A 144179-nucleotide genomic window follows, 5' to 3' on the forward strand; every position below is an offset into this window, starting at 1 on the left:
AGACATGCATAAAAGAACTTCTGCCAGAGGACAGGGAATTGGGTTGGAGAAGATCTATGCAAGAAGAAGCACCAGAAAATCAGAGACTGAGGAATGAAGGGAACAATAGATCAGAGATGAGGAGAACTGCTGTCATCTGAAAGCCAAGCAGGTTGGAAGTCTAGAGGACCATCTGTGAGGCTCTGAAAACAAGAAGGCAGCTTACAGACAGCATAATTAAGTAGGTTTTTTCTTTCCTTTTTGTCTTTCCTCTCCTATCTTTAACCTCAAAGTCAGAAAGAATAGCTATTGACCAATGAGAAAGATGAACGAAGAGGCAAGAAGTTCATCATATCCTTTTCTCCAAAGACAAACTTGTCCAGTTCTGGCTCTAGCAAATGGAGGACGTTTTATTTGTGAATGCAAATTGGAGTTAATTAACATATTATGACTGAAGATCTTAATTTCTGAAATAAGACTTAAGAGATTGGGGGTCTCATTTTATAAAATTAGAATGACCAGAAATGTCATTATGCTTGATAGTTTTCTTCCACAGGCAGGAAAACAATATCTTCCCCAATGAGTTCATCTTAAAGTGGCAATCAAACAAAAATGCCTTTTAATGATAAGCCCATAAACTAGACTTGTTTACAGAACCAGTTAAAAATGATTATAGGACAGAGTTGATCCCACCCCCATTTTAATGTCCCGGGCAGGTCTTCACACAGAGCTGAAAGGTAGCCATACACTGTGGTCAGGGGAACAGTGATAAATAGAAGGATCCAGGGAGGATCTGGAAGGTTGGTGTATGTTTGCTTGTTTGGTGTCTTTTAGTTTTTCCTTGGGCTTCCCTGGTGGCTCAGTGGTAAAGAATCTGCCTGCCAATGTGGGAGACATGTGTTCGATCAAGAAAATCCCCTGGAGAAGGAAATGGCAACTCACTCCAGTATTTTCGCCTGGGAAATCTCATGGACAGAGGAGCCTGGTGGGCAACAGTCCATAGGGTAGCAAAAGAGTCAGACACCACTTAGCGACTAAACAAAAACAACAAAATTTCCCTTGCAGAAGATTCTTGCAGAGCATTCAGCCTAGGAAGTCTTTTGATTTCACCACATGGCAGAATTCTGCATAAACTCCACTTACTACAGTAAAAAGAAGTCTATCTTATGTATTCACACCATACACATGATATAGCTATATATCATACCATATACCCATCTCTCTCTCCTATTTATATTTGTTTATAGGAAAATGAACCCTAGCCCTAAAAGTCCTTCTGTTTGCTTTCTTTAATTTTTTGGGAGGGGAGAGTAGTTTGTATCCTTTCAAAATATCAAGTTGGTCCTTATTTGCTTCTCTCAGCAAGACCATTCACAACTCAATAATGGGAAACACAGTCACAGAACAAGAAAGAAAAGAAAAATTAAACTCAGGAGAAAAAAGATATGGATTCATAAGACCAAAACAATAGGCATTCTAAAACAACCCAGCATTGATTAGGTGCAGCAGGAAATAGGGCTGGAATAATGGCTCAAGAATTACAGGAAAGAATCCCTTCCAGGTCTTTTAGCTAAGAGCAAGTATAGTATCTGTTCTTACCAGCTGTATCATCTATCTGAGGACAATACAGTAAATGGAACAAATTTTTGGAGCAGGGAATTGGAATAGGAGCTTACTTAACTTCTCTCTACACATACACCTGGTATTCTCCAGAAATGGTGCAACTCCCTGTCATAACAACAGTTGCAAAATGTAGATTTTGCCTTCCTCACATTTTTTAATTTCTTTGTTCCTCTTCAGCACTTGCAAGTGAGGTATTAATTTTTCTCTGGAGGTTTCATGCAGCTTTGGCTCCACCCACTATACTGTCACAGGGAGGATTTGGTTTCTTTTTCCTCCCTTTTTGGCCTCACATCTGTGACTTGGGGGCTTCCCAGGCAGTACTAGTGGTAAAGAACCCACCTGCCTACAGATGCAGGAGATGTAAGAGATGAGGATTTGATCCCTGGGTGGGAAAGATCCCCTGGAGGAGGGCATGACAACCCACTCCAATAATCTTGCCTGGAAAATCCCATGGACAAAGGAGCCTAGGAGTCCACAGTCCTAAGGGTCGCAAAGAGTCTGACCCGACTGAAGCAACTTAACATGCACGCATGACTTGGAGCCCATGGGTTGCTTTCTTTTGAGTATGGCATTGACCTCCATGGATTTTTAACCAAGTGTTTGGTGAGTATCTTCATTATTACCACCCTTTGGTTTTATTTGGTTTAGTTGCTAAATTGCGTCTGACTGTTGCTGACCCCATGTATTATAGCCTGCCAGGCTCCTCTGTCCATGTTATTCTCCAGGCAAGAACACTGGAGTGTGTCACCATTTCCTTCTCCAGGGGATCTTCCCAACCCAGGAATCGAACCCGGGTCTCCTACACTGCAGGCAGATTCTTTACTGACTGAGCTACGAGGGAAGCTCTCTGCCACTGCTCTCATTGACCCAAGGCCTTTATTTCAGTAGCTCTCAGAGCAGCAGCAACCCCAAATCCAAGAATTAGTTTTACCCATTTTGTGTTAGATGGCATCTCTAGGTAACCAGTGCTTCAGCTACCTTCCAGGCTCCATGCTCTTCACCAATTCAAGCCTGACCATCAGATGTTTACACCTTCAATGGTCTGCCCCTTCCATCTTGCCCTTCTGGGTACCCTATGCCTATGGTCACAAGGAGCCAGGCTCTCCCAACCCTTTCACTTTTCCAGTCTCTTACCCCATAAGGCTCTCTATATTCTCTTGGACATCTTCTTCAACCCTGCTCAGAATTCTGAAATCTTGTTCTTCATCCACTCTATTCTCAACTTCCTTCTCTTAAAAAAAAAAAGAAAGAAAGAAAAGAGTTACAGGAATAAAATATCTGAGAACCCTGTTTCCTTGGGGTTTTAGGAAGCATTTCTAATGAGCTGTTTTATTCATAAAATAATTCATAACAGTTTATCTGAACAGTGCCTGATAGTCTTCTGGAAAAAATGTCTAATTCTATCCCTTGACCCACAGGGGAAGAGCTTGCATGTCATAAAAATTGAAGGGAGGCTTGTGCATTTCTGGATCCAACAAAAACAAGAGTGGCATTGATTAGTGTTGGCCCAGGTTTCCACCTTCTTACAGACAACACTAAGGTGCGTTTACTCATTTATGGCTTAGTAAGAGACAAGAGTTGAAGTCAATGGTAGTTTAGAGGAAAAGCTCAGTTTCCAGCCCATTACTAGCTGGGTGATGGCAACAAAGTCATTTAACCTCTCTAGGCCTCAGTGTCCTTACTTTAAAGCAAAACTGATACCAGCCCTAACCTCATAGGAGTTTTATGAAGATTCAACAAGCTAATGTTGATGTGGTGACCACGGTAAAGAACTGCTCATCTTTTATGTTGTGTGAATTACTGATGAATAACCCCAGCTTTTGTTGTTTGGGATCCACTATCATTTATTCCCACAAGGCTGCTCCCAGTTAACAGTCAAGCACAACACTGGCACCAATGCAGATCACTTGAGCTATAAGACCTCTGGCCCACAAAGGTGACTTTGGCTTAAAGACTCCCATTGACTTGGCAGAACAGTTCTTGGAATTGCATTGCAGCTTGAAAAAATCTCTTTCTATCCAGTCTTCCATCCTCCCTATCTTCTTCCACAAGCGTCAGATAATCACTGTGGTAAGAAGACTCCTGCCACTTTCTTCAACCTCCTCTTGTTTACCTTTCACATGTTTTTACCCACAATAAGCCTTTTTGTTTTTATCCAATCTTAGTGTATACAAGCACAGTTGGTAAAAATCAACATCTAGTGTACAAAGATACACAAACATATACAGTTATCTCTGATATGTAGTACTTGCTCTGTAAATAGCACTTTTATTATTAACAAATAGAGTGATTGGTAGCATAAACTTGGGAATTCAGAAAAAGGAAAAATCATTTCAAACCAAGACATTCAGAAAGATTTTGTAGGTAAGATAGATTTAGAGCTAGCTGGAAGAATCTCTAAAGTAAGATTTGTTCGAGATGGGGGTCTAGGAGAAAGAGGAGATAATAAAAGAAACACAGAGGGACTTACTCAGTGATCTAAGTGGTTAAAACTCTGCCTTCTAATGCAGGGAATGTGAGTTCAATCTCTGATCAGAGAACTAAGATCCCACATGCCATGGGGTGCAGCCAAAAGGAAAAAGAAACACAGAGAGTGGCTGGGAAATGGAGATGCTTCTAGATTGGCAGGAGTGTAGGGAACATGTGCTGTTGTAATTCTGTGTAAGTCTAGAAAAGTAGGTTGAGGATAAATTGGAGTGGAGTTGTATGAGCCAGTTGTGCTGTTGCACCAAGCAAACCCCAAATCTCAGTGGCTTACGACAACAGACATTTGTTTCTCATTTGTGTTGCATATTGGTGGCTCTTATGGCTCCATATCATATGTCTTCTCAACTTATTCTTTGACTCAGCCTGAAAGATCTGTTCTTCCTTGAGAAACCTGGTTTCCCCAAGGCAAAGGACTGGCAGAAACATATGATGTCTTTCGAAGCTTCTGCCAGAGACAAGACCTATGTCATGTCTGCTCGTATTCTATTGCCCAAAATAAGTCATATGGCCACGCCTGACATCAGTAGAACAAGGGATACCCCTCCAACGCAGGAGACACTAAAAGTTACATTGCTGTGGATGAGGATATATAGTCCTCTCTCAGGAAAGAGGGCTAAATAGTTGATAACAAGAAATTGTTCTACCACAGGTGAGAAATTATTCAGTTGACCATACATCAACATTTAATATCTTGTAGCAGGCCAGTGAGATCATCAGGGTTGCCTGGATATGAGATGAAATGAAGGAGTAGAGAAGAGAGTAAGACTGTATTGAACCAGGTAGGAGACACAGACAGGCAGGCTAATGTCATGACAGCTGGTATTGACTGTGGCTTCTCTTCTGGGACTCAACTCTCTTGTCTTTGTTCTGAGACCTACACAAGAGGATGGAGAGGAAAGTCACCTGTTAGGACAAGGAACAATGAAGTCACTTTCTAAGTATCTAGATAAAGAGGGATGTAGGGCCAATTCTCAGGATAGGCCTCAGAAAACTGTGAAAGAGAAATCAGATTTATCTTCAGAGCCCACTCTCCTTGTACCTCTCCTTTCACAGGACCCCAGTTTCCATCCGTATGGAACAAGCCCCAGCTCACAGTGCTCTCCTTTGTCCCCAAGATGCCCAGGTGTCCCCACCTGTGATCCCTCACAGGCCCTCCCACACCCTCCCAAGTGACTCCCACTGCCTCTGGCCTGACCCTTCTGCTTCAACCCACCTTCTTCCAAGAACAACTTCCCAATCACTAATGTCATCCCATCCTCAGGGCCTGGCTAGGCAACTGGCTAGCTGTTCCCTTCAAAAACACAGTTCAGTATAAAACATTACTTTACTACTAATTTTTTTTTAATTTATTTTATTTTATTTTTTAACGTTACAATATTGTATTGGTTTTGCCATATATCAACATGAATCCGCCACAGGTATACACGTGTTCCCCATCCTGAACCCTCCTCCCTCCTCCCTCCTCTCTCCCCATACCATCCCTGCGGGTTGTCCCAGTGCACCAGCCAGGTGGACAACTTCACCTCCAAAAAGCAGTCTCCTATATAAGCCAGTTGAAGAAGATATTCTTAAGCAAGGAAACCAGTTAGAAGCAGTTCTGAAACCAGATCACACAGGCAAGTTCTCAGTGTGTTAGCATCCTAGCACCCCATCTTGGCCCCTTCTTAGCAGACTATGTGGAGCGCATCACATATAATTTCTTGGTCTGCACAGGGTACAGTTAGATGATGTCAAACATTGCCTTGTATTATCCTGCATATATGCGTGCATGCTAAATCACTTCAGTCATGTCCGACTCTGTGCGACTCTATGGATTGTAGCCCACCAGGCTCCTTTATCCATGGGATTCTCTAAGCAAGAATACTGGAGTCAGTTGCCATGCCCTTCTCCAGGGGATCTTCCTGACCCAGGGACTGAACTCTCATCTATTACATCTTCTGCATTAGCAGGTGGGTTCTTTACCACTAGCACCACCTGGGAAGCCCATCCTACAAATGCATTTTAATGAGAGTAGCAGCTTCAGAGCCAGGGACCAAGGCCTGAACATTCCAGAACCTATTAAACAGTATAACCTAATATAATGATCATGCTGTGTGCTACAAAACTGCTGAAGGGTGGCAGTTCTCTTGCTGTAATCTTCACACACATGGACAAACTTTTTGTCACTATTTTTGATGGGAATAGAAAGGAAGGTCATGCTAGAGAAAAAGGTGACTCCCTGATCTGCCCATGATCCTTCCTGGTGGCTCAGTGGTAAAGAATCCACTTGTCAATGCAGGAGACATGAGTTCAAGCCCCAGGTCAGGAAGATCCCCTGAAGTAGGAAATGGCCACCCACTCTAGTATCTTTGCCTGGGAAATCCTATGGACAGAGGAGCCTAGAGGGTTACTGTCCATGGGATCGCAAAGAGTTAGACATGACTGAGCAACTGAACAACAGACGAGCACCGGTTTATTAAGTATGTGTGGGCTCATCTTGAGATGCAGGATCCTTTTCATCCACCAGAACATCAGAGTGCTGGTTGAGACCATTCAATATTCAAAAAAATAAATCAATCAACTCAATGATTCTAACATCTGCCCCTTGGGTGAATAAATAACCCGGCACCTTCTCACCAGTGGCATCAGGTCACAGGGTAATCTTCAGTACACCATCTCCCACAGGCACAGAGGAGAGGCAAAAGCCTTCTCCCACCACAGCTTCCAGATTTTCCGCTCTCAACAAGCAGTGCGTCCAGTTGGACCTGAAAATACATCGCCTGCTGCCAGTTGCTCCTGAGCCACCTCTGAAGTCGAGGGCCAGCTCTCCACTGAGCAAGGCTGAAAGCAAGTCACTTGGAGGCCTGTTTCCTCCGCAGCCCCACTGCCACATCGGTGCCCCCCCCACCCCCGCCCCCGTGCCTGGGACTCCGTGGGACTCCTGGCACCAGATTCCCTTCCACAGCGGAGCCGGTCAGTCACCGCTCCTACCAACGGTGAGTTAAAAGGCATCTGTTTATGAATAAATTTTGCCAAATGTGAGTGGAGTGCGGCGACGGAAGAGGGCAAGACAGGGAAAGTTGTGCTGAGAGACACTGGGAGGCTTGGGGCTGACTTGGCAGATGACAGGTTTTGTTACAGATTTTTAAAATAATGTTGCTTTAAGAACAGAATAGAAAGCCAAGCCAAGAAACATCAACAGTAAGTTTTCTTCCTTTCCACCCCCCACCCCCACCCCCTCCCGCAAAAGATATGCTGAAGCCAGGTTTAATTTTATGTCAGGAAAGAATTCCCTCCTGAGACTTCCCTGGCTGTGGTTCAGTTGAGGATAATGTTTTCCAGCCATGTTTCCAGAGTCTCTCAAAGACTGAAAGGAAAACGGGCAATCTCGAAGCCTTTGCTTTGAAGCAGCAGGGGGCGCTGTTATGATAAAGAAACCGCGGGTGGTTTCTTCTTGGACGGAGGTGATGACTGAAATTCCGGCAAGGTTCTCTACCTTTTCTTTTCAGGACCAGGGAGTACCTAAAGAATAAAATATTTACAGATGCTAGCAAATTTTATGCCTCTGATTTTAATGCAAAGACTTCATGTTATATTTTACATCAAAAGGGAAGAAGTTCCAGCATCTGCAAGACATAAAAGTATTTCATGATTACTTCCATCACCGTGTAATAAAGCATATCTCATACAGTTATTGCAGTCCCAAAGTCCCCGATAGAAGTGGATGTTTAGAATTGGACTTCCAAGGCATAACAAAGAGCCATTGTAACCACCTTGCCAAAATCCACCTACCCTTACCATAGAAGATATATCAATGCTGCCCAGACTACTTCTCTCCAGTAATACTGGTTTTTAAATTATTTGGCCCATTTAAAAATTAAGGGAGAGGTTGGGAGGCCACACTCACTGATTATCATTAGAAACAATATTTGCTCTGTTTCTTACCAGGTTGTTTTAAGGTCCTACATTAAAACACACAGTGGGACTTCACACACAGTCAAGGAGTAAATGACTGTTACTACACATATACTGTACTACCTGTAACTGTGTTATTATGAATGTTAATGCATTTTAGCTAATTCTCATGGCCCCCTACCTCTGATTACTTATTTCATTCTAGCATCAACAGAATCCTTATGCATAGAACCTTCTGGAGCTAAAATTCTACAGTATCTCATACACATTTCTGTCAGTGTTACTTATACATTGTTAAGAATATCCCCAGGAGTAGTAAAATAGGCTTCTAGGGGAGTTAGTTAAGGGAATGCTGAAGTTCAGGGAAACAGTCCCAGAGAAGAGGGAGGTGATGGGGAATTGGCTGGAACATAAAGGATTTAACAGGAGAAGAAGCATCATTCATGGAGGAAGCTGAAAAATCAGAAGACCTCTCCAAACATGTATATAGGTAATATAATACCCCCAAGGGCTTTCCTGATGTCTCAGAGGGTTAAGAATCCACCTGCAGTGCAGGAGTCCTGCGTTTGATCCCTGGGTTGGGAAGATCCCCTGGAGGAGGGCATGGCAACCCACTCCAGTATTCTTGTCTGGAGAATCCCCATAGACAGAGGAGCCTGGTGGGCTACAGTCCATGGGGTTGCAAATAGGCAGAAAGGACTGAGCAACTAAGCAGAGTACAGCACATACGACTTCAAAGACTAATATTATATGGTGCAAGGAATTCTATTACAGCAGAGTGCCTCAGATTTTCAGAGTGAATATGGGAGGATGACCTGAGAAAGCAAGAAATTGGTCAGAAAATAGACTTAGACTAATAAGGGACTGGCAGGAACAGAGTCTACAAACAAGAACGATGCAATATATATATATATGTATATATGTGTGTGCACGTGTGTGTGTGTGTATTGCTTATGGCAACTCCAATATTCTTGTGTGTGTGTGTGTGTGTGTGTGTATTGCTTATGGAAACCCCAGTATTCTTGTCTGGGAAATCTCATGAACAGAGGAGCCAGGTGGGCTGCAGTCCATGGGGTTGCAAAGAGTCACACACAACTTAGTGACTAAACAAACCACAAACAACAGAGGTGTGAAATTGTTGAGGGAACAGAGACAGAGTTAGAAGTAGCTCAAACATGGCCTAGTCTTCCCTCAGAAGAATTGTGAGAGAAATTACTCTTAATATTCTCTAGTATCATGAAATACTTTGCATTTCTGCTCTAGAGAGAACAAACATATCAGCTATTTCCAAACATGGATGGCTTACATAATATATCTCCTAATATATGAATCAGCAGAGTTCTCAATGGTTCTGGAAAGTTTCAGATCATCCTGAAACTGGTTAGCTACTCATTCTAAACTGATCTGAGTAGGAGCTGCCATACATCTTCACTTCATTTTTATATTGTGAGCCCCTTTGGGTCAGAACAAGACTGCATTTCTGCACGCCCTCCATGGGTACCTCTGACCATGTTCTGATCCCCAGAGGGTTCAGTAGGGACATTAGTGAATGGTGCTACCTGTCATATTTAGTGATAAATCAGTGAAGGAAGATTTGCTTTGATATCAGTTTGGGGTTGAATTTTGGTTGAACTTTGTGCACAGCGTCTATGAATTTAAATGAGTTTCCACATGAACCTACTTTAGAAAGCAGTGCTAACTCAACAAGAAACATAAATCCTTTGTGTTTCTCAATCATTCGTCCCAATTGTACAATATCAAGTATTAATTCTCTACTGGGTAGTAGGTTTCCTCTGGTATCCGAGGCAATGTCATAGTTTTCCAGTTGTTTTCAGATATTAAGGGCTTCCCTGATAGCTCAGTTGGTAAAGAATCCTCCTGCAATGCAGGAGATCCCAGTTCGATTCCTGGGTTGGGAAAATCTGCTGGAGAAGGGATAAGCTACCCACTCCAGTATGGCAACCCACTCCAGTACCCTTGCCTGGAAAATCTCATGGACAGAGGAGCCTGGTGAGCTGCAGTCCACGGAGTCACAAAGAGTCAGACATTACTGAGTGACTTCACTTTCACTTTCCAGTGCGCTTGGGCTTCCCTTGTGGCTCAGCTGGTAAAGAATCCGCCTGCAGTGTGGGAGACCTGGGTTCAATCCCTGAGTTGGGAAGATGCCCTGGAGAAGAGAAAGGCTACCCACTTCAGTATTCTGGCCTAGAAAATTCCATGGACTGTATAGTCCATTGGGTCACAAAGAGTCGGACGCAACTGAGCGACTTTCACTTTCAGATATTAAGCCGCAGTCCAGCCATTCATTTATAGTTTATCTTCACCTTCTACCCACTGCCAATCCAAGTATGAACTGGTGCCCTATCTGAGGCCTATTTCAAGGGTACCACCACCTTGTGTCCCCCTTCTAGGATTACCCTTCAGGGGTGTTGAGCTGAGAGGTGCACAAGGAATTGGAAGAACACCAAGCCAACCAGATACCACCATAATGTCTCTGTCCTCATGAGTGCTCCTTCTCTGGACACAGCCTGGCCATTGATGTCCACTGTGAGGCAGGCTCCAAATTCTGACTCTGGGGGCTAGAGGTATGAGTTCTTTGAGATCCAACGATTTGAGAAGTTGGAAATCCATTTTCAGCTCTTGTCACTGGCCATGCACTCCATTGTCTTCTGTAGCTGGAGTGTGGTGGGGAAACTGTCTTGGAATTGGGGCGACTCAACCTCAAATTCATTCAAACCCGCATCCACTTGACCCACAGAAATTTCCTTTCTTGGCCATTAAACTGAGTGCCCCAACACTGTCCCCTCCCTCTAGCCCTTTCACCAAGACTCATCTTCCCTGCTCCCATGATAAATTCAAGTTCTTTTCCTCAGCAAATGCCCAGCTGGAGGACCAAAGGATACAACAGTCTTTATGAACAATTCTCTTAGAATCCCTAAGGAGGTTTTTAGGGATAAAGGCCAGGTATCCCGATTTCCATTCCCCATGAGAAGGGAGTTGCCTCTCATCTCATACACACTCTATTCTACTGACCTTGGGTTTACCTCCTCACTCCCTAGCTGCCAGTTTTTTAGCGTGGCAATGTAGCAGAGGGCTTCCCAGGTGGCTCAGTGGTAAAGAATCTGTCTGTAAAGCAGGAGACACAGGTTTGATTCCTGGGTCAGGAAGATTTCCCCAGGAGAAAGATATGGCAATCCCTTCCAGTACTCTTGCCTGGGAAATCCCATGGACAGAGGAGCCTGGTGGGCTACAGCCTTTGAGGTCGCAAGAGTTGTACATGGCTTGGTGACTAAAGAACAACAAAATGTAGCAGATGGAGGCTGGTAGTAGCTGGCCACACTTATCACCTCTTAGGAATGTTGAGTCTGACTCCAGTGTCTGTCAGTACAGTTACTGAGTTCTTTCTCTGTCCTTTCCCTTGAGTCTTAGTTGCCAATCTCGGTTGTCCCACTGATAGAACAAAATGGAAGTAAACAAAGTTCTTTGGAAGAAAGAAAGTATAGAGTAAACATAAATACTTAGGACAGCTATTTGGAATCATTTGGGCCATTCTTAAGAGTTTTCATTATTACCTATTACAATAGCTTCATTTTCATTTAACCAATAAGAACCAAATGTTTATCACAAGTCAGACATAATGATAGACTTTGACACTGCAGAAGAGAAGACATAGCCCCTGCTCTTTCAGAGTCCTTCACTATTGTGTAATATTTACAACACAGCATCCTGATGCTAGTGTGAAGATAGGTTAAAGCCGCTAACAGCAGACAGAGGACATGCTTCTCCAGAAGTCGGGGTAGATTTCAAAGAAGAGGCATTATCTGATGTGGCTCTTGAAAAATGAAAGCCATCAGTCATTAGGTAGGAAAAAGAAAATAGGGGAAAACATCTCAAAGAGAGATAATGATGGCATGTGCAATGACAAAGACTCAGCACATACGCCTTTGGAGGGTGTGCTAAGTCGCTCAGTCGTGTCTGACTCTGTGGCTCTATGGACTGGGGCCTGCTAGGCTCCTCTGCCAGTGGGATTTCCCAGGCAAGAGTACTAGAGTGGGTTGCCATGTCTTCCTCCAGGGGATCTTCCCCACCCAAGGATGTTCCCCAAACTCTCATCTCCTATGTTTTCTGCAATGGCAGGTGGATTCTTAACCACTAGTGCCACCTGAGAATCCTTTGGGGTGGAGTGACGCCAAAAGATGGGCCTAGCAGAGCCACTTGAATCTAAACTGCAGGTGGCTTTAGATTGTCTGTTAAGGAGTTTCGGGTTTTTCTGCATGTGAAATGGGGAATATCAAAGGTTTTAAAGCAAAGGGCCAAGTCAAAGAATGTCGTGTTCATAAGTCTCTGACCTCAAAGTAGACTAGGATAAGAAAACAAGGAGTTAGGAAACAGTTGTGATCACCTGGAGGGAATTGATGAGTGCCTGAACTCCGTGTACAGTGTCAGGAAGAAAGAGAAGGAACAGATAGGAGAAAACTTTCAGAGAAGAATGGAATTGAGAATGACTCAGTGATTTTAAGCTTGGGTGTCTGGGTACATGGAAATAGTCTGCTAAGATAAGGAGGAGCACAGGAAGATCTGGCTGAGGAGGAGATAAGGGTGCAGTTGGGGACATGTTACACTGGAGATGAACTGTGGGAAAGCTAGGAGGTATTTGGGCAGGAGTTCAGGAGAAAAGTCTAGGTTAAATGTGGGAATAATTGGTGAGCAGACGAGGCTTGAGCCTAGCTGAGTGACTGTGAGAATATCCAGTGAGAATATGTAGAAAGAGAGCAAGATGCAAAGGATAGAACATTTAAAGGGCCACAAGGAGTGAGAAGGGAGTTCTGGAAAAGGGTTAAGAAAAAAATCATTAAGAGAAGAAATCAGGACACAGCCTCTCTCAAAAGGGAAGGCCAGGGGAATGTCAAACAAGACAGAAGTAGTTCCAGTGTTAGATGTTAGATAAAAGTATGCAGAATAAAAACCAAAAAGAAATGGTTATGAGATAAAGAACTTGCAAAGTACTGGGGTGATGCTAACTTTAAGCAGACCATGTTTTTCTTATGTTTAGATAATTGAAAGGAATATCTTAAAATAGGTGTTTTAGAGAACTTTTAGCTGTCTCTTGGATCAGAAATCTCTGGAAATGCTGATTTTTCCATAGACCATGAAATGTGCTTATATCCTTACATTTTTTTCTTTAGGATAAACATTTTTTTAGCAAATAAGCAAAAAAAGGCATTTTTTTTGTTTGTTTGTTTTGAAGGGGTAAACTATATATGAAAATGGCCATAACTGAAAGAGTTGGAAGTGATAACAGCAATTTTTCTCTGTAGGAAAGGAAATAACTTAGATTCAGGAAAAGTAGCTTGCTGACAAGGCAGTCAGTCACATGGCTCCCTGAAGGAAGTTAAGAGACTGGTTTTTTAAGGTCATAGTTCTATGAAAAGTGAAGTTGAGGTTCACATGAATAAAGTTTTCTTTGGTTATAATGAGTGGACGGTCAAAAAAAAAAAAAAATCCAGCAGAAACACAAAAGGCTGAGGTAGTAATGCCTCTCTCCATTCTACAAGCTTAGAAATGTCAAGTCAGATTATTTGCTGAAAGAGTAAACATCTTGAAATATGGTAAGAAAATGCATAAGTAGAATTTATTTAACATTCTATTTCCATTCTATGCATGTAAATGCATATTTTCTTGAACAAAACATCAAAAGTAAAACTTTTGCAAAAATATAGCATTCTCCTTTTGTGAAGTCTTGGATCAAAGGCTCATCATATAAATATACATTATGTTTTCTTATATTCGTGTAATTCCCTGGTGGCTTAGACGGTAAAGCGTCTGCCTACAATGTGGGAGACCAGGGTTCAATTCTTGGGTTGGGAAGATCTCCTGGAGAAGGAAATGGCAACCCACTCCAGTATTCTTGCTTGGAAAATCCCATGGATGGAGAAGCCTGGTAGGCTACAGTCCATGGGGTCGCAAAGAGTCGGACACGACTGAGCAACTTTACTTTCTTATATCCATAGATAACACATTGTCAAATAAAAATGATACCTTTAGGTTATTGCTACTTAAGACAGTATCTTGTGATATATATGGACTTAAAGAGGATGGAGGAGAACGGAGATATTGATAAAATTAATTAAATGCCTACTGCAGGCATGTGCTGAAAATTCTGGTAATATTCATGACAAGCTCTGTGAGTTGTGTCCAGTGCTCAAAGAGTTTGGGTGTACTCCACTTTGGCACAGGTCTTTTAAGCTCCCCAAGCCTTACTCTGTTTATTCAGTCATAATGCAATTTTCAAAGACGATGAACCCATTCTCATTTTGAGTCAGGGATAACTGGGATCTAAGAATAAATAGGGGCTTCCCTTGTGGCTCAGCTAATAAAGAATCCACCTGCAATGCAGGAGACCTGGATTCAATCCCTGGGTTGGGAAGCTCCCCTGAAGAAGGGAAAGGCTACCCACTCCAGTATTCTGGCCTAGAGAATTCCATGGACTGTATAGTCCATGGGGTCGCAAAGAGTCGGACACGAGTGAGTGACTTTCATTTCACTTCAAGAATAAATAGAGATGGACAAATTAAAAGATTATCTTGGCACCTCACTATGGATTGCTTTGTCTCTCCAGGTTTCATCTCTTGACTCTCTTTTGGAAAGCAAGCCTGTTTAATAGTCATAAAGACACGGGAGTCTACCTAGATAATTTGCCTTTTCCTTGAATTGTACATTCTTTTATAACCTCAGAGATTTATCTATGCCTGCATTCTACCCAATGTGGAATCTGTCTGACACTGTGAAGCATCTGAATCAAATATCTAGGCCTAATCACCACACAGACTTGAGTTCCAATACCAGCCCACTTTCACCAATTAGCTGTATACTGAGGCAAGTTGGTTAACCATTTAAAGTAAAATTGGGATGATTAAAATTCCTTCTTTGGGGGACTAGTATCAAGACTAAATGTGATACTATTTTTTATAACATACTTGGTATAGTGCTCTGACCTTAAATGATAGTTGGGAGAAAAACAGACTGGGGTTCTTTCGGTTACCTGGAGCTTATCTTTTTTAACTATTTATTTTGTATTCAGGTATAGCTGATTAACAATGTTATGACAGTCTCAGGTAACATCAAAGGGATTCAGCCATGCATATGCATGTATGTATCTTCCCCCAAACTCCCTTCCCATCCAGACTGCCTGGAATTTGTATTTTAAATAACAGTCTTTCCCATTTTCAAAATGTCATCATGTTATAATGCCTTTCCATCGATCAAGCCAAAATCTATCTTATTCTTAATTTTTCCCACTAATTCTGTCCTCTGGAACGCCATGAAATAAATCCAGTTTTCAAATATTTCCATTTCATTCAATACTGAACTGTCCATTGTTGAGGAACCAAATGAGCAAGACATAATTTTAGGCTCAAGTAATATCAGGTAATAGAGGAAAGAAGATACATAGACAAATAATATACCTTCACAGTACACTATTTAAAGTGTGTAGGGGTCCAGAAATATACAGTGTGCATTCAATTATTATACAAACAGAATATGCATAAAGGACAGGAAGAAATTAATTATTGGAACACAAAGATAGAGATGAAGCCTGTGCTTGAAAAAAATTTGTGGGAGAGGAGTTGTGCTATGCTCTGAAGGATGTGTAAGACACAGGAGCATCCTGAAGGAAACTGCATGTGCAGAAACACGCAGGCAATGTTCAGAAAGCAAGGGGCCACGCAGTGGACAATAGGCATGACTCTGTGGTGTCAAGCGATATTGTGGTCTATATATGCACGAAACATCAGGGTAACCTGAACCAAACCAATGCTTCTCGTATAACTGTTATAGTTAGTAACACAGTCATCATTGTGTATTTTCTTCATCCATCAGTATTCACAGTACAAAGCTAACATAGATAGTCACTGAAAATCATTCATGTTAAAAAAAAAATCTTACATGAAAAGTTCGGGACATACCAGGTCTAAGTACAGAGTAATGAGTAGAAGTGAGCCATTTTTTTTTTTTTTTCCCAGCTGGCATAGTTGCCTCCCTTCCCCTTTCATTTATTCAAGGACACCATGCTGGAAATTTGCCCAGATTAACTTTCTCCTTACTTCTACAGCTTTCTCATTAACCAAACAGATATGCTGTGACTTCTCCCAGTCTGGAAAACAGTTCACCTCAACACTGCTTCTACCTCCAACCAACTACTTTCTACAGGGGGAAAAAAAAAAAAATCTTAGGAAAGAAAATGGTGTATGTATATGGTTTCCATTTCCTGTTCGAGTTTTTTTTTTTCCACTGTGGGTTTTGCCTTCAACACACATCTGCTGTCTGACTGCATATCACGACACGTACCACTACCATTCTAGCCCAAGGCATTGTCATGTCTTTTGGATCCCAACAGTTTCTGACATGGTCTTCCCATTTTGGGTTTTTTTGTTTTGTTTTGTTTTGTTTTTTGCCATTAGTTTGCTCCACTTTATTTCCAACGTAGCATCTGGACGTGATTCTGCTCAAGCATATGTCAGATCATGTCATTCCTCTGCTCAGAACCCACTGAAGCTTTCCATCCCATTCAGAGTGGAGAGTGGCATTCTCTCCACAGTAATCTCTCAGGACCCATGCTCTCCAGCCTCATGCTTCCATACCATTCCTTGAGCTTCCCAGACTTGTCTCATTTCAAATAACTGTGTGCCATATGCTTACTTATCTGCTGGCAAGTTTTCTGTTTTCAGAATGATTTCTATTGCTTGTAATAGGTTGGTCTACAGTGAAAACTAGTTCTCTTTGTGATTTGAAAACACCGTCTACAAACTCCATTATTAAAACACATTTATTTTTTAAAGTGTATCCCTAATGCTTTACTAATTTTTTATCATGTGGACCCTTTTCAGCTTTCATCCTCTTAAATTATCTTTATTGTTGTACATGCCTAACACCTCCCTTCTACTTGAAGGTCTCTCCCACTTTTTCTTCAGAAGTACTGGTCCTTGGAAATAGGTCCACCCTCCATGAGTGCTCTACAGTCTCAGTCACTAGATCATCCTCTTCAGTTCCCAGCCCTTCGGCAGTTCACAGAATTCTGTCTTTGGTCCTCTGCTCTTTGTACATATTCAGTCTGGGAAATCTCATCCTTTCCCTAATGCAGATCTCCAACTATACACTGAGTGCTCCCAACCTGAACTCCAACTTCCCTCCTGAGCTCTGTTCCCAGTTGCCTTCCAGCCAGCTGTTTCAATACGTTCCAGTGTCATTTCAGACTTAATACATCCCAAATTGGACTCGTTAAATTTCTTTGCAGTTAGCTTTTCAAGCAAGTCAAACTGTCAGTAAATGCACCACTAGCCATCTAGACACCATTTTACAAATCTCCAAGTCCTTACTTCTCTGCCACATTCCTTTTCTTGCAGAGATCCTTAGAAGGCATCTTTCCAAGCCCGCAGTCTGCATCTTTGAACAAAACAGTGTGTGTAGCTTAACACAAATATATCCCTAAAATTAAAAGCTACTTTCTGTGTCCAACAGAACAGTCTTCGGCACCCTAAAATGATAGATGTGGATTCTGAATACCAAAAAATCTGGGTTTATAGTCTGGCATTGCCTTTTGTGGCTTTAGGAAAGTTAGTAAGCTTTCTTGAATCTCAGCTTTCTTATCTGCCAAGAGAGATAATAATGATTACTTCACACATTCTTTGGGAAGATTAACTGAAATAAATAATATGCTCACCCCTAGTGACACACTGATACTTTTAAGAGACACTCAAAATATTTAATTTCCTTCATTCTCTCCTATCAAATGAGGCAATTATACTGGCTTAAAAATTCCTTTGCTCAAATATGTTTGAAATGTGATACCATCCCTTAAAGAACAGGTTGTAAAAGTAGTCCAGCTGTGATTTAATATTGAGAAAGTCAAGCAGAGGGAGTCAGTTGAAGAATGTAATTCACCTGATTCACAAGCCATCTGATGTTATCTGGAAGGTACCAGTAATCTTTTCCATGACATCTTATTACAAAATGGTATGTTCTCTTTGTTCTGTTCTGTGGAGTGATGGGTATTTGTTCTTAGACTAAGATCATTGGAATTCTCCAAAACAAGTGAATAGAATTAAAGAAGCAGATTAGTAGTGATTTAAAGCCTAGATTCTGAGTAGAGCTGCCAAAATTCAAATCCGCACACTAGCTATGTAGTCTGAGGCCAATTATTTGATTTCTCCATGTCTCAATTGTAATGTAGTGTTGCTGTGAGGATTAAATAGTGTAAAGAATTAAAGGACAGAGGAAAGATCCATTTAACACAGCACTAAAGAGCCACTGATAAAGAATTCACTTGCCAACGCAGGAGACACAGGTTTGATCCTGGGTTGGGAAGATCCCCTGGAGAAAGAAATGGCAAACCATTCCGGTATTCTTGCCTGAGGAATCCTACAGACAGAGGAGGCTGGCAGACTATAGTCTTCGGGCTATAGTCCATGGGGTCACAAAGAGCTCGACAACTTAGGACTAAACAGCCACAAATGAGCCACTGAACACATGCCCTCAGGGAGTGAGCAAAACCTGGAGGTTTCTTCCATAAGAAGAGAGCAGGATTTCCCTGCTTTAAGGGAAATACCAGAGTTATTATTAAACAGTAAGTATGACAGTTGACAACTTTAAGACATCTAAGAGTTTTTAAATATTGATTTTAAATACTGTTCTATATAATCTCATTCTTTAGGTTCTGAAGAAAAGTCAAGTTTCTTATTTAGTGCATAATTTAGAGCACTAAATTTAGGTTTTTTAGGGCAAAGCTATTCTGTACTAAAACCCCATGTTATTCTTATTATTTATTTCCATCCCTCTTTAACATTCACACACAGAAACAACCTCGTCCTTGGACCTATGCTTCCATTAAGGAACACCATTATTCACTTCACTGCAGTTGTCATAATAATGTGTATGGTCCTAAAAAGAAAGATGTAACCCAGATAGGGCTTGAACTTCCTAAGTTTGTATTTTCAAACCTATGAAATAATGGCAAGTATCACAAGCAAGGAAAGAGACTACTGCTGATTTTCAAGAATGATTTTAACTGGATAATGATAACCAACTATACTGCAATCACCATGATCCTTTCACCATTAGCTTACTATAAAACATTTCACTGTCCTCTCTCCAAAACTCCCTTCTTACAACAAACTCTCCTACTGACTCTCTAATGACTCACCACTAGATTCTCTTTTGGCTACTGTCTTCTCACTAAGGTAAAAGAATTACACTCTCTGAAGTATTTGCATTATACCTCCACAGAAACCCAGATAAAGTTGGGGCATGGAATTTTAGCATCCAGTAAATAATCTCAATTCCTGACTTAACTGAGCATGTTAGGGACTATAGAAATCAAGCTTGGAAAATCAGTTCTATCCTCTATCTACTCAAACAATCATTTTCACCATGTAAAAATACTCCTATCTTTTCTGTCACTACAACTTTACTATGAGGTAGCCACTAAAATGGGAAATAAAGTCCAATTTTAGTAATGGCACCCCCCAGGTAGATCAGAGCTACTTTGAGCAAAATTAATTAATTGTTTTGTGTCTCAGTTCAGGAAGCAACAGTTAGAACTAGACATGGAACAACAGACTGGTTCCAAATCAGGAAAAGAGTACGTCAAGGCAGTATATTGTCACCCTATTATTTAACTTAAATGCAGAGTACACCATGTGAAACGCTGGGCTGGATGAAGCACAAGCTGGAATCAAGATTGCTGGGAGAAATATCAATAACCTCAGATATGCAGATAACATCACCCTTATGGCAGAAAGTGAAGAACTAAAGAACCTCTTGATGAAGGTGAAAGAGGAGAGTGAAAAAGTTGGCTTAAAACTCAATATTCAGAAAACTAAGATCATGGCATCCAATCCCATCACTTTATGGCAGATAGATGGGAAAGCAATGGAAACAGTGAGAGACCTTATATTTTGGGGCTCCAAAATCACTGCAGATGGTGACTGCAGCCATGAAATTAAAAGACGCTTGCTCCTTGGAAGAAGAGTTATGACCAACCTAGACAGCATATTAAAAAGCAGAGACATTACTTTGCCAACAAAGGTCCATCTTGTCAAAGCTATGGTTTTTGCAGTAGTCGTGTATGGATGTGAGAGTTGGACTATAAAGAAAGCTGAGTGCCAAAGAATTGATGCTTTTGAACTGTGGTGTTGGAGAAGACTCTTGAGAGTCCCTTGGACTGCAAGGAGATCCAACCAGTCCATCCTAAAGGAAATCAGTCCTGAATATTCATTGCAAGGACTGATGCTGAAGCTGAAGCTCCAATACTTTGGTCACCTGATGCAAAGAACTGACTCTTTTGAAAAGACCCTGATGCTGAGAAAGATTGAAGGCAGAAAGAGAAGGGGACAACAGAGGATGAGATGGTTGGATGGCATCACTGACTCAAGGACATGAGTTTGAACAACCTCCAGGAGTTGGTGATGGACAGGGAGGCCTGGTGTGCTGCAATCCATGGGGTCACAAAGAGTTGGACACAACTGAACAGAACTGAACTGACCTTCCTCATCTGAAAATGGATATTGAACAATATTACTTATATCATCGGATTATTTTGAAGATGAATTGATGTAATTTATCCATAATGTCTGGGACAGTACCTTGCATACATTAAGTGCTTAATAAACTACTATTGGAGAAGGCATTGGCACCCCACTCCAATACTCTTGCCTGGAAAATCCCATGGATGGAGGAGCCTGGTAGGCTGCAGTCCATGGGGTCGCTAAGAGTCGGGCACGACTGAGCGACTTCACTTTCACTTTTCACTTTCATGCATTGGAGAAGGAAATGGTAACCCACTCCAGTGTTCTTGCCTGGAGAATCCTAGGGACGAGGGAGCTTGGTGGGCTGCCATCTACGGGATGGCACAGAGTCGGACACTACTGAAGCGACTTAGCAGCAGCAGCAAACTACTATTACTATTGTTATTTAGCTTCCCAGGTGGCTCAGGTAAAAAATTCTTTCCAGGTAAAGAATCCACTTGTCAGTGCAGGAGCCACAGAAGACTCAGGTTGGATCCCTGGGTCGGGAAGATCTCCTGAAGAAGGAAATGGCAACCGACTCCAGTGTTCTTTCCTGGAAAATTCAATGGCCAGAGAAGCCTGATGGGCTACAGTCCATGGGGTCACAAAGAGTTGGACACAACTAAGCAACTGAGGACACACACAGTATTGTTATTTTTTCCATTTTATTCAATTACTGAAAATAAAGCAAACTAAGACAGGAGCAATATGGAATGCCAGGATATATGAAAACCTTCAAATATATATGTTTTAAACAAGAGTCCAAGCTACTCAGCTAAAGAAACCTGAAATCTCTGCAAGCTGTAGTAGTATACCTCAAAATCTAAGTACAGTGAATACTGGACAGGAAGGACAAAAATAAATAAATAAAAATAGAAATTCAGTTTCAAACTGTGCTTTACAAAACAATAAGTGACATTTTTCACATGAATGAATTTTGCATTTGCATCCTGGAAATGTTCTGTGGTAGAAGGATTTTGACTTTTCTGGTCCCAGTCAGGGATAAATTACTCCCAGCAGAGAGAGGAACCCAAGTACTGACATGAAAAGTATTCACCTAAGTGTTAAGCACGTCATTCTCCCCTTCCTCTCCTGGGATGGAGTCCACATTTGGGCAACTGCTCTGAGTTCTTTTTCCCTATTATAATGCTGTCCCTATTATAATGGTGAGTAAATACAATCTGAGTAAATACAGTCAACAAGATTAGGACTGTCTCAGATTTTGGAACCAATTTCCCATGTCTTGAACTGACAAATTTTCTGGTTTCTTCCAGAACCTGTTTCCTCCTTCAGTTTTTTCATGAGCCCTAAGCATATGTCTTTTAATCATCTCTTGTTCTTCAAATAAGAACTTATTTTCATCAGAAGGGAGGAAACTACTACTTAATCTGAGAAAGAATTGATGAGATTATGTGGCTAGGAAATGCTCCTATTTGCTTAAAACATGACAACAGTCCCCATCTTCTGTATGTGTCTGACATAATTTTTACTGCATATCAGGAGAATAAGCTACTGCAACATTTTCCTTTAGATACCAGAGATATAAATGGTAGGACCTTAAGGGCAAAAACAAAACCATTCCTTGATTATTCCACCAGGGGAGCCTTCAGATAGCTCAGAGCCATTTAAAGACAGTGATCAAGCTAATATGTAAGTAACAGGTAATATAGCCTATGCATACTTGCTAAGTCACTTCAGTTGTGTCCAACTGTTTGTGACCCCAAGGACTGTAGCCCACCAGGTTCCTCTGTCCATGGGATCCTCCAGGCAAGAAAACTAGAGTGGGTTGCCGTGACAATATATGCCAATATGGTAGATAGTATAGCATAATTGACGGCAAAACCAAGTACTCTAGAGTAATTTATTATAAAACCTTACCTTCTATTCCAAATAAACTTTCAGACAATATTAAAATGTATTCAAAATTATAATTTGCCAGGAACATGAGGAATAAAAAGAAGCTACTGCTCTGTGGTAATCTGAATGCAAGATGTTCTCTGTAGAAAGTTGTCACTGCCTTTAGTGATAAACTATTTAGAGGGAAGGAAAGAGAAAAGGAACTCTCTCTTAACTCAGCAAGAAACTATGAATGAATAAAAATTAAGTTTAAGAAGTAAGCAAAAAGAAAATAAAGTATTAAAAACTGAAAAAAGAGTAAAGATTAGACCATGAAATAAATAATTTTATTCATATGATCTGGGAGAGAAAAAGAGACGAAGAAAGGACATATGCTTAGAGGTTATGGAAAGACTGAAGGAGGAAACAGGTTCTGGAAGAAACCAGAAAATTTGTCAGTTCAAGACATGGGGAAATTGGCTCCAAAAGCTGAGACAGAGAAAGAGAAAAGAGATAAAAAATGCCTTACATTTTATTGCACAGTATACTTCCCAGAGCATTTGGCAAAAGCTGTCTTTCTTCATTCCTACTTCCAACACTAGATTTTCAAATGAGCCTATCTCCTTCCTTACTGGAAAATGTCTAGAATCTAAATATAAATGACCTCAGTGATCCCACTGACCTCCAGTCAGGCATTCAGAAGGCCCTCTCTGGAGAGGATTACTGAGAATGGGGGCAGGAGAGCATCATGGCCTAGGAGTGTTTCCAGAGGTGGAGCTCAGTGTTAGGCTTGAAAGAAGGGCAAAGTCAGGGAGGAGGTGGACATTCTGGAAGAGTAAACAACATAAACAAACACTGAGATGGAAATATTTCAATGTGCTTACAAGACAGTGATGGCGGTGGTGGGGAGGTGGCTGGGAGGGGGAGTGGGCATGAAATACCATTGCTGGGATTGGTTGCATCTTTCGGAGTTTCTTAACCATCAGCCTAAGGAGATGGGATTTTTTTCTTTACCATCATAACCTGTAGGCTGAGAGGAGGATTTTGAACTCTAGATAGGTATTATGAAAGAAGCATTTTTGAAAATTCACTTTGATGATATAATAGTGCAGGAGGGCAGAGGGGAGAGGAAACCAAAGCAAGACCTTATTTCAAGAACCCACATATGAGATGATGCATTAAAATAAGGTGATATACTAAATTATTGGCTTAAGTGTAGAAGTAGTGGATCAAGAGACTATAAAGAAAAATGGCATGGCATTGTGGGTGGAGGAGATCATTCTATTTGGTGGCTATTTTGTCTCTCCTTTTATTGTGTTTATTTGAAAGACTTCTTGGCACTTAATTACAGCTGCCGAAGTGTACTTTCTTAGGAATGCTTATCTTACCTTTCCTGATTTAATGGTTTTTTCTCTCATATCCATCACCAATATTACCAAAGAAGCACTGCTGTTTAACAACTTCTAGGTGATTTCCCAATTTCTCAGAGGAGATTCTTGTACAGTATAATTCAGTAGGAGAAATATCTGCAACCTACATGTCTATGCATTCTCTCAGCTTGCTGACAAGCAGTTAAACATTTAGAAAACATCTTCCTTATAGGAAGAGGCATCTGAAGTTATCCTCAGTACCAACAAAGAATGATGACTACAAAGCCAAGGATACAAGACCACAGATAATCTGAAAAAATATCGTTTCTGAAGCCCTGATTGGAATCAACACAGATAACAAGGCTTTTATCTGAATTCCTTCAACAACAACAACAAAAATCTTGAAAAATCTTTTACACAGTTTTCTGTTGACAAAAAGAAGGGAGGGAGTTTCATATTTTCCTTCAATCCCAGATATAAAGGGCAAAGTGAAAAGGAGGCAGAGCTCTTGAGGTCCAAGGAATATAATGGACCTATCCATAGGAGACATTGACTCCCTGACTCTGATTTAGTTCTAACTGCTATCACCAGGATGTCTACAGTCATCTGAACAAGTGTCACCTGTCCAAAGAGGACTCATGTCCATGATCAATCTCCCTACCACCACAAATATGGAGCTTCTCCAAGGGCCTTTTGTCAGACTGCAGCCAATTATAGGAGCTAGCATCTTGAAAATTGTTCTTGAAATCCTCCTCATCCTAACTCCTCACATAAAATCAGTGCAATTCAGACAAGGTCCTCAATCACTGTTAAGCCTGCTCTGAAATATACTTTGAATTCATCCGTTCCTCTCCATCTCTGCTGCCTCCATCCTCTTCCAAATCACTATGACCTTTCGAGACTGAGGAAATAAGGTCCTTGATTTCTCCACATCCAGTTTTTCCTTCTCTAATGCCTTCTTCATACAGAATTCAAAGGATTCTTTTTCCTTTTATGTATCCTATTTTATGGTATCTCTGTCCTCACTGGCCTTCTCTCCATCCTTGAGCACAACCTTGCATAAACTGTTCCTCCATGTTTACCCATAATCTGCCAGTTCTTAGAAGGACCATTCCAGACTTCACCAAATACATGAGTTCCTCTGGTTAGTTTCTTCTGTTTAGAATTCATCTGGCTACATAGTACAAACTGTCTTCTAGTCTAGTCTGTGATTTCATGTATATTTATATACTTATTTGCTTAATGGCTTCCTCCCCTGCAGATGGTTCAGGCCATGATAGCAGAGACATTTTTCCCTGTAGCCTGGAGGCATACGACAAGTCTAGCATAGGGCATGAACCCAATAAATGCTCAACAAATAAATGAATCTAAAATGTAAACTCCAGTAGGGTAATAGCTCTGTCACTGGTTTACTATTGTATCCTGATTGCCAAGGGATATGTACCTTAGAAACTTGGGTAGATGCCCTCAAAGTATTAGTTCAGTAAGTAAGTAAAGAAATAAAGAAACTATTTTCCCATTAATAGCTATTCCATTGAGAGATAGGCCTAATTACAGAAAATTCTTTCTCAAAGTGAGTTGGAGTCTCTGTCTATCACATCTATGGTTTTGCCCTTTAATCTAGACCTGACTACATAAAGTACAGCTAGTTCCTTTACAGCATGAAGTTAAGACACACCAACTTCCCTCGACCATCTTCAAGTGATGGCATGACTTTCAGACTTTTCCTTACTCTGCTTGTTCCCTACATATACTGTAGTTTTATAGTTTTTTTCTCTTGAAATGCATTGTCCCAAACTGTACCTGGGATATGTACTACGATATTATTATCCCCATATTTTCATGCTGGATATTTTTATTGGCAGTGCTTAATTACACACCCTGGCAGGCAGGCTTTAGTATTAATTTATACTGAATTTTCAGCATGCTGTTACACCCCAGGAATGCAATTAAATCAGGTCATCTATGTCTACTACTTATGTATTTAATTTTATGTGCCTAAGTTAAGATTTTCCACTTATCCCTAGTAAATAACAATGAGATTTAACTCTCATTTCCACACTCGAGATCTCTGTGAGTCCTGGTTCTGTCATTCAATGAACTACTCTCTGCTCTCTGTCCTAGTTCTGGCATTCTGGGTCCCTGCTGTCTGTCTCAATTTTATGTCACCCAACACCCCAAAATGTTGTCTGTACCCTCATCTTAAAACCCTGTTCTTATGAAAAAACATTCTCTGCTAGCACTCTGTCATCTTTCTAATTGTTCTCTCTTAGTCTCCTCTGAGGCTTTTCTCTATATACTTATTCACTCATTCCATTTGATAGGTCATGGAATAAAAGTGTTCTGAGCATCTCCCGTGTGCCAGAGATTGGGCTAGTACCCTGGATGGAAATACAAAGATGAAGAAGACACAGCTTTTGTCTTCAAATTAATTTCCCAAAAGTTCCATGGCCTTCACATAATACTGGGTGATTGTACCTATAATAATTGCCAAAAACATATATTCTGCTAAATTCTAAACCAATGTTCCACCTTTATAATCTTTCCTAAGCTCTAGATGTTTATTTTCAATGCTTTACTGGGCTTCACTTAATTATCTGGCAAAACTAATTCAAACTCATCATGGCCAAAACTTAACTCATTATTTATCACTGCCTCCAACCACCTCTAACACTTTCTATATCCCTGATCTTGATTGATGGTATCTTCATCTGCCTATCAGCTAAACTAGGAGGTTAAAAATCACCCCAGATTTACTATTATTTACCTTTCACATAATATGGGTCATTCAGTTCAGTTCAGTTCAGTTGCTCAGTCGTGTCCGACTCTTCGCGACCCCATGAATCGCAACACGCCAGGCCTCCCTGTCCATCACCATCTCCCGGAGTTCACTCAAACTCACGTCCATCGAGTCAGTGATGCCATCCAGCCATCTCATCCTCTGTTGTCCCCTTCTCCCCCTGCCCCCAACCCCTCCCAGCATCAGAGTCTTTTCCAATGAGTCAACTCTTCACATGAGGTGGCCAAAGTACTGGAGTTTCAGCATCATTCCCTCCAAAATGGGTCATTGGGTCCTGTCAATTCAATCTCATAAATAACTCAAATACCTCTCTTCCTCTACTGCTGCTATTTTAGTTATCTTCTATCAGATGGATTATTTTTATATTCTTCTAATTGACTTCCATACTTCTAATTCCATTCTTTCCAAATACACCCTCGACATTGCTGTCTGAACAAGAAGAAATTAAGGCACTTTTATAACACATGTATTCTATATCATAGTAAAGTGAAAGTGTTAGTTGCTCAGTCGTGTCTGACTCTTTGTGACCCCATGGACTGTAGGCAGCCAGATTCCTCTGTCAGTGGGATTCTCCAGGCAAGAATACTGGAGTGGATAGCCAGTTCCTCCTCCAGGGGATCTTCCGGACCCAGGGATTGAATTTGAGTCTCCCATGTTTCAGGCAGATTCTTTACTATCTGAGCCACTAGGGAAGTCAACCCCGTATCATAGCAAGATTTCAACAAACAAAAGAAGAAAATGGGGGCAAGGCCAAAATAAACTAGAAAAATACAGTGGATCCGAAAATCATATCTAATGCTTATTCATTTTTACCAAGGCTCTGATCCTGCTCTAAGTGCTCTTCTTGTGCTATCTCATTCCATCATGGATGTCCCTATGATGATTGATAAGGAAACTGAAAGGTTAACACGTCCTGGCACTGCACTACTGACTTAGTAGATCTGAACCCAAGATGTCTGTCTCTAGAACTCATGCTCTTAATCACTCACTGTGTTGCCTTCTAAAAATGAAATAGAAGTACGAAAGTTATTCCATGAAATTTTATATACTTGCTACAGGCGACCAACTCTTAACTGTCAAACAGCCACCACACAGAGGAAAGAAAATAGATACAAGGTTCATAATGTTGGAAAGTAAAAACAAACCAGTTATCCATGGAAAACACTGCAATGCTTAATGCTAAGACCAATTTTGAAAAATGGAGGCAAATTGACATAAGCCAAGCTGGCTGCTTTAAACTGTCAAGTTCTCTTGGTAGGATCTATATAGCCTCTGATGGTCAGAGTAGGTGAGGAGCACACCAGGCCATGTTGGTATACTGTGCTGAAAGCAAGTCTCAGTCTAAATTCTGACATTATTTGCAGCATTTAGTAGCAACATGACAGAAGAAAATACAGTCACACTACCTTAAAAATCTAGTGACGTCTCAGCTCCCATGTCAGGAATGACTTACTCAAACCAGATGTAGTAACTGTAATGCTACATGAAAACTGATCAGATTATAGGTGAAGGATGCTCTTTCAATGTTGCCAGTATTTTGTGATATCAGATGGTAAGGGCTTAATGTATCCATCTCAAATTAGACATATTCCTTACCACAGAGATCAGAAAGAAAATAAGTCCATAGACCTGAGCAAATGTTTTCTAGGCCAAAAATAAGAATAACAAGTAAGTATTGTTGTAGCTTAAATGACGGTATTCATATATGAAAGAATCTAGTGACTCATGGTTATACAAAATCTACAGGTAACAGAAAATGTGAAGGTACAAAGCCTTGCTCACCATGCACCATCCAGGGTCCAGAATCTTGTTTTTAAAAAAAACATTTATTTGTTAAGGTGCTTTTGATTATACCTATTCTTACCTTTTTTTGTATTGTCTTTTATTTAACTGTCAAAATACGATAAGGAAGCGTGGGAACCACTTTGCTGTCCCCTAATACTACAAGAACCTTTAGGACTTCTGTGGACAGTCATCAGTGAGTCTCTGACCCTACTGAACATGGGCATAAGCTTTAGTGCAAATAGATATTCTATTGCTCTCATCAGATCTTCAAAAGGGACTTGGCCTGCCTACAATATGATGCATTTTTCTGTACTCTTTTTTCCCTTCCAAGGCACACCTGTTGGTCTCCTTGACAATAGTTTTGTGTTACTCTTTTAGGTAGGTATATTCTCTTTTCTTCACAATGTCAATTTCGATCTTTGTTAACCTGGTCGAGAAATCTCCTGTTCAACCTTTCAGAACTTTGTGAAGAGCACTAAATAAATGCTTTTCCAAAAAAGCTCCTCTAGTGTGTGAGCACCAGTTACGTTAGGGTGGGGGCTCACTGAATTTGGAGTTAACACTGGAAACATGTAAGAAGAGAAAACCTTTCCCTTCCCATGTTTTTCTCCTTTTAAACTTAGCTTCATTCTTGGGACCCCAAAAATCTGAATGAAGAAAGTGAAAAGTTCAAAACCACATCATTCTAAATATATAGTGATTCAAATACATGTAGAGAACCATAAAGAAGCTCATGTAACTAGCAGCAAACTACAAATGCTTAGAAGGGGGTTTATCATGTACAAATTGTGGATCCATCTCTATTGTCCTGGTGGCTCCAACCAGGGAATGTGTCTGTCCCCTTGTTGACATAGGCCATCCTAGAACAAAGAAAGTTGATGACATAAACACATCCTTTTCCCAGCACTTGAGTGTGTGTGATTTAACCTTTAACTCTTGCTTGTTGATGTAGGTGAGATGTCAAATACTTTCTACTGAGCTGTTGGCAACTCTTTAAAGTGTTTTCATCACTCTTGCACTAAGATGAGTCCAGGGTCAGTCTAACCCATCACTGTAATCTCATTGTAATCGAGTCACCTCCCCCACCCTCTTTATTCTTTCTCTGCCACTTCCTCCAGACCTCAACAGGAAAGCGGCGACAAAGACCAGGGATCAGCCTGGTAGTCACTGTAAATCTGCAGTTAACTTCAAGTGTTGCTTCCTGTTTTTGAAAAACTACACTCCTAGCACAGAATAGAGACTGAGGTCTTGTGACCAACTGTGAACAAATGATGTAAACTGTGACACAAACAATAGGGAGTCCATATCAGATACTGTAAGCCCGTTTTCATCCTCCTTTAATTCTTTAGACTTAGAGATAAATCCTCTTACTTCCTCTAGACCACACCTGCCATAAAAAGAAAAAAACATGCTTTTTACCCACTTCACACCTAAACCCATTCCATCTTTCCTGAGGCTGAACCTAAACCCATCTTGTCTACTCAAAGATTTAAATGGACATATTTCTGTTTAATGTTTAAGCCAAAAGTATAACATTCTCGCTAGTTTTGCCTTTGCAAGACAAAGATCCTTCCACCACCAAAAGAGGGGGAAAAGCATAAAAATTCTCAGCAGTGTAATTTCATATATATTTTTTTCTTAGTGGTCATTCTTGTTATTTTAGAGATAGTAGACAATTCTGCTAAAAGAATTGACACTTTAGATGAGAGCAAAATAGCTGTGCATGTATATATAACACATACTTGGAGAAATAAACTTGAATAGACTAGATACCACCATCAGCATTTTCATCATTTCAGTCTGGAGCTTGCACTCATTTCTTGGAAAGGAAATTTCTGTCTCATTAAAGAGAAACGATTATGCCAAATGTACAAAAATAACAGTGGGAGGTGGTGGGGTGGCAGTAGGATGGAGGAAGGTCACTGTGTGACTCAGAGAGGTTTGGCTTCTATAATTAATATTTTGAAGCTATTTTACATCATATTTGAAATAGAATTATATGATTAGTAGGGGAAAAAGTTACACACAGCTAAAATGGGGTTTCTTAATCATGCACATACATGTAGTACTATCATATAGCAAAATTGGGATGTGTCAAAACTATATATATATAGTTTTGACATATATATATATGTATGTACATACAGACCTACATGTAATCATACCTAGCTAAAGTAGGGTATGTCTTTTATGGTTTATTAAACATAGATTTCTATTTTATTTACTTATTTATTTTTTCTGTATGTGATTCTATACTAAAAAAGCAATGTTCTGAAGGCTATTGTTATCACAAAGTAATCTACTCATTTTACATAAGCAAACACACTTGCCAAGGTAAATATCCCATTGCAGTCAAAATGGAGCCAACATGAGTGTATTAAAATTAGCCAGTAATTTTGGAGGAAAAAGCAGGAAGTTGGGTGGGATGGAGAAGCTGCATATGAATGGAATGGATTACACAAGCCCGGTTTGGGGAATCACACATTCCTAGTGCTTCTATGGAGTCCTCGACTTGGCTAAAAATACCTTTGATGTAGAATGACTTAGTATATTTATTTTTATTGAAGTATAGTAGATATACAATGTTGTGTTATTTCAGGTGTACAGTAAAGTGATCAATTATACATATTTGTGTGTGTGTATCATATTCTTTTTCAGATTCTTTTCCAGTATAGTTTATTACAAGACAGTGAACATAGTTTCCTGTGCTATACGGTAGGTCCTTGTTGTGTATCTATTTCATATATGGTACTATATATCTGTTAACCCTGATTCCCCCCTTCCCCTTCTGTAACCATAAGTTTGTTTTCTATGCCTGTGAGTCTGTTTCACAAATAAGTTAATTTGTATCCTTTGTAAACATAAAGATCATTTATCATTTTTATCATCCATGCCACATAATAAAAAATTATCTCAGTTAAACTATCTGCTAGGCAACTCATTAAAATCTTTGTTTTAATTAATTCATTCATTTCAATTGCAGGCTAATTAATTTACAATATTGTGGTGGTTTTTGTCATACATTGACGTGAATCAGCCATGAGTGTACATGTATCCCCCTGTCCTGAACCCCTTCCCACCTCCCTCCCCATCCCATCCCTCTGGGTCGTCCCAGTGCACCAGCTTTGAGTGTCCTGCTTCATGCATTGAACTTGTACTGGTCATCTATTTCACATATGGTAATATACATGTTTCAGTGCTATTCTCTAAAATCATTCCACCCTCTCCTTCTTCCACAGAGTCCAAAAATCTGTTATTTATATCTGTGTCTCTTTTGCTGTCTCACATATAGGATCCTCATTGTGATCTTTCTAAATTCCATACATATGTGTTAATACACTGTATTGGTATTTTTCTTTCTGATTTACTTCATTCTGTATAATAGGCTCCAGTTTCATCCACCTCATTATAACTGACTCAAATGTGTTCTTTTTAATAGCTGAGTAATATTCCTTTGTGTGTATGTACCACAGCTTTCTTATCTATTCATCTGCTGATGGACATCTAGGCTGCTTCCATGTCCTGGCTATTATAAACAGTGCTGCAATGAACATTGGGACACACATGTCTCTTTCAGTTCTGGTTTCCTTGGTGTGTATGCCCAGCAGTGGGATTGCTAGGTCATATGGAAGTTTTATTTCCAGTTTTTCAAGGAATCTCCACACTGTTCTCCATAGTGGCTCTACTAGTTTGCATTCCCACCAACAGTGTAAGAGGTCTCCCTTTTCTCCCCACCCTCTCCAGCATTTATTGTTTGTAGACTTTTCGATAGCAGCCATTCTCACTGGCATGAGTTGGTTCCTCACTGTGGTTTAGATTTGCATTTCTCTGATAATGAGTAATGTTGAGTATCTTTTCATGTGTTAGCCATCTCTATGTCTTCTTCAGAGAAATATCTGTTTAGTTCTTTGGCCCATTTTTTATTTTTCTGGTATTGAGCTGCAAGAGCTGCTTGTATGTTTTTGAGATTAATTCTTTGTTGCTTCATTTGTTATTATTTTCTCCCAGTCTAAAGGCTGTCTTTTTACCTTGCTTATAGTTTCCTTTATTGTACAAAAGCTTTTAAGTTTAATTAGGTCCCTTTGTTTATTTTTGCTTTTATTTCCATTACTTTGGGAGGTGAGTCATAGAGGATCTTGCTGTGGTTTGTGTCAAAGGGTGTTCTGCCTATGTTTTCCTCTAGGAGTTTCATAGTTTCTGGTCTTACATTTAGATCTTTAATCTATTTGAGTTTATTTTTGTGAATGGTGTTAGAAAGTGTTCTAGTTTCATTCTTTTACAGGTGGTTGACCAGTTTTCCCAGCACTACTTGTTAAAGAGATTATGTTTTCTCCATTGTATATTCTTGCCTCCTTTGTCAAAGATAAGGTGTCCATACCTGTGTGGATTTATCTCTGAGCATTCTATTTTGTTTCATTGGCCTATAATTCTGTCCTTGTGCCAGTACCATACTGTCTTGGTGACTGTAGCTTTGTAGTATAGTCTGAAGCCAGGCAGGTTGATTCCTCTAGTTCCATTCTTCTTTCTCAAGATTGCTTTGGCTATTCACAGTTTTTTGTGTTTCCATACAAATTGTGAAATTATTTGTTCTAGTTCTGTGATTGGTAGTTTGATAAGGATTGTACTGAATCTATAGATTGCTTTGGGTAGTATACTCATTTTCAATATATTGAGTCTTTCAATCTGTGAACATGGTATATTTCTCCTTCTATTTGTGTCATCTTTGATTTCTTTCATCAGTGTTTTATAGTTTTCTATATATAGATCTTGTCTCTTTAGGTAAATTTACTCCTAAATATTTAATTCTTTTCTTTGCAATGGTGAATGGGACTGTTTCCTTAATTTCTCTTTCTGTTTTTTCATTGCTAGTAGTGTATAGGAATGCAAGGGATTTCTGTGTATTAATTTTATATCCTGCAACTTTACTATATTCACTGATTAGCTCTAGTAATTTTCTGGTTGTGTCTTTAGGGTTTTCCATGTAGAGGACCATGCCATCTGCAAATAGTGAGAGTTTTACTTCTTCTTTTCCAATCTGGATTCCTTTTATTTCCTTTTTTTCTCTGATTGCTGTGGCTAAAATTTCCAAAACTATGTTGAATAGTAGTGGTGAGAGTGGGCACCCTTGTCTTGTTCCTGACTTTAGGGGAAATGCTTTCAGTTTTTCACTATTGAGGATAATGTTTGCTGTGGGTTTATCATATATGGATCTTATTATGTTGAGATATGTTCCTTCTATGCCTGCTTTCTGGAGAGTTTTTAATCATAAATGGGTGTTGAATTTTGTCAGAGGCTTTCTCTCCATCTATTGTGATAATCATATGGTTTTTATCTTTCAATTTGTTAATGTGGCATATCACATTGATTGATTTGGAAATATTGAAGAAACCTTGCATCCTTGGGATAAAGCCTACTTAGTCATGATGTATGATCTTTTTAATATGTTTTTGGATTCTGTTTGCCAGAATTTTGTTAAGGATTTTTGCATCTATGTTCATCAGTGATATTGGCCTGTAGTTTTATTTTTTTTGTGGCATCTTTGTCTGATTTTGGTATTAGGGTGATGGTGGCCTCATAGAATGAGTTTGGGAGTTTACCTTCCTCTGCAACGTTCTGGAAGAGTTTGAGTAAGATAGGTGTTCAGTTCAGTCACTCAGTCACATCCGACTCTTTGCAACCCCATGAATTGCAGCACACCAGGCCTCCCTGTCCATCACCAACTCCCAGAGTTCACTCAAACTCACATCCATCGAGTTGGTTAGGTGTTAGCTATCTCTAAATTTTTGGCAGAATTCACCTGTGAAGCCATCTGGTCCTGGGCTTTTGTTTGTTGGAAGATTTTTGATTACAGTTTCAATTTCTGTGCTTGTGATGTGTGTGTTAAGATTTTATATTTCTTCCTTATTCAGTTTTGGAAAGTTATACATTTCTAAGAATTCATCCATTTCTTCCATTTCTTCCAAGTTGTCCATTTTATTGGCATATAGTTGCTGATAGTAGTCTCTTATTATCCTTTGTATTTCTGTGTTGTCTGTTATGATTTCTCCATTTTCATTTCTAATTTTATTGACTTGATTCTTCTCCCTTTTTTTCTTGATGAGTCTGGCTAATGGTTTGTCTATTTTATTTTATATTCTCAAAGAACCAGCTTTTGGTTTTGTCTCATTAAAATCTTTACACAAAAATCTTTAATATACCCATAGATGTGATTTTGTTTCACCAGTTATTTAAAGCAGTTATATCCATTACTACATCTTGAGAGGAAAAGGTGGAAAATCGGGCACTTTTGGAATCATAGTGCCTATCTCAGATATCATCTGTAATCACTCCTTGCACTAAAGAATCCAGTGGCCCATTGGCTTTAAGGTTCATGTACAAGTCAGCAATAGCCTCATGAATACCACCTGAATGTATGCTGCTGAGTCACTTCAGTCATGTCTGAAACTTTACAACCCTAATGTCTGATTCTTTGCAACCACAATGTTCCCAAATGGTCATTCCACACATGCTACTTTTCTCATGTGTGTGTGCATCTGTGTGCTTAGTCATGCTCAACTCTTTGCAACCTCATGGACTGTAGGCCACCAGGCCCCTCTGTCCATGGGATCCTCCAGGCAAAACTACTGAGTTGCTATTTCCTTCTCCAAGGGATCTTCCTGACCCAGGGTTCAAATGTCTCCTGCAGCTCCTACATGGCAGGTGGAGTTTTTATCACTGAGCCACCAGGGAAGCCCACCTAAATCTATCCCCTGACATTAAAAAAAAAAAATTCCATCTGTAGAAAATAAAATTTAGGGAATTGATAAAGGATGGTGCACACTTGCTAGATATTAGCAGTCCCAAATTCAGATTTAAGGCATGTCAAATTTCTATATTACAAGTTAGAGAATGTGAAAGTTTACATGGTTCAGTGTGGCATAGCAGTAACTATCCAGGGAATTAAATACTTCATGGGGTTCGTATTTGAACTCTTAGGTAGACGAGAAAGGGCAAGAACAAAGGACAGTCGTTAACAGAGCTCTGCCTGATACCAGAGCAGACTGTTTAAGTGAAACGATTTAAAGCCAGTATCACTTGACTGGATTTAACAGATTTTTAAAACTAAAATGTAGTCAAGGACTTCTCTAGAGGTCCAGTAGTTAAGACTTATCCCATGCTTCCAGTGCACGGGATATAGGTTCAATCCCTGGTTGGGAGACTAAGATCCTGTTTCCCAGGATCTTTTACCATCTAAATAAGAATCATTTTTTAAACCTTAAGAAAAAAAAATTTGAGTCAAATTATTTTTGATATACAGACAAAGCCTGAAACACCTCAAATTGTATTTTGTTTGTAAAAAGTATTCCAATAGGGGCTTCCCTGGTGGTTCAGTGTTAAAGACTCTGCCTGCCAATGCAGGACACACGGGTTCCATCCCTGGTCTGAGAAGATCCCACCTGCAGCAGAGCAACTGAGCCTGTGTGCCAAGCTATTGAGCATCTACTCTAGAGCCCATGAGCGGAAACCACTGAGCCCATGTGCTGCAACCTCTGAAGCCCGTGCACCCTGGAGCCCCTGCTCCACAAGAAGAGAAGCCACTGCAATGAGAAGTCCACGCACCACAAATTAGGAGTAGCCCCCACTCGCCACAACTATAGAAAAGCCCACACAGCAGCTAAGACCCAGCACAGTCTAAAATAAATAGTAAATATATAAAATTTTTAAATAAAAAAATATTTCATTAAAGTGATATGGTAAAATGTATATTTTATGACATTTATACATATCAAAGTATTAAGACAAGATACAATTTTCTTAAAAGTAAACAGCAGCATATTTAAAAGAGAAAAAAGAGAGAGAGAGAAAGGAAACCAGAATCAGGGCACTGGTTGAAGTACCTCAACCACCGAGGAACTTGGATGTCAAAGCAACATCAAATGGAAAGCGACTTATCAGGTATAGAGAGCTTGGATCTGTTTCTTATCAAAATGTTCAGTTTGCCAGCAGAGTCTGCCAGGCCCACATCCTGACCCCTTCCTCTGCCTTTCTACTCCTTCCCAACCATTCTAGACATCTCCTCCGCTATTTGTTTCTCTTATGTGTTCGTTCCTTTGTTCTTTCTTTAGACTCCATGTTGGCAAAACCTATAATTTGTTAAAAATGGAAAAATGCCAGTTTGTTATTGAAATCACATGCCCACAAATCCGTATGTATACATACAACAAAAACACGCACGTACAGTTTGCTTACTATTGTAAATCAAATACGTAAAGGAAACAGTGGCTATATAATAGCATACTTATTAATGAGTGAATTAACCGTTACAACACTGCGTCTTTACCTAGAGTGTCACCTAGTGCATTACAAAATTAGAAACATACCAGACCCGATTCTACAAGAGACATTCGGGGAGGTGGACGAGAACCGGAAGATGGCTCGGTCTCCTTTCCTTTACGCTGCCTGTCCAGCACTGCAGAGTTCTTAGTACCCACCCCTCCTTCCACGGTTCCTCTTTCAGTCCCAAGAGCCGCCATCCAGTTGTCGGCCTGATTCTTCTTCCATGTGATAGTTGCACATTATTTTAAATTTTCTTATACCAGACTGACTTTTATGCTTTCACTTTTATCAAGTTCTGTGATTTTGTTCACAATTCCTCAATTACTCAGGTACAAGTAATGTTCATTTGGGGATGAAATGTCCACAAGACAAGGCACACCGTAGATGTGTATGTAATATAGTAGGTCGGTGTATCAAGACAATTCAAGTGGAGCAAAGAACCCATTTCCTCTAGTGGAGTAAAGAAATTCATGTGTGCTGGGCTCATGTCTCCCAAAACAGTGACCCAATCGACCACCTTTTTCTTCCCTCCTCCCTCATCAACAGTTTGTTTTCATGTTTTTGAAACCTAGGGCTTCATTGGAGTATTTTTCTCTAGACCTTAATAAGACATATTAAAAAGGAAAAAACCAAGAACATGCTTTTTATCTTTTATAAACATATGTTTTAAAATTGTATTGAAATATAGTTGATTTACAATGTTGCATTAGTTTCAGATGTACAACAAAGGGAAACAGTTACATATATATATATAAATACACATATATATGTATATATATTTCTTTATATTCTTTTCCATTATAGGTTATTATGAGATATTCAGTATTCAGTACAGTTTCCTGTGCTATACAGTAGGTCCTTGTAGTTATGGTTATCTCTTTTATATGTCATCGTATATATATTTTAATCCCAAACTCCTCATTTATCCCTCCTCTACTTTTTCCCTTTGGTAACCATAAATTTCTTTTCTATGTCTATGAGGCTATTTCTGTTTTGCAAATAAGTTCATTTGTATCTTTTTTTTTTTTAGATTCCACATATAAACCATATCATATGATGTTTATCTTTTTCTGTCTGGCATACTTAGTATGATCGTCTCTACGCCTATCCATGTTACTGCAAATGGTATTATTTCCATTCTCTTTCTATGTCTGGGTACTATTCCATTGTATATGTATATACATCTTCTCTATCCATTCATTCATCTTTGGACACTCAGGTTCCTTCCTAGGAACACGTTTATTTTAAAATTAACAACAACAAAAAAAGTTTTCATCTTTACACAAGAGGAAACAAGGTCCAAACAACATACACACACAAAGAAAACAATGGTTTATTGTTTACTATAAAATTCACTAAATTTGCTTCTATTTAATTTGCATATGGAATTTGGCAATAGCACTACACAATGGAATTTTTATTAGAGTAATTGCACATTGGCACATCTTTTTTGGAAAATAACTGCCAGTATGTTGGCCAAAAATCAGAACATAAGTTGACTATTTAAAATTTGCATGCACTTGACCTGGTAGTTTTACTATTAGTATAATGTAGTATACTATTAATATAATCTATAAATGAAAATCTAAAATGAACATCAAGATTTATGTGCAAGCCTATTATTCCTTACAGCAGTGTTGTAAACAGCAAGAAATTATTAGCAAACCCAAATTCTGACAGTAAGTACATATTATAGTCAATCTATAGAATTTGTATTCTGTAGACATTGAAAACAGGATTTCCAGAGTACTACATGACATGAAAAGTTAGTAGTAATGTTCAAGAAGAAAATACAGCATATTCAATTGTATACATAGCAATTCCCAATGCATAAATGTATGTAAATTAATACATACGAATAAAATCCAAACATAGGTAAATGATAGAAAGAAATTGTAATGAAATATATCTAAAATGATTATACCTGGATAGTAGGATTCCAGGTGATTCTGATATTATTTTTCTACTTCTCTATGTTTCCAAAGTTTTTTCATTCATATGTGTTAGCATTTTTTTTAATCCAACATTTTTATCTGTCTCTGTAGTCTCCACCAGATGCTTTAAAATCTTTCAAGTAACCTATCACTGATGATTTCTTTTTTCTTACAGTCTTAACTTAAATTTTGTTTTCTTTAGATGCTGCTACTGACTGATAACCTCCCAACTGCTCCATTTGTCTTGCTGTATAAACTTTGATAGGGACCTTTCTCATGCTTTTGACTTCAACAGAATTGCTCTTGGAATTGTCTCATCATTTGGATACCATTGTTGATAATCAGCATGCCTTGGGTGCTGTACTATACTAAGTCGCTTTAGTTGTATCCGACTCTTTGTGACCCCATGGACTGTAGCCCTCCAGGCTCCTCTGTCCACGAGGATTCTCAGGGCAAGAATATTGGAGTGGGTTACCATTTCCTTCTCCAGGGGATCTTCCGAACCTAGGGATCAAACCCACGTCTCTTAAGTCTCCTGCATTGGCGGGTGGGTTCTTTACCACTTGTGTACTGGGAAATCCATGCCTTGGGTAGGAGGCCCTAAAAAACTGAGTCTATGACAGGGCTTCAGATATATGTGACTTGTTACAGGAAAGGAAGACCCTTCCAAACCTTATTAGGAAAAAGCTTCTCTTGTTGTGGGGCATGGGCATGTGGGCTTCAGGAGCTGCAGCTCCCAGGCTCTAGAGCAACTCAGTAGTTGTTCCACAGCATGTGGGATCTTCCCAGACCAGGGACTGAACCCATGTTTCCTGCATTGGCAGACAGATTCTTTGCCACTGAGCCACCAGAGAAGCCCCTCAAGAATTTTATATATCTAAACCTGTCAATCATTGGCCAAATAGGAGGGTGAGGGGAAGGGTGACACCGCCACAGCCCCAGCAGGTGGCTCCCATCAACTACTGACAATTCTCCAGAAAGAACCCCAAACACCTGAAGGATGGATGCATCAGCTGGCAAAGCCAGTCGGGGTGGAGCAGTAGCAGAATCCACTACCCATGATGATGATGGATGGAAAAGAGATGGGAGGACAGGGACGTGGGGAGGTGAGTTTCAAACCCATCCAGGTAATATCAAAAAGGCACACTTTCAAACTAATGCTCCCATCCCAGCTGAAAGAATGCTGATTCAGGACGACACAGCTCCAACCATCCAGTATCACAGGAGACCACAAGTGGAAGGCCACTGGAATGATACATGGCATTTAAAATTCCAAAGTTTTTAACATAGGGGCTTAAAGAGGCCCCTGTTTAGATAATCTTCTGCTCTGAACTCCTGAGAAAATATTAAGCAGATATACTTAATTTCCTCTAATACTTAATATGTTTTCCATCCAATTGTGAGCCTTAAAAATAGCTGCTAGACTTCCCCTAGAGATGGCTTCATTCTGGAATCAGATGAAAGGCCTCCTTGGTCCAGTGGTGCAAATTACTGGACACTGGGATAAGAGGATCTATAAACTATGCTGTTAATATAAAAACCTCTATCATTCCTACCTCTGACATCTTGGTGTTGCCAACAAATATGATATACTTTCCAAATGTTCCTCTTCATCCCATCGTGCTCTGTGTGTCAAGCTGTAAGAGAAAGTTGGTAGCTAAAAAATTTAGGTCTTGTGAGAACTACTTCAGATCTTTTCAAAGCCTAGATCTACAGGTTCAAAAATCTGCTGTCATTTAAGAGAAAGAAGTCAATCAAATCTATTACTGGATTTTAGGTGGGTCTGAAAGCTCCTTACTTTTCAACATGTTATGATCATATCGTGTGGACCCAAAGAAGAGCATTTTTCCCCTCTTAATGCCTCATAATTCAAAGAGGAGAAGCCCTAAAGCAGACATTGAAAATATTAACACAGAAGGTGCAGAAGTAAGGGAAAATACTGTTAGAAATGCGAGGAAAAAAGAAAGAAAGAAATGGAAGAGAAAAGAGACATTTGAAAAACATCTTTCTCTTTACTAAGCAATTTGTTTCCTAACTTTTTTGTGGCTCCAGTGATAGTCTTCAGGAAACTTGGTGATGTCATTTCCTTTCAATCGGCCAGTTACATAAATGTTGGCAAAGAGCCAAGTAAAACAGCCCTCAAACAGATGGCCATGTGTGTAAGTGCCAGAAAGTGAGAACAGCCATTTGTAGTTATCTTTTTTTTACCCCACACGCATGGTATAATGTTTATTTTACGACCTCTCTTATGGACTTATGTGGATCATTCTTGTCATTTTTCTTGGAAAAAAAAAAATCCCAAAGGAAGCAGTCATAAAATATAAAAGACGAATCATGAAATAGTGAAAAACAAGGTAACAGGCAGAAGTGAGCATTGCATTGGGAGAATTTAAACCATCAAAGAGCAGTCCAGGCAAGGCTCTTTGGGTGCTCAAACATGCTGAGAAGGGACTATCTCTGACTGTCAGGAAATTTCAGATGAAGGAGATTTTCAAGGCAAATGAATTCACCTTATGATTCATAAGAAGGTAGAAATGAGATGCCTGCATGGCTTTCACAGAAGAGCACACTTTCTCGATTTACTTTTATTCCTTCAAAGCAAATCAAAATGTAGCTGCAGAGTTCCTTCACAATGAGTGGTCTCCAGGCCTCCCTGTTCCAAGTACATATTGATGCAATCAGGAGGAGTTTACACTTTTGTAACTGTGAAGAATTTCAGTTATGCATAATAAAACACAGCAAGGAGTTTGAGGCTTTTCAGCTTCAAAACCTAAATTCTGTTCCTGCTGTCTGCAATGATTGATAATAACATTTTTTGTCTTTTCTGCTAACGAAAAAGAAGCACAGGTTTTTTTTTAACACCTCGTACAGCACACATTATGTTACGCAGGTTCAAAGTAAGTTAATCCTTCATAAATTCTATCAATTAGCTTCCTTTGATATTTCACTATTTCAATTATATAAGAACATGTGAAAAAGTTTAAAGTCTATCCTCTTAAATCCAGGTGTCACAGAAATCAGCAGGGAGGGAAAAAAATGAGAATTAGCTAATCATGGACCTTCTTTTGATTATTTTCTTCTTCTGTTAAAATGTTTCTTTTATTTCCTTTGAGATTAAAGGATTTAATTTCTCTTTCATCCATCAAATTTCCACAAGTATGTAGCTGTGCATTCTAATCTCTACTTGAACACATAGCTGTAAAATGTCAGATTTATTTGTTCACAAATATTTCTTAAACAACAATTATGGGCCTACGACCGTGGTAGAAATGGGTGATAAAGAGATACCAACTGAAGGATCGTTACTGAAACAGGTCAAATGTTCCAAGCTCTTATTTAAATATTACTTTTTTGGTCTTTTCAAAACTTCTAGCAATTTTTGTGCTGTTCTAACACTTGAATCCCAGGAAAATATTTGGAACTCTGCTACTTCCTGTGAGAGTTCTATACCTCTTTGGGTCAGGGAAGGACAGTTTTAGAGACTCTGTTACCTTAAGGTAGAATTGTGTCCTCAAAAGGGTTTTATGCTTACTTTGGACTCTGCTGCCTGAACTCCACCAAGCAGCGTAATAAGTTCCATATGCCCATTTTTTTGAAGAACACATTTTCAAAGCAGCAAATGTTTTGACGGATTGGCTCTCGGAGCGCCTGAATACTGTTATACACATCATTTAGCATTTCACAAGGCCCCTACTGTTCAATTCTGGGAATGGAGCCAGGGTAACCTACCTACTGGTGTTCCAAGTAACGTGAAAATATTGAGAATTCTTAACCATCATGCTTCACTAAGACATATCTGGAATGTGAGGGCTTCTTTGCTGCCATGGAACTGTGTGAATGTGTGTGCACATGTGTGATGGTGTGTGTGCACACGTTTGCAGACATGCATACATACATTATAAGTAAAAGAAAGAAACATACATACCCTTAGAGTCAATAAATGAGCAACAACAACAACAAAATTTGATGATGGGAGTTTTGAGCGCTTAAAATTTTTAATCTTTAAAGTAGTCATTGAATTCCGATCTTATATGAGAAGCAATGGAAAGTAACAAAAATACAATAGTGAGTGTATAATAGATTTAATGTTTTTCTTTCATGTAAAGAATTTCATAAAGTTTTCTTGCTTGCCTCACATTATCAACTTTGTGCATCCTGTATTACTCACATAATAAGCATTCTTGGACTCAGTCTTGCCAAATTTGCTTAAATATAATGTTCTTCTGGGATACCTCTTCCTTCCTCCCCCCACCTCCACCCAGGGATTCTGAATCAGTAGATCTGGAGTTGGGCCTTGGAATTTCTATTTTTAAGAATCATGTCATCTTTCTCAGGACCCAGTATGAAACCTTTAGGTATTTTTAAGAAACCTTTTAAAAGTCAAAAATTAAGACTCTATCTGTGTACAGGAATCTACTATCTAGTATTCCTAGTTATTTTTCCTCTAACTTACTGGCTTCTGAATTACATTCAGGAAATCTATCCTTCTGTTAAAACCTTTTTACTATTTCAGCATCTGACCTTCCTCATTGTTCCAACATCTTTCTCTCAGTCACTATATAATGAAAACATCATAGAAAGGTGGCTTATAAACAACAGAATTTATTTATCACAGCTCTGGAGTCTGGGAGTCCAAGATCAAGTCACCAGAAGTTTCTATGTGTAGTGAGGGCTCACTCTCTGGTTCACAGATGATGCCTTCTAGCTGTCACCTCACAAGGCAGAGGGAACGAGGGGCCTCTCTGGGGGTGCTCTTTTATAAGGGCACTACGACACAATGGACCTGAGTTTGAGCAAACTCCAGGAGATGGTGAAGGACAGGGAGGCCTGGCGTGCTGCAGTCCACGGGGTTGCAAAGAATCAGACATGACTGAGCAACAACAATATGCCATTCATGAGGGCTCCACACCGTTATGACCCTAAACACCTCCAAATACCATCATGTTGAGGAAAAAGGTTTCAACATACGAATTATGTAGCGACACAAATATGCAACCTATAAATGTCTGAGGAAAATATTAGATACAGTGATCTGGGTGTTCAAAGTGATATATTTTAAAATTCGTATTTATGGTAAGAAATGATACACCCTAATAATGTATTCTCTTAGAGAAACATGGTTCATTAGGGAAGGGAGTGCAAAGAACATTTTAACTTCCTTAATGAAGATAAAATGTTAAGGCTCCGGCCAATATCAGCCTGAAGGCACCCAATCTCGTCTGATCTCGGAAGCTAAGCAGGGTCGGGCCTGCTTAGTATAAAAAAAAAGTAAAGTTTAAAAATAAAATAAAATTTAAAAAAAAGAATAATTGCTTACTCAAGAGTAATATAATCCAATAGTTCTGATAATACAAGGCAATGGACATGTTTTGCTTGATTTATTAACTATGGAAGCATATTTAATTAGGAGGCAGTCCAGCAAAGAATGCATTCAGAGGTTTAAATTAAAATCTCAGTTAACACCTATAAGAACACTGAGATCTTGAGCATGTTATCTTTTCTAACCTTTTAGAAACCTCTTTTTCCCTCCTTTGTTAAAAAGAAGATCCATCTCATACAGCTGATTTGAGACCTAGGAAGATAATCTAAGTGGGTGGTGGTGGTTTACTCCCTGTCAGTGTTCAACTCCTGCAACCCCACGTTTTGTAGCCAACCAGGCTACATGCGATTCTCCAGGCAAGAATACTGGAGTGGGTTGCCATCTCCTTCTCCAGGGGATCTTCCTGACCCAGGGATCGAACCTGGGTCTCCTGCACTACAGGCAGATTCTTTACTGACTGAGCCATCAGGGAAGCCCAATCTAGGTGGAGTCTGACATGCAGTAGGTGCCCATATGTTTTTAGGTTCATCATGAATGTTATTGGCTTCCCAGATGACTCAGTGGTTAGGAGTCCTTCTACCAATGCAGGAGATGCCGGATACCTGGGTTTGGTCCCTGGGTTGGGAAGATCTCCTGGAGAAGGGAATGGCTACCCACTCCAGTATTGTTGCCTGGAATAGTCCATGGACAGAGGAGCCTGGTGAACTACAGTCCATGGGGTCACAAGGAGCTGGATACAACTGCACAACTGAGCACATACACATTCATGTCATTGTTACTGAAATATTAATTAATGACCTACTATTTGCCAGGCATGCACAAGATAGCCCGAGTCTGTTCTATACAGACCTTCTGAAGTGGACAGAAAATAAATACATATTGAACATAAATAAAACAGAATTCCAGCTATTACTCTATGCTGGGAAGAAAACAAAGCAGGGTAATGTGCTGGGAATTACTAGGAATAACTAAGATGGCTGTGAGAGCCGATTCAGGAGATGGCATGATATCCTCAGAGAGTGGGTGATAATTAGGAGCCCATTGTCCAAGGATGCCTGTCCAAGGATGCCTGTCCAAGGATGCAGGCAAATGTGGATGGACAGTGACAGCAAGGGGAAGGTGGGACAAGATGGAATAGGAAGTAGGCAGGAATCAGATACATGCTTCCCCCCTTTGTTGTTTCTTTTCAAGCTGGGGATATACATATTTGCTAAAAAATAAATGATTCTCATTGAGGATGGGAATAGTAAAAGTACTTTTAAATTGTTTTTTCTTTTGTTTGGCTTTTAGTTTTTTTTTTTTTTTAATTGGTGGATAATTACTTTACAATGTTATGTTGGTTTCTGCTGTACAACAAAAATGCAAATCAGTCATAACTATATATATATATATGTCATTACAGAGCACCAGGCTGGGCTCCCTGTGTTATATAGCAGGTTCCCACTAGCTACCTGTTTTATATATGGTAATGTATATATATCAATGCTACTTTCTAAATTCATCCCACTGTCTCCTTCCCCGCTATGTGGTTTAGTTTTTTAAGGCTTATATCCTTGGTTACTCTTTGTATTTTCTGACTGGTGGGACCCCATGCCATACATATTGTTACATATTTTGAAAATCACAGCTTGTATCTAATATTTCATTGTCCTCAGAAAAGTACACTTTTCTTTACACTAGAACAACTAATGTGCCCTATGACCTGTCAGGGAAGAAGTTAAAAGATGCTTGTTTTCTTAGAATGTAATATCAGCTTTCCCAGTCTCCCCATTATGTTGGGCCACTGATGACTTAATTTCAATTATATTGGGTCACCAATGGTTGTTCAGCTTTCTAGCTAATTTACCAGATTTTTAAGTTATTGCACACTCGTTATAAGGACATTGTGCTATACCATAAGGAAAGTTCCTTTCTAATACAATAAACAACTGTATATGTATTCTTAGGAATAATTTCTATGCATTTCAACAAAGGAGGAGCAAAAGATATGAAAATTAGCCACTGCACATTTTAGATCAAAAAATGAGGATTTTATACAGAATTATAAAAGTTGGAGATTGCCATTGGAGTCTGCTAGCCAAGCCCTCATTATAGAGATAAAGAAAATTAAACCCCAAAATGTTAGCAACTTTCACAAAATTACTTCCTCAAAAAGATAAGGTTCTAGGGACTTCCCTGTGGTCCAGTGGCTAAGACTTTGCCTTCCAGTGCAGGGGGTACAGGACGGATCCCTGGTCAGAGTGCTAAGAGCCCACATGTCTTGCGGCCAAAAGAACAAAACAAAAAACAGAAGCAATACTGTAACAAATTCAAATAAAGCCTTTAAAAATGGTCCATATTAAAAAGAAAATATGCTAACTAAAATTCAAATTACTTATTTCCATAGCTTGTGCTCTTTCTATTCATAAACACAGGAAAACATATATTTGCTGTGTACAAAGGAAATTAAATTCTTATGAAGAATTAAGGGAAAAATAAAGCTTTCATTCAACTCTATATTGAGTACATTTTATTGAGTATTCATGTAGGACCAAATTATCCTCACTGATCCAAGCTTCCAACAGAGTGAGCTTCATAACCTATACATTTCACATTTTAGTAGCTCTAAAATATGAAAAATGAAGGACTAAATAGCAGGAAGTTGTATGCCCCACTTTGCCAAGAGTTAGAGGAATTTGGGATAAACATGAGTCCAGATCTTGGTTTTTAGGGTGTGACTGAACTCCTAGATTCATCTGTTTTTAAAACTGTAAGGAATTATTGCTATTGTGCACTAAAATCTTCCACACTGTTACAAACAAATGGCATGATACCTACTTAAAGAAAAGCATGCAGTTTCAAAATTGAGACCCTCAATTTTCTTTTTTGGCTAAATTGAGAAATATTCTTCTGAAATACAATATGGTTTTTCACTGACAGGTGCTCTGTCCTAGCTGGTAAGTGGTAAAACAGAAGATCTCTGAAAACCTTTCAATGGCAACATTGCTATGTCAATGTGTCCTGGCCACCAGAGAACTGTATACAGGAAACATTTGGATTGATGCTCACTATTTCAAATCAATATTAGGTAAGGAGTGCTGATGATGTCGTTCTCTAGGACAGCTGGATCAAGAGCTTACCCCCTGCTCAGTCGTGGCCTGAGGGACACAGAAACTAGGGATGCCCCAGATCAGATCATGAACACCTACAAGGAGGCTTTAAACTTTGTCTGTATCTCAAAGGTGCAGCAGATGGCAGACAGCAATATGAGGAACAAGCCAGTGCATATTAAGGTGCAAAGCATAGGAGAAGAGAGGAAGAAAATGAATATGTTTTAAATACTCTCTATGAGCTGAGCTCCGTGGGAGTCTCTTTGAGTATTATATCATTTGTTTCCCAATACTCTTTGAAGAAGGGATTAGAACTATTTCATAAAGAAAGAAAATGAGGATCAGAGAGTTTAAATAAGTTCCTCAAAATTACACTGTTCCTCAGTAGAACAGCCAGAATTTGAACTGATTCCAAACCAACGCTCCTCTTCTGACTGAGACATGAATTCATAACCCAGTTCTGTATCCAATGAGGGCATCCAGGTATGAGAAGCAAGAAAGCATTACGTGGGTTTGGTCAAGCAATTTGAAAGAAGAATTTGTGAGCTGCTGTTTTATTTTTCTGAGACATAGGCCTGCCAAATTTTGAATAGGACAATAGTCTTGTTTCTTAGACTTAGGATTAAGTATTTTTTATCTTTTTCTTGCAACATCAGAAATATGACTTAGCTTTAGAAAATATGTCTTGAACACAAAGTGAGGATTTATAAATAAATTAGTTCTGACTCTAACTGCTGACGTGCCCATTACTGCCTCAAGCTCTCAAATCTAAAAATTGCTGCATCTTTCTTGGCCCACCACCACCAGTAACTGCCGCTCCCTAGCACTGGTTTCATACATGTGCATTCTCAGATCCAAATGTTCAGACCTGGTAATAAAACAGGTCAAATCAGCCAGTGCTTGGAAAGTGACAATCCGGGTACAGACCATTGGCCCAACAATGGTTTTCTTTGTAACAAATAATCAAAGTGTATCCCTGATCCAGTGAGTAAGAATGAAGATGAGTTATGCTTCAAGATTGCTCATAATAGAGCAGGGAATTCAGGTTAGATGGCTCCTCACCTTTTAGTCAGGTACCAGCAGCATCTGGTCATCAAAGTCTGAAGGCTTTATTATCTTTTGAGAACCAATACATCCAAGAAGCACTCAATCCAATGGCTCTTCTTCCTTAATGAATATGAAGCTGAAATAGTTCTGTTTTAATACCAAAAAGATAGCTATAACACTAGCCAGTATTTATTTAGCAGTTAGCATCGGCCAGACCTGCACAGGCACTTCACTTTTGATTCTCATCAAAAGTGCTTAATCACTCAGTTGTATCCAACTCTTTGAGACCCCATGGACATAACTGCTTAGTGGGTCCAATTTCCTCTGCATGAATCAGAGTTTTAGACTTTTGTGACATGCCTACCATTCCAGGGAACTCAGAATATGGAGCAGAATGTACAACAAAGTGTAAAAGACTAGTGTTTTATGATGAATACACATTTTAAGATTTACCTAATGGGTCAATCCTGTTTCCCATCCTGGTGATATGCCTCTGCCTCAAACATTCTAATTTGCCTTAAAAACACCAATGCTTGTGACTCTTTCAACTAGGGGTTTACCTGAAACTTTCTTCAACTTATTTGTGTTTTCAGTGTCAACCACCTCTTTGATTACTTCAGTGACACACAATAAAATGTCCGTAATAACAAAAGAGGTTTCCTTCTTCAGAGATCTTCCTGGCCCAGGGGTCAAACCCAGGTCTCCAGCATTGTAGGCAGACTCTTAACTGTCTGAGCCATCAGGGAATCTTAATAATAAAATCAATTAATAATTGTTGAGTGCTTCTTCTGTGTTCATAATTAACTCAATTAACCCTCACTGCCCTGTGAGGAAGATAGTTCAGTCAGTCTCTATTAGAAGATAGTCAGTCTCTATTAGAGATGTGGAAATCAGGGTTCAGTGAGGTTAAGTCACTTCACCAAGGATGTTCAATTCGTAAATGGGGCAAGGTCTCCACATAACCTCTAAGAGTCCACAAAGTATGCTCTAAACCCTGATACTCAAAGTGTGATCCCTAGACCAGCCCCTAGTGTCATCTGAGAGCTTATTAGACATGCAGAAACTTGGGCCCCAGCCTAAGATAGTAAGTCCAGATGTGAATCTTAACAAACACTACAGATGTTGGGTGTGCACCTTCAAGGAAGAGAGGCACCAACTTTAAATGGCACCCTTGACCACAGGTGGGGTGGCCAACTGTCCTGGTTCGCCTGGGACTAAGGGCTGCATGGGACATGGTGCTGAAACGAAGCAGGTCTCAGGCAGACCAGGCTGAGCTGGTTACTCTGACTATAGGACTAGGCACTGGGACTCTCCGAAGAGACGTCACTGAGTATTTTCCCCTTTTCTGGGCTGAAAGTACACCCTGTGTTGGCTTTCCACCTGCCATGTGTCAAAGGGGCATGCTGAGTGCGTCTTCAGATGGTGATACTGATCCTGTCAATGTGGATGGGAAACACCATTGAGGAAAGATGGGCCTCCAGCCCTCAGATCCTTATGCATCCACCTCTGGGTTCCTGAATTTTGACATTTGACCTAAGCCATGATAGGAAGCATCCTTTTCCCTCATAGCAATTATATCAATCTTATATCAATCTTCCTCACTGTATTATAATGTGAGGAAGATTCCCACATGAATCATTTCCCACATCCCAAATGAACACGTTAAAACTGCAAACAAGTACATTCACACTCAACTAACTGTCTTATGGGTTCATTCATTTAGTTCTTGAATCTTTTTTTCTAAAACATCAATAAAATCCAGATGTGTGAAAAACTCTCATCATTTTAATACTAATGATGTCCATAAGAGAAATTTAAATCTGTGTGTTATTTCATTCAGACATCACTATCTCAATGCTTTGTAGAAACTACTACGGTTTAAGCCATTGCTACAGATTTCTCCTAATGAAGGAGAAATTGTAGATTTTTTTAAACCCAAAACATGGTCTACAAAGACTTTTCTCATTTTCAACAAAAATAGTATTGGGTTGGCCAGAAAGTTCATTTGGATTTTTCCATAACGTCTTAAAAATCCGAATGAAGTTTTTGGCCAACACAATATATAAATTCTACATATGAAATCTAGAATGTCTCTTTGTCCCAAGGAGGGGAAAAACTTTTAACATATTTTAAACAGTAATATTTATATGCAGAACATACAGAAATTTTTGGCATATGGAGCAAAATTATTCCCCTTTTTGGCTTTAATTTATTTTGTAGGTAATGAGAAAGTCTTGGCATTATTCTCAACTATTAACACCTGGTGGAGAGAGAACTAAAGTCTTCCATGGCCAAGATTGAATCTCCCAATTATTTTATTACTTTACCCTCCTCTCAGACTTGGAAGCAGCTTTTCAGATCCCTACTTGGTACTAGCACTACCTGTGACCTCATTGTCATTTATGTTTAAGCTTTTATCTTGTCTCTCAACCACACTGAGCAATTATAATGCAATCACTGTCATTCATTCATTTATTCAGAAAACATTTACTCATCACCAACCATGTGTTAAGTCTTGCATACTGCTAAGTCGCTTTAGTCGTGTCCAACTCTGTGTGACCCCATAGACGGCAGCCCACCAGGCTCCCACGTCCCTGGGATTCTCCAGGCAAGAACACTGGAGTGGGTTGCCATTTCCTTTTCCAATGTATGAAAGTGAAAAGTGAAAGTGAAGTCGCTCAGTCATGTCCGACTCTTAACGACCCCATGGACTGCAGCCCACCAGGCTCCTCCGTCCATGGGATTTTCCAGGCAAGAGTACTGGAGTGGGGTGCCATTAATAACTAAAATGTCTTTGGTGCTTTAAGTGACTATGAGATAAAATTAAGAAAAATGAACATAATGCAGCAGAAAATATTTTAACAGACATTACAAATTTACATGGGCTTCCCTGGTGGTTCAGTGGTAAAGAATCCACCTGCCAATTCAGGAGACACAGGTTTGATTCCTGGATTGGGAAGATACACTGGAGAAGGAAAATGACAACCCATTCCAGTATTCTTGCCTGGGAAATCCCATGGACAGAGGAGCCTGGCCAGCTACAGCCCATAGGGTCACAAAAGTGTAGGACACGACTTAGTGACTAAACAACAACAGATGTACATAAAAAGAACTTAGAAATGCAAAAGTTCAAAAGATTTCTTCTTACTTGTAAGATCAGGGAAGAATATTAGGGAGAAAATCACATTTGAACTGGTGTGTTTGTGAGATTTCTAGAGAAGAAGCCATATACAGAAGTCCTGTGGCAGGAGCAAATAAGGCATGCCTCAGAGGTAAAACATGCCTGATTTGGCTAGAGTTTATGAAAAGAGCTGAGGTTTTAAAGAAATTTGGAAACTGACTATGTGGTTTGAGATGTAATCCAGTAAAGATCAGGAAGTCAATGAAGGTTTCTGAACAGGGAATTGTCTTAGTCTGACAAAACTGTATTCATCCCCCAGGAATGTATAGGAAAACAAAGCAGGAGACAAACTCATGGTGCAGAATTTATTCAGAGCCTGTTAAAACAATCCCAGGATAAGTAATAAAATCTACATTAGAATCTCTTTCTGCCACCCTTAGCCATTGGCCTTCCTTTTCATTAAATACATTTACTGATGATTTATCCATCTGACTTTCAGTATCTCTGAAAGAATATTTTTGTCTTTCTCTTTTTTACTTTTTTGCACCAAAGAGTCTTCAAGTGATTCTTAGTTAAGAAGTACAGAAGAGGGTAGCTTTCACAGCATATACAAAGAGACAGTATTGTTTTCAACAACAACAAAAACCTCCTCATTTATTAAGCACGTAGTATACCACGTACAATATGCTAGGTGATCTGCATATAACTTGCTTAATTCTCAAAACAGCCCCATGAGGATGGTATTATTATCTCTATTGTAAAGATGGGGGAACTGTGGCTTTGGTGGTGTTGTTGCTCAGTTGTTCAGTCATGTCCGACTCTTTACAGCCCCGTGGACTGCCTGTGGCTTAGATAGGCTAATTCCGTACATGAACTAAGGATATTGGGTTAATGTTATTCAATATGAAGAATCCAGAAATCTCTCATTCTCTAAGAGTTTAGAACCTTGTTCTATTTTTAATTCTGATCTTCAGTCAGACCGAACTCATAATCAGTGATCAATAACTCATAATCAGTGATCAATAAGCCTCATAATCAGTGATCAATAAGTGATCAATCAGTGATCACCAAGCTGGAGAGTCTAGGAGGGAATTACGGGGAGGCAGGGAATGGCTGTCAATCTTAGGACTCAAGGTTCCAGGCAACACTGGGTGGAAATGGGGCAGAAAAATTATAAAGGTGATGGCATTGTTCATTTTTTATTTAAATAATTCCTTCTAATACAATTGCAGATGTTGTAGGATCATTGGGGAAACTGAAGACTTTTAAGCACATATTCTCAATTGGATAAAAGTCCTTGCACTACATGGATAAAATTAAGGTGAAGTTCAATATTCTTAGTACAAGTAATCATTGGGTACAATGACTTGAACTAATCATTACTTAATACAAGTAATCATTGTCACCTGTTTCTGCCATCAAGTCCCCCACAGAATGACCTCCACAGGGGGTCTAATTCCCCGCAGGCTTCCCTCCTAACTTCACTTAAAATCAAGGAAATATATTTCATCATTTTTTGAATTGCGTATAGCCATGAAGTGGCTGGTGAAACTCAGATCAGTTGGAATAATGAAAGCATGAAATCACTACCCAGTTTTCACAGGAAAGGCTAGAACATTTAATAGAAATCAGGCAAGGACATGAATCCATTTTGTCAAAATGTCCCCTTAGCCACAATTCTCATGGAAATAATTGTGGGTCCTTTGTCTTGGCAATTCTAAATATTCCTGTTTCATCCTCAGAATTAAAGGAAGGTTCATATTCTGTCTAGGCACAAAGCTGAATGACCAGATAGTGAAAAAAAGAGCCCATTTTCCCTTTTTCTCCTGGTGAGACATTTTTCCTGGGGTCTTTCTCTTTCTAGAATCTCTAAATTACATTAATTCTAATCAGTTGTGTGTCTGAAAATGACACCACATTTCTAAAAGTCACAGTTTGGGGAGGAGGACTAACTGTATAACATGGTGCCATGTTCATCATAGTGTTCTACTTCACAGAGCTGGAAGCTAAGTCAGAGGAGAGGCTTACTCAAGTTTTTATGGGATGGAAAATCTTAACTCTAGAGAAAATAAGACTAAAAATAATTTATTCAGTGTTCATCCATCTATTTCACAAATAGTTGTTATCTACATGGCACTCTGCTGGGTGCTATGCAGAAACTTTTGGAAAGTGATTTTGTACAATTACAAATTATACTTAGTTGACATATTCCAATGGATGTACATGATGCTTCTGGAAATTAACACAGAAATAACAGAAACTGTGAGAACACAGCCCAGACCGGGTTTAATTAAATAAGTGTTCATAAGATGATGATGAAAACCATTCTGGTATATCGTCATGGCATTCCATCAGTGTTGTGGCCATGTCTTTTCCAAGTGTTGGCTATGGAATGAACCATCTGTTTTACTTCTAAGACATCATGTCTCAAGTAATTATATGTAATTATATGTCTTTATGAATGTAAAGTTGGTTTATGATTTATTATTATATTAATAATAACATTGCATATACTATATAAAACCACATTTAATTTATGTGCACATATGTATGATGAGTAGGTAAAAAGAAAATAAAGACAGGCCAGGGAGTGGAGGAAGGAAGGAAAGGAAGAAAATATGAGAAGAAAGAGAGCCTATGCTTTCCAGATTCTTCCATTTCTCCTTCCTCTGTCAAGAGAATGAAGTTTTCCACAAACCAAGGCACAAATGTCGCCTTACTTTTTCTTTAATAAATTTAATTTCAGTGCCTCAACTCAATACAATTGATAAGTTTGATATCAATTGTTCTTGGGGTCTGAAAGCTCATAGATGTCCAAAAGAGAACACTTTCCATCCCAATCCAACCTTCTATGTCTTCCCCATCCAAGACTCTGAAGCTGATCATTTGTGGTGCTCCATCATGGGTCAGGGCTCTTACACTGTGGACACTTGCCCAGGTGTTTGCTCAGGCCATTTTAAATAGTGTGTGTATAGGTGGGGGTAGGGGTAGAGGGGTGGGGAGGGTCCGTAAAAATCATGGGAACCTCTAGTCTTTTTTTTAGTTGATTTACAATATGGTATTAGTTTCAGGTGTACACCATAGTGATTCAATATTTTTGCAGATTATATTCCATTATAGGTTATTATAAGATTATGGGCATAATTCTCTGTGCTATACAGTATATCCTTTGTTGTAGTTTAGTCACTAAATCATGTCCCACTCATTTTCAACCCCATGCACTGTCCATGGGATTTTCCAGGCAAGAATACTGGGGTGGGTTGCCATTTCCTTCTCCAGGGATCTTCCAGGCCCAGGAATCAAACCAGCTGGCATAGTGCTAAAGAATTCACCTGCCAGTGTAGGAGATGCAAGAGATGTGAGTTCAATCCCTGGGTCTGGAAGATTCCCAGGAGAAGGCAATTGTAACCCACTCCAGTATTCATGGCTGGAAAATTCCATGGACAGAGGAGCCTGGGGGCCTAGAGTCCATGGGGTCACAAATAGTCAGACACAATTGAATGACTGAGTACACATAAAGTATATCCTTACTGCTTATCTACTTTATACATAGAAGTTAGTATTAATATATTCATCCCATACCCCTAATTTGTCTGTCTCCCCTCCCTCTCTCCTTAAGTAACCACAAATTTACTTTCTATATCTGTGAGTCTGTTTCTCTTTTGCATATGTATTCATTTGTACTATTTTTTTAGATTTCACATATAAGTGATATTACTGGAGTAGGAAATGGCAACCCACTCCTATATTCTCGCCTGGAAAATTGCACACACATAGCCAGGAGAGGAATTACCAGATCAAGTGATAGTTCTCGTCTTAGTTTTTTAAGGAACCTCTATACTGTTTTCCCTAGTGGGGGCACCAGGTTACTTGCCAAGTGGTGCAGTGATTAAAGAATCCACCTGCCAATGCATGAGACCAAGAGACTTGGGTTTGATCTGAGGGACAAGAAGATCCTCTGAAGTAGGAAATGGCAACCCACTCCAGCATTCTTGCCTGGAGAATTCCGTGGACAAAGGAGCCTTGCAGGTCACAGTCCCTGGGGTTGCAAAAAATTGAACATGACTGAGCACCCATGCACTGCATCAATTTACCTTCCCACCAAAAGTATATGAGGGTGGGAACCTGTGGTTTTAATGATAAGATTTTAGTACAGAATCCTCCCCCTCTGACCTGAGAGTCTGCCACATGTGAGAGACAGAGAGTTTCAACCCTCTCTTTCTCTAGTCCCCACCATCCAACCACCTTCCTTAGATGAGATCACTTCTCTATATCCTCAAGAATCCTCTTCGCTTTAGACAAGCCAGTTTAAACATCTCTGCAGGTTAAAACTTGAAAAAATAAAGAAAAAAATAACATTTCCCCTGAATTGAGAGAAATCCAGGCTAAAGAATGTAAAAGATTCTTCTTCCTTTTGGGAGGAAAATGCAAATATATCACTTTTTTTTTCAATGTCACAGGGCTTCCCTGGTGACTCAGAGGGTAAAGCGTCTGCCTGCAATGCGGGAGAACTGGGTTTGATCCCCAGGTCAGGAAGATCCCCTGGAGAAGGAAATGGCAACCTACTCCAGTACTCTTGTTGAAAAATTCCATGGATGGAGGGGCCTGGTAGGCTATACAGTCCATGGGATCGCAAAGAGTTACACACAACTGAGCAACTTCACTTCTCAAGAATCAGGTGGCTTGCCACTTCTTGCTGCAAGGTCATCTGACAGTATGTTCCACCTAATCAGGGTTAAATAGATATTATCAACATATACTCATCTACATCGGTATCTGTACACTAATTATTAATATCTGAGTCTTTCTGTATAGCAATCTATAATTATATCTACAATATTACTATCTATCTTTATCTCTCTCCATAGCTCTCTCCATAGCTACTTGTATCACAGATTATTTCTCAATGGATCATTTGACGTATTGTGTTGTCAGTAAATCATCTTGATGCACTTATTATCTCCTATTAGCCACACCATTCCCTTGGAAATATCACAAAATCTTAAGAAGTGTAGGGCTGAAAACAATCCCAGAGTTGACTTATTTGGTATTTCCCAAACTTTAAATATTTCAGCACCACATTTACAATTTTTGTTATACTCACATGTCATGGTCTATTACTTTTTTATAATTTATTTAAATCAACTCATTTATCTTACTGAAATACAATTGTTTAAAAGTAAATCTTACTGGCATAAATGGAGAAAAACTTCCAAAATAATCTGCCTGAGAAAAAATACGAAAACACAACATTGTTCAATCCTAGTGGCTAGAGTAGGCAAACTTTGAGCCTGAGCCTGTGTCTTGCCTCATTTCTTTGTGACCCAAAGGAAAATTTAAAACACAATGAGTTTCTCTGCTTGCAATTTCAGTTCAGTCGCTCAGTCGTGTCTGACTCTTTGCGACTCCATGAATTGCAGCATGCCAGGCCTCCCTGTCCATCACCAACTCCTGAAGTTCACTCAGACTCACGTCCATCGAGTCAGTGATGCCATCCAGCCATCTCATCCTCTGTCGTCCCCTTCTTCTCCTGCCCCCAATCCCTCCCAGCATCAGAGTCTCTTCCAATGAGTCAACTCTTTGCATGAGGTGGCCAACGTACTGGAGTTTCAGCTTTAGCATCATTCCCTCCAAGGAAATCCCAGGGCTGATCATCTTCAGAATGGACTGGTTGGATCTCCTTGCAGTCCAAGGGACTCTCAAGAGTCTTCTCCAACACCACAGTTCAAAAGCATTAATTCTTCGGCACTCAGCCTTCTTCATAGTCCAACTCTCACATCCATACATGACCACTGGAAAAACCATAGCCTTGACTAGATGGACTTTTGCTGGCAAAGTAATGTCTCTGCCTTTGAATATGCTATCTAGGTTGGTCATAACTTTCCTTCCAAGGAGTAAGCATCTTTTAATTTCATGGCTGCAGTCACCATCTGCAGTGATTTTGGAGCCCAGAAAAATAAAGTCTGACACTGTTTGCACTGTTTCCCCATCTATTTCCCATGAAGTGATGGGACCAGATGCCATGATCTTCATTTTCTGAATGTTGATCTTTAAGCCAATTTTTATTTAATCATACTCAATTCTGAGTCTATAGGTCACCCCCCCTCAAAAAATATTATGTGTCACACTTTGAGAAACACTGATGGAACTTATTTTCACTGTGCTCAAGAAATTAGCCTCAGAGAAAATGGGTTTCCACCTAGCTGCTGACAAAATGAGACTAGTCTTTGAGTTTCTTAACCTTGAGCTCTGTGCACTAACCCATGTCATCCACCTACCATAAGTTATTATAGGATCATTTCCTTGTGTCCTGCCACTCAGTTCACTGAAGTTAGGAGCTGTGACAATGTTCTTTACATACTCTGCTGCACATGGTATCTTTCACTCCATAGACGGTTGGATTTGATGTGAAATGCTAGTGGTGTCCCCAGGAAAAGTTTGTGAGGAAATCAGCGTTTCCTTTCTGTCATCTCCAGGTTTGCAGAAATGTTGCCAGGCATTATGCCAGAGACTAGGGTGACTGAGGCACAGCCTCTCCCCTCAGGAAAACCCAGGTGATAGCAAGGCAGACAGCAGGTGGACAGGAGGAAGAGTTGCACAGCTAGAACTCTCCTACAGGCAAGACGTGCAATAGGAAGAGTCCAGTCGTGAGCAACCTAAGGAGCACAGAACTATGATGAGAACAAAAACAGATGAGGAGTTGGAGTGTGGAAGGGGAGGAAGATGAAGAATAAGAGAAAACATACTGGTTCAGAAGATTAGAACTCTTTATGATGCTGAAGGAGGACCAGTTCAGCTCAAATAAAAGCACTCGAGGGACCTCAGTTGTTGTTAGGAGTAAAATTAGAATATAATACCCAGAGTTCCCCAGAACAAGGCAGTTCAGTGGCAGTGACTTCTAGTGTCTATGTCTAGCCTATGGAGCTGGGTTGATCACGTTGGTCCACAGTCTCTGTCTCTGGCCTACCCAGCATGATTGTGCTGAGATCCTGTTGGGAGCCTAATGGTTTGCTGCAGGGCAGGCTCTAGTGCCATATGGGAGGCTCATAACCATGGGCCACCCAAACCTTAGGTACCTGAGAAAGTGTTAAGGAAAGTCCACCCAGGGAGCTGAGATGGTTCCAGCTCGGCAGCCTGACCTGACAGAAAACTGTCTTGTGTCCCATATAGAAACTTTCTCCTTTCCTTGTTTCTTAACTTGCCTAAATGCCAATTTACACTTCTAAGAAAGAACTTGCTCCTTGGGTAGTATCCATCTACAATTTCCATTTATTGCCATATTACTGCAAATAGGAGAGAGCTCAGGGCAGCTGTGTTGGCAGAAGCTATTACTGCTGTGTTTTGATGAAAATCTAGCAGCTTTTCAGTCCCCGTTATTTTAGCATCCCCGCACAACTTCCCGCCCTCACACTCCTGCCACCCATCCCACCCCTGCTCCTTCACTGGACTCATTGTTTTTCTTGGAGATGTTCTTTTCCTCATCAACCAACTACAGGAATTGGACCTGATGTACTATAGCCTGGAGAGGATTCACAGTTACATCAGAAGGAAGAAATAGTCCAAGTTCATTCCAAGAGAATCAATTAGCTTTAATAGCAAACCATCTCCAGAGAATGTGATGCTTTAGGTGTTGGAGCAAAAAACACAGTCCAAACTCCCCACCTCTAACACTCATTTGTCACTCCCTGATATAAGAAATCAGTGTTTCCAAGCTCTTCTTACTGATTCTCATCCATTTTGTACACCCATCCCTCCCCCCACCAAATCTAACATAATAGTGCAGAGCTAATGCTCAGATCAGAAGATTTGCCAAATAAATGATTCATGAGAATTCAGGAATATTCCAGTGAGTTAAATGTAAGGGTAAATAAATATGGGAGATATCTGGTAACTTTCTGATAATTTAATCCATCATTGAAGTCACATTACCTAGAGATTTCCTATAAATTACTTATAACTGAAGTACTGTAGGTCATATATGACTTCTTGGTAGTGTTCTCAGTTATACTTGTGAATTCAAAAGCACAAACTGTTACTTTAACCCATATGATATAGTGATGTAATTAATAATCCATGCAACCTGTGGTGGTTTAGACACTAAGCCATGTCCGACTCTTGTGATCCCATGGACTGTACCCTGCCAGGCTCCTCTGTGCATGGGATTCTCCAGGCAAGAATATTGGAGTGGGTTACCATTCCCTTCTCCAGGGGATCTTCCAGACCCGGGAATTGAACCTGGGTCTCCTGCATTGCAAGCAGATTCATTGCTGATTGAGCTATAAGGGAAGCCAATGTAGCCTGTGGAAGTCCTATTACTGTTTAGAGACATGAGATATGAGGCTTTGAGATACTGCCTGCACAGAGTTGTCTGGAGAAAATATATACAAATAAACAGAGAAGGTGCTGGGAAAAAGGAAGATGCAGGATGCTAACCTGTTTACAAGATAGGCCTCAAAACAAGGGAGAGGAAATAGGTCAAAGCCCCAAAAATAACTTTCAAGGGACACCTGATCTTTTCCTGGGTCAGTATTGCTTTCCAGGGGGGTCCAATCTGTAGACAGAACATGACAGTAGGCTCCTAGGCTGGGGTACTTTATAAAGTCAGACACCTAGCAATCAGTATCATGATTCCAAGTGGTCCATCTGGTTTAAGGCTCAACTCCTATTAATAGCTAGGGATACAGATAGGAAGTTGAAGATATAAGAAAAATATATTGGTAAAAACAAGGAAGAACTGTATTATTGGTTGGATTGTGTCCCTTCCCCCATTCATGTATTGAAGGATGAATATACTTCCCCAGTATTTGAGAATGTGACCTTCTTTGGAAATAGGGTCTAATCTAATTGTAGATGCAATTAGTTAAAAAGAGGGCATACTGGAACAGGGTGGAGAGTTTGCTCAAATTCATGTCCATTGAGTTGGTGATACTATCTAACCATCTCATCCTTTGCTGCCCCCTTCTCTTTTTGCCTTCAATCTTTCCCAGCATCAGGGTCTTTTCCAATGAATTGGCTCTTCGCATCAGGTGGCCGATGTATTGGAGCTTCAGCATCAGTCCTTCCAAAGAATATTCAGGGTTGATTTCCTTTAGAATTGACTGGTTTGATCTCCTTGCAGTCCATGGGACTCTCAAGAGTCTTGAAGAGAAGGGTAGACACCTAATCCAATATGACTGGTGTCTTATAGAAAGGGGAAATTTGGACACAGACACACACTCAGGGAGAACACTGTAGAAAGAGTGGAGTTGTGTGGCAGAAGCCACAGAGCACCAAAGATGGTCAGCGAACTACCAAAGCTGGGAGAGAGGCATAAGACAGATTTCTCCCTTACCGCCCTCAGGAGAAACCAGTGTTACTGACACCTTGATCTCAGACTTCAAGCTCCAGAAATATAAGACAATAAATTTATGTTTTTTGAAGCCACTGGTTTTGTGGTACATTTTTAGGGCAGCCTGAGGATACTAATATAAACCCCAATCATGTCAACTGGTAAAGCTCCAGGGAACTAGCTGTTGCTGTTGTTCAATCACTAAGTTATGTCCAACTCTCTGCAACCCCATGGACTGCAGCATGCTGGGCTCCACTGTCCTTCACTATTTCCCAGAGTTTGCCTGAATTCATGTCCATTAAGTCGGTTATGCCATCTAACCATCTCATCTTCTGCTGCCCTCTTCTCTTTTGCCTTCAAACTTCCCCAGCATGAGGGTCTTTTCCAATGAGTCAGTTCTTCACATCAGGTGGCCAAAGTATTAGAGCTTCAGCTTCAGCATCAGTCCTTCCAATGAATATTCAGGATTGATTTCCTTTAGGATTGACTGGTTTTATCTCCTTGCAGTCCAAGGGACTCTCCAGAGTCTTCTCCAGTACCACAATTAGAAAGCATCAAGCAAAACTTAGGACACCAGGCAGAAGAGTGGTCATGGGGACGAGGTAGATGTGGCAGAAGTAAGGAGGGATGGTTACAACTTGTCCATGTCACCTCAGTCCCCACTCCATGAATCCCAGGCACCAGAGAGAGAAGAAGACTGATCTCACACTCTCCACTGGGGGCCCAACCCTCCCATTACACACCAGTGCTTTGGCCAGACTCGTCCAAGGTCTGAGTGAGCCAAGGACAAAAGGGATGGAATGCTCTGTGTCTGCAGGAACAGAGAGCCATCACGGTTGCCATCTCATGGAGAAGGCAGGATCTGAGGTCATTGCCGGCCAGCTCAGAATCTGCAGCTCTTTTCCTGATACCCTCTTGTAACCATTTCCCAGATTTTTTCTATGATGCCTAACATTCCTCTGGTTCTTAAATGAGTTTGACTTTGGGGATTTAAATCTGAGTTTACCTGCCAGTAGCCTAAGTTCCCCAAACATCCCTCTTATAAATGCCAACCCCAATATTTGTTTATAATACTTGAATTTCCTTTGGTTCATAAATGAGCTTTGCTTTGGGAGTTAAGATCTGTATATACCTGCCACTAGCCTAGACTACTCAAATATTCACCCTGTGTCCACCATCACCCCATTTGTCTTTTGGGGTCCTTTCCGGGCTCCACCCTGCCATCTCTGGTTAGTGTATCTTCCTCTTTGACCTCCTGTAATGGACTAGTCAGAGCCCCAGACACTATTTCTGCTAAGTTGTGTCCCATGGGACAGGACACCTCCCAAACAGGCGGCCAGTAGACAGATTGAGAAATCATATGAGCCAAAACAGCTGCTGTGGGGAGAGGCTAATAATCCAACATGATGTGAGTACAGAAAATTACTGGCTGTCCAGAAGCAGAGAATTTTAGAAATGTACCTCATAGAACTCTTATTATACAGATCAGGAAACAGATCAGCAATTTCATCATACTTACAGAGCTGGCAATTCAAAAAACCAGCAGTTTGCACTGTACCTGGTAGGACTTGCTGTACTTGGGTGGGCAGCTGGTTCTACAAAGCAAAGGCTTGGGTGGCAGTGGGAGAGTAAATGAGTACTCTGGGCACAGGTACGGGGACAGAGCCAGCCGGAGAATGTGTTTACAATAGAGGTCTCATCAAGATGTGCCCAAGGGAGCTGAGTGGCAGGGGAGGGGGGCAGGTGCAAAAAGAAATACCCCAGAGCCACAGGGTGGCTAAGATGGGTAACTCAGCTGGAGAAGTAAGACTGGGCTCGTGAAATAGCTGGTGGGTCAAGTGATCAGAGAAGGAGCTTTAAAAGAAACCTGAAAGTCTTACTGTACTGGATGGAGACCACACTAGAGAATCCATTATCAGTTGTTCTCAGACTTTGATGTATGTGCTCAGTCACTCAGTCATGTCCAGCTCTTTGCAATCCCATGGACTGTCACCTGTCACACTTCTCCGTCCATGGAATTTTCCAGGCAAGAATACTGGAGTGAGTTGCCATTTCTGACTCCAGGGAATCTTCCTGACCCAAGGATCAAAGCCCGGGTCTCTTGGGCCTGCTGCATTGGCAGGCTGATTCTTTACCACTGTGCCACCTGGGAAGCCCCACTTTGATGTATAAGATATAGATATCCAGTCTTAAAGATGCTGATTTACTCCTTGGAGTAAAGACTAGTAGTCTATGTTTTTTAACAACAACTGCATCACCCCATGATTCTGAGAATCATTACTGCCTATGAATATAATAAAGACCCAGGCTGTCTCCAAGGCTTTTGCAGCCTGTGTCTAGGTATGTGTTTTCCCTAGAGTCAAGATGCTGGGGGAAGGGAGTATTGAATATGTAATTCTCAAAATAAGACCTTAAATTTGTAAAATTTAAAGGAAAAACAAATTCAAGGGATTATTGTTGATTTATAGTAACAGCATGATATATTTGCAAAAACATCATGAATATAGAATTAATATTGAATCTGAGTTTGAAGAAGGCACTGGGGCTACCGATGACAGACAAGCAAGGGAAGAAGACAATGATATGTTCATTTCTTTTCTGCACCGTGTAGAGTGAAAGCAACTCTAAGATTTGATGGACTTCCTGTAATCCCAGATACTGACAGCGCCCAGCTTGTCAGCACCTGAGCCCTTTAAACAGCTCTATCAGCAGAGCTTCCAAGTAGAATAAAGAGGCAGATTGTCCATGGCTGCCTACAACTGAAACCGGAGCTGGCCAGACCCCGGCCAAGAGCGAACGCAACCCAGCCTAAGACAAGCACGCGAGCACACACAGGCATGAAAAAGAAACCCACGCTGGCTTTTCTTAACCATCAAAGTGTAGGAGTCACATGGGTAATACCTTTGCAAACAGCTCGCTAGTACTTAGTCATTTTTCACAGCTGATGGATTGTGTTTCCTTTAGTCTTTTGGATAACATTAAAAAAATAAAAAGCAACCAACACCACAGGGACTTCATTGAAATCACCAGGGACAAAGAACTGCATTGAAATCACAGGGAATCCATGCTCCCCTCTTTATCTCCCTTTGCTCTATGTGTAGAAATACTTATATTTTTCAAAACAAGAAAGAATTTGAGACCCTGTGAAAATGTTATAAATTGTCCCTGTGAATCACCCTCTAGTCATCCAGAAAGAGGCCTCTCCATCCCGTTCCAGTAAATGTTATTCCAGTTCATGACTGTGCTTGCTGGCTGCTGTGAGATCTCTGGGAACGGCTTGGACCTGGCAAGGCAGGTCCTCAGGGTAATGGCCTTCCCTGCCTGCTGGAAAGAATCATTTTTAAGTTCAAAAACAAATATCATCTTTTACATCTCAGTTGCTGTGTTTTATTAACCTACTATGTCTGTTGAAGACATCTTGACCTAAATACTAAAATGTCCATTTGAATCTTTGTATATCTTAGCAATCGATTTTTTTCATATATTCATCTACAAATAGATATCAAATGCCTATCTTTCTCTCTACATGGCACAAACATTATCTGAAATGAGCATTCTATAAGAAAGAAAAACTTATACACAGCCAACAATTCTTGATTCATGTAAGATTTGATACATGATTAAGTGTCAAAATTAGGTAGACTTTCAAATTCCAAGTGATGTTCTCATTTGTAAATGTATTTGGCACATAAAGTGTCTCTATGTCAGAAATCACTCAAAGTGGGGATTTTAAGCCCAGCTATAAAACTAAGCTTTGGTTCATATGCCAGGGTTTCAGATAATGCTGGATTCTGTGAAGGGATATGAAGCATTAAGTTTAACATGTAAGTAATTCTGTTCTTGCTTTTTTAACGTACGTGGATGGATTTTCATTTAAATCTGAAATTGCTGGGGTTCTATAAATGCATTTGTTGCTTCTAATGTATATTCTGATCAATAGTTTTCTCAGTTCATATCTATTGGGTGACCTTGTTGTGATTTGTGAGAAAGGATGTTTCTAGGAAAAAAAGGTTGACACAGTCCACTTGAGTGAGACTAATGACAATTTTGATATGATGAAATGTATTTGCCTATTCATTTCTTAAAAAGAATTACAGAGCTCGATTTGCACAGGTTAAATTTAAACTATTCATGGCTTAGGCCTTTTCATGTCTCTCTGTGAATTGGCCACTGTATATCTGTGTGTTATTTCAGGATTGCTTAGAAGTAGATGCCAAGACAGAATTAAACATGTAGGAGATTTACTGAGGGAGGAAGCAGGAAAAGGCAAGGAGATCCTTGATAAGGGGATACAGACCTGCTACCAGTAGAAGGAGAGGGGAAAAGAAGGAGGGTTGGATGGAAGAGTTGCAGATGGCAGTGAAATGTCAAGATAGTTTTGGCCAGGCCAATGGGAACTCCTTGGGCCTGGTGGAAAGTCCTGTGCCTCACAGAAATTAGCCTGTATTCATCTTCCCCATCCCCTCCCCACACTCTGTGCTCAGTCATGGCAAGGAGCAGCCCCTGGGAAGCAGGACAGCAGCACAAACACAGTGATGGATCCAGATGGGCAGCAGCTGAAAGCCCCCGCCAGTTAGGCTCCCTACAAGAGTTGACTCGAATAACACATCCTAATGTCCACCACTCTCTGTCAATAAAAGCCTCACCAAAGATGTGGAGAAATTGGAATACTTGTACACTGTTGGTGGGAATATAAAATTGTTTTCCACTATGGAAAACAATATGAAGTTTCCTCAAAAATTTTTAAATAGAACTACCATATAATCCAGAAATTTCACTTCTGGGCATAGAGTCCAAAGAATTAAAAACTGTGTTTCAAAAAGGTCTTTGCACACCTATGTTGACTGCAGGGGAACCAAGTGGTGGTCATCTTCACAGTAATCAAGAGGTGCAAGCAAGCCAGTGTCCTTCACTGGATAAGTGGGAAAACAAAATGTGCTAGAGACATGCACTGGAATAGTGCCCAGGCTTTAAAAAAAAAAAGAAGGAAATTGTGACATGCTACAATGTGGATGAACCTCAAGGACATTATGTCACATTAAATAAACCGGTCACAGAAAGACAAATACTGTGTGAGTCCACTTATGTGAGGTATCTAAAGTAGTCAATATTTAGAGAAACGGAAAGTAATAGTGGCTGTCAGGGGCTGGAGGGAAGAGGAATGTGGAGTTATTAAGAATGTAGAGTTTCAGTTTTGCAAGGTAAACAATTTCTAGAGACCACAATGTAAATATACATGATACTGCTGAACTGCACACTTAAGGTGGTTAAAATGGTAAGTTTTATATCTTTTAACCACAATTAAAATTTTTTAATTAATAAAAGTGTCATCAAAACCAAAGTTTGCAGATTGCATTTGTTCACTCATTTATTAAACAAATCGTTACTACGTGCTGGGCACCATGTCCCATTCTATAAATTCTACAGGAAATAAGCAAAGTCTATGGTGCTGGAGAAGACTCTTGAGAGTCCCTTGGCCAGCAACGAGATCCAACCAGTTAATCCTAAAGAAAATCAATCCTGAATATTCATTGGAAGGACTGAAGCTGAAGCTGAAGCTCCAATACTTTATCTGATGTGAAGAGCTGACTTATTGGAAAAGACCCTCATGCTGGGAAAGGTTGAGGACAGGAGGGGAAGTGGGTGACAAAGGACGAGATAGTTGGATGGCATCATCAACTCAATGGACGTGAGTTTGAGCAAACTCTGAAAGATAGTGAAGGACAGGGAAGCCTGTCCTTCCTGGTATGCTGCAGTCTATGGGGTTGCAAAGAGTCGGATACGACTGAGCAACTGGACAACAATGTACCCTCATAGAGTATATTGCATAGTGTATTGAACCCTTGTAAATACTGCCTGATACTGAGGATCTCCTTCGCTAAAGACACGTTGCCCACTAATAGTGGTTGAGAAAATGCCTACTTTGGATCTTAATTGAAAGTGTTATTTTGAGATTGAATTTGTTGCCATTTACTTATTAGAAAATTCACAGAAATTCATCACAACTATATCAAATAATCCTCCTTGTGCTCTACCCTAATCTTTTAACTTTAATACATGGGATTGAACAATTACATAGGTCAGTATTTATTAAATATATTTGTCTACACCTTCAAAGTCTGTGTGAATTTTCCCTCCAATAATTAAGTGTGAAACCTAGAATAGGGGGTGACAGAGACATACAGAATTGGGGGAATATAGTAGAGATGAGAAGAAACCACACTAGCATTTTTCCCCCAATGTATATCCTGTTCCTACCTCAGTGCATGCTCATTATTATGTACTGCAGAGCCCCAAATTCCATCATTAAATATTAATCCCTTCAAGGTGAGGATTAGCCTCTCCAGGCTTTTTCTTTTTTTCAACTTGCAAATCATTTGAGAGAAATAATATATACCCGACCAACATCTTGTGTGGTTGAGTCTATCAGTCTCCTTTTCCTGGTGGAGGGGAAAGAATGTCATTTTGGGATCACAAGACACCTGGAAGTGAGAGGAATCAGAATTGATAAACTCCAAGTTTGTTTGTAGTCAAGACAGGGAAGCAAAAACACACGTTGCAACATCATCAGTGAGATGGATGGTGATGGGAAACTTACTCTGCAAGAACTCAGCATGAGCATCATCTCTGAGCATATTCTGGCCTTTTGCTTATGCTGTCATTGCAAAGGTATGCAAAGAAAGTCACATTTCGAACCAATCCTGAATTTGCAGAACAGTAAAAGCCTAGATAATCCTGACCTTTCAAGTGCCATCACGGGGCAGTTCACACTAATATTCACAGCCTTCAGAGTTATCATCAAGTAAAATTGTTAAACAGATGAAAATGCATCTGGGTTGCCCTTATCTCTGCTTTTGATATCCACAAATTCCCCTTTCCTCACCCATCTGTTTCCTGAGCTCTAACCAAGGCTTCCTGACCAGTGTATCATGTTTAGGACCCTTTCCAACTTTATGCATCATCATCATCATCATTATCACCATTGCCAGTATCTACCAGGTGTTTTCTCTTTGCAGGCACATTGCATACATTATCACATCTAACAGTCACGGCCCTGTTAGGTATCTAGGTTCTGTCAGCATCCCCATTTAGTAGAAGGGTACATTGAGGCTCAGGAAGGTTAGGCAATTTGCACAGGTTTAAAGAGTTAGACAAAGGATGAGATGGCTGGATGGCATCACTGACTCCATGAACATGAGTCTGAGTGAACTCCGGGAGTTGGTGGTGGACAGGGAGGCCTGGAGTGCTGCAATTCATGGGGTCGCAAAGAGTCGGACACGACTGAGCGACTGATCTGATCTGATCTGATCTGAAAGAGTTAGAATGTAGATGATCCAGATTTCAAATCCAGACTTGTCTGGCCCATACACTTACATCATACATGATCAATTTTGGCTACCAGTTTAGGGGAGGAGGGCACCAGGCACATTCCAAAATCTGTCTGAGAAGATGCTCTTCCTTACGTACTACTGAGTACTTTATGTGCTGCTAGGTATGAATACACACATTTGTGCACAAGCTAAAGATCTAACTTGCCCTTAATGGACTGAGCTTCAGAAGTCTTGACATGGGGTCTATTCCGTACCAATCAACCCTGGACCATGCATTCCCATCGCAGAATTAGGGATCTGTTTGAGTTTTGTTTTATAACTCAGAATCTTGCCCCCCCCACCCCACCAATGCTTTTCTACTTGCATATCCACCAGGTTTCTCAGTAAAAACTCTAATGGTACACAGTCTCTATTGTGGTTCCCTGATTTCATTTACAAGCAGATGTAATCAGTCGACAGGAGTGGCATATTTAGCATTTTAAATCTGGATGAGGATGGCCATGTCAAGCCTTGTGATTAATTAAACTGCAAGTAGCTACTATCTGTGGTACATTAATCATTCAACACGTATTCAATGACTGTCTTCTTTGCCAAGCACTTTGCTAGATTCTGGAAATACAGTGAGCAAGGGAGACTTGTTTCTTGGCCACACAGAACCTATCATTTGTAACCCCAATACCCGATATGCACTAATAATCATCATTTCTTTGGATACGTATGTGCTCAGTACTTTACACAAACTAGCCCTAATATTTACAACCACTGTGTAAAGTAAGAAGATAACTGTGCCATTTTACAGATAAATAAACTGAGACTCAGAGAGGTTAAGTAATTTGCTCACTGTCATGTGGCTAATAAGGACAAAAACTGGAATCAAAATCAGTTGTTTTTGACTAAAAAGTCCATTCTCTCCTTTACATTATTACCTACAAGATAAAAGTGAGGGAACCTCACTTTTCCCCAGCCCCAGCCATTTCCCCCCAACACCTTCCCTTCTATTACACAGTAGCTACTCTAGGGCCTCAGGAAACCTCTTTACCTTTTTATGTTTCATCTTTCCTCACTGTAAAATGGAAATGACAATTATACTTTTACAAAAATGCTTAAATGATCCCAGAGCTATTAAAATGCTATGAAAACATTTATCAATACTAAATATCATTATTAACTTAATAATGTGATCCAACTTTATAAATCCCCCAAATTCCCACAGAAGATGAATTCATATTCCTCCTGCAGCCTCAGTGTGTGTGAAGGGATGGCTCACACAGCTTCCTCCCACATTAAGTGATAGTTCAAGCAAAAATTGGAGTTGCCTTTGGCTTCTTATAAGGCAAACCTCAGCTTTCTGGAAAGCTGTGCCAATGAGTATGATTCAGTTGAAAATCAATTTGACTAAATTGGTGGTAAAATAAAAGATCTGCCCATTTCAATGAAACATAGTAAAAAGAAAACACTGAAGTATATATAAAACAATTAACACTGCCTCTGGAACACTGGATTTGCTGACTCAATTGGGTATTTATATGGTTCAACTTTTCCTGGCATAGAGCCAGTTTATGCTGTAATACTAATAGACTTCACTTTTAGTTAATAGTAGAATAATTAACTAACCAGCAGAGTTTCCACACCAGAAGAACCCAATCCCCAGCATGGTGATTTCGCTGAATGGTAAATCAGAAATACATAGATTTTGATTTAAAGACTAACTTGTGTTCGTGGTCATGGTCAGTTGTGTCCAACTCTTTGCTACATGAACTGTAGCTTACCAGGCTCCTCTGTCCACGGGATTTCCCAGGCAAGAATGCTGGAGTGGTTTGCCATTTCTTTCTCCATTTAAAGACTAAAAAACTATCTATATGATCAAAAGCCTAATGAAGTGACGTAAAAGCATTTTTCACTCTTCTATACTGTCCGTGAGGGCTGTGGATAATTCCAGTAAAGACTGGCACAGGGCTAGAGGCCACTACTTTGGAATGTTAAAATCATGAAATCTTAAAGCACCATACCCACATTTAAGCCCAGACTCTCCGCTCCCTTGTGGCTCAGGTGGTAAAGAATTCACCTGCAATGCAGGAGACCTGGGTTGGGAAGATCCCCTGGAGAAGGGAAAGGCTACCCACTCCAGTATTCTGGCCTAGCAAATTCCACGGACTGTATAGTCCATGGGGTCACAAAGAATTGGACACGACTGAGCAACTTTCACTTTCACTTTTCTCCGCTCCCGACAGTTCAACTGTGTCAAACAAAGGTGAGAGAGGCTGTTTACAATGAAATAAACAGCACACCTATAAAAGACAGTCTGCATCTCAACAATGTTGAATCATTTTCACCAGCTCCTCAGTTCAGTTCAGTCACTCAGTGGTGCCCGAATCTTTGCAACCCCATGGACTGCAGCACACCAGGCTTCCCTGTCCGTTACCAACACCTGGAGCCTACACAAACTCACATCCATTGAGTCAGTGATGCCATCCAACCATCTCATCTTCTGTTGTTCCATTCTCCTTCCACTTTCAATCTTTCCTAGCGTCAGGGTCTTTTTCAATGAATCAGTTCTTCACATCAGGTGGTCAAAGTATTGGAGCTCAGCTTCAGCATCAGTCCTTCCAATGAATATCCAGGACTGATTTCCTTTAGGATAGACTGGTTGGATCTCCTTGCAGTCCAAGGGCCTCTCAAGAGTCTTCTCCAACACCACAGTTCAAAAGCATCAATTCTTTGGTGCTCAGCCTTCTTTATAGTCCAACCCTCACATCCATACATGACTACTGCAAAAACCATAGCTTTTACTACATGAACCTTTGTTGGCAAAGTAATGTCTCTGCTTTTTAATATGCTGTCTAGGTTGGTCATAGTTTTTCTTCCAAGGAGCAAGCGTCTTTTAATTTCATGGCTGCAGTCACCATCTGCAGTGATTTTGGAGCCCAAAAAAATAGTCTCACTGTTTCCATTGTTTCCCCATCTATTTGCCAAGAAATGATGGGATCAGATGCTATGATCTTAGTTTTCTGAATGTTGAGTTTTAAGCCAACTTTTTCACTCTCCTCTTTCACTTTCATCAAGAGATTCTTTAGTTCTTCACTTTCTCTTGTGGTATCATCTGCATATCTGAAGTTATTGATATTTCTCCCAGAAATCTTGATTCCAGCTTGTGCTTCATCCAGCCTGGCATTTGGAATGATGTACTCTCCATATAAGTTAAATAAGCAGGGTGACAATATACAATCTTGACGTACTCCATTCCTGATTTGGAACCAGTCTGTTGTTCCATGTCCAGTTCTAACTGTTGCTTCTTGACCTGCATACAGATTTCTTAGGAGGCAGGTCAGGTGGTCTGGTATTCCCAACTCTTTAGATGAATTCTTATAGAAAGCCTGCAGCCACATGCATCATTCTTTTCTCTTAGAATAACCAGATTCAGAGACTGTGTCACTAATATCTGGGGTTCCTTAAAATTTGAAAGCCAGAAGAACACATTTTAGTAAGCTGTGGCTCAGACAGTAAAGCATCTGTCTACAATGCAGGAGACCCGGGTTCATTCCCTGGGTTGGGAGGATCCCCTGGAGAAGGAAATGGCAATCCACTCCAGTACTATTGCCGGGAAAATCCCATGAACAGAGAAGCCTGGTAGGCTACAGTCCATGGGGTCGCAGAGTCGGACACAACTGAGCGACAGGGCTATAGGGCTGTAGTAGCTTAAAGAGGCTTCCCAGGTGGCTCAGTGCACCACAGAGACGTGGAGACACAAGAGATGCAGTTTCCATCCCTGGGTCAGGAACCCACTCTAGTGTTCTTGCCTGGAGAATTCCCTGAACAGAGGAACCTGGCAGGCTACAGACCATGGGGTCGCAAAGAGTCGGACATGACTGAGCACGCTTGTGCAGCCTAAGGAGTTAATATCGCGGCTCTCAAAGTGTGGTGCCAGGAATCACTGAAGTATCACCTAAAAATGTGCAAATTGTCAGGCTTTCTCAATGGAATCAGTAGCTCTGTGTTTGAGCCCAGCAATCTGCATTTTAACAGACCCTTCAGGCAATTCTGCTGCACGCCAGAGTCTGAGAACCACTGAGTTAATAATATGCATCCCCATCATTTCTGATTTATTCTCGGGATATAAAACTTTTACAGCTTAGCTTGGAAGTCATGAAGTAGAAAGTTCAGCAACTAACAGACAAAGCTGAGTTTGATAGCAGATTGACTTGCTTGATGGAATCTCTGTATGAAGTTTCAAAATATGGAAAATTGAGTTCTGAAATGTTATGATGTTGGTATTGGCAACCAGTACTGCTGAACTGCAGAGAAATACAGGATCCTCCTGCTGTTTCCTTTTCGCTGAATTCCTTTCTGGCCTCTTGGAAAGGCTCCCTTGAGGCATTTCTGAAAATATAAACCTCCCCATGTAAATGAGTTGTTTACCCTCCTGATCATTTGTTAGAAAGCATTGAATTTTGCTGAATCAGGAGTAATTGCTTTTGACAAGCATACACATAAAACAGTAAGTGATACTGAAAGCACTTGGTGCAAGTCTCAAAACTTGGAATGCTCTAAATTTTTAATAATGGGTCATGCCATTTGGCACATCTTTTCTTGTAATCTTAAACAAAATCAGGCCAACCAACAGAATAATGAAAAGTGAGTACTGAGTTGAACACAAATGAGATCTTATTCTGATAGAGAGACAGAACGCAAGACATATTAGAGACTGGAAAATGCTGGGGCTTTTAAATAAAAGTTTACGTTAGTCTGTCTCAATACTACTTAACTAGGAAGAGACAAATCTATAGAGAGAAAAACTGGACTCAATGAAATGAACTTTTATTTTTTTTTTTACTGCTCCAAGAACAGAGAAAAATAATTTTTTTAAAAAGGCAAACACTATTTTAAAAAATAGCTATCTTCCAGATGTAGTTGTATTTTAATTCTGTAGTAATTTTAATTTATGTATATTTAGCTCACTTTTTCTCACTTTTAAATTATGAAATTTAGTATTAAATGCCAATAATAAATTCAACTATAGAAAAGGAGATAGTAAAAGGTAAAATATGTCCCCCATGCTATTAATTTCTTCATTTTTTTTCTATCCATACTCTAAGAAGTTGCCACTGAAAATTGTTTTTTATAGATATTTCCAGCCTATTATTTGTGCATATCTTTAAATGTGAATCATATTTCTATTAGTCTTTTACTATATCATGTGAAATTGGTTTGATGAATATTCACCAAATTTGGAATATATACTTGAAGACATCTTAGTTAAAGAGCAGCTTCAACTGTTGCTCCAAATTTGAACATGAAAAGGGCAAACATTTGAATTCCATGTATTTTTATTTGGGATCATGTTGCTTCTCCTGTGAGCACTGGCCTACAGCATGCTACTGCTACTGCTAAGTCACTTTAGTCATGTCCGACTCTGTGCAACCCCATAGACCGCAGCCCACCAGGCTCTGCTGTCCCTGGGATTGTCCAGACAAGACCACTGGAGTGGGTTGCCATTTCCTTCTCCAATGCATGAAAGTGAAAAGTGAAAGTGAAGTCTCTCAGTCGTATCCGACTTTTAGCGACCCCATGGACTGCAGCCTACCAGGCTCCTCTGTCCATGGGATTTTCCAGGGTCTACAGCATAAGCCAAGATAAATTACAGCAAGTATATATTTAATTAATAATATTTAGGTGATTCTTGAGAAAAAATGAACATAAAAGCTTTGTTTTATGTTTAGTATGAAATAAGGCATTGTACATATTGTCATGTACCATGAATTTTTCACTGTATTTATTGTAAATAACTTTGAATGTCAGTTTACATAGCCATCCTATGAATACTGACTGTGTCGTGATTTATTAAGATTCTCCTCATTGATATGTTTTGGTTGTTTCCATGTTTGTTACCATAAAAGATTCTTCAATAGCCATCCTTGTACCTTAGTTGTTGAATATTTTTGTGATTTTTTGAATAATTCACTAGAGTAGATTCATAGAGGTAAACTTTCTGACTAGAGAGCAAAGAACTTTAGAGTTTTATCTTGATCAGATCAGATCAGTCGCTCAGTCGTGTTGAACTCTGCGACCCCATGAATCGCAGCATGCCAGGCCTCCCTGTCCATCACCAACTCCCAGAGTTCACTCAGACTCACATCCATCGAGTCAGTGATGCCATCCAGCCATCTCATCCTCTGTCGTCCCCTTCTCCTCCTGCCCCCAATCCCTCCCAGCATCAGAGTCTTTTCCAATGAGTCAACTCTTCACATGAGGTGGCCAAAGTACTGGAGTTTCAGCTTTAGCATCATTCCTTCCAAAGAAATCCCAGGGCTGATCTCCTTCACAATGGATTGGTTGGATGTCCTTGCAGTCCAAGGGACTTTCAAGAGTCTTCTCCAACACCACAGTTCAAAAGCATCAATTCTTCGGCATTCAGCCTTCTTCACAGTCCAACTCTCACATCCATAAATGACCACAGGAAAAACCATAGCCTTGACTAGATGAATCTTTGTTGGCAAAGTAATGTCTCTGCTTTTGAATATGCTATCTAGGTTGGTCATAACTTTCCTTCCAAGGAGTAAGCGTCTTTTCATTTCATGGCTGCAGTCACCATCTGCAGTGATTTTGGAGCCCAGAAAAATAAAGTCTGACACTGTTTCCACCGTTTCCCCATCTATTTCCCATGAAGTAATGGGACCGGATGCCATGATCTTCATTTTCTGAATGTTGAGCTTTAAGCCAACTTTTTCACTCTCCACTTTCATTTTCATCAAGAGGCTTTTGAGTTCCCCTTCACTTTCTGCCATAAGGGTGGTGTCATCTGCATATCTGAGGTTATTGATATTTCTCCCGACAATCTTGATTCCAGCTTGTGTTTCTTCCAGTCCAGCGTTTCTCATGATGTACTCTGCATAGAAGTTAAATAAACAGGATGACAATATACAGCCTTGACGTATTCCTTTTCCTATTGGGAACCAGTCTGTTGTTCCATGTCCAGTTCTAACTGTTGCTTCCTGACCTGCATACAAATTTCTCAAGAGGCAGATCAGGTGGTCTGGCATTCCCATCTCTTTCAGAATTTTCCACAGTTTATTGTGATCCACACAGTCAAAGGCTTTGGCATAGTCAATAAAGCAGAAATAGATGTTTTTCTGCAACTCTCTTGCTTTTTCCATGATCCAGCAGATGTTGGCAATTTGATCTCTGGTTCCTCTGCCTTTTCTAAAACCAGCTTGAACATCAGGAAGTTCACGGTTCACATATTGCTGAAGCCTGGCTTGGAGAATTTTGAGCATTACTTTACTAGCGTGTGAGATGAGTGCAATTGTGCGGTAGTTTGAGCATTCTTTGGCATTGCCTTTCTTTAGGATTGGAATGAAAACTGACCTTTTCCAGATAGGCAATGCCAAAGCACTCTATTAAAAGACAACAGAGAATAAAGGCAGCATCTATATTCCCACAGTCACCAAATCTGAATAGTATAACTGTTCAAATACCTTTGTTCTAGTAGTTATAAAGAAGTATTTTGCTTCAAGATTTGTTTCTTTGTTGGAGGATTTGAAAAACCATTCTGTGGGTTGTCTTTTCACTTTCTTGATGGTGAAATACAAAAGTTTTTAATTTTTAAGAAGTCTAGTTTATATTTTTCTATTGTTGCTTATGTTTTGGGTATCCTACTTAAGGAGCCATTGCTTAATCTAAAGTCAGAAAGATTTAGTGTACATTTTCTTCTAAGAATTTTATAGTTTTAGTCTCATATTAGATTGCTGATGCATTTTTAGGTTTTGTATATTGTGTGAGGTAGGAGTCCAGCTTCATTCTTTTACAAGTGCATATCCAATTTTCCCGACTCCATTTATTTAAAAACCTATTCTGTCCTCCATTGAATTGCCTGGTACTTTTGCCAAAGATCGTTTGCTTGTAAATACGATTTATTTCTATATTATCAGTTCTATTCCATTGACCTTTTTGTTGATCTTTTTGCCAATATCTCACAGTCTTGACTGCTATAGCCTTGTAGTAAGTTTTGAAATTGGAAAATTTGAGTCCCTTAATTTTGTTCCTTTTCGAGATGATTTTAACTATGTAGCTCCCTTTCAAATGAATTTTATTACCACCTTGTTGATTTCTGCAAAAGCTATTCAGAATTTTGATAGTGATTGTATTGAATATGTAGATGAATTTGGGGAGCATTATACTCTACAGGTCCAAATTTTAAAATATATATATATTTGTCTAATAACATGTTGGCCAACTTAAATTTATGAAACTTTATAGTTTTATTCATCCATTCAACACACTTAACAAACAGTATATTCAAGGCAGTATGCAAGGAATTCCAGAATAAATACAATTCAGTGATTCCTTCCAGAAATTCATATACATGTATGTGTGTAGATGACATATTCACAGGTAATTGGAATTCAAGGCAGTATAAAAATGCCACATGCAATATGACATTTTTCCTGTAGCATCAACTATGGCAGGGAAAGCTTCTTGGAAGGAAAGCATTCCAGATAGGGAGTGAGGAACAATAGCTATAACCCCTTCCTAGTACTCTTGCCTGGAAAATCCCATGGATGGAGGAGCCTGGTAGGCTGCAGTCCATGGGGTCGCTAAGAGTCGGACATGACTGAGCGACTTCCCTTTCACTTTTCACTTTCTGCATTGGAGAAGGAAATGGCAACCCACTCCAGTGTTCTTGCCTGGAGAATCCCAGGGATGGGGGAGCCTGGTAGGCTGCCATCTAATGGGGTCGCACAGAGTCGGACACGACTGAAGCGACTTAGCAGCAGCAACCTAATATTATAAAAATTCTATTTCCCAAATCTACTTTAGACAGTTATTCAGTTCTTACAGATCTGTTTCATCATATTGATATAAAAGAAAGAGTGATAAAACGAGCTTCAGTGACTATGTATATTCAAAGTTTCTACCTCATCTGATGCTTGGAGGCAGTCAGCAGCACTTCTACTGCTGGACAATGAGTAGAGACTTCCTTCTGGCTAAAGGCCCAGGAATAAGTTCTCAATTCTACCACTCATCCTTTTGCTGTTTTTGTTTTTCAGTTGCTAAGTCTGATTCTTTGCAACTCCATGGACTGCAGAACGTCAGGCTTCCCTGTCCTTCATTGTCTCCTGGAGTTTGCTCAAATTCGTGTCCACTGTCCGTGATGCCATCCAGACATCTCATCCTCTGTCATTCCCTTCTCCTCCTGCCCTCAGTCTTTCCCAGCATCAGGGTCTTTTCCAATGAGTTGGCTCTTCGCATCAGGTGGCCAAAGTATTGGAGCTTCAACTTTAGCATCAGTCCTTCCAATGAATATTAAGGGTTGATTGCCTTTAGGATTGACTGATTTGATCTCCTTGCTGTCCTAGGGACTCTCAAGAGTCTTCTCCAGCATCGCAATTCAAAAGCATCAATTCTTCGGAACTCAGTCTTCTTTATGGTCCAACTTGCATATGCATACGTGACTACTGGAAAAACAGTAACAGCATGAGAAATTTTTGGCAAAGTGATGTCTTTGTTTTTTAATATGCTGTCTAGGTTTGTCATAGCTTTCCTTCCAAGGAGAAAGTGTCTTTTAATTTCATGTTTGCAGTCACCATCCGCAGTGATTTTGAAGTCCAATAAAATAAAATCTGTCACTATGCTACACTAAGTCACTTCAGTCGTGTCCGACTCTGTATGACCCCATAGACGGCAGCCCACAAGGCTCCCCCGTCCCTGGGATTCTCCAGTCAAGAACACTGGAGTGGGTTGCCATTTCCTTCTCCAATGCATGAAAGTGAAAAGTGAAAGTGAAGTCGCTCAGTCGTGTCCGACTCTTAGCGACCCCATGGACTGCAGCCCACCAGGCTCCTCCATCCATAGGATTTTCCAGGCAAGAGTACTGGAGTGGGGTGCCATTGCCTTCTCCGAAATCTGTCACTGCTTTCACCCAATTCTTTACTGGCTGGAATAGTGATTTGCATATCACTGTACGGCTTCCCTAGTGACTCAGTGGTAAAGAATCTGCCTGCCAATGTGAGAGACTCAGGTTCAATGAGGAAAATGACAACCCACTCCAGTATTCTTGCCTGGAAAGTCCCATGGACAGAGGAGCCTGGCAGCTATAGTCCATGGGTTGTAAGAGAGTCAGACACTGAACAACAACAACAAATATCACTGTGATTCTTGTTACTGAGTTTGATCTTAAACCCTTTGGTCTGCGTGGATATTATCAATGATAATTTTGGAACACACATATATATTCCAGTACTAAGGTATGAACTAAAGCTGAATGTGGACCAAAAAATAAACTGCCCACCCAGAAAGTCATATAACCCACGCTTGAATTTAACAGAATAAAAATAAATCTGTGCCCTTTACTTTGAGCAAGGCAGTAGAAAGAATTTGGAAGACTGTTGAATCATCTATGCACTTCTCAGCTTGAGATGTATTTTTTTTACTAACTGTATCCTTCTCCACTTCTCTCTTTTTTGCTGAGGGAAAGGGATAGAATCAAGGCCCAGAACAACCATAACTGTTTTAGATTGGGAGTGGGTGGGAGAATGACTTCCCCCCCATAACTGGGCAGCTGACCTGCTGGGCTGTGGCAGGGCGCCATGTGTACATTAGCCAAATGGCTTGCAGTGCTGCCAGCAACCACGCATGAGGGCAGCACAGCTACCCCCAGAGGAGCTCACTGTCCCCTCTGGAGAGGAACATTGCTCCATCCACGCCCACTGGCCAGCATCTGTGTAGCAAGGATTTTTTTCAAAGTGTGGCTAAGGGCAGCTTTTTTTTTTTTTTTTAGAATAAACATTTATCCTCTTGGGTTAACATCTACATTTAAGTCCCTCAAACGCAAAGGCACATTGCTGCCTCCAAAGAAGTCTATCAATTGCTTTGAAGCAGAGGAAACCTGATGCCCCCTTCACCTCCTCCTAAATTCTAGGCTTTGAAAGAGTCTTGCTGAGGGCTTCCTTGGTGGCTCAGTGGTAAAGAATCTGCCTGCCAGTACAGGGGACATGGGTTCAATTCCTGGTCTGGGAGGATCCCACATGCTGCAGGGCAACCAAGCTCCGGTGCCACAACTGCTGAGCCCATGTGCTAGAGCCCAAGAGCCACAACTGCTGAGCCCATGTGCTAGAGCCCAAGAGCCACAACTGCTGAGCCCATGTGCTAGAGCCCAAGAGCCACAACTGCTGAGCCCATGTGCTGAAGACCAAGAGCCACAACTGCTGAGCCCATGTGCTAGAGACCAAGAGCCACAACTGCTGAGCCCATGTGCTGAAGACCAAGAGCCACAACTGCTGAGCCCATGTGCTAGAGCCCAAGAGCCACAACTGCTGAGCCCATGTGCTAGAGCCCAAGAGCCACAACTGCTGAGCCCATGTGCTGAAGACCAAGAGCCACAACTGCTGAGCCCATGTGCTGAAGACCAAGAGCCACAACTGCTGAGCCCATGTGCTGAAGACCAAGAGCCACAACTGCTGAGCCCATGTGCTAGAGCCCAAGAGCCACAACTGCTGAGCCCATGTGCTAGAGCCCAAGAGCCACAACTGCTGAGCCCATGTGCTGAAGACCAAGAGCCACAACTGCTGAGCCCATGTGCTGAAGACCAAGAGCCACAACTGCTGAGCCCATGTGCTGAAGACCAAGAGCCACAACTGCTGAGCCCATGTGCTAGAGCCCAAGAGCCACAACTGCTGAGCCCATGTGCTGAAGACCAAGAGCCACAACTGCTGAGCCCATGTGCTGGAGACCAAGAGCCACAACTGCTGAGTCCATGTGCTGCAACTCCTGAAGCCCACACACCCTGGAGCTTGTGTTCTGCACCAAGGGAAGCCACCACAGTGAGAAGCCCCAACACGGCAACTAGAGAGTGGCCTATGCTTGCCTCAACTAGAGAAAGCTCAGAGCAAGCAGCAACGAAAATCCAAGGCAGCCAAAAATAAATAAATTAAACCATGTTTTTTAAAAAAAGGAAGAGTCTTGATAACTAGGCTGTGACTCTGTCTAATAAGGGATAAAAAGCATTCCTGAGGTGAATGTGCCAATAATCAGTCCTAAAACCCCTTCACCATCACTCGATCAGAAGTATCTTCATATCCTCTGCAGTACATTTCCCTTGGTCTGTCCTTTCCTAACTTTATCCCCTCTTCAAGACTGTCCTGTGCTCACTGAAATTTGATTTCAGCTCCGTAAATGATGTTATGATCTTGTCTTCATTTGAAATTTTGATACAGTGATCGCCTCCAGATTTCGTTCATCATAGATTTTTTTTTTTTTTTTGGTATCCAGTTTTCTTTTTCATAGTGTTATATTCAAATATTATTTATCTTGATGACTAAGCTTTTTTGGTGCTCTGTACATTCTGTCCCCAGGCAAGTGACTCCCTGATCTTGCCCTTGTTCAAGCCTTAATCAGCAGGGTTACACTCAAAGGCTGAGCAGTCATTGCCCTCTCTCTGTCATGGCCTCAACAACCAAAGCTCTTTGGAAGTACTAATACAGCTGTGAAGATACAGGGTTCTAATAATAAATTCCCTTGTACCAGAGTCAGTGGTGCTGGAAATCAGGACAACAGCATGTCTTCCTGTAGCTGTGTTTCTGTGGAATCCTTCTAGGAATGTTATGGAAAACATTTTAAAGACACATTCCCTATAACATTATTTATTTGTTCTTGTATTGAGTTTTGTTGTGAGGTGCTGTTTTAGTTAAGTATAAAATCGTAAAGTACAATGAAGAGAAAATCTTGAGGGATATGTTATTATTTATTCTGAGATAGTAATCTCCTCCTGGTATATGAATGCTGATCAAGCAAAGTGAAAACATTATGGAAAATAAATGATGATGTGAAGCTGACACATTTATTTTCAAAGCAAGAGATATGGATCCTGTAAAAACTTTCCACTATTAAGCCTGTTTCTATTATTCAACATGATTGATGTATGTTTAATGATTTTTATCTGATGTGTCTGGGAATGTAGAAATGCAATTGCTTAGGTTAGTGTATGATTCTTTCTTAACAAGTGAAGATTGTTTTATGCACAAAGCAGAGAGCTTTCTTCTCAATTTAGGTTCTTCTTAGAGAATCACCGGGCATGGCTCCTTCACCTTGAGAGATGCAGTCCAGCTACTAGCTTTGACTTAATGGTCCTTGTGCTCCTAGTAACCTCACATTTGTGGAAAAGTTTTATGTGTGTGGCTTTGTTCACCTGCTCATAGCATCATCTTGCAGAAGGTCGTTGTTATTACAGTTTTTGTCTTCCAGTTTCACAGAGGAGGAAAGTGAGGCAAAAAGAGGATGAAGGAAATGTGTAGCTGTGCACTGAACTAGCAGTGGGCTCATGGGCTTTCCTGGTGGCTCAGACAGTAAAGAATCTGCCTGCAATGCAGGAGATCTGGGTTTGATTCCAGGGTCGAAAAGATCCCCTGGAGAAGGAAATGGCAACCCACTCCAGTATTCTTGCCTGAAGATTGCGATGGACGGAGGAGCCTGGCAGGTTATAGTCCCTGGGGATGCAAACAGTCGGACATAACTGAGGGACTAACACTGCAATACACTACCCACTCCAGTATTCCTGCTGGAGAATCCCATGGACAGAGGAGCCTGGTGGGCTACAGTCCATGGGGTCGCAGAGAGTCAGACACGGCTGAGCGGCTAATACTTTCACTTTCAGGACTACGTGCTCCATCTTTTTGATTACGTGGCCTGTTCTCTGCTCTTAGCTAAACAAAACGGAAGATCAATTAATTTTTGTGTTTAGATTATTGGGCTTCCCTGGTGGCTCAGACAGTAAAGAATGAAAGAAAAGAAGGAAAGTCAAGTTGCTCAATCGTGTCCGACTTTTTGTGACCCCATGGACTATAGCCTGCCAAGCTCCTTGATCCATGGGATTTTTCAAGCAAGAATACTGAAGTGAGTTGCCATTTCCTTCTCCAGAGGATCTTCTTGACCCAGGGATTGAACCTGGGTCTCTTGCACTGCAGGCAGACTGAGCCTCCAGGCTGAGCCACCAGGGAAGCCAGACAGTAAAGAATCCACCTGAAATGTGGGAGACCTGGTCTCGATCCTTAGGTGGGAAGATCCACTGGAGGAGGGCACGGCAACCCACTCCAGTATTCTTGCTTAGAGAGTCCCTATGAATAGAGGAGCTAATATACCCACAAACACATGAGATTCCATGTTTTACATATTAATTATATCCCTCTTATGTATCCTGGAGCACAAGCCATGTCTGAGAGCTCACCTCTATCTTTCTATTTTTATCTGATTTACCTTTCCTTAATCCTGCTAAGAGGTCCTCCCATGTTCAAAAGAATTCAAGGAGGGGAATGGGCAGCAGAAACAAGAAGCCCTTTAAAGTGTTGCTGTTTGAACTGATCTTACCAGAAAGATAAGACACTCAACCTACAGGATCAGATTTGTCTTTTTCTATTATATTTGCCATTGCTCCCTCTTATTTATTCTGATCTCTTTCTTGGGGCATATGTTATTCATATTTGGGGAATTCCTTCTATGCATTTTATATCAAATATCTTTTGAAATAATTTTCTCTCTTTGTCCCTTCTGATTCTGGAACCCATTTCCATCTGTGTCCTCCAACTTATTCCATTTATTTCCTACAGTTTCCATTGTGCCAGTTCTTCTAATGTAAATGTTATCAGTGGAAGGACTGATGCTGAAACTGAAGCTCTAATACAGTGGCCACGTGATGCAAAGAGCCAACTCATAGAAAAAGACCCTGATGCTGGGAAAGATTGAAAGCAAATAGAGACGGGGACAACAGAGGATGAGATGGTTAGATAGCATCACCAATTCAATGGACATGAATTTGAGCAAGTTCGGAAGATAGTGAAGGACAGGAGAGCCTGGCGTGCTGCAGTCCATGGGGTTGCAGAGTTGGACACAAATCCTGTAATCATAGTTTGGTTTTCTCTTGAACTTTCCCTGTCCCCTTTATAGTTCCCTATTTATTTCTATTTGCTTCTCAGCCAGAAAAATTTTGTCGTGTTCTGTTTTGAAATCCCAGTCTGCTGTTGTATAACTTCATATTTAACATCTTAGTTCACAAGTCCATATGCTCCTAATTTTTACTAAGAACCAAAGCAGGTATTTCTCATCTCTGCAAATGCTTGTGGTTCCCACAGTGCCTTTAGTTAAATCTCTTCTTCCATGCTATGAATGCTTTTAATGGGCCATATGCTGTTTTGTTCTGTTACTCATGTATGAATGAGAAAATGTACAGTAGGGAATTTCTCTGTGTGCATATATACTCCTGGGTTCCTAGATTGCTCTTAAAAACTATTTCTCAGATATTAAGCTAGAAGACTGACACCTGTGGGTTCCTAGCCACCTGAGAAGTGGTGCGGAGAGAGGAGAACCCCAAGGAGCAAGCAACCCCCATGATAACTCCTATACCCACACCTGCCTTCCTCATGCAGCCTTGATGCTTGACTGGAGGCCCTGATGCTCACAAATCTTCAAATCAGAAGCAGCCCTGGACCATCCAGCCTTCTCTGGATGTGGCCACCTCCTCTCTCAGTGGTTCTGCTCACACTTTTGCAGCACCTGCTACTCACTGCTTCTGTGCTCATGGCATGAATCCAGGGCCCCCCAGAGGTACTAATATGCGGCTTAGCTCTAAACAGTTAAATGAAACCCTAGCAGTGCACTCCCCCCAGTCAGACACTTTGATTGCAACCATGTCAGAGTGAGATTTTGATGTAAACTTTTGGACACATTGTCTTGTAGCCAAATGAGCCCATAAGCGTGTAAAATCAATGGTTCTCTATCACCAGCATCACCAGCTAGAATCTGCAAAAACATCCCTGAACCCAGTGTTGATTATGGTAGACTTAAAAAAAATTATTGTCTTTTTGTTTTTGGTTGCACTGGGTCGTCTTCGTTGCTGCACAGAGACTTTCCCTAGTTGCGGAGGGCTGGGGCTACTCCGTGTTTGCCATGCACAGGCTTCTCATTGCCGTGGCCTCTCCTGCTGTGGAGCACAGGCTCGAGGTACAGAGCTGCAGCAGTTGCAGCACGTGGGCTCAGTAGTTGCTGGCCCTGGGGCACGCAGGCTTCAGTAGTTGTGGCACAGGGGTTCATTAGTTATGGCTCATGGGCCCTAAAACATACAGGCTTCGGTAGTAGAGGCTCAGTAGTTGTGGCTCACAGAACAGTAGACTTTTATATCTCTTATTATTTCTTAAATTTCTATGTTGTTAATCCCCGCCCCCAATATAAAATCCTTAGAGAACCAAGTCAATACAAAGTCTCAGTTGGGTGTGGGACTCTACAGTCAGACCTTTGAGATTAAACTCTGACTCCATCACTTATTAATTGTGTGACCCTAAGAAAAGCTCATATACCTCAGTTTCCTGGGCTGGGTTACCATTTCCTCCTGCAGGGGATCTTCCCTATCCAGGAATCAAGCCTGCATCTTCTGCGGTTCTTGCATTGGCAGGTGGATTCTTTACCACTGAGCCACCTTAGACGCCCTCCTCAACTATAAAATGGGGAAAATAATACACCAGACTTAGTATTCTTTAAAATTAAAATAAATTACTTAGTATACTTAAGGCTTTAGACTAGTGCTGTCATGGGCTAAACAGTTGATTAACTTTAGATAGCATTATATTTTTAAAACATTTTTATAAGTAATAAATGCACATTTTCTGGAAGAAACGTGAACACTCAGAAGATTATAAAAGAATTAAAGCCTACACTCCTAACCCTTCTAGATCTCATTCCTTTCCATCCTGCATTTAGGATAGAGCAGTGAGTAGTTGGGGGCTTATAAATCATATTTTAGGACCACCTGGTGCAATTCCTCTCATATATTGAGCATGCAATAAGTGTTAGCTTACCTAAAGTGTCCATCCATGTGATTCCAGGGCATCTTCTGTATTTCTGGCCCACAGACCATTTCCTATTGGCACAGGGCATCAGAGACCACATATCCTGACCAAAATGATTTAGAGATGCTGTTTTTAAAGAGACATTAATGAGAGTTATAAACCCATTTATTCTAGACTATAGAGAAAGTATAAAAGCCGGTTATACTTAAGTACCAAAATTATGAGACAAGCCCAAAGGCCACCTGGAGGATCTTTAAGGGCCACCAGTGGTCATCAGACCACACTTAGAGAACTGCCAGTTTATGTCTGTTTATATATCCCAATAGAGGGCTTGCTTTTTAAAATGACACTGCTCTATTGTTTTGTCACAGTCAGCTTGGGCTTCACTTATACATTACCACATCCTTTTTCTGCTCTAGGGGGATACAGCAAGATTAAAATTAGTTTTATTGCTCTATTTCATTTTTAGTGTCATATAAAATACAGTTTGTAAAGACTCAAGCATAAGCCTACAAATGTTTCTATCGATGCCATCAAGAAAATAGAATAACTCCTGAAAGCATAACATGAAAAAAATTTAATTGCAGTTTTTCTGAGCTGTCTTCTTCCTTCCTACCAAGTTCTAGTCCTATTTTTCTATTTCTCTCCTGTGAGGCCCAGCTTTGGAATTGGCACTGACTAGTCAGAGTGGCCATTAAAGATTCCATTGAACTGAATGTGCCAAGCAAACATAAATGCCAAAGTCCTGAATAAACACACTGCCTGGAGCTCTGCGAGTCAAGAAGGGATGATGCTTGTATAGGTCAGAGGCACTGGGCCTCCCAGCAGCCATCAACCACACATGGATTCTGCATCTGAATGACAGTGCAGATTTCTGACTTAAGATCCAGCCCTCTAGGCAGGAAGCCTGATCCGGAAAGCTTGAAAAACCAGCAATCTGTAGGAAATAAATAAGGGACATTTGCTCCCCGAGTATTTCCTGTTTTAAAGAAGAAGTAAGAGAACAACTAAATTTGCTATCATCTCTTCAAGACTCTGATTTTTTTTTTAAATACTAAAAACAGTTTTCAGGGAGCCAGCCTCAAAGAGGCGACCTATGCTAACTGGAATTGTGGGAAGATTTCCTCATAACACTTAGCAATTCTTCACAGCACTGGAGGAGGAGTCAAGACATATGACTTATGACCATGAGTTCTTGGGCACTTCATGAACCACCGCTAATCTATATTTTTAAATCAGCATCATGGATTTTTTTGATGGTCTATATTTACCTCTAGGGTGCTTTCTAGGTTTAGAATCTTCTTTTGTTCTTTTGGTGCACAATATAGTCTTCTAATGATTTTATATACTCTGAATTTGATAGTACAATAGTAAATAAGAAAGTAATACAATACTAACTTCAAGCTAGTGTAGATTTGAACACTCTTTTGTCTTCTAAATCCATGCCAATCATTATATTAGTGCACATCCCACCCTCTTATTCTTAAAGCTCACTGAAGAAAAGGTTGGAGATTATATAAATATAAAATATAAATTATATATATGCATAAAATGAATAAATAGAATATATATTCTAGTTCACTGAGAGACCTTTACATATAATATATATAATGCATATATGTATAACTTTGTAATATATATAAAACTCTGACAAAGCACTAAATTTCAAAATATATAAAGAACTACAAATCAGTAAGCAAAAAAGAGCAATCTTATAGAAAAACGATTAAAAGACTTGAGGAGGCATTTCACAGGAAAAGGGCAACTGCATTGGCAATAAACATAAAATGATGCTCATCTTCTTTGGTGGCCAGGAAAGTGCAAATTAAAACTATGCTAAGGAATACATAAATGAGCAAAGCTAGAAAGTTCAAGTGATGGTGAAGATGTGGAACAAGAGAAATATTCATGCACTGTAGGCGGAGAGATAAATTTGCATAACTCTGGAAAGCAGTTCAATATCATATAGTAAAGTTGAAGCCTATGGTGTAGCACTATATCCAAGGCATATACCTCATAGAAACGTGTGACCTGAATTCCAGGACACAAGAACAAGAACACTTGTATCATGTTCATAATGGCCCCAAACTGGAAACAACACAAATCTTGACCAATAGTAGCACAGGATGTCTTTATACACTGAAATACTATACTGAAAAGCAAGTGAAAAAACTGTAACTAACCAACATGAATGAATCACAATATTGAGTAAATGAATATAGTATGGTTCTCTTGATATAAAGTTCAAAAAGAGGACAAACAAGACTATATTATTTACGGATGCATATAATTTAGAAAAATTATAAAGAAAATCAAAGAAATATCATAAAAGTTATTATGGTGAATGACAGGATATTATGATGAGAAAAACACAGAGGAAAGTGGTTTCAGGTGAGTTATGTTTTACATTTCTGTTCTGGGTGATAGTGGCATGGATATTCTCTTTATCACCTCTTTGCTAAACCTTAGTTTTAAATTTTCTGTTTTTTTCTGACTATACTTCATATCTCATAATTGAAGAATTTAAAGTTTAAAAGAAAGATAATATTCTTTTTAACTAGCTGACTGATGTCTGAAAATTAGAATCTATGCTGCGGAGTCAAACACTTGGTTGGAATGGCGATGACATTTGGGAGTCAAAGTCTGATGTAGGAAGATTCCAAAATTAGGAAACTAAATTCTAAGATTAGGTGCATGGTTGTTTTCCCAGAATTAAGGCAAGCTATGAGCCAAAAACATTCCTTTAAAATTTTTTTACTTATTTTCTTGGGGAAATATATGTTTACGACTTCAGTTTCTTTCAATAATAATGCAGTATACTTAGCCTGAGTTACTTGAGCTTAAACAGTTCTGGTTTTTGGCAGGGTCCCACTTATACTTCTTCAATTATTGTTTTGGTCCCCTTCCTGTCGGGCTTTATAACGTCTACAATCATAGGGCAGATGTTTACGATTTTTATTTTCTCCTTACAAGGACAGCCTATTAAATTTAAAAATGTGTACTGCTTGAAAACAAAAAACGCAGAGGTCATTCATCACCCAAAATCATGATGTGAGAATGGATTCATCATTCTATGCAGACTGCTGGTCACCCAGCACACACAGGAGATGATCCTGCCATGGGGTTTGGGACCTCTGGACTAGAGTACAAAGTTAGCCCTTCCTTCTGAGAATCAACAAACCCAGCCCTTATCTGACCTATTTCCTACTCGTAGGACAGCTGAATATATGGTAGTAAAAAACTGCTTACAGTCCATTCAGTTATTTACTCCTTTAAACTATCAAAGAAAAATCAAAGTGTCTTTTCTAAAGCCTCCATTGGTTTTCATTTTATCCAGATCCTGGCTTAGTTGGGTTGAATAACTACACTGCAAAGTTATTCTTTCACTGTGGCCATGGCAGAAAGGTAAATTGTTAACAAAAGACCAGGTGAGTCCATAAGTGCTAACCTTCTCCAGTCCCTAAAATGTGACCTGAGGCACAAGTCATCAGTCTGGATTAAGAGTTACAAACAGGCCTGAAATGGATCAGTTCATCCAGTCTTTCCATCTAGATCTTCAGTTAAGTCCCTGAAGTTTCTTTCAGCCTCTAGCTCCTATATCTCCTACCTATCACCCACGGTGTATTTTCTCTCTGGACAAAAGTTGGCCATGTTACCAGAGTTTACCATGCACATTCTAGTTGCGTTTTATTTTGTGGATTTCACATGTCAGTCTAAGGAGTTAAGTTTTTTCAGAAAAGTCTCTCTTCTCCTTGACTAAAACTCAGGAATCCCCAGTGCAGTCATAAGAAAGTTCATGCGGGCAGCCTTTCACGATTAGCTCACTAGTGTTGGACAGGACGAAAGGAAAGTTTCCTTCTGCATGTGCGGGGTCATTGTGGTTCTCCAGTGGCCCATGTCTGCATTTGTGAATTGTGATGTGCTGAAACTCAAGAAATTGAAAGGAATACGTCTGGAAGACAGGATGAAAGCAAGGCAAGGAGGAGTTCGAGACGAAAAAGAGAGAGGGGCTCTTTATTTCAAGGTGTCAGGAGACAGAGCCTCCATAAAGTCTGATGGGGAGACCCTGCCAAGGAGGGGCAGGATATGTGTTTGGCCAATGACAGGGAGCTATTTCAGAGGGGTGCAGTCCAGGTTTCTGGTGGGGTGCTGTGAATTCATGGCATTTTGCAAGACCATTGAAAATGCTTAGTAATTGTTTGCAGCTGCCGTTCAGCCCTTTCCTTTACATTCCACGGCCCTGGAGATAGAAAGCACAAATTCTTTATGCCTGGTTTTGTGAATCATAGTTTTAGCTGTAAATGCACTGTAGTCTATAAAATATAATTTTTATTTCATTGTTTCCACTTCATGCCAAATCATAAATTTTTTTAAAATAAAACGAATGGAAGAAACAAAAACAATAGAAAGGCTCTTTCAAGGAAATTGACCTTCATATACAATAGAAATTCAGTGATTCAGATCTGTCTAGATTAGTGGAAAGTTTGGATTATGAGCTGTAGAGGCTCTTAGAGATAGGTGTGTGTGTGTGTATCTGGGCATTTCTTCTCTAGGGTAATGTAGATGGCCTAGTGTGTGGACTGCGCTGAACCAAGCACTAAGACTCCTAACAGTCCCTGGGCCTCACGTGAAATTCCCTGAAATGAGAGGTTGGAACAAGTTGGGATGGCAGATATGTGATGCATGCCAAGTAACTCAATTAGTAGACTTTCTATTATCTTCAGAAACACCCTCAAAATGTTTCTTAGCACAGAGTTCCAGTAAACAGTCATTAGTCTCTCAGCCTCAACATATACCATTAAATCTATGGATGGTAATAAAATGATTTCAAAGATGCTTGGAGCACTGTAATTCCAATATGCAGATAGAGCTCCTGAAGGAACCCACTTTAAGGAATGCACTTTGCAAGTTGCTTTGCACATATTTAAAATATCATCTTCACAGAATGCAATCATTCTCATCAGACAAGAGGGAAGAGTTGGTGAGGGGAAGGAGTGGGCTGGTGGTTGGAATCACCTAGGGAGACTTTTAAAAACACCCAAACCTGGGACCCACCCTGTCCATTATCTTTAAGCCTGTGATGGATCCAGGAGAATATTCTTGCTTAAAAATCTGTTTGCTAAATTTTGAAACATACTCCTGTCCAAGGAGCCTTTTCTGGAGTCTTGTTCATGTGATTTATTTCTTTAGACCATCTATTATTTCCAGAAAAAGCAATGGTAGATATTACGTCAGCCCTTGCTCAAATTAAATTTACACATTGCAAATGAGTGCAGTGCAAATAAAATGATTTTACCATTGATTGAATTTGCAGCTTTATTTCAGGGCCAAAGACACTGCATTTTTCAGATAATGGTGTCCACTCAAACCTTCCAGGTTTCAGGCCAAAAACCCTGGAGTCATTTCTCAGCTCTTCTCTTTCCTTCACAGACCTCATACAGAATACTCAGCCAAGTCTGTCGGCTTTTGCTGCTTCTCACGATTTCCTCTGCTAGAGCTTTGAGTAGATTATTCCAATAGTCTCCTAGCTGGTTTCCTGCTTCAGTCCTTGGTCCCCAGTTTCTATTCTCCACCTAGGACAGAGTGATTCCAATGAAACTTAAGTTGGATCATGTCATTCCTCTGTTTAGAAACCTCCAAGTACCCTTGCAACTTAGTTCCATTCAAAGCCAAAGTCATTGGAATGACCTGTCAGATTCTGCACCTCCTGACATGCCTCCATTACTCCATTACAAATTTGTTCCTAAATTTGTTTGTATCCTTCTACTGAATGGTTCAGATGGTAGAGAACCTGCCTGCAATGCAAGAGGCCTGGATCCCTGGGTTGGGAAGATCCCTTGAAGAAGAGAATGGCTACCCACCCCAGTATTCTTACCTAGAGAATTCCATGGACAATGGAGCTTGATTGGCTACAGTTCATGGGATCGCAAAGAGTCGAACACAACCAAGCAACTAACATACTTCTACTGAAAGTTGTTGCATGTGTTGTTCTCCTAGTTCGCCATATGGCTCTCTCCCTCAACTCTTTCAAACTTTGACTCAAGTGTCATATGATCAGGGAGCACCTTGCTTATCACCATTCTCATTAAAATTGTAACCCTACTCTCCATCCTGCTTTCCTGTTTTAATTTGCTCTATAGTATGTATATATAACATAATAAGCAGTTTAATTATTTATTTTAGCAGCTTCACAAAGGAAGAGCTTTTGGTCTACTTTGCTCACTTCTCTGTCCCTAACATCTGGAAAAGTGCCTGGCATATAGAAAGTGCTTGATAGATATTTTCCTAATAGAAATAAAAGAATGAATCAGCCAATGGACAATATGATTCAGTGATTGTAGGAAGCAACATTAATAAGCAGTGAATAACTGGGCCAAGGTTTTCTGGTAATTTCCGTATTCAGTGTTTCCCCTACTATAAAATTGGCTAATCTTTCCTACCTTTCATCAGATCGCAAAGTTGCAATTAGAACAAATAGGGATTTATTTTAACACTTCAGAAAAAAATGTTCTATCTTATCTAAATATTTAGGAAATAACCATGCAATTTGCTATTTGAATCATTTATCTTTTCTTTCCCTGTATTATTTCACTTAACAATTTCATAAAACATCAAAAGTCAAAAAAGGAATAAGAGAAGTCTCAAGTAAATCAATTCAGTTGCTCATTTCATTGTAACTGAGGAAAGGAAAGTTCAAGATACTAATTTAGAGCAGACATGGTGATTATCTGTTTAATATAATCTCCATTCTTTTTAGGTAGAGTCATCGTATTTTACAAATAAAAAATGTTAGGTTTAATAAATAATTTGGGGAGTTTGAAGATATAAAAGTCAATCTAGAATAAACAATATGACCCCAAATATTTGAATTAACCAATGTTAAAAACTAATATTTATGAGAATGTTCTAGACAACCATTATACTAAAACTTCACATGCAGGATCTTATGTTATCCTCACTTAAACTCTAAAATGGAAGAACATATGAAAAAAGATTGAGGCTTCAAAGTGTAATACATCTTACCTAAGTTCACACAGCTTAGTGGGTGGCAGAGCTGTGATTCAAATTTCAGTCCATTCAAGTCCAAGGACAACATTTGTAAGAACTTCAGTGGTTTATGGGGATGGTAAGATAAAATATTTCAAATCGGGATAGTTCTATAAAAATTGGGTCATAAGCTTAGAGCATTTTATGTTATCCTGAATTTCTAAGTGTTGACTGTAAAAACAAAAGTTATTATCCTAACAAGTCAGAAGAAGAAAAAGTGCTGATAAGTACCACAGAGTGACTTTACCCCGGGAACCACAAAGGACTTTCACAAGATATACCGACCAAAAAGGCGTTCACAGCAAAAAATAAAATGGCAATTTGGCATCCGTCCAGTTAATTGGATCAATGATACAAACTGCATGACTCAGCTCTCAGAGTGATTTTTTTTCCCCATTTTGAATTATTCAACATATTTGTCTCCAGAGATCAATGAATTGAGGGTGAGATTACAGTGTCACCTCCTGATTTCCAGTCTGAACCATAATATATTTCCGAGTGAAGATATTTTATAAAATTAGCACATAAAGGGATATCTTTCTTCTCCGAGTAAGACTGACATTTGAAAGTAAATGCCTACTCCTCTGCCTACTTTGGAAAGAAAGGAGGTGGTGTACCTTGCTGAAAGAAAGGAAAAAAAGAGTTGAAGTATACATATGTGATGTATGATGTGTGTGTGTGTGTGTGTGTGTGTGTGTAGGATTACCCTGGCAACTCATGGAGAATCAAAAGTGAGAGTGTAATGGGGTGAGGGTTCTATCTGGGAGATCCTAATTCCTGCTATCCTGTTATTTCCCAACAAGATCTCAGAAATTTCTACAGTCTTCAAATACATTGTCTACCAAAACACACACCACAAAAAGCAATCATTGTTACCTCCATTAAGTTTAAAGTCTGTTTTCTTTCTCATTATAGGTGATTTAAGTGACCATTTTCTGGATATTGTGAAACTATTTGTTGCTATGAAATGTTAAAAGGGACTCTTTCTCTATTTAGTATATATATATTTTTTATTTAGAACCTTTCAATCATTCATTTATATCCCAATAAATCCCAAAATAAATATAGAAAACAGAGACTGTGAGTCAGTATAATTTCATGAGTGGAAGATGAGGAATCTTGGTGGCTCTAGGAGAAGGCCCATGGAAGTCAAAGAAGTGTTGGGAAAGAAATGAGTGGTTATGACAAATGGCTCATGAGCCTCTTGGTACAGGCCTATGTGCCATCTTTGGATTATGAGCTAAACAACATCATTGCTGCCACAAATGGGGCTGTCTAAATGTAATGTGTGCCAAAGGCTTTGACCTTGAATTAAAACTTTCACTTCTTTTAATGTGTAAGTGATTATGCTGAACATTAGCCAAGAAAAATTAAATACACAGAAAGACCTCATATTTAAGAAACATTTGACACTAGAGAAACAAATCATCTTAGAATTAATTGGGATGAGAACATACAATATCTTAATAGGCAGAAAATACAGCCTCTTGGAAAAAAGCAAATGTTCTAATTAACACTTTGAAAAACAAAACAAAACAAAAAACTAGCTTAGAAAAAAAATTACTATATTTACTAGAACTGCCTTTGTAACTCAGGCTAAAAGCATGCAATGGGCAGGACTTCCATTTCAAATGTCCTTTCTGAGCTCTGCTTCAGAGTGGAATGAGTCAAGTGGAAGCTCTTCCACGAAGGGTTAAGTCAAAGCAGAGATATTCCACTAATGAGGGCTTTGTAGATGAAGTCAGAGATTCCACAGTGGTTAAAAATACAGCCTCTAATGCTGGACTGCCCAGGTTCAAAACCAAATTGTGTCACTTATTAGCTGTGCTATCCTCAGATATATCTTTAAATTATTTAACATCTAGCCTCTTGAAGAAGGTGAAAGAGAAAAGTGAAAAGCTGGCTTAAAATCCAACATTCAAAAATCTAAGATTATGGTATCCAGTCCCATTACTTCATGGCAAATAGATGGGGAAAAAGTGGAAATGGTGACACATTTTATTTTCTTGGGTTCCAAAATCACTGCGGACAGGGACTGCACCATGAAATTAAAAGATGCTTGCTCCTTGGAAGAAAAGTTATAAGAAACCTAGACAGTGTATTAAAAAGCAGAGATATCACTTTGTTGAGAAAAATCCATATAGTCAAAGCTATGGTTTTTCCAGTAGTCATGTACAGATGTGAGAGTTGGACCACAAATAAGGCTGGGCACCAAAGAATTGATGCTTTTGAATTGTGGTACTGGAGAAGACTCTTGAGAGTCCCTTGGACTGCAAGTAGATCAAACCTATCGTTCCTAAAGAAAATCAATCCTGAATATTCATTGGAAGGATTGATGCTGAAGCTGAAGCTCCAATACTTTGGCCACCTGATGTGAAGAGATGACTCATTAGAAAAGACCCTTATGCTGAGAAAGACTGAAGGCAGGAGGAGAAGGGGGTGACAGAGGATGAGGTGGTTGGATGGCAACACTGACTCAATGGACATGAACTTGGGCAAACTCCAGAAGATGGTGAAGGACAGGGAAGCCTGGTGTGCTGCAGTCCATGGGGTCACAAAGAATCAGACACAACTTAGCACCTGAACAATAACAAATTGGAAAACAGAGATAAAAATGAAGTCTTTTTCATGGGGTTCTCAGGAGAATCAAGAAATTAACATATGTAAAGCACTTGGAACTGTGCCTTGCACAAGTCAATGCCGTATAGTGTTAGCTATTGCTAATAGGCAAACAGAGAACCAAAACGGAAGCTGGAGACATCACCGTTGCATATAAGTCACTCCTATGGCAGAAGATGATGTCATCCTAGATGAAAAATCACAGGGTGTCACATGGCACAAGATAGATGATTAATAAATACATGTTGAATGAATATATTAATAAGTGAGGGTCCCACTTATAGGCCAAGAAGATCCAAAACAAATCTGTATGTATATGAGAATAGCAAAGAAGATGAAAGCAAGCTAAGATGGCCAAACGGTTTCATTGTCAGCTCTGCAGCTTTGGAGTGAGCCAGATATCTTAAAGGAACAAGGCTGGACTTGTTGCAAAAAAAAAAAAAAAAAGAAAAGGATTACAAATTACCTACCTGAGTCACTCACTGTTTTAAAAAGTTGTGCTTTAAGTAATTTTTTTTCTTCCACTCCATTCTGGGTGATCTGATGCATTTAAGAAGTCTCAGTAGTAATATAAAATGATGTTGCAATTCACTGGATAATTTTGGTACAATAACAAATAAGGAAATATGACTAATCTGCCTTCGTCTTATCTTTTTCCTGTAGTAATAAACCAGCTATTTTGGGATGGTTGAATATTGTCTTCCCTTCCCATACCCTCCCTTTCCTAAAACACTTTTTGAGGTTTTGTTTGTCAAAAAAAGTCTATTCCAACTACTTCATTCACAACATGCATTTTACAAGCTTCTGACAAGAATTTCTTCTTGAACTCTGAAATAGTTCAGAACCACAAAGGCTTTACCATGTAATGGTTAACATTTTCAAACTCCCATCCAGTCATTACCATGACCTGGACAAGTCAAATAAAAACTAAAAAGAATGGTAAAACCATCTAGGGACAGTCCAGAACATCCATTTTACTATGTTGGGTCTTATTCCACTGGCCACTGCTGTAGGCGGGGGTTATACTCTTCAGGTAGTCAACATGAAATCAGATAAGTTAAATTTGGGTTGGCCAGGATGTTCATTAGGGTTTTTCCATAATATCTTACAGATGTTAGAATAGAATGATAAAAAATTGGGTAGTCAGGTTGTTGGCAGAACCCAGGATTCCAGCACTCAGAAGTAGTACAGAAGATGCAAATACTGTAGTTGCAGATTAAGTTAAATGCAGATTTAATTGGGCTGTGGTGTCTCGGATAGTGTATGGGGCAGCATAGTGGATTTCAGTCAAATGAGTCAGGAAGCAGAGCCTGGCTTGGAGGAGCTCAACAGCTCCAGGCAAGACCTGTACTGCCGCTCCAGCAGTCTCTGTTGCCTGAGCCATTTCTGTTCAATCTCCCTATTCCTGGCCAGCCTTTTGGGCACAGGGGATCTTCTGTCTATTCTGAATAGGTCTCCTCACCTTGTCTATCTTTTGGCAGGTGCATTTTCTGAACAAAAGTATATGGGATTTGCAGGAGAAATTTAAACATTTGGGGGGAAAACTCCTGTGTCACAGACGCTCCCTCTCCTGCTGCTACTGCAACCAGTGATATCCTAAGAAAAGTCATTAATAGCAAAATTAATTTTAAAGCTAAAAGATAAATGCATGCTTTATAATAGTTTGAGATTTTGATCAAAGGTAGAAGTAATAATGTATGAAATTTTTAAAAAATGGATGTCACTATTTTAAAAATAAAATGAATGTTGGTCAGAAAGTCTCAAAATCAGAAGTTTGGGGTCTGATTTAGCTTAAGTCAGTGGTTCACCACCCTGGCTATGTGTTAGAATTAACTGAAGGGCTTCAAGAAATTTGCTCTTCAGATAAGTTAAACCAAAATCTCTGAGAGAGAAATCTCCAACATTGATATCATTAAAAGTGCCCCCAAGTAGCTCAACATGCATTCAGAATGGAATCCCACCAGCAGAAATTATCCTGATTGGTTTGTTGCCATGACCAGTGGTTCCCAAACATGGCTGTTTAAATGCTTTTGAAAACAGATTCCTAAATACAGAAGGATTAAATCAGAGTCTTCAAGGATGGGAGTTGGTGAAGGAGGGGTTTGGTGACATGGTGATAAGGGGCAGAAGTCTGTATTTTAAGGATACTTTATGGGAAATCTCTTCACTGTACCATCCAAATTCTGGAACAATTCTGATACTTCATGTTTTGGTTTGCTAAAATGAATCCTCTACTAAGTTGTGCCATTTGGGTCAGACTATTTTCAATCGTATTGAGAATATCACCTTCACTTTGATTGTTGTTGCCGTTGTTTAGTCACTAAGTCATGTCTGACTCTTTCGGACCCCATGGACTGCAGCATGCTAGGCTTCCCTGTCCTTTTCTATCTCCAGGAGTTTGAGTTTCTATCTCAGATTCATGTCCGTTGAGTTGGTGATGCTATCTAACCATCTCATCCTCTGCTGTCCCCTTCTCCTTTTGCCTCCAATCTATCCTAGCATCAGGGTATTTTCCAATGAGCTGAGTTTTCAAATCAGGTAGCCAAAGTATTGGAGCTTCAGCTTTAGCATCAGTCCTTCCAATAGAATATTCAGGGTTGATTTCCTTCAGAACTGGCTGGTTTGATCTCCTTGCTGTTCAAGAGTCTTCTCCAGCATCACAGTTTGAAAGCATCAATTCTTCAGTACTCAGTCTTCTTTATTGTCCAACTCTCACATCTGTAAATGACTACCAGAAAAACCATAGCTTTGACTAGATGGACTTTTGTCAGCAAAGTAATGTCTCTGCTTTTTAATACGCTGTCTAGGTTTGTCATAGCTTTTCTTCCAAGGAGCAAGTGTCTTTTAATTTCTTGGCTACGGTCACCATCTGCAGTGATTTTGGAGCCCAAGAAAAGAAAGTCTGTCCCTTCTTCCGCTTTTCCCCAGTCTATTTGCCATGATGGGACCAAATGCCATGATCTTAGTTTTGTTTGTCTGTTTAATAATTTTCCTTTTTTTATTTTTTATTTATTTTTGACTGTTCTGGGTCTTTTTTGCTACGCAGACTTTTCTCTAGTTGCGGCAAGTGGGGACTACCCTCTGGTTGAGGTGCACAGGTTTCTCGCTGCAGTGGCTTCTTCTGCTGTGGAGCGTGGGCTCTAGGCGCATGGGCTTCAGTAATTGCAGCACATGGGCTCTCTAGTTGAGGCTTCCAGGCCCTACAGCACTGGTTTAATAGCTGTGGTGAATGGGCTTAGTTTCTCCATGGAATGTGGGATCTTCCTAGATTGGGGATCAAACCCATGTCTCTTGCATTGGCAGGTGGATTATTTACCACTGAGCCCTTGGGGAAGGCCAATCTTATTTTTTTTACATGTCGAGTTTTAAGACAACTTTTTCACTCTCCTCTTTCACTCTCATCAAGAGGCTCTTTAGTTCATTCTTTCTGCAGCTATTAGTAATTGCTCTCTTCTCTTCTGCAGTCGCCTATTGGACACCTTCCTACCTGGGGGCCTTGTCTTCTGGTGTCATATCTTTTTACTTTTCATTCTGTTCATGGAGTTCTCTCAGCAAGAACACTGGAGTGGTTTCCCATTCCCTCTTCCAGTGGACTACGTTTTGACAGAACTCTCCGCTATGACCCATGTGTCTTGGGTGGCCCTGCGAGGCATGGCTCATAGCTCCATTGAGTTACGCAAGCCTCTCCACCACAACAAGGCTATGATCCATGAAGGGGTGACTTTGCTTGATACAACACAACTCCAGTTTAACTTTCCAGATGGTTTTTCTCTGTCAACTTTTTACGAGGTAGTAAGCCTGCTTTGATAAAGATTGACCTTATAAATCTGTGTGTTGGCTTCTTGGAATTCCTTGCTAGATATATTCTGTGAACACTCATGCATGTTTTTATGGTGAACCAGGAAGAAAAACAAAGATATCAGGTTTCTAAAAACTGAGTTTCATTATAGATCTCTACTATAATATATCACCTCACTTTTCTAGTCTTTCCCCCGGGACTGACTCTTCAGAAGTTTTCCTATTACAAGCATTACAGACTTCCATGGTCTCCCAAAGGACTTCCAGTGCTGGAGTGTCCTTCCCTGACACCACTGCTGGAAAAGAAGGCTGGCTTCCTGGTTTCCAAATGTGTCTATTGCCACTGGCCAGCAATAGTTTATTATTTGTGGTATCCTAGGCCTCTCAATTTACTTTTTTGTCTATTACGGAAAAAGTAGAAAGACATCCTCTCTGCATTTTTCCCCAGTCTTCTATAACCAAGCACACTTCCTTTGCAGTGAGGAGGCTTATCCACTGGCAGAAAAGTACACTTCCCTCTCACTGCCGACTTCTGCTCCCTGGAGCTGATGGATTTTAAACTCTGGGATTTGGGTACTCACTCATGCTGCCTTGCCCTGACCTGAGGCTCTCTCAGAATGGAATTATAACTATGAGTCAACCTAGTACTGCTGAAAAGAGAATACCTACAAGTGCTGGGCAGAAAGTAGGTGTTTTATAAACACACTTCAGCAAATACCTTTGATTTGACCTCTGTCTTAATCAAACAGCAAAAACAGACCTTGTGGCAGATGGTCCTGAGGCCATAAATTCAAGAAAGGCTTGCCTCTTAATCCAGTAGAAAAGAAGTTTTGTTTATTATCCCAGAAAACTTCCCAGGTTTGAATATGCAAACTTTCTGTAGAAGATTGGGCTTAAATTAGTGATGAAGTCTGTGTCCATTGACCAAAAACACTTGAACATAGCTCAACTTTATACTTCAGTCAACCGCTGAATATAACCATAGTCATTCCAGTTTCCTCACATTAAAAAAAAAGAAAGAAATGTTAGCAAATGGAACTTTTCAGGGAAAACTGAATCAGAGTGAGAAAGATCAAAGGGAAGAAGATATTGAACATGGATAATCTCCCAGGAATTCAGTTTATACCCAGAAAGCAGACACACAAAAACAAGGAAGTGATGCATCTTAAAAACATTCATTTTACCACACATCTACCACAGGGCAAATCAAAACAAAATAAGAAAACAAAGGAGCTTTAAAAATTGAATTGCTTGTTTCCTTAAAAAGTATTAATATTATAGTCTTTGTAGGAAGGTAAGACAGACACCATGAAAAGCGATATAAAAATGCAGTGTAGTATTTGACTCGATTCTAAGAAATTGGAACAGAGAGCAAATGTGGTAATGGTTCAGAGGTTCTTCTTGGTAGGGTGTTGTCTTGAACCAAGTAGCATACAGCTGGGCTTTTCAAACACAGGTAAAATTTCAAAAGAAGGAACCAATTAAACAAACAAACAAAAAATTAAATGACTATAATAATCATCATAATCTTACATTTACTTGAAATAAAAAATAGTAAAGAATTTGTTTATTTATATGTACCTGTTTTCAATTATTTTCTTTTCATACAGCACATATAAGCTGAGTCTATAAACTCTCTCAGAGTTCATGGAGATCTGAGTCTTGGATTCCACTGGCATTGCTGTTGATTCAAAGGACCAAGTTTAACTTTAGTTAAAACCTTCTGAGTCTGTAGATCAAGTCACTCGAGAAAACTGGTCTCATCATATGATATTGACCATTATCATTTATTCACAAAGTTGAGTTCTAAGCATTGGAGAAAATTAAACCTGCTCTCAAAGGAAAATGAGAAAAATTAAACCTGCTCTCAAACCTCTGATGAGGTTATGCAAAAAACACATACAGCAGGTTACAACAATAACTGCATAAAAAGAAAGTTCATAATGGTTTCAGGCTGTGGCACCACTGCTGAAATGAATCCATCCCATTAATGATGAGTATGGAAATCAAATGCCCTTCTTTGGATCAATGACCTCTGACATCATTTTTTAAAAATCCAGGTCCATTTTTCTTCAGTCATACCTCATGTAAATGATGTGATTTTTAAGGCTTTCTTGGGCCCTTCAAATTTTCCATTTGATTTGAGGTTGAGTGAGATTAGACTGAATCACCCCTTATTGCTTATCTTGATGAGCCCGCAGTGCAGAGACTGGGAGCAGTGTGGCAGAAAGGGCCTCAGCCTTAGAGTCAGACCGACTGTTTCAGCCGAAGTTCTACCATCTATTAACTGCATGTCCTTGGATAAGTCATGTAATCCATCTGAGCCTCAGATACCCCATCTGAAAATAGGGGTGATATATACTATATAATACTTACCTTATAATGGTAGATTCTCAATATACAAAAGTAATGATCCTGGCATCTTCATTCGTGCTTAGTTGTATTATTATTTCCTATGTGATTCTGGACAAATCATTAACTCTTTCCAGGCTTCAATTGTCCTGGTTGTACACGAGTGGGACCTTATGACAATCTTTTCACTTCCTTCCAGCTCTAAGATTTTATGAAGGAAATCACATCTGCCACCAACCTAAACCACAAACACAAGCTAAGAATTTCTGCTGAGAAGTAGTTCTACTTCTGCATTAATGGAAATTTCACAATTTACTTAAAGGAGACAGAGCAGTGGGGACGTTTGCTAGCAACATATTTCTTCAAAACACTCTTCAAATTCTGGGCAAAAACACAGTCTAGGGAAGGGGAAGAATACCATCTGTTGGAAACAGGAAAACAGCCCTGATGTTTTCCTTAGGACTCATTTATTTATATAGTATTCACATTATTTTTAGTGAACTTCTCATACAAAATTGTACATAAGTCAGGATGCTATGGCCAAGAAAGAGAGACGACCAGGCTTAGAAGCAAGGAGGCCTTGGTTTGACTTTCAGCTCTCCTGTCTGCTAACTGTGTGACCTGAGCATCCCATGTCTTATCACAGAGAATAAGAACTCCCACACGTAGGAGTGCATTGTGTTGGCATCACAGCAGGCTGTCACATAGTAAGGACTCAGTCCCCCAAATATTCTCTTCTGCATCCACAGAAGCAGGCATGTCACTGTGGTCTTCGTGGTCAAGAGAACTGCCGGTACTAAATGATCAGACAAAAGATGTTCAATAACATTTGGTGGGCGGAATTGGACACACGTTCTTTCACGAGTCAGTTGACTTCCAGAGAAAACTGCAAAAGTTCATTTATTTTAATGATAATCAAAAGAGTGATCTGCCAACATTTATCCCACATCTAGAATCACGCTGAATTAAAAGTAGCATTTCCCAAAGTGTTTGAACAAGAGCTCTTGGAAAGAGGAGTCCAGTTCTCAAATGTTTTTGAAAAAGCTGGTGTTCTGAATATGTAATACTACACTCCCTCCAGCCCTTGCCACACACGCACATTTGGGAATTTACAGTCAAAATAACTGGTCTAGGACTCTATAAAATGCTGCAGCAAAAAATTTGTTCTGCTGTGTTTAAGCCAGTAGTATTTGACCATAGCACCCTTAGAACACAAATTGAGAAATATTATTTTTGCAAGAAATGAAAGGAAGTAACAAGTATATATACTATCTTTAGATTTTGAAAGTCATTGTAAAATTTGTTTTAGAACTTTAGTCAGTATGATATGGAAGCAGTGTTTAGACATGAATAAGAAATTCTAAATAAGGCTTAAAAATAGAAAACTCAATGGGTACCCATGGTAGTGTTACTCTTTTGCGTCCAACTCTTTGCAACTCCATGGACTGTAGCCTACCAGGCTCCTCTGTCCATGGGATTTCCCAGACAAGAATACTGGAGTGGGTAGCCATTCCCTTCTCCAGGGCATCTTCCCAAACCAGGAATTGAACTTGAGTCTTCTGCATTGCAGACAGATTCTTTACCATCTGAGCCACCAGGGAAGCTCCCAATGGGTACTGCTACCCTGGAAATAAAGTTCCCAGATACTTCCACTCTCTTTCCCCAAAGATATTATCATTTAATATCTGGGGAGATTATAGATAGAAATGACTTAGCCTTGATCAGTGAGTGATAGATAATCATTCTAAAATAAATTAATACAAAATTAAATTAATGAAATAAACAAAAATAAATTAATAAAAATGTGACTGACATAAAACCACAATTTATGAAATGACAAGACTAAGAAAAAATAAATATTTTAAGATTTAGGAAGTGTATATGTGGTAGATACATTTTAATGTGAGTAGATTTACATTTCTAAAATTATTTCAACTAATATATATTCATTGAGTGCATATTATATTTCAGATAGGGCGCTGGATTCCAGAAACAAAACAGTGGGGAAAAATTCTTGCCAGCATGGAGACTGCAGTCTACACAGGAAACAGATGCAAGCCTAATAATAAAAATAGGCATCAAATTGTGCTTGCAATAAGTCCTGTGCAAGACGACAGACTTGTGCTCTGATTTCTATTTGGACAGCAAGATTAAGAACCACATGTGCCTTGCTTACTGTTGTATTCCAGCCCTTGGCACAGAGCCTGGCACAGAGAAGTTGCTCAATAGATATTTCTTGAATTATTTGAATGAATGAATGAATAAACAAATGAATGAATGAATGTAGGAGGATATGACTTAGTCAGAGTTGTCAAGGAAGAGACCTTAAATAAAACTAACTTCTGAAGGATGCTCTTTGAGTAAAGAAAGGAGGGAAGACTGTACAGAGAATTCATGTGCAAGGGAGGAAGCATGACACATATGAAGAAAGGCAAGCAGGCTGGGATGGTTGTCATAAAGAGAGAATGGAATCATCCATGCAAGATGGGATAGGAACCTAAGCAAGGTAGGGAGTTCTAAGACCAACTGAAGGGTTTCGCTTTTATCTTAAGGTCAAAGGGAAACCACTGAGTACTTTAAGCCAGTGGGAATGGTAACACAATCAGATTTGTTTTTAAAATAGATATTCTGCCTATTGAATTGGGATGGGGAGGAAGAAGGAGGAGGAGATGTGGGTGGGCTATGTGGGAAGCTGTTTTGTGGGTAAGTGGAATGATTTAGTTCAGTTGAGTCTCTAAGTAGTTTCTGACTCTTTGCGACCCCATGAATCGAGGCACACCAGGCCTCCCTCCATCACCAACTCCCGGAGTTCATTCCAGGATGGACTCACGTCCATCGAGTCAGTGACGCCATCCAGCCATCTCATCCTCTGTCGTCCCCTTCTCCTCCTGCCCACAATCCCTCCCAGCATCAGAGTCTTTTCCAATGAGTCAACTCTTCACATGAGGTGGCCAAAGTATGGGAGTTTCAGCTTTAGCATCATTCCTTCCAAAGAAATCCCAGGGCTGATCTCCTTCAGAATGGACTGGTTGGATGTCCTTGCAGTCCAAGGGACTTTCAAGAGTCTTCTCCAACACCACAGTTCAAAAGCATCAATTCTTTGGCACTCAGCCCTCTTCAGAGTCCAACTCTCACATCCATACATGACCACTGGAAAAACCATAGCCTTGACTAGATAGACCTTTGTTGGCAAAGTAATGTCTATGTTTTTCAATATGCTATCTAGGTTGGTCATAACTTTTCTTCCAAGGAGTAAGCATCTTTTAATTTCATGGCTGCAATAACCATCTGCAGTGATTTTGGAGCCCAAAAAAAGTAAAGTCTGACACTGTTTCCACTGTTTTCCCATCTATTTCCCATGAAGTGATGGGACCAGATGCCATGATCTTCGTTTTCTGAATGTTGAGCTTTAAGCCAACTGTTTCACTCTATTCTTTCACTTCCATCAAAAGCCTTTTTAGTTCCTCTTCACTTTCTGCCATAAGTGTGGTGTCATCTGCATATCTGAGGTTATTGATATTTCTCCGGGCAATCTTAATTCCAGCTTGTGTTTCTTCCAGCCCAGCGTTTCTCATGATGTACTCTGCATAGAAGTTAAATAAGCAGGGTGACAATATACAGCCTTGACATACTCCTTTTCCTATTTGGAACCAGTCTGTTGTTCCATGTCCAGTTCTAAATGTTGCTTCCTGACCTGCATACAAATTTCTCAAGAGGCAGGTCAGGTGGTCTGGCATTCCCATCTCTTTCAGAATTTTCCACAGTTTATTGTGATCCACACAGTCAAAGGCTTTGGTATAGTCAATAAAGCAGAAATAGATGCTTTTCTGGAACTCTCTTGCTTTTTCAATGATCCAGCGGATGTTGGCAATTTGATCTCTGGTTCCTCTGCCTTTTCTAAAACCAGCTTGAACATCTGGAAGTTCACGGTTCATATATTGCTGAAGCCTGGCTTGGAGAATTTTGAGCATTACTTCACTAGCATGTGAGATGAGTGCAATTGTGCGGTAGTTTGAGCATTCTTTGGCATTGCTTTTCTTTGGGATTGGAATGAAAACTGACCTTTTTCCAGTCCTGTGGCCACTGCTGAGTTTTCCAAATTTGCTGGCAGATTGAGTGTAGCACTTTCACAGCATCATCTTTCAGGATTTGAAAGAGCTCAACTGGAATTCCATCACCTCCACTAGCTTTGTTCGTAGTGATGCTTTCTAAGGCCCACTTGACTTCACATTCCAGGATGTCTGGCTCTAGGTCAGTGATCACACTATCGTGATTATCTTGGTCATGAAGATCTTTTTTGTACAGTTCTTCTGTGTATTCCTGCCACCTCTTCTTAATATCTTCTGCTTCTGTTAGGTCCATACCATTTCTGTCCTTCATCGAGCCCATCTTTGCATGAAATGTTCCCTTGGTATCTCTAATTTTCTTGAAGAGATCTCTAGTCTTTCCCATTCTGTTGTTTTCCTCTCTTTCTTTGCACTGATCGCTGAGGAAGGCTTTCTTATCTCTTCTTGCTATTCTTTGGAACTCTGCATTCAGATGCTTATATCTTTCCTTTTCTCCTTTGCTTTTCACTTCTCTTCTTTTCACAGCTATTTGTAAGGCCTCCTCAGACAGCCATTTTGCTTTCTTGCATTTCTTTTCCATGGGGATGGTTTTGATCCCTGTCTCCTGTACAATGTCACAAATCTCCATCCATAGTTCATCAGGCACTCTATCTATCAGATCTAGTCCTTTAAATCTATTTCTCACTTCCACTGTATAATCATAAGGGATTTGATTTAGGTCATACCTGAATGGTCTAGTGGTTTTCCCTACTTTCTTCAATTTAAGTCTGAATTCGGCAATTTGACCACAGAATATGGTCCACTGGAGAAGGGAATGGCAAACCACTTCAGTATTCTTGCCTTGAGAACCCCATGAACAGTATGAAAAGGCAAAATGATAGGATACTGAAAGAGGAACTCCCCAGGTCAGTAGGTGCCCAGTATGCTACTGGAGATCAGTGGAGAAATAACTCTAGAAAGAATGAAGGGATGGAGCCAACGCAAAAACAATACCCAGTTGTGGCTGTGACTGGTGATAGAAGCAAGGTCCGATGCTGTCAAGAGCAATATTGCATAGAAACATGGAATGTCAGGTCCATGAAGCAAGGCAAATTGGAAATGGTCAAACAGGAGATGGCAAGAGTGAACATTGACATTCTAGGAATCAGCGAACTGAAATGGACTGGAATGGGTGAATTTAACTCAGATGACCATTATATCTACTACTGCAGGCAAGAATCCCTTAGAAGAAATGGAGTAGCCATTGTGGTCAACAAAAGAGTCCGAAATGCAGTACTTGGGTGCAATCTCAAAAATGACAGAATGATCTCTGTTCGTTTCCAAGGCAAACCATTCAATATCACAGTAATCCAAGTCTATGCCTCAACCAGTAACACTGAACAAGCTGAAGTTGAACGGTTCTATGAAGACCTATAAGACCTTTTAGAATTAACACTCAAAAAAGATGTCCTTTTCATTATAGGGGACTGGAATGCAAAAGTAGGAAGTCAAAAAACACCTGGAGTAACAGGCAAATTTGGTGTTGGAATATGGAATGAAGCAGGGCAAAGACTAATAGAGTTTTGCCAAGAAAATGCACTGGTCATAGCAAACACCCTCTTCCAACAGCACAAGAGAAGACTACACATGGACATCGCCAGATGGTCAACACCGAAATCTGATTGATTATATTCTTTGCAGCCAAAGATGGAGGAGCTCTATACAGTCAGCAAAAACAAGACCAGGAGCTGACTGTGGCTCAGATTATTAACTCCTTATTGCCAAATTCAGACTTAAATTGAAGAAAGTAGGGAATAATCTAAGAGAAATCTAAAAGGCAAAATCATAGAAGGACAGAGAGACAAAGAAAGGAGAGGTATCAAGGAAAGCCCCTGGATTTCTGGTCTGAAAAACTGAAAAGATGGTGTGTCATTCACTGAGTTCAGAAATAATGTGAGGCCTGGGGGGTAGAGTCTCATGGATTCAGTTACAATTATGGAATGAATGGTTGTGAATGAATAATATAGGGCTCAAGCAAAGGATACAGAAAATATTTATTTACCTCATTCTTTCTTGTTTCATATATTATTAGTGAGCACTTATTTTCTACTAGGTGGTAGTCATTGCTCCTTAAGGTCACTGGTAAGTGTGTGTCCCTGAATTTTTTAAAAAGTCACAAGAAAAAAATCAATGTGTAACTACGTGTAGTGATTGATGTTAACTTAAAGGTCCGTCTAGTCAAGGCTATGGTTTTTCCTGTGGTCATGTATGGAGAGTTGGACTGTGAAGAAAGCTGAGCACCGAAGAATTGATGCTTTTGAACTATGGTGTTGGAGAAGACTCTTGAGAGTCCCTTGGACTGCAAGGAGATCCAACCAGTCCATTCTGAAGGACATCAGTCCTGGGATTTCTTTGGAAGGAATGATGCTAAAGCTGAAACTTCCGTACTTTGGCCACCTTATGCAAAGAGTTGACTCATTGGAAAAGACTCTGATGCTGGAGGGATTGTGGGAAGGAGGAGAAGTGGACGACAGAGGATGAGATGGCTGGATGGCATCACCAATTCGATGGACATGAGTTTGAGTGAACTCCAGAAGTTGGTGATGGACAGGGAGGCCTGACGTGCTGCAATTCATGGGGTTGCAAAGTCGGACATGACGGAGCGACTGAACTGAACTGATTGATTTTTATCTGGTTTTTATTATTCCTTATAAATAATCTTCTAAAAATGTTGGGAAAGATTGAAGGGAGGAGGAGAAGGGGATGACAGAGGATAAGATAGTTAGATGGCATCACTGATTCAATGGACATGAGTTTGGGTAAACTCCAGGAGTTGGTGATGGACAGGGAGGCCTAGTGTGCTGCAGTTCACGGGGTCACAAAGAGTCAGACACGACTGAGTGACTGAACTGAACTGAACTGAAACTTACTGTGGTGATCATGTCACAATATGTACATATGTCAAATAATTATGTTGTACATCTTAAACTAATACAAAATTATGTCAATTTTATCTCAATAAAGCTAGAGGTTGAGGGAGCCGGCACAGTGTTGAGCATGTGAAAAATAATTTTAAGAGTCCTTATACTTTCCCCATACAATGATAAACAACATCTCTCTCTAAATGTGATTTAACATCATTCTCCTTTTAGCCTGCCTTTTTAAGAAGCACATAAAGGACTGAAAAATGACCATAGACATGCAAATGAAATAATGTATTGCTGAGGGTTAGAGATCATCTCCTAAAATTTCACTCAAAATACTGAAAACTGAAGAAAGAAAAGATAAAGTCCAAAGAATGATTAATAGAGAGTAGTAATAGTACCCTCTACACAGGGTTGTTGTAATGATTTTAACAGAAATAATTATAGGTCTATTGTATGTCCTAAATGTTATCTGCTGGTGATACTAGTATTACTAAACATCACATCAGGAAGTGATTTAGGAGACTAAAAGAACAAATTAGTTGAAAAATGTTTTAGGTAACTGCATAGTTGATGGACTCACAAGTATTGCAGTTCTTAAAGTGGATTAGCATGTTTGAGGTTGGGAAATACCATTGTGGCCTGTGATCATTGAGTTTAACCCATTGGGTAGAATTATATTTTATGCTTATTATTTCTCATTAATCCATTCAGGCTGCCTGCCCAAATACCAATGCCAATAAAACAGAATTGCACCGATTTCTGAACAGAGGACTCAAACTTTCATGACTTAAGCATTAACTCCATGTGGGAATATTCAGCTCTAGAAATGTCATGAAAATCTGTTTATTCTCAAATGATTGCATGCTTCTATAATAATCAGACTGTCCCCCTCTATTTCTTTTCCAGTGAAGTGCTTTTCTGTCCAACATTATAGGTGCATAAATTACCCAGATTAAAAAGCATGTGGAAAGAGGAGGACATACTCAATTGATCTCATTGAACATGCAGTGGATTTAAAGGGAACTCTAACTCTTTTTGATTTATAGCATGCCCCGTAGGTCCTTCTGGAGCACAGTGGGGAAAGAGTCCTTTAAAAATACTTTACTTATTGACATCAGTTAGTCTGAAAAAGAAGAAGTTAGTACTTTCAATTCATTTTATCTCCAACAATTGTGCATTGAGAGTCAGCTATGTATTTGCCATTGTCCCAGGACATGTGCAAGGGCAAGAAGCTTAACAGTCAGTTCCTAGGTCCAATAAGTATATGATTGATTTGTCAGACAAGTCATACATACATGAAACAGAGCAATGTGCAGACTGCCATTTGACTGATTACCAAAGCAGCACTCACAGGAGATACCAAAGGAGGTCAGAGATGGGAATGATTGGCATTTATAGAGAACACCACTTGAGAAATTTTGACTTGGGCCTTAAAGAGCAATTGGATTTGCATAAATCTGGAAGTTGGAAGGTCATTCCTAGCCAAAACAACAAGAGCAAGCTGAAGGGATGTAGATGACTTGGCATCATTTTGCATCTGCAGAAAATAATGGAAAAATCGTAAAATAGTATCTATTCATTATAGTGGGACAGGACCATGGGAAGAGTTTGACAATCAACTGAGGAGATAAGAATGAGAGAGGTCAGTGTGTTGGAGGAAAATGTATGGCTATATAGTGTATGGTTGTATGTATGTATGGTTATATATGTGTGTGTGGTTATGTGTGTGTATGTACATGCATGTTTATTTAATTAGTTGGGGAAATTGTTGAAACTTCCATTTCAAACTTAACACCAGGTGATAATACTAAGATATATTGTATATCAGTAGCAGCTAGCATGGAAACCTTGTTAACAATGAAAGAATTCTGCAGTTAGAATGTGTATTCATTCTACTCTTCCAATCAGGAACTCATATCTAGCAATATAAAGAATGACTCTTTTGACTTGGAGCTTTTGTCAGATGATGAAAAAAATTTACCTAAAATGATAGCATACATACTCTAAAATAAGAATCTTATGGACTTTAGTTTTTTGATTATAAATGATGATGTATAGAAGGCAGTCAACGTGTTCTACTAAGCAACTAGTCATAAGACTTGTCTACATGGCTAAGGGCTATGGAAACAGATCTGATCTTGTCTGATGCTTTTCTGTGTGTATGCATTTATTTGCACAATGTGATGTCTGGTTTGGACTGGAACGTCCATTCCTTTCTTCTGCCGGGTCCTTATTTCTTTGTTAAGGTCACTATTTATGCCACAGCGACTCTTTATTGATGAAATTCTTCATAAAGTTCTGCTCGCCCTCAAATGCTGACCATGGCTTTGCTGCACTATATTCTCTGTCTGTATGTCTTCTCCCCAGCAGCTGTGTTTCCTTTGGAAGAGCAGTGGTCTTCTGTCTGCTGTCGCAAGCAACAGTCACTTCTTCTTGTAGTGAGAACTGAAACCAGAACCTCCATGTGCCATTTCCTGGACACTTCCTATTAAAGTCCCCATCCCCCCCACACAGAAGCTGTAGTTTAGAGGTTAGGAACATGGGTTCTAGGATTTGAACGTCAGCACTGCTGATTATGGACCACACATTCCTGGACATTTAAAATTTCTATATGTCAGCTTTCTTTTTTTAGGATAGGCTAATAATAATGCCAACCCACAGAGTCATTGTGAAAATTAACCAAGTTAAAATATGTAAAAGGGCTTAGAAGATTGTTTGACACATAACAAGAACTCAGTAGAGGTGAACTTTTCTTCTTCTGCTTCTTCTTCATGTTGTTTTTATTGTTATTATTATATCTCCTTATGCCCCAATATCATATGAACATCACTCAATCACTCACTTTCTCTACTCGAAATTGATTCTAACACTACAGTCCATCAGCTAGCTGACACATCCTTGAACCTGCATCTGGGGCAAACTGAACCAATGCCAAGCAAAGTAATTCTTTTGATGATCTTGTTATAGAGACGAGGTTTTTGTGTATGAAAAACTTAAAAAGCCATTCAAAATTGAGAGTATTATGGGAGGTCAGGAAGGAGTGAGACCACATAGGCTTAAATTATAGTGTGAGGGATATAGAATAAATATCAGGAAACATTTATGCACAGTAAATGTTATTAAAATGGGGTCATTTACAATCTCCTTCCCCAAGAGCCCTTGCTAACAAATGAGGATTTAGATATAATCCTGTTTTAGCTCAATAATTCAATGCATACTTTAGAAGCAAAGAGAGTGGATTTGATTATCTTGGTAAGGGTCCTTTGGTCCTCTGATGCTGTAATTCTGAGAAAAATGGCTTGGTATCCCTAAATCTCACATTTCTCAATGAAAAATAGGAGAGCGGTAACTTTGTGTCTGCAGTCGCTCTGCAATCTTTGAGCTGAAGGTGTTAGAAGCAGCATGGATGTACGTATTTATCATTAACTGAAGAAATAGACTTATATGCAGAGTACACCAGGAGAAATGCCAGGCTGGATGAAGCACAAACTGGAATCAAGATTGCTGGGAGAAATATCAATAACCTCAGATATGCAGATGACACCACCCTTATGGCAGAAAGTGAAGAAGAACTAAAGAGCTTCTTGATGAAAATGAAAGAGGAGAGTGAAAAAGTTGACTTAAAACTCAACATTCAGAAAACTAAGTTCATAGCATCTGGTTCCATCACTTCATGGCAAATAGATGGGGAAACTATGGAAACAATGAGAGACTTTATTTTGGGGGGCTCCAAAATCACTGCAGATGGTGACTGAAGGCATGAAATCATAAGACGCTTTTCCTTTGAAGAAAGGCTATGACAAACCTAGACAGCATATTCAAAAACAGAGACATTACTTTGCCAACAAAGGTCCGTCTAGTCAAAGCTATGGCTTTTGCAGTAGTAATCTATGGATGTGAGAATTGAACTATAAAGAAAGCTGAGTGCTGAAGATTGATGCTTTTGAACTGTGGTGTTGGAGAAGACTCTTGAGAGGCCCTTGGACTGCAAGGAGACCCACCCAGTCTATCCTAAAGGAAATCAGTCCTGAATTTCATTGGAAGGACTGATGCTGAAGCTGAAACTCCAATATTTCGGCCACCTCATGTGAACAACTGACTCATTGAAAAAGACCCTGATGCTGGGAAAGATTGGAGGTAGGAGGAGAAGGGGACGACAGAGAATGAGATGGCTGGATGGCATCACCAACTTAATGGACATGAGTTTGGACTCCCGGAGTTAGTGATGCACAGGAAAGCCTGAAGTGCTGCAGTCCATGGGGTCACAAAGAGTCAGACATGACTGAGTGATTGAACTGACTGGAGGAATTGATAATTTGAAGAAAAAGGAGGAACTCAGAAATTTTTATATTTTTAAGTCTTACAGTTTCTTGATTTTAGAAATATTTACCTGTAACCAAAAACATTCTCAAGCTGGTTTTAGAAAAGGCAGAGGAACCAGAGATCAAATTGCCCAACATCCGCTGGATCATGGAAAAAGCAAGAGAGTTTCAGAAAAACATCTATTTCTGCTTTATTGACTATACCAAAGCCTTTGACTATGTGGATCACAATAAACTGTGGAAATTTCTGAAAGAGATGGGAATACCAGACCACCTGACCTGCCTCTTGAGAAACCTGTATGCAGGTCAGGAAGCAACATTTAGAACTGGACATGGAACAACAGACTGGTTCCAAATAGGAAAAGGAGTACGTCAAGGCTGTATATTGTCACCCCGCTTATTTAACTTCTATGGAGGGTACATCATGAGAAATGCTGGGCTGGAAGAAACACAAGCTGGAATCAAGATTGCTGGGAGAAATATCAATAACCTCAGATATGAAGATGACACCACCCTTATGACAGAAAGTGAAGAGGAACTAAAAAGCCTCTTGATGAAAGTGAAAGAAGAGAGTGAAAAAGTTGGCTTAAAGCTCAACATTCAGAAAACGAAGATCATGGCATCTGGTCCCATCACTTCATGGGAAATAGATGGGGAAACAGTGGAAACAGTGTCAGACTTTACTTTTTTGGGGCTCCAAAATCACTGCAGATAGTTATTGCAGCCAAGAACTTAAAAGACGCTTACTCCTTGGAAGGAAAGTTATGTCCAACCTAGATAGCACATTCAAAAGCAGAGACATTACTTTGCCAACAAAGGTCCATCTAGTCAAGGCTATGGTTTTTCCAGTGGTCATGTATGGATGTGAGAGTTGGACTGTGAAGAAAGCTGAGTGCCAAAGAATTGATGTTTTGAACTGTGGTGTTGGAGAAGACTCTTGAGAGGCCCTTGGACTGCAAGAAGGTCCAAGCAGTCCATTCTGAAGGAGATCAGTCCTGAGTGATATCAGGACTAAAGCTTAAACTCCAGTACTTTGGCCACCTCATGTGAAGAGTTGACTCATTGGAAAAGACCCTGATGCTGGGAGGGATTGGGGGCAGGAGGAGAAGAGGACGACAGAGGATGAGATGGCTGGATGGCGTCACCGACTCGATGGACATGAGTTTGGGTGAGCTCCGGGAGTTGGTGATGGACAGGGAGGCCTGGCGTGCTGTGATTCATGGGGTTGCAAAGAGTTGGACACGACTGAGCAACTGAACTGAAGTGAACTGAACTGAACCGAAAAACATTCTACAGTATTTTAAAAGCATATTATTATACCATATAGTTTTCCTTAAAGAAGAAAGCTGATAAAAACAAAACTCTAAGAACGAATCAACAAGTATTTATTTTTTAAAGCATTATAATTATGTCCCCCGAAATGTATAGCACCATCCTTCACTATTAAGATAGAAAATGTATAAGGAATGTGTATCTACTACTGATTTAATGAAAAACCCAGCTTTGATTTCTAGTTACACTGTGCACAAATTTGGAAAGTTATTAGAGGACTTCCTTATGTAACTTTACTTTTGCAAACTTTTGGAGAAAAATTCCTCCTCCCTGTATTTATTTTTGAGCACATAAAATATGCAAGATGCTGGCTTTGATGTGAACTAAAGAAAGATAAATGACAGAAAATGAACAAATAAGAAACTTTTGAGAATGAGTATATGCTCTGATGAAAAAAGAATGATTAGGGTTAGGATGTGTCAGGGGAAGGGTGACTACTTTAAGATGGGTGATATAACCGTCTCTCATCTGATTCCATTCAGATTAATTTCTCCCCTCTGGTCTACTTTGCTCAGTACCCGGGTAGAGCTGACCTTGCAGGTTACATTCTATAGGCCCCTATGTCAGCTAACATATGGCTAGGTTTAATCAATAGAATCACTTGCTCTCCCTGCCCCAGGTTATGTCTTCATCGGAGACTACATCTCCTCCCTGGCTCTTGTCAGTCATGTGGCTCTAGCCTCTCCTGTGCTCCTGGACTTCAGTAAAACTACCTCCTCTTTTTGTCCCCTCCAACCCAGGGTCGGTAGTAGCTTTCTGTTGTTGCCAAGCTCTGGGTTGTTTTTCCATCTTTTATTTGTTTTCTCAGCTCTTCCACCACATATGTAAACAATACTATGTGTAAATGTCCTGTTTTAAAATATTTAAGAGCAGTTTCATTTTCCTGGGTAGACTCTGACTGTGACAGAGGATCAGGTAAGACTAAGCTGAAGAAACAAGATTTAAGATAAGAACTGGAAAGCTAAAAGGATCCAGACCTATGATGCTCTAGAAAGAGGACAGTCCAGGCTGATAAACACGCAAGTCTATAAAGAATGAATAACCTTGGACTTTCTGAGAAGCATAACACAATCCAGTGTAGCATCAGGTGAACATGGACAATGATCAGTTAAAGCCAGAGAGACAAATGGATGCAGGATCACATAGGCTTTTATCCTAAGTGTGAGAGAGAGAAACAGATATAATTTGATTTGATTTGAACAAATATGATTTGGCTACAGTTACTCTGGATTCAGTACTGGAAGGGACGATTGTCCAGAAAACAGCTAAGGAGATGAAGAAAAGTGGAAGAGTCACAAAGAATGTTTAGATAGAGTAAACTCAATGCATTAGTAATGTCAATATTAAGAATGAGAGGGGGAAAAAAAGAACCAAAAATGACTGTAAATTTTTGAGCAACCAAGTGGATCCTGGCATTATCAATTGAGAAAAATGAGGAAGAAGCAAGTTGAAGAAGGAGAAACAGATAGAATTAAGAATTCTGCTTTGGTCCTGTTAGTAAGTGATGCCTCTTAGACCTCCCAGTAGAGATGTGTAAGAGGAAGCAGGTATTTGAGTCTGGAGTTCAGGAGAGAGATTAGAGATGGAGAAATAACTTTGGGAACTGTTGGTATATAATTGCTTTTTTAAACCACAGGTTTGGATAATGTTGCCTAAGAAGAGAGTGAAGTTGGAAATGATTTATTGCAAGCCATCAGTGATTGTTCTAAACACAGGATTTTGAAGAGAAAAAAAGTCAGTAGACATGACCATGTTTTAAAAAATAGACTTTTTAAAGAACAAAGAGAAACATTTTGTGTGTGTGTGTTTAAAAATAGTCTAAGAATCTAAAGGCTAGCCCTATATAATTAATTTGATTAATGTCGACAGCTTTTCAAATAGTTTAGGACACATGACAGATTGCCCAAATGGTCTTTGCCATGTATATGGTCTCAGTGAAACAGACCCTAATTAGAAACTCTTTTCTCTCAGATATGTAAATTTCCCAGAAAACCAGTCATGTTTGATGCACTGTCTGAAATGAGTATACAAATATCAACTGACCCTGAAAATTACAAAGCTTTCACAATTCATCCTCCATGTCCTGTACCCTACCAAAGCAAGTCATGGATTATCTTTCAAGTAATGAGAAATGTTCAGCTTCTTACTGTTTTGGGCATTCCATGTTCAGTTAGTTAACCAAACACAACATGGGCTTTCTGTAGCTCATACCTCTTCTTTAGTCCAGATGCTACACTTCTAACCCTGTGGTTCTCACCGTATCTCATCAGGATCACCTTCCTCCTGCGGGGAAACCCCTTCTCAACACCATTCCCTTCACAAGTGCTCTCACTGCCATTCCCAGAGCCACATCTCATCCTGTTATCTGAAAATCCTAGAAGGGCTTGCTAATTCATTCCCGATTACATCTTCTGGGTCTCTAGTCCTCCAGAGCAGCCACAATGCTTTACCTGAAATCTCAACCTCTCGGACATATCCAGAACGTCACAAGCTGCTTATATCCATGGGATATCAGGTGATTCAGTGTAAAATGTTTGCTATACTTTGTTTAGCATGTGTTTTAAAACATCCAGAGAATAAAAGATGTAGTCCCAAAGTAAAGATCAACGTTTATTTTAAAGATATAGAATTATAAAAGACGCTGCAATGCAAATCAAGTATTGATACTGTGGGGAGAGGAAAAGTAAAAGGGATGAGTCAGGCGTGTGTTTATTGGCTATGTGTGTGTGTGTGCTCAGTCGTGTCCCACTCTTTCTGACCCCTTGGACTGTAGCCTGCCAGGCTCCTCTGTCCAGGGGATTCTCCAGGCAAGAGTACTGCGGTGGATTGCCTTACCCTCCTCCAGGGGCTCTTCCTGACCCAGGGATCAAACTCCCATCTCTTGGGTCTCCTGCATTAGCAGGCAGATTCTTTACCACTTCACTACCTGGGAAACCCTGTTGTTTATTGGCTGCTTTCTCCTAATTGAAAAGCATCTAAGGTTTGGAGGTTGGATTTAGCAATGTAGAGAGTAAGACTTTTTCCCCATACTTTTCTGATCATGCTAAGAAAAAAGAAAAAAACTCAAGGTACTCTAAGATAAATACAAGGCTTCCCAAAGATCATAAGACAACTCTATTTCTGACAGAGAAATATAAATTTTGAGAACTGAGAAACAGTAGGAGGTGTCAAAGGACCTTCAAGAGGTCTCAAAACCAAGCATTAGATGAAAGCAAGGAAATATTAACACAACAAATAGTACAGCTGGATATAAAAAAGGTGAGAAGAAATAAATTCGTGGTTGTAAAGAGGGAAGTTAAGGGTAACATGATGAAAAAAAATTAAAATTATTATTTATTTTTCTTATTAAAATTATATGTACAATTGTAATTTTATTTTTTAAAGTTTTTTTTAATGTGGACCATTTTTTAAGTTTTTACTGAATCATTTGAAACCATCACACCATTGTTTGTTAATCAGCTATACTCAATACAAATAAAAAGTTTTTAAGAAAATCTTCATTGAATTTTGTTACAATATTTTTCCTGTTTTATGTTTTGGTTTTTTGGCCCCAAGGCATGTGGGATCTTAACTCCCCAACCCAGGATCAAACCTACACCTCCATGCATTGGAGGTGAAGTCTTAACCAGTAGACCACCAGGGAACTCCTACAAATGTAATTTTAACAGTAGGTCACTTAAAGAGATCAACTAGCTTTGTCTAAGAAAATATCTTGAAAGTTTGCTTTGAGTAGAGAAAATAAGACCTCTTCCAAAACATGGTATATGAAATGAGAGTACTTTTAAAGAGTTAGATAAATTGTTCTTCATAAACAGCTAACTGTTATTTAGTGATTGGAATAAGGACAAAGAGAAAAGAGGGATGAAAATTAAGAGAAGGAAAAAGGGACTCAGAAATACAACAGGCAGCAGATCCTGTAGAAGCAGGGCTCCATGAGAAAGCCCAGGGGTGGGGGACTGGAGGTCATTTGTGAACAGCAGCATTAATGCTCCATTTAAAACCGTCTTTAGTGCCGCGATGGAAATCCCCCGCATTGCGCTAAACCATCAAAAAAATCTGCTCCACACGTGTGCACCAAGGCTTTAGAAAATTACCAAGTAACAGGCTTGATTCAAGCTTAGAATGGCCTGGAACAGAGAGAAAAGAGGAGCTTCACTGAATGAGACAGGAAGGGAAACCTAAGCTTTCCTCCACCATACCACCACTTCCTGGATGTATTTAGAGGAACAGTAAGAATATGGACTGAAGAGTAGAATCAGTTTGCATTTAAATCTTAAGTACAAGGAGAGATGACCCCCTTGACCTATGGGTTATATAAACACTAATGATGGTAAAATTCATTGAGGGAAATTATTTATTTCCAATGTAGCTGTTGGAAATTAAATAATTTCTCCCACTGTCTCATGTCTCATATTATGTCATGTCGGCATGTTTTTAGCTTGTAGAAACAGTAATTTACAATCATCCTTGTTGAAATCTTAATTTTTTTATGAAAAAGTTGCAATCTCTATAGAAAAAAAAAAAAAAGAACATTGACTGACTTGTGGACTAAACCTTGAGAGACAGTGGTCTACATCTTAGAAAGGATAACCTCTTGCTGCCGTATTCCTCGCCAAGCAGAGAATTTTAGTCAAAGTATCTAGGAGGAAATCATTATGGATGCCTAACTGTTTCCAGTTCCACTGACCTTTCAGCATCTTTTTTAAACTGTGGATCTTCCATCCAGATGAAAAACACTCACATGAATGCAAAAGTTTGCATAACATTTCAAGATTTTATTTACTGCCCTATATTTAAGAAACCCATCTGTATTGTGTTTGCTTTTAAAAAAACTGGGGAAATGTGGCTCCCTGGTCTGCCCAACCCCAAACCATGCTACTAATCCTATCATTCTCATCAGTTGACTCCTGAAATCCTACCTCATCCACCCAACCTCACAAACTTATAAGGAAAAAAAAGCGGCGGGGGCGGGAGGGTGGGGAGGCCATTGCTTTTCTTTATCTTTTTGCTATAGGTTCTAGATTCCTTTTTTTTCCCCAACTATCTCTGTTTGGATTCAGTCACTATTGGTTGGATTGGTTGGATTCAGACCTATGGTTCAGAAAAAAATGGACTTTCTCTTTCTTGAATGCACTCAGAGTACTACCCCCACTGATGGAACCTGGAGAACATCATTTAGGCTCTCTGGGTTCTATCTTATTCATGCAAAAAGGAAGTTTATGATTTCTTCTGGCTTTAACCTTTTATTTCTCATAATATAAAATTTTATCAGAATAGATAAACATTCTTCCTTCTGATCAGAAATTTCTGAAGTCAAAGTTGTGCCTAGTGCCTCAATAGTCCCTATTTTTAAAGTATATATGCAGAAGGACTTCCCTAGAGGTCCAGTGTTAAGAGCCTGCCTGCCAGTGCCGGGGACATGGATTTAATCTCTGGTCTGGGAAGATCCTACATGCCTCAGAGCAACTAAGCCCATGGGCCATAACAACTGAACCCACACACCTAGAACCTGTGCTCTGCAACAAGGGAAACCATCGAGATGAGAAGCCCATGCACCGCATCTGGAGAGTAGCCCCTGCTTGCCTCAACTAGATAAAGCCTATGCACTGCAATGAAGACCCAACACAGCCAAAAATAATAAATAAATAAATATTTTTAAAATATTAAAAAATAAAAACACAAATCCTAGGGGAAAAGAACAAAATTAAAAAAAAAAAAAAAACTTGAAGTATATGCTAAGAAAAACAGACTTTCCCGTTTATAGGCCCAGAACATTGCCCATTGGGGGTAAAAGATATTCAGGTCTACTGCTTCCCAAATACTATGTATTCTTTCATCACAAACACCACATTGCAGAAAAGTAAATCAGATGAATATACTGGTAGTGGTGCCATAATTATCAGGATCACTGTTTCCATCCAAATACATTCCATACTTCTCTGTACTATGATATGAGCAGTTCAGACTGTTTTCCTGCAAGCCAAGAATCTTGAAGTCAAGAGGGTTTGGTGCTGAGCTTGCCAGAAATTAAAGCCAAATAATACGTCATCTTTAGTCCTGAAATGTGCAGCAGAATTCTAAGTGCCTTTTAATAGGTGGTAGAACCTATCCTGGAGAAGGCAATGGCAACCCACTCCAGTACTCTTGCCTGGAAAATCCCATGGACTGAGGAGCCTGGTAGGCTGCAGTCCATGGGGTCTCAAAGAGTCGGACATGACTGAGCGACTTCACTTTCACTTTTCACTTTCCTGCATTGGAGGAGGAAATGGCAACCCACTCCAGTGTTCTTGCCTGGAGAATCCCAGGGACTGGGGAGCCTGGTGGGTTGCTGTCTCTGGGGTTGCACAGAGTTGGACACGACTGAAGCGACTTAGCAGCAACAGAACCTATCCTCCATCAGTGGCCCTTTGGATTGATCAATCCTTTTGGTGACCATATTATCAGGATGTATGAGGTTTTTCAATCAAATCATAAGTAATTAAACAAAGGTAGCTGAGATTCAGATGGGTTGAAACCAACACCCAGCCTTCTTGTCAGCAGATTGTCCTTTGAGGTTGCAAAGGAAAGCTGTGAGATAATATACAGGTTCAGTTGATATTACTTTAATATATAAAAGAGTTATGCTTGGAAGTATATATAAAGAATGCAGGCTCCCACCAAGTTTTATAACCTATAGAGTTATAAAACAACTCTAATAGAGTTAGGTAGGAAAAATCAGTTCAGTTCAGTTGTTCAGTCACGTCTGACTCTTTGTGACCCCATGGACTGCAGCACGCCAGGCATCCCTGTCCATCACCAACTCCTGGAGCTTACTCAAACTCATGTCCATCGAGTCCGTGATGTCATCCAACCATCTCATCCTCTGATGTACCCTTCTCCTCCTGCCTTCAATCTTTCCCAGCATCAGGGTCTTTTCCAGGGAGCCAGTTCTTCACATCAGGTGGCTAAATATTGGAGCTTCAGCTTCAGCATCAGTCCTTCCAATGAATATTCAGGACTGATTTCCTTTAGGATAGACTGGTTGGATCTCCTTGCAGTCCAAGGGACTCTCAAGAGACTTTTCTAACACCACAGTTCAAAAGCATCAATTCTTCAGCGCTCAGCATTCTTTATAGTCCAACTCTCACATCCATACATGACTACTGGAAAAACCATAGCTTTGACAAGATGGACCTTTGTTGGCAAAGTAATGTCTCTACTTTTTAATATGCTGTCTAGGTTTGTCATAGCTTTTTTTCCAAGGAGCAATCTTCTTTTAATTTCATGGCTGCAGTCAGCATCTGCGGTGATTTTGGAGCCCCCAAAATAAAGTCTTTCACTATTTCCATTAGTTTCTATCTTAAAACTCCAAAAAATGGCTAAATTTCTCAAGTAATCAAGTGGATGAGAGATAAGGAATCCTTTCAACAGACCATAAATCTCTGCTACACAAGGTAGGATTAAAATATCAGCCTTCAAATTATGAAGTCCCTGTTATGAACTCTTAAACAGGACTCAGTATGTTCTGTCAGAATTCAGTGAATGTCCTGACCTAAATTTCTGGTTGTTAAGCAACCTCAGTCAAGCTGAGAAATCAGCTCCAAAAGTAATATTAGATGACATAATTCCTTTAGTAGCTAAGCATCTTTCAACTCTCAAAAAACTTTGGATTAAGTATAGAAGTATTTAAAAGGATCAAAACAATCTTACTAATGTTTTTGATTGATATATCCATGTTTGGAAGGAACTTGGCATATTAAAATGAGAAATGAGGTGGGTAGTTGCAATTTAAAATGTGTAATGAAATAGTTGATCTAGACTTGCAATTTTAACTCATATACTATAAATAAAAACTTTGGAGTATGAAAACAATTAAATTTCACTATGTTTATGTTCTTGGATTCTTTAAAACATTGTTTTTTAAATATTAAGTATTTGGGAAGTTTTTTCAGATAGACAATTGAGATACTTGAAAAGGAAGTCAAGCAGATGAACTTTACAATATTAACTTTAAAATATATGAAGGAATTTGGTTAACTAAGTGCATAAATGTGATTACACACATTTAAAATTACCCTAAAAATCATTACTAAAATTATCCAGATTTACAGATAGAATAATAAATCTGTAAGCTGAATTTAAAAGTTCAAGTAAGGGGTGGTGGCTCAGTGGTAAAGAATCTGCCTGCCAATGTAGAAGACACAGGTCCAACCCCTGGCTCAGTAAGATCCCATATGCCATGGAGCAACTAAGCCTGTGCTGTGCTGTGCTTAGTTGCTCAATCGTGTCTGACTCCTTGCCATCCCATGGACTGTAGCCCACCAGGCTTTTCTGTCCATAGAATTCCCTAGGCAAGAAGACTGGAGTGGGTTGCCATGCCCTCCTCCAGGAGATCTTCCCAATCCAGCAATTGATCCCAGGTTTCCCACATTGCAGGAGGATTCTTTACCAGCTGAGCTACCAGGGAAGCCCAACTAAGTCTGTGTGCCATAATTATTGAGCCTGTGCTCTAGAGCCCCAGAGCCCCAACTACTGAGCCCATATGCTTACAGCCCATGTTCTGCAACAAGAGAAGCCATTGCAATGAGAAGCCTGACTAGAGAGTAGCCCCTGATCACTTGCAATAGAGAAAAGCCCACATAGGAACAAAGAGGATCCAGCACAGCCAAAAATAAATACACAAATAAAATTATGTAAAAAGAAAACCCTATTTGAAAAATAAAAGCTTAAGTATGGTTTCAGATTTTTAACTTTAATAGATTAAATGCTACATTTTTAAGCAAAAGTGAATCTCTGAATAGGGCTTCCCTGATACCTCAGCTGGTAAATAATCCACCTGCAATGCAGCAGACCCTGGTCCGATTCCTGGGTCAGGAAGATCCACTGGAGAAGGCATAGGCTACCCACTCCCATATTCTTGGGTTTCCCTGGTGACTCAAATGGTAAAGAATCCTCCTGCAATGCGGGAGACCTGAGTTTGATCCCTGGGTTGGGAAGATCCCTTGGAGAAGGGAATGGCAACCCACTCCAGTATTCTGGCCTGGAGAATTCCATGGACAGAGGGGCCAGGCAGACTACAGTCCATGGGTTCACAAAGTGTTAGACACGACTGACTGACTTTCACTTCACTTCACATACAAAAACTATTTTCAAGGCAAAAATATTCACACTTAAATAGTTGCCACCTGCATTATATCCCTTATACCAATATAAGAGGGCTAAGAAATAAATTTTTTAAAGGGACTCCTAATCCAACCACTAGTCTTATAAATAAGAATAGCCCATTAGAAAAAAAAAAAAAAAATAGCCAATTTTAAAGGAAAAAACTGCAAACAGCCAAAACGTATGAAAACGTTCTTAATCTCACTCATCATTAAAGACAGGGAAAAAAATCAAAAATGTGGATTCAGTGAGACACAGTCACTGTCATATGTAGCTCAAATGTTAACTAATAATGTTAGCTGTTACTTTTTTGGAAGACAATTTGCCAAAAACTGTCATGTTTTGAAATACCGACTTGACATTTCCACTTCCAGGAATTTATCATATACACGTATTTGAATGAGTTCACAAAGGCCTTTATCCAAGAATGTCCACTGCAGCATTGTTTGTAATTAAAGAGTTGGAATGACCATCAGTAAAGGACAAGTCAAATATATTATTAGATCCATGCAGTGGCTTAGTACACAGCCACTCAAGAGACCAGAGTAACATTGAGCGTATTGATTTTGAAAAATCTTCAATTATGTTAATTTAAAACTAAGGCCAAGTATAGAGCTGTTATGATATGCTTCCAATGTATACTGGAAAGAAAAAAATGATATTTATGTGTGCTTATGCATAGGAATTTTCTGGAAGAACATAAATACATGCCTTTTATAGGTGGTTGACTATAAGGAAAATGTATTAGCTTCCTAGGGCTGCTATAACAAAGTACCATAATAAAATTTGCTTTAACAAACTGGGAGGCTTACAAAATGACAGAAATCTATTCTCTCTGTTCTGGAGTCCAGAAGTCAGAAGTCAAGGTACTGGCCAAGTTCATTCCTTCTGAGGATTCCTTCTGTAAAGGAGGATCTGTTCCATGCCCTGCTCCTAGCTTCTGCTGAAGGCTGACAATCCTTGGTGTTCCTTGGTCTCTAAATGTGTCAATCCCATTTCTACCTCTGTCATCACATGACTTTCTCCCCATGCCTTCATGTCTTCACATGGTCTTCTTTTATAAGAATAATAATTGTATTAGAGTTATCCATGTTATCCAGAATGGCTTCATTTTCCTTAATATCTGCAGCAATCCTATTTCCAAATAAGATCACATTCTGAGGTATTGGAGATTAGGACTTCTTCATATCTTTCTGCTGCTGCTGCTGCTGCTAAGTCGCTTCAGTCATGTCCGACTCTGTGCGACCCCATAGACGGCAGCCCACCAGGCTCTGCTGTCCCTGGGATTCTCCAGGCAAGAACACTGGAGTGGGTTGCCATTTCCTTCTCCAATGCATGGAAGTGAAAAGTGAAAAGGAAGTCACTCAGTCATGTCCGACTCTTTGAGACCCCATGGACTGCAGCCCACCAGGCTCCTCCATCCATGGGACTTTCCAGGCAAGAGTACTGGAGTGGGTTGCCATTGCCTTCTCCTGTCTTTCTGGGGAGACATAATTCAACCCATAACTGAAGGATATAGCCATCCGTGCTTGGAGTGAAACCTAAAGATTTGTTAATAAGGAAAGACTACTAGTTCAGTGAAGCAAGGATGATGAAGTATAATTTGTGGTCCTTGTCCCTTCTGAGATAAACATTTGGACAACAAATACCATGCTATATAAACTGATTTTCCAAACCTCAACATTCGGCTTTCAATTAATTTTAACAATGCTTCTCTCCTCTCTTTGGAAGGCTTCCTTTTGGTTGAAAAGAACAGGAAGTTAAAACTCAATTTCCTTCAAAAAATATTTTTATTTCATGGAATTTCAGAAATGAAAGGGACTTTAGAGACCCTTTTGTGTATGCCTGCAGTGCTCGACAGTGTCTTCAGCGAAAGGGCCAGTCTCTATGTGAACACCTCTAGGAATGAAAAAGCTACTGCTCTCTTAAGCTACCGTTTCTGTGCCACGGCAGTCCTGATGGTTAGAAAGCAGGAACTGAGCCAGATTTTGCCTTCCTAAAATGTTCACCAATCTGTCTGTGATCAGACATCTAAGCTTTGCATAATTACATGCAGATTTAATATTTTAAAGTACATGTGTGTACATATATGTGTATATGTATGTGTGTGAATATATATTTTATACAATGTATTAAAATATATTAAAATACACTTATATTACAACTATCAATATATCAAGGGACTCTTTGGGCTCCATCCCATGTCTTATTTGAGTGGCAGTTGCAACCACTTCTTAGAGTTAAATATCAAAATAACAAAAGTAGTAACCATATAAAGGAAAAATGCCAAAATGAAAGCATTTGATTACACAAGCAATCAGCTACCTAAAAAACAATAAGTGATCACATTCTTATTGCCATTGATCCTTTCAAACACATTTGTGCATAGAAAAGACTCATCATGTAATTTGATTAACACGATTAAGAAAACATCCAACTTAAAAGTTCTACAGCTTTTCCTTGAAGACTCAGGTTTTATTTCCAAGATATTCCTAAAGACACATATTCTCCTGGGGAGAATGTTAAAAACAGGAAAGTTATCTCATGTATATATGGAAGAGCTGAAAGCCTTGAAAATAAAAGGGGAAGTTTTGTGGGAATTTTGCCCAAAAAATCTTTTAGAAAACTTAAATACTTTAGGCAGCTTGAACAAAGGCATGAATTCTGTGTGTGAAAGGATTCCATAAAATCATGACAAATTGTCCCTTTCGGTTACTCTGCCAAATATTGTCACACAGTATGAGAGACATTAATAAATACATGTCAGCTTGTCATCCCTTCACAGGATATCCCTTCACTCAAATAAATGGACTCGTTTGAGGCTACAATAGCCATCTTTGTCTAAGAAACACTGACAATTTGTAGATACTTGTTGTTGGCTTGCAGCACCAATTCACACAAATCTCTTTATACCTGGGCAGAAACAACAATGATGCTTCTTTGGAAATATAAAATATCTCCAGAATGCTCAGAAATCATATAGGAAAGTACAATCATGAGTCACTTGGACTTTTCAGAAACTGTCAGAAAATCAAACTTAAGGCAGTGCAAGAATGAAGTTCTGTATCAAAGGATTTTTGCCACCCAGTTGTACAGTGAGGTAGCTCAGAAAATTGAGGGTTTAAATTTACCCTTTTTCTTTTATCAGTTGTAAAGGATACCATTTCTTCATTATCTCTGTGATTTCAAGAAAATATTCCCTGATAATTAAGGTCTGGAATCATAACTTCACAGTAGGGAAAAAAAAAAAAAGCATCAGGTAAAAGATAAACATTCTACCTTTATGATATCTATGACTGACTTGTGATAAAAGCTAATGGTTGTATGATCTGTGAGCATGTTAATGATATATCCCACTGTATAAGGAACACTCAATCACGGGCCTCTCCTGCTATACTTTAACAGAATTTTGTTACCAGTGAACAGTTGATTCGGTTCCTAGGGGTGAGCTGTTAATTGCCAAAGATCAGTGTACTCAACATTAAAAAGAGATATTATTTAGCCCTTTTAGAATTCACAATTTTTTAAAACACTCGTTAACACTGAATTATTTTATTTATTTCTTTTTTACTGCACTGGATCTTTGTTGCATTGCACAGGCTTTCTCTCGTTACGGCGAGTGGAAGCTACTCTTGGTTGCTGTGCGGAGGCTTCTTATTGGATGGCCTCTCTTGTTGGCGGAGCACTGGCTCTAGGGTGAATGGGCTTCAATAGCTGCAGCACACAAGCTCAGTAATTGGGAAGCTGGGGCTCTAGAGCACAGGCTCAGTAGTTGTGACACATGGGCTTAGCTGCTCTGTGGCAGGTGGTATCTTTCTGGATCAGGAATTGAACTGTATCCCCTACATTGGCAACCAGATTCGTATCCACTGTGCTACCAGGGAAGTCCTAGAATTCATGGATTACAAAGTGTTTGTTGGTTACTTCTTTGTTTTCCACTTAACAATGATTTATTTTTTTTAGAACTATTCATAGATATACATCAAGAACCAAACAAAATCTAGACAAAATGTAAAAGATCAGAAACCTTAATAAAGTGATGGTGAAAGCAGTCAGAATAGCAATTAAATTTGTCCCAAGTTAAGTAGTATAGATTACTATATGTCCTACATCATTCACTGACCAAGGTTATTGATGGAAGTGCTGCTTATCTGGAAATATATACTATTAATTTGCTCACAAATTGCCAAAATATATATATATTTTTTAGCCTAATCAAGTATCTAATATTATTGCAACCTGCCATAACTAAATTTCAGTAGTGGCTCAATGGTAGGGTATTTTCCTCATGGACTGAACATTTTGCTATTCTTCTAAAAACTACTTTCTAAATATTGTCTGTCACTTGATTGTACTCAGCCAGAATTGGTTTGGGACTAGGTTTTGCAAAATCAGGGGTTTTGCCCAACAGTGGCTAATTTGGGTTTTGGTTTGGCATTGTGGCCTATAAGAACATGGAGGGTTTCCACTTTCCAAGTTTTCTTAACTGACTGATGACGCATCCTGAAACAAGAATCCTATTTTTCTTTTCAATAACTTGTTCTCCTTTCTGGGAGGGTGGCCTGTGAAATGTAGTTAAAACTTGTTATTTTAACACTACTAAACAATAAGTCAACCTAAGCTTTACAACTTACTCTATCATAGATCTAGGTGACTGTATTGAGGTAAGGAGCTTTATCAACCTGTAACATATCTTTTTTATTTAGGAAACCCGCACAACTTCTCTACACTGCTCCCATTCTTCATCTGTGACTCTGTTTCCTCTTTTCTCTCTGAGCCAGGAAATGTTGATAGCTCCAAGTTCTTGCAGTCCTCATTCCTCACGCTCTGTAAGTCCACCCCAGGACTCCCATTCTATTCCTTCCCAGACTTCATTTACATGTCACATGTGTGTGTGCTCAGTCTCTTAGTCGTGTCCGACTCTTTGCAACCCCATGGACTGTAGCTCACCTAGCTTCTCTGTCCATTGAATTTCCCAGGCAAGAATACTGGAGTGGGTTGCCATTTCCTTCTCTAGGGGATCTTCCCAACCCAGGGATAGACCTCTTATCTCCTGCTTTGACAGGCAGATTCTTTACCGTCTGAGCCACCAGGGAAGCCCCATACATGTCATACATACATATATTTAACTTATATGTGCCATGATTCATGAACTCTATGACTCCTTGATTGGAATATGCACCATTTTATCTACCACTAAAAAGATCAATAATACTACCAATTTAAAAATCTATCCAAGCTATCAAATGTATGACATATTCCAACTTCAGAAATATTAAAACATAAAAAAAATTGTCTTGGGATCAATGAACTATATATAGTAATTTAAGGCAAGATAAAAAGGAAATAACTTTAAATGACCTTATAAAGGCAGAACTACTGTCTTTCATTTTGATTTCCTGATTGTCTTCAGCCCTACCTATCTCTTCCTTCATTTGATTTTTACATTACTCAAACAAACAAACAAAAAAAAAGTGCCTACCATATATTGCATGTCCTCAGTACCTACATACTGAGGATATGCAATAAATAAGAGATAGTCTTTGTGCTTAAGACGTTTTGGTTTGGGGAATGGATACAGAAAACAGCTAGAAAATTATAATAGAGAGACTATCACTATACTAGCCAAAAGCATAGAACTCTATGGGAACACAGTGAAAGGTGATCTAATTCAGCCTTTCAGAAGTTATGGAGAGCAATGGAGCAAGGCAGCTTCTGGGCCACACTCTAAAGATGAATGAGAAGAGTTAGCCATTTGAAAGGACAAGGCAGCAAGAGAAATTTAACATTGTGTTCTGGCAAATGCAAAGGCGTCTGTAAAACTACAGAACAGGAAGAACTGAGGTGATCTAGGACCAGCTGGTGAATGGCCTCGCCTATTGTGCAGAGGAGACGAAAATTGATTCAGAGGACATTGGCGAGCCAATGAAGGTCTTAAGCATAAAGTGACAAGATCAATTTAACCTTCTATTTTACTTTGTCTTTCACTTTGTATTTGATAAGAATCAAATTAATCATGAATAAGTGGGTAATCTTTCTATCCTTGGCTTCTGAAGTTTCACTGAGATTGTTTTGAATACTCAGTTTTTGTTTTTTCCTTCTGGAGATGCCTATCTATCCATTTTGATAAATTTCCTTTCTTTCTTTATCATTTTCTTCCTCTAATATTTCTTTCTGTAATTTCTACAACTTAGATTATTGATTCTCTAAATTGATTTTCTGTGATTCTTATTTTTTTCAAATATTTGAAAAATATTTTTCTTCTCTTCATCTTATGGTTCTACTTCAGGAAACATTTCCTAGAATTTATCCTCCAGTCCTAACACTCATTGTTTATGGAAGGGATAGAATGATCTTAGTTTTAATTTCTAAGAACGCTTTTGGTTTTCCTTTTACAGCAATCTGTTATTATTTATAAATTTAATAGCTTTTCACATTTCCCCAAGAATACAATTAAAGAGTTTTAGCATATGTATTACCCTATATTATCTCCATTTCCTTCTCTTTCTCTGTTTTCACCTTGTTTACTTTGGTTTCTCTCTCCATCCTTAAACATAATAGCAGTTCTTTATGTTCTGATGATCCAAGGTTGTTCATTCATATTTAAGAGTGGAGCTTCAAGACCTGAGTGGAAGTTCAGTGCACATGGCCAGAGTTAGCTGATTTCCCTCCAGGTAGATCTTGCAGGCAGCTGGCCATTCCATTAGAGCTTCCTAAGCACTAGCCTGTAGGAGGTTTTTCAGTTTTTCTAGAGACCATCTAATCTCTTGTCTTGGGGAAAGCTTCCTGATTGTGATGTTGTGTGCATAGACAGGAAAAGGGGACTGGTGGGATAAAACTATTCTATTGGTTTCCTATGAGAGTAGATTGTATTCGTTTCCTTGTGCTGAACTATGACTTTTCCCCTTCATTCATCCTTCACTGTTCCTGGTGTCTTATGATAATGATGGACAAAATCGGGGATGTGGTAGTTATGAATTTTCTGTCCATGGTGGGCCTTAGAGAGTTGGAAGGACCTGATTGTTAGTGTTCTATTCCCTGGAGAAAGGATCGACTTATATTATCTTATCTATTTCCCTGATCCAGTCCCATGCCTCAACCCTCCAGATATCTTACCAGCAACTGCCATGAGGTAAGTCTCTCCAGGGTTCTGCAGTGTCAGCTGCAGCTTTGTGATTATTGTGCTACCTGCAATACATGAGGTCTAGATTCTTCTGCCTTAAGAAATCAATATCTACACCTTCATCCCACTATCTATCAATCAGTGGTTTGTTCAAATACCTTGCCTGCTGAAGCCTTCTCCTGTTCTTTTTGTCCTTTTGGGTTTACACCTTTTGGTGGTGGTGGTGGTGTTTAGTCCCTAAGTCGTGCCCCATCCTTTTGCGACCCCATGGACTGTAGCCGGCCAGGCTCCTCTGTCCATGGGATTTCCCAGGCAAGAATACTGCAGTAGGTTGTCATTTCCTTCTCCAGGGGATCTTCCTGACCCAGGGATTGAACTTGCATCTCCGACATTGGCAGGCAGATTCTTTAATGTATAGCCTTTTACTCATTTAATAATAGTTTAGTGGGGGTTGGGAGGGTAACATGTGAGTTCAATTTGTCTTCCTTAACTGAATGCTATATTTGCGATTTAGATTTGCAATATTTTAACTCAATTTCTTAAGCTTACATATGGAATAAACATATTTTCTGAACTGTAAATTAATAAGCATGTTAAGAACATTATGAGAAACAGAATGGTAGAACATTTGAAATCAGAGCTACCCTGAAAAATTAGAGGTGTACAATCATAGTTCCTAATTAACATTTTCAATTAAAAATGCTTCATTTTCATACCTTTTATGGCCTTAATTAAATTTTCTAAAGTCATAAGCCAAAATAGAACAGTAATTCATCAGAAAAATTTGAACCCTGGAAACCCTCACTCCCAATCTCAACTTTCTCACTCTCTTCCTCCAGAGTAGTTTTACCAATACTCCAAGGAATTAATACATCCAATTTCAGACTTAGATGTATTTTTAATCTAGATAAGGGCCAACTTTTCTACTCTTAGCTCAGAAGGATATATCTTTTTACTTTTTCATATATGGCACAGCACAACTGAACCAACATCTAAGGCTTAAAAATCTGCATTTTGTAGTACATTTAGCAAATTTATCCAGAACTCACTATTTGCTTGCTCAGTTGTTTGATTTTTCCATCTTCCTTGTAACTTTCTCAATAAATGCACTCTAAATGGAGCAAAACCTGGAAAGAGCCTCAGACACCAAAAAAATTCAAATAAATATATGTATTCTCTGAAGTTAGGGGATAGTTTAAAATATCTTGATAAACCTTTGGGATGGATGAAAAGAACCTAAGGGCATGGAGAGGTTTGAAGTAAAATAGAAAGCTATATCAGCGTGTCACTAACAAGAATTTAGAAGTTTGCATAATACCTTCCAAATCTTTCCATGTTTTGCAGATAGCAAAATTTTATTTTTTATTATGGCTAAGTGGTATTCCATTTTCTTTATCCATTCATCTGTTGAGACACACTTAGGTTGCTCCTAAATCTTGGCTATTGTAAATAATGCTGCTATGACCATTAGGTTTTATGTATATTTTGGAATTAGCGTTTTCATTTTCTTCAGATATATACCCAAGAACAGAATTGCTGGATCACATGGTAGTTCTGTTTTTCGTTTTGTAAGAAATCTCCACACTGTTTTCCACAGGGCTGTACCGATTTACATCCCCTCCCATAGCGTACAAGTGCTCTGTTTGCTCCACATCCTCACCAGCATTTGCTATGTGCGGTCTTTTTGGTGATAGCCACTCTGACAGGTGTGAGGTGATCCCTCACTGTGGTACTGATTCACCTTTTTCTGATGATTAAATATGTTGAGCATCTTTTCTTGTACATTTTGGCCATTTGTATGTCTTCTTTGGAAAAAATTCTATTCAGGTCTTCTGCCCATTTTTTAATTGGATTGTTTGGGGTTTTTTTTTTTTAATATTTTGTGTATAAGTTATTTATATACTTTGGATATTACCTCCTTATTGGTCATATCACCTGCAGATACCTTCTCTTTTTGTTTTATGGATGGTTTCCTTTGCTGTGCAAAAGATTTTCAGTTTGATTTGATTCCAATTGTTTATTTTTGCTTTTGTTTCCTTTACCTTAGAAGAGATCCAAAAAATACTGCCACAATTTATGTCAAAGATTGTTCTGCCTCTGCTGTCTTCTGGTTTTATGGTTGCAGAGACTCTAGGGAGAAAACAGAAAAGATTTCTGAATACTCTGCATGTGAAAAGAATAGGAATTTGGGCTTAGGAAAAAGAGTATGACTCTACAAAGGAGCAAAGAATAAGACTTTCAATAATAAGGATTCTAATATTCAAATATACACTGTGTTGTATATATGTCAAAATATATATATGCATTTTAGTATCTATTAAGGTATATAATGGGGCTTCCCAGGTGGCACGAGTGGTAAAGAACCCCACAGCTAATGCAGGAGATGTGAGAGACCCAGGTTCAATTCCTGGGTGGGAAAGATCTGGAGGAAGCGGCAACCCGCTCCAAGATTCTTGCCTGGAGTATCCCATGGACAGAGGAGCTTGGCAGGCTACAGTCCATATTATTGGAAGAGCTGGACATGATTGAAGGGACTTAGCACACAGGCAAGGTATATAATACATATTTAATTAATATATGTGTGTCAGATAAAATATATATTTCAACATAAGTCAGAGAAAGATAAATTTTGTATGATTTCACTTATATATAGAATCTAAAAAAATAAAACAACTGAACAAACATAATAAAACAGAAACAGAGTTATAGATACATAGAATAAACAAGTGGTTGCTAGAGGGGGTGGGAGGAAAGAAATAAGTGAGGGAGATTAAGAGGTACAAATTTCCAGCTGCAAAGTAAATGAATCACAGACATGAAATGTACAGTGTGAAGAATATAGTCAGTAAGTATGCAATATTTTTGTATGGTGACGTATCATAATTAGACTTATTGTGGTGATCATTTTGAAATGTACAGAAATATCAAATCACTCTGTTGTATGACAAGAACTAAAATAGTGTTATAGATAAACTATACTTTGAAAACAAACAGAAGAACTCATAGAAAAGAGATCAAATTTGTGGTTCCCAGAGGCAGGGAGGAGGGGGAGGGAGAATTGGATGAAGGTGGTCAAAAGGAAGGCATTTCCAGTTATGAGTTACATTAGGGATGTAATGTACAACATGATGGCACCCTACTCCAGTACTCTTGCCTGGAGAATCCCATGGATGGAGGAGCCTGGTAGGCTGCAGTCCATGGGGTCACTAAGGGTCAGATATGACTGAGCGACTTCCCTTTCATTTTTCACTTTCATGCATTGGAGAAGGAAATGACAACCCACTCCAGTGTTCTTGCCTGGAGAATCCCAGGGACAGGGGAGCCTGGTGGGCTGCCATCTATGGGGTCACACAGAGTCAGACACGACTGAAGTGACTTAGCAGCAGCAGTAGCAGCAGTACAACATGATAAATATAATTAACATTGCTATCTGTTATGTATGAAAGTTGTATGTATGTTATGTATGAAAGTTGTTCAGAGTAAATCTTAAGAGTTCTCATCACAAGGAAAAAAAATTTTTTAATGTATCTGTATGAAACAATGCATGTTCACCAAATGTATGTGATGATCATTTTATGGTGCAAGTAAAATCATTCTGCTGTACAATTTAAACTTATACAGTCCTGTATGTCAATTAGATCTCAGTACAACTAGGAGAACAAAAAGTAAAGAAAACCTTAAAAAAAATAAATCCCGTTTTATTTCCACACACCTTCAGAAAAGACCACTGTACTCACAAAGATCTTTATTTAGATGTATTTCATATGCTATAGTGTGAGTTGATCAAGGAAGGATGTCGAGTTTGATGTGGTACAAAACAGAGATGTCAGACAAGGAACAGCAGGGTGAACCATGAACTGAAAAAAAAAAAAAAGTAGCAGAAACACGAGCTCCAAGTCAGCCAAGAAAACTGTAAATAAACTCCCCTCCAGAATCCACAGAGAGATAGGAAAGAAGGTTCCCACTCTAAGTTCATAATACATCAGCTGACATCTGAGTTAGTTTTATGCAATGTCTCTGAGTCTTTAAAACAAACAAACGAACTTGCAAAAGGAGACTGAATCTTTTATTGTATCTGTTTTTGATGAGGATCAAGCAGAAAATATATTTAAGTATATTTAAGTATGAATGGTGGTGTTGGAGAAGACTCTTGAGAGTCCCTGGGACTGCAAGGAGATCCAACCAGTCCATCCTAAAGGAAATCAGTCCTGAATATTCATTGGAAGGACTGATGCTGAAGCTGAAACTTTAATACTTTGGCCACCTTATGTGAAGAACTGACTCCTTGGAAAAGACCCTGATGCTGAGAAAGATTGAGGGCAGGAGGAGAAAGAGGCGACAGAGGATGAGATGGTTGGATGGCATTACTGACTCAGTGGACATGAGTTTGAGTAAACTCCAGGAGTTGGTGATGGACAAGGAGGCCTGGCATGCTGCAGTCCATGGGATCATAAAGAGTCGGACATGACTGAGCAACTGAACTGAACTGAATACACACAACAGAGTCCTCAGGAAATCCCTTTTGCTGAAAGTGTTCTAGGGTGAGTTCTTGGGGTGAGAGGAGATGGTAGAAGAAATAAAAGACTTAGGAGATGGGACTGGGTGGGGTTCTTTAAGATCCTGAAAATCTGTGGTTCTGGGTACTATGTGGACTATTTCAATTTTCCCCAAACGTAGCTAAAGTTAAACTGATGTTATATTTAATGCCTCATAGTTCTCTTAGCAAAGTTCAACACCACCATATGATAGTCTTGTTCAAGCCAGTGGTGGAGAAATAAAGGTATTGCAAAAACTATTCCAATATTTCCTATTGGATAAACTCTATCATTCTCTAAAACACCGAAAGGAGACGTGAACAGAGACAGAAGTAAAAATCTTCCCAAAACAGGAGGGCTGAGCCAGGTTGGAATAGCAGGCCCAGCCTCTGATACAGAGGTCTCCTCCTAGTCGGAAGTAGGGTTTATTTCTTTGAAAAGGGCTGGCGTGCTAAATTATTATTTGTATTTATGAAGCTTTCTCATAAGCACCCTCTGGTGACTGGCATTTTAATTCAAGATGTGGTCTTTATTTTAGGGGTAAATCAGTAAAAAGGGTCTGCACTAACCTGTCATTTTCCTCTTCTATTTTGAAGCTCTCTGTATGGGAGTTAACTTCACCCAAAAAAAGCATTTGGAAAATTCCTAGTTAGGCCACTTGCTTGTTTTGTGAATGACGTTTGTGGTCAGCTATAACATATATAGCATGCCTTCTTCTTAATCCTGCCTTTTTCATGCATGTTTTTCTTATTTTGGCATTTTTATGGAAGTGATTAAATATTATTTGGTTTCAAGCTGGTGTAGAAATTGCAGAGATGTAGAAAATACTCTCTAGCTGAAATCCAGCATACACTTACCCACACGATCATAAACACACTCACATATGCGTGCAACATTCCTCAAAAATGTCCAGATAGCTTTTGTTTGATTCAGCTTGGTTTTCTTTCTTTGCTTTTTCTTCTTCTTCTTCTTTTTTTGTCTTTTGAGTGATAGAGCAAGAAAGAACGGGGGAGGACAATGAAAGTATGATTTTTAGCTCATTTTCGGGCTGCTTTCTAATAGAAGCAGCATTGTTTGTATGCCTAAGCCTCCTGTTTTCATCCAGAGTTAAATGTAGAAATGTTGTTTCCAGTCTTATTCAAAATAACTGAAATATTTCTGTGAGGTGTCACCTTCCAAGCCTTCATTAATGTTTGGAGTTTCAAAGATAAATCATATTACTATAGAAACCCTTAAAGGAATATTCCTTCCCCACCCCACTCCACTCCATCCCACCACCCAAATAGCTTTAAGCTGAAGAGGAAGTAAATCCTGAAATTTAAATCAAAAATTTCTGACACACTGATTGGTATTCAGTAACTTCCAAAAAGTATCCACAAGAAGCAAAATGTTTCTTATTCTATTACATCATGTTGTGTGATTACATCATACATGTTTTATGATAAAAATCTAACAATTTTAAGAGAATCTCTGGTTTTGGTTATTACAAACTTTCATTTCTATTGACACAAAGAGGAAAGTATAAAAGAGTAAAGTTGGGAATTGAGGCAGAATAAAATATTTTTGTGAAGAATCCTACAGCTGTGAGAAGAGTTAAAAAGTCTATTCAATATTGCATATCTGCCTATAGATTTATTAAGATAAAAAGAATCTATTTAATTTGATTACTTCCTAGAAGGATGAATTGGAATACTTGACTTCATTGCTACATAGTCCAGTATCTGGGTCTGCATCAGTCATGTCTGACTCTTTGCAACTTCATGAACTATAGTCTGCCAGGCCCCCCATCCATGGAATATTGGAGAGGGTAGCCATCCCCTCATATTAATTCCTGGCATATTAAAAAACAGAGACATTATTTTGCCAACAAAGGTCCATCTAGTCAAGGCTATGGTTTTTTCAGTAGTCATGTATGGATGTGAGAATTGGACTATAAAGAAAGATGAGCACTGAAGAATTGATGCTTTTGAACTGTAGTGTTGGAGAAGACTCTTAAAAGTCTCTTGGACTGCAAGGAGATCCAATCAGTCCATCCTAAAGGAAATCAGTCTTGAATATTCATTGGAAGGACTGATGTTGAAGCTGAAACTCCAATACTTTGGCCACCTGATGCAAAGAACTGACTCATTGGAAAAGACCCAGATGGTGGGAAAGATTGGAGGTGAGAGGAGAAGGGGACGACAGAGGATGAGATAGTTGGATGGCATCACCGACTCAACGGACATGAGTTTGAGTAAACTCTGGGAATTGGTGATGAACAGGAAAGCCTAGCATGCTGCAGTCCATGGGGTCCCAAAGGGACGGACACGACTAAGCGACTGAACTAAACTGAACTGAGCCATTCCCTCCTCCAGTAGATCTTCCCAGTTCAGAAATAGAACAGGGGTGGGTCTCCTACATTGCAGGCAAATTCTTTACCATCTGAGTACCAGGGAGGCCCTAATGCTTATAACTGAAAAGAGATGGTATTTTGGATACATTTTTAAATACTCTATTTACATCTGTTATAATAATAATCATGATGATTAAAGTTGTATTCAGAATTTCTCTTTACCTATCCATAGTATTTAATTGCTAGGAGACAAATATGAATTATCTCATGTCATTATTAAAAGAGCAATAATCCACTTTCAGGGCTTCCCTGTGACTCAGTGGTAAAGAATCTGTCTGCAATCCAGGAGCCGCAGGAAACTCGAGTTTGATCCCTGCATCAGGCAGATCCCCTGGAGGGGGGCATGGCAACCCACTCTAGTATTCTTGCCTGGAGAATCCCATGGACAGAGGAGCCTGGCAGGCTACAGTCCATGGGATTGCAAAGAGTTGGACACAACTAAAGAGGCTTAGCATGCATGCAATCCACTTTCAATTTCACTGTGCTGGTTACTTTGGGACATGTATTTATTTAGACTCTGTAGACATATTGCATATTCAATGCAATACCAGTATCTTTCTCTGTCTGGTCTTTCATTTGTAATTTGGAGAAAAGTTAATAAACAAAAATCTTGCCCTAAAAAGTAAGATGATCTCTTACAAGACTCGGAGTTTTGTCAAATTATCTGCAATTTAAAATTTTGATGATTTACATGTATAATTTGAAAGCAAAAGCAAACTTGATATGTTTAATTCTCCTTCACATCAAAAATGCATAACAATAGAATAATTTTATATAACATTTCTGTCATGATTGATTTTATCTATTTTATCGTGATATGCAGAACAGGTATTTTTCAAATTGAAGAATGTCACATGTGGAGATGGGTCATTTGCTATAGGACACAAAGTAGCAATTGGGTTGATATCAATCACCACCTCAGCTCTACCTCAGCCCAGTGTATCATCTATTGATCTGAAAAGGGTATCTCTTCTACTGAGAAATCTCAAACTTCATCCTTCCTTGTTACAAGTAAACTATCCTATGATTTCGTGTCCTCGTTACCATTTGTGTTCTTTGGCGTGTCTACTAATGTATTTTAAGAAGACCTATTCAGATAAATAACAAGTATTTTAACTCACTTCTTTACTTAACATCGTATTTTTATTGTTTCTTTTTAAAAAAATCCTTGAATTTTTGTTGTGGCTGGACTTATTAATAGTTCAGCTTGGAGATTATTCAATAACAATAAAGAGTACAAATTCTTCAAAAACATGATTTCAACCCCAAAGTTTTCCCAGTCCAAAGAGTAAGTTTTCCACCTGATTCATCTCAGGCTTTATTTTCTGTGTGACTAACACTTCTCTGCCAACCTCATGCTGTTTTCTTTGCTTGGATGGAAGACTCTGTCTCTTACTATGGGCTTTGCTTAGGACTGCCATGATCAGCGAGCATTCCTCACCTAAGAAGAACCAGATGGCCATGAAGAGAAGTTAATGCTACCCTCACATGTCCTCTGGGCAATCTTCCTTCATAAAGGGCAAGTGTGCTGACTTATCACTTACTCTGAGATTTAACGTTAATCCAAATAACTAAGGACAATTTTCCTATATTGATAGCAGGCATAAGCCACAAGGATCCTACCTTTGGGCAGCAAGAAATCAACTTTTTTGAAGACAGCCCTGAACTGTGCCATATATACAGTACCAAAATAATGTTCTGATCCAATGAAAATATTTTAGGTGAAATAGAAAACTGATTTTACATTAAAACACCCATAGATTCTTGGAAATTAAAATGAGTATGTATCTAGCAAAAAAAAAAAAAATAGTGATAAGATATAGCTAAGTTCATAGCATCTGTGCTATGGAGACATTATAATTTTAAAACCCTAATATCTAAATTCCTCTTCCTTGTTTTTCATCAAATGTTTAAGAGGTCATACAGAGTATTTAAAAGGTCACTGGATGGGGTAATAAGACTTAGAAGGATTGATTTGAATCTTGGCACCTTCACAAGCAATCTAATTGCACTTGAAGTCATTCCCTGAGTTTTCTGAGATATAATTGTATCATCTTTAAAATGGAGGCAATTATACTGGTTTAATTTGCAAGATGGCTATTAGGATCAAATAAGAATATATTTGAAAGTTTACTAAATTAGAAAGTTACACGCATAAAAATGCATAACCAGCATTATCTTCATCAAATTCAAACTAATTTCCAAGTTCTATCTCATTCCTTTTCTGCCCTTGGTAGAGGTGCCACAACTCTTGAGCAACAGAATAATAAGGAAGAGAAGTGAAGTCTCCCCTCTCCCGGCTCCAAATATCAGCAGTAACTTCATGATGTAGAAATGCTTTGGTAGCTGCATCCTGACTACCAATGACACCCCTGAAAGCAGATCTACTTGAAGCACTGTAGAGTAATTTCCTGACTTAATGAAGTCAGAAAAAAGAAAAAAACAAACTCTGGAACATCTTATCAGACAAGCACATGACAGCAATATGGGCCTCTTTCTAGGGCTCAGAAGCCAAACAGACTTTGTACCTATTTGTTTTCACCCCTGTGGTGTGAAGCCCACAGGACAGACAAGGTCATTTCTCAAATCATCTGACTCCAGCTTGAAATCAGTAACCAAGAGGAAAAAAGTCTTGGGAGCATAGGGGCATCAAAGAGGGACCAGGCCCGGGCCTGCTGATAAAGCCTAATACTGAGTGGAGAGTGATGCATATGATTCACTTGATCCTTGATCCCAGAAGGCACTCTTCCATCACACAGATGTCTGGGTCCCCTCCGGAGAGGAATTAGGGTAAAACAGTCACCCTTCCAGACAAGGGGTACTATTATATCCAGAGTCTGATTTCTGAGCTCAACACTGACAGAATATTCATTTTCCTATGAAATAGTTCCATGTGAAAAGCTCTCTGAGCTAAATCATGGAAATCTTAAGAGTAAGTTAAGCCTTATTTATCTACAGCTCCCATTTGTAACCCCACAGTAACTAGTACATGGAAAAGCTGAATGAATAAACTCCATGGAATACCTAATGGTAGCAGTCATTTTTAATTTTTGTATTATGGAAATTTTAAAGTATAAACTGGAACAGAGAGAATTGTAGACGGACCCCCCTATATACCCATCACTCTGCTTCAAGAATTTTGTTTTGTCTATTCTCCCTCAGTTTGGGGAATGGAGTAGATTATTAATATTTTAAAGAAAATCCAAAATACCACATTATTTTACCATAAACACTTAACATCTCTAACTCATAAGGACATTGCACACAACTTGACAAAATTAGTAACACCTTAACATCTTCTAAAATCCCAATTTTTCTGTCTCAAAAATATTTTTTAACATTTGTTTGCTAGAATCAGAATCTATACAAGACTCACAAAATAGCACAGTATTTTTCTTGCCTTCATAAATCTATTGTGGCCTCTCCACCATCCCCCTCCATTTTATTAATCCTACTGACTGGTTGGAAAAAGCAGGCTTTCTCATAAAATGTGCCACACTCTGGATTTGACTTACATGACTGGTTGTCATTGTTGTTGTTCAGTAGCTCAGTCATGTCCGACTCTTTGCGACCCCATGGCTGCAGCACTCCAGGCTTCCCTGTCCTTCACCATCTCCCAGAGTTTGCTCAAACTCATGTCCATTGAGTTGGTGATGCCATCCAACCATCTCATCTTCTGCCGTCCCTTTCTCCTCCTACCTTCAATCTTTCTCAGCATCAGGGTCTTTTCCAATGAGTCGGCTCTTTGCATCAAGTGGTGTCATTTAACTCGATCCCCTATATGTATATCTTCCCTAAACTGGTAGATGTAGCTAGAGGATTGTTTAGAAGCAGTCTACTTCAAATGTACTTCATAGTTAGCTGAATGCTTCCTAGAGCATCTCATGGAATCTTTGAAAAAGCACCAAATGGCAGAAATCAATCTGGCCTGACTACATGCCAAGTATGAGTGAAGTCACTCAGTTGTTTCTGACTCTTTGTGATCCCATGGACTGGAGCCTACCAGGCTCCTTTGTCCATGGGATTCTCCAGGCAAGAATACTGGAGTGGGTTGCCATTTCCTTCTCCAACATGCCAAGTATGCACACCCATATTCTAGACTTACTAGAAATTCAATCCTTAAATTAAACAATATACACCCTCTCTTTTTGGTCTTGTTTGTTTTATTGGATCTGTACTGGTGCAGTAACTACACACCTGGAGAATCCCATGGCCTGTACAATCCAAGGGGTAGCAAAGAGGTAGTTAGTCCATGCAAATCAGCTAACATAATAAAGCAGAGCTTTCTCCCCAACTACTCCTTCCCCCTGAATCACTGTGCTATGCACCTGATACTCACACCACATTGTAAATTAACTATGCTTCATTATGAAATAAAATAATATAAAAAGTAATACAAAATAGAAACAGACTCACAGACTTAGAGAATGAACTTATTGTTGCCAGGGGAAGGATTGAGGGAAGGGATGGTTGGGAGTTTGGGACGGACATTTACACACTACTATGTTTAAAATGGATAGCTGAAAAGGACCTGCTGTCTAGCACATGGAACTCTGCTCAATGGTTACGTGGCAACCTGGATGGGAGAGGAGTTTGGGGGAGAATGGAAACAGATGTATGTATGCCTGAATCCCCTCACTGTTGACCTGAAACTGTCACAACATTGTTAATCAGCTATGCCCTAGTCAACTGTACAAAATACCAAGTAAAAAAGGAAAACCATTCAGTCACAAAAGAAAATCTACTATCCAAAATAAAAACAAAGCTTTCTTTTTCAGAGAACTGGTTTACCAATATACTATTACCTATAACTCAGACTCCAATCACAACTAACTATTAAAGTGTGGAGGGGGAGACACACAGAGAGAGAGAGTGTTATCAAATTGTTAGGTAGAGTTAATGTCTAACAGTAGCTTAAAAATTGCCTAATATAAAATGAAATAACAAAGTGTCGGTTTGACAGATAAATACATTTAAAGTTTATGATTACACGTTTCCCGGTTCACCTCAACAAAATGACTTTAGGATTTAGACATAGTCAGCTGCAGCTGCAGAGTTCTAGACCAGCTTTCCTCCTCCACCCAGACACACCTAGCCTAGCCTTGGCTGGTGGGACTTCTCCAGCAAGCTCACCTTGGTGGGCTCATTTCCTCCATGGAAAATCAAAGCCATAGCAGAGGCTGGCCTATCGCCTGGATGGCCTGGAAGAATGTCTTTCACCAAGGAGAGATTGAGGAGAGCAATCAGCCTGAGTGTTAACTAAGATAAGTATGCTTTCCTTGTCATGGAAAAAAGTCAGATTACCTCCAATCAAATCGGGTGATGACTTCTGAAAGCCAGGTACAAGTTGTTTGAGGGTTACTGGTTCTTTTGAATCATCCCCATATCTTGTATCTTCTACCAGTATTTCTTGTAGAAATCAGCAGCTTGCATTTTGAACCAACATACACATGCACACACACACACACACACACACACACACACACACACGAACACATCTGCTACTACCTCTACTTCTACCCAGTCTCTCTTAAAACTTTTCTCAGAAACACTCCTTGCATGGCCTTGACACTGCAGTCCTCAGCTGGAGAGCAAAACCTCCCCTTTTCTTTTCTCTTCTCCCTCTCATAACCCTTGTGCAAAAGGGCCAGACCCAGGCTTAAAGTCAAGACAGAACTTTCCATTTATAGTCAATGCCCAGAGGACTCAGAGCAGATGCAGGAACGAGGAGGTGGAAGAAACGGGCACGCCTTCCAGAGCCCTACTGGAGAGTAGCTTTTTCATTTCATTTCTGGCAGCTTTTTCATTTATTCATAAATTCTATGGGAAGTCAAGACTGCATAGGAGTTAAGTCACAGACCCTGGACCCACACTACCTGGCTTTGAAGCCTGGTTTTGCCATTTATTAGCTCTGTGATGTTAATCAGTTGCCCCAACTTCTTAAACTGCAAAAAAGAGATAATAATGCAAGTTTTAACCCACATAATTATTACAAGGATTAAGTAAATTAATGTCTATAAACTTTTTAGAAAACAGTCTATTTAAAAAAGCCATAAAAGTTAAATAATAGATACCCATGTACCCTGCATTAAGTCTCAGGGAATAAAAATTACTACCATGATTAGAGCTCTCTTTTATTTATTCCTCTTATTTCTCTCAAAAGCAACCTCAATCTTGAAATTAAGATTCATCATCCCTAAGCCCCTGCCTCCTGAGAAATCTGTATGCAAGAAGCAACTGTTAAAATTTTATGTGGAACAACAGACTGATTCCAAATCGGGAAAGGAGTATGTTAAGGCTATATATTGTCACCCTGATTATTTAACTTATATGCAGAGTACATCATGGAAAATGTTGAGCTGGATGAAGCACAAGCTGGAATCAAGATTGCCAGGAGAAATATCAATAACCTCAGATATGCAGATGACACCACGCTTATGGCAGAATGCAAAGAAAAACTAAAGAAGCTCTTGATGAACGTGAAAGAGGAGAGTGAAAAAGTTGGCTTAAAACTCAACATTCAGAAAACTAAGATCATGGCACCTGGTCCCATCACTTCGTCACAAATAGATGGTGAAACTATAGAAACAGTGAGAGACTTTATTTTCTTGGGCTCCAAAATCGCTCCAGATGGTGACTGCAGCTATGAAATTAAAAGATGCTTGCTCCTTGGAAGAAAAGCAATGACCAACCTAGACAGCATATTTAAAGGCAGAGACATTACTTTGCCAACAAAGGTCCATCTGGTCAAAGATATGGTTTTTCCAGTAGTCATGTATGGATAAGAGAGTTGGACTATAAAGAAAGCTGAGCACCGAAGAACTGATGCTTTTAAACTGTGGTGTTGGAGAAGACTCTTGAGAGTCCCTGGGACTGCAAGGAGATCCAACCAGTCCATCCTAAAGGAAATCAGTCCTGAATATTCATTAGAAGGACTGATGCTGAATCTTGAACTCCAATATTTTGGCCACCTGATGTAAAGAACTGACCCATTAGAAGAGACCCTGATGCTGGGAAGATTGAAGGTTGGAGGAGAAGTGGTCAACAGAGGATGATATGGTTGGATGGCATCACTGACTCGATGGACATGAGTTTGAGTAAACTCCTGGAATTGGTGACGAACAGGGAAGCCTGGCATGTTGCAGTCCACGGGATCGCAGAGTCAGACAAAACTGAGCAACTGAACTGAAGCATTTTTATATTCCTTCATATGAATAGTTGTATCTCTTAAGTAATGCATAATTTTATTTTTTATATTTTAAGTCATATGTAAAGGCTTTATGCTTTATGTATTTATCTGTTCCTTGTTCTGCTTACTTAATTCATCTGTGTTGATATAAGCAGTTCTGGATCATATATCCAAGTCATTCCTATTATTGCTCTAGTATTCCCAATGGATGCCTGCACCATGATTTATTTATCTGCTCTCCTGTCAGTAGTCACTTAAGATGTTCTACTATTTGCTATTCTAAGCATTCTTGGACATATTTCTTAGCAAATGAGTTAGAGTTCTAAGCTGATTTAGAAGTGAAATTTCTGAGGTTTAAGGTAAGCTTATTTCAAATTTACTTGATATTTTTAAAATTATTATTTTAAGGTTATTGGCACTCAGTGGTTAAGACTTCATGATTTCACTGGAGGGTTTGAGCCCCAGTAGGGGAGCTAAGATCCCACATACCACACACTGAGGTCAAAAAAACAAAACAAAAAAAACTGTTCTTTTAAGATATTTAGACAAAAATCATGTTATCATCAGCACTATACTTGTGCTAGCTATTACTGCAACTCCTTTGACAGATTCACCTGTTTAATCCTTATAACAACACTGTGTAGGAGGTTATTTCCCTAACTTTACTGAGGGTAAGTTCAGCAATTCTCAGATCTCACAATTGGATT

The 144179-nt window shown here is 39.6% G+C and overlaps 1 long non-coding RNA gene and 1 pseudogene across 1 annotated transcript; one reads left to right on the forward strand and one right to left on the reverse strand.

Annotated features, from left to right (window-relative positions):
* The first annotated feature begins 1529 nt into the window (after window positions 1–1529).
* Window positions 1530–1708, forward strand: LOC133233828 (U2 spliceosomal RNA; annotated as a pseudogene).
* A 4857-nt stretch (window positions 1709–6565) lies between these two features.
* Window positions 6566–48376, reverse strand: LOC133233355 (uncharacterized). Its single transcript, XR_009731689.1, has 3 exons — window positions 48059–48376; window positions 40144–40224; window positions 6566–7694 (listed from the first exon to the last, which is right to left on the reverse strand). It is a non-coding gene; the product is annotated as an uncharacterized LOC133233355 (long non-coding RNA).
* Between the last annotated feature and the right edge of the window lie 95803 nt (window positions 48377–144179).

This window comes from Bos javanicus, chromosome 20, assembly GCF_032452875.1.
Source record: "Bos javanicus breed banteng chromosome 20, ARS-OSU_banteng_1.0, whole genome shotgun sequence".
NCBI lineage: Eukaryota > Metazoa > Chordata > Mammalia > Artiodactyla > Bovidae > Bos > Bos javanicus.